This window comes from Artibeus jamaicensis, unplaced genomic scaffold (genome assembly GCF_021234435.1).
Source record: "Artibeus jamaicensis isolate MK-2021 breed Jamaican fruit bat unplaced genomic scaffold, CSHL_Jam_final contig_466, whole genome shotgun sequence".
NCBI lineage: Eukaryota > Metazoa > Chordata > Mammalia > Chiroptera > Phyllostomidae > Artibeus > Artibeus jamaicensis.
This window is the reverse complement of record NW_026521844.1, coordinates 12,250,335-12,385,000: the sequence shown is the minus strand read 5'-3', so window position 1 is coordinate 12,385,000 and position 134,666 is coordinate 12,250,335. Positions and strand designations below refer to the sequence as shown.

The 134,666-nt window shown below is 36.3% G+C and overlaps 1 protein-coding gene and 1 long non-coding RNA gene across 5 annotated transcripts; one reads left to right on the top strand and one right to left on the bottom strand.

Moving 5' to 3' along the window:
- Positions 1–32,715: 32,715 nt before the first annotated feature.
- LOC128627741 (uncharacterized) lies at positions 32,716–53,127 on the bottom strand. Its single transcript, XR_008392039.1, has 3 exons — positions 53,005–53,127; positions 51,536–51,588; positions 32,716–35,671 (listed from the first exon to the last, which is right to left on the bottom strand). It is a non-coding gene; the product is annotated as an uncharacterized LOC128627741 (long non-coding RNA).
- Positions 53,128–53,152: 25 nt separating this feature from the next.
- On the top strand, positions 53,153–101,092 carry TSC22D2 (TSC22 domain family member 2). 4 transcript variants are annotated; one of them, XR_005083219.2, is made up of 5 exons: positions 53,153–56,085; positions 67,034–67,105; positions 77,287–77,445; positions 98,341–98,392; positions 99,366–99,387. XR_005083219.2 is itself a non-coding variant. In XM_037150406.2 (4 exons), exons 1-4 carry the CDS (start codon positions 54,188–54,190, stop codon positions 99,624–99,626), a joined length of 2,283 nt encoding a protein of 760 aa, XP_037006301.2. In that variant the 5' UTR covers positions 53,155–54,187; the 3' UTR covers positions 99,627–101,092. The 4 variants fall into 4 exon arrangements, 2 of the variants coding, with proteins under 2 accessions (XP_037006301.2, XP_037006302.2); XR_005083220.2 differs by lacking the exon at positions 67,034–67,105 and having other exon boundaries at positions 99,366–99,386; XM_037150406.2 differs by lacking the exon at positions 77,287–77,445 and having other exon boundaries at positions 53,155–56,085; positions 99,366–101,092.
- Positions 101,093–134,666: the final 33,574 nt, after the last annotated feature.

Here is a 134,666-nt window from a genome sequence, read left to right as displayed (position 1 = left end):
TCAGGAATCCAGTAGTGCCTTAGCTGGGTGGCTCTGGCTCAGGGTCTCTCATGAGGCTGTGGTCAGGGTATCTACCAGAGATGCAGTCATTCTCAGGCTTATCTGGAGCTGAAGGATTCACTTCTAGGGTGACTCACTCATTAACCTTACAAGTTAGTGCTGGCCATCGTCAGGAGGCCTCAGTTCCTCTCCACAAGGAGCCTCCATAAGACTGCATGAGTGTCTTCATTACATGGTAGCTGACTTCCCCTAAGGTGAGTGACCCAAGAGAGACAGCAAAGAGGAAATCACAATGCTCTTTATGACCTGGTCTTGGGAGTCACTTCTATCATATGCTATTCATTTGGAGATAGGCACTAAGTATGGCTTATTAATAAAGAGAGTATGGCCACACCCTGGCTGTTGTGGCTCAATGGATTTCGTGCTGGCCTACAAACCAAAGGGTTGCTGGTTCAGTCCCAGCTAGGGCACACACCTGGGTTGCAGGCCAAGTCCCCAGTAGGGCATGTGAAAGGCAACCACACATTGATGTTTTCCTCTTTCTTCCTCCTTTCCCCTCTCTCTAAAAATAAATAAAATCTTTTAAAAAGAGAGACAGAGAGGTGAATTGGGTTTCATTTCTTGAAAGACAGAGTACCAAAGAACTTCTAGACATGTTTAAAATTAAAAACATGTCCATTAAAAATTAGAAAGCAACACAATTAAAATCTCTTGATTTTCACTGTTTGGCAAACATGAAAGTTATCATATTTAAGGTATCAATAGTTTAAATGACTAGGCAAAAGTTTGTTTAAAAATAAAAGAGAAAATGTACATACTCCCAAAGTATCTTCTCATAAAATACTTACCAATTACACAGAGATCCATAATAACTTTACAGTGGAAAAACTTGGCAAACACTTGATAACTTGACCTTGACCGAGTTATCAAAATTAACATCACCAAATTTGAGACATATCAAGTGGCTTCCAATATGATGCATTGAGGACACATAACATTATTTCTGTGGTTTGCTTGCCTAAAAGACATAATTAAATTGAATCATGGGGAACACCAAATAAGCTAAATCTAAGCTGACAGATATTCCGTGAGAGAACTGGGTGGTACTCTTCATAGCATCAAGATTATGAAAGACAAATAAAGGCTTAGAAATGGTCCCAGATTAAAGGAGACCTAAAGAGACATTACTGAAAACAAGGTGTGAATCGTGGACCAGAAAAAGTATACCAATTAGAAAATTGGTGAGACTTGAATAAGGTAGTAAAGTGTATCAATGTTAATATTCTAATTTTAATCATTGTACTTTAGTTATATAAAATGTTAACATTAAATGAAGTTGGGTGAAGGGTGTATAGGAATTTCCTTATATGAGTTTCACAACTTTTGGTAAATCTGAAATTATTTCAAAATAAAACCAAAAATAAAAATTATTTTTAAAATATGTCTTTAAATTCAAGAACCAATGAAAAAATATGAGTGATAGGGTCAAACCAGAAGCTCAGAAGCTCACTAGCTTCTTACAAAAGTAGCTACTGAGAAGAGCTACAGTGCTTTTCTACATGGCCTCCATCCCTCTTGGCTTCTAGTCCTACTAGGCTCTTCTGGTGAAACCTGCAACAGCTATCTGTCTAAAACATATCATGTCAATCTCTTACTTAAACCATGTCAATGGTTTCTCATATCTCGGAATAAACCCATTTCCTAGCAAAAAAAAAACAAAAAAAAAAACCTCTCACCTTGGCCATAACTAATGGAATTGAGCACATTCCTTAAGACACATCATGGGTCTTCCACCTTCAGATCCTTACATACTCTTATTTCCTCATTTTTGCTGGAAAAGCCCTGATGTTTCTTGGAGATTTATCTCCAAGTGTCTATTTGTAAGGCTTTTTTAAACCCTTTTTCTCTCCAATTAGGGTTGTTATATCCTGTACTTCCTATGGCATTTGGTAAAAGATTTCCTTTATAGTATCTGTTGTACTGTGTTGTAAGTATGTGCTTACATATCTGTTGCTATTGTTCTGAGTACTGTTAATTTCCAGAGGGCAAAATCTATGCTATATCCATTCTCAACACCTGGCATAAAAACAAACAAATGATAGGTATACTGTTTATTGCTATGTAAAAAAATATACCTCCAAAATTAACAGCTTAAAGCAACAAAAATTTATTACACAGTTTCTGAACATCAGGAATCCAAGAGCAACTTACGTGTCTGAGTTTGGCTCAGTCTCACAAGGCTGAAATCAAGGTGTCAGGCCGGGCTTCAGTCCTCCAAAAGCTTGACTAGGGCTATTGAATCTGCTTGCATGATGGCTTACTCACATAACTGCTGACAAAAAAACCTCAATTCTTCAGCTATTGGCAGAGGGCCTCAGTTTCTCACCACATGGGTCTCTCTAAATGTCACAGACTGTCCTCATGACATGGCAGCTGGCTTCCTCCAGACCAAGTAGTCCAAGAGAGAAAGCAAGACAAAAGCCACAATATTTTAAATAATTTATCTCAGAAGTGACATACCATTGCTTTTGCTATATTCTGTTGGCCATGCAGAAAGACCTTGTAAATGTGGAAGGGCACTACACACTGCATGGTCATTGTGGGCCATCATAGAGTCTGACAACCACAGCAGGCATGTGTTTGATGTCTAAATGAAGGGATGAATGGATGAATGAGTGAATGAATGAATGAAATGAGCCTCTCTGGACCATATCCCAAAGTGATCGAAGAGCCAGAATGAATTCATTTATCTTAAGGCAGTCTTGACTATAATAAAGTCACCCCCAGACACTGATTAGGACTACAAACAGCACTTCAGAGAAGTTCCTATGAATTATTCATCCACTCTCTGATTAGAAGGATTTTGTATTTTTCAGGGATATGGACTCAGACCAGGAAAGACACTGACTCAAGGTCACTCAGGAGTTCAGATGACCCAGGAGTAGACTCCTTGTCCACTGGAAATTACCAGTGAGCTTTGGTTGAGCACACCTCCTGGGGGTTGTTGAGTTGTTTAGGATGCTGAATGTTCTCTTAACTTCTTCATTAAAGGGAGATTCATAGGTTTAGAGAATGAGCAGCTTGTAGCACATCAGCATGTTAAAATTTTTCCTTTTCTAATTTTGGGATGAGACACACTTTCACACGACATTCTAATTTCTGGTATAAAAGCAGAACAAACAACTGGCCATCCTTGCAGATTTCTGTAGACGGCTCTCACATTACTTCCTAGTCGTGTACATGGCCTATACTTTCATCTTGTCTTTTTGTTTCACACTAGTCCCCATATGACTTGTCCTGTTTAACTTTGAACACCAACCTATTGTAATTCTACCAGTTTTTCTAGTTCCAGCCAAATATCTGCTCCTCAAAAAAATCTCCCTGATCATTTCATCCAGAGTTCACTTTGTATCGGATCCACCCTGCCTCCCGATTTGTTTTACTCTTCTAGCATTTGGGTTTTTTTTTTTTTTACTTATTTAAGTACATGCAGGATGTGTCATGTATATTTTTATTCTGTACTTCCCAAAATAAATATTTCTTAAATGAATAAATACATATATTTTATTTCCTTTAATACAACAACATATAAAAAAAAGCTCTTTACCCTTGAAAGCTTTCAGGTAAGTACTTTTGTAATATTCAAATTATTTTTAATCTTTGTTTTATAGCTTGTTTTTGACTATTGTTTTGATTTCAAAATTTTAAAATTAATATACTCTTGAAGGCAGGACATCAATACTCTAAAATTACCAAGTTACATATGTGAAATATTTATACTCTTCTGCTTTAACAAAGTGAAACTCACTAATCACATTCACTTCTAAAGCCCTCTGCAAATGTGTGTCAGCTTCTGAGTGGCCACATTCCAGAGAACTGAATATGTGCTAGGAAATGAAAAGAGGCTTGGGGGTGGGGAGGAAATCCTAATCAGGCAAGAGAGCTGAGCATATTCAAGAAAGGCGCTGTACTAAATGCAGGAAGGCAAAAAAGCACAATTTTGGAAATTTTGACAGGAATGGAAAGAAAAAGGAAAATTAAGGGAGGGGGGGAGTCTGACCACATTCAGAAAATTAGCCAGAATCCACAAATGGAGAGAGTCTACTGAAGGAAGGACATCTTTTAATCAGAGCACTGCTGACACCCAGGATCCTCTGGCATCTCTTTACCAGGACCCACCCTTTCAGGATGCCCAGACCTTGATATTACTCCTCATACTCAGTGACTCCTAAGACTCAGCCCTTTTCCTGACATGTGTTCTGGTACCAGCATCAAAATTGTAGGTTTTGCCCCTGGCCAGGTAGCTCAGTTGGTTGGAGCGTCATCCGAATACATCAAGGTTGCAGTTCAACCCCCTGCTCAGGGCACATACAAGAAACTAATGAGTGCGTGAATAAGTGGAACAACAAAGCAATGCTTATCTCTCTCTCCCTCCCTCCCTTCCTCTTTCTCTCTCTATAAAAGTCGATAGTAAATTTAAAATTTTTCTTTAAAGAATTGTAGGTTTGAATTTTTGAGGGGTGGTATTGTATGGTAGAGTCCAATGGTCTTGGAAGAATGCTGGCTCTGCTTCTTAGAAGCTGGGAACTTACCTTAATCTCTTATGGACTCATTTTTCTCATCTATAAATTGCAGATGATAATGATAATACCTAATGCAGGTATTATTGTGGATCATGACTATCACAGGTATCACAGCACTATCTTGAGGATTAAACATTAGTGGGCACTCAATAAATAATAGCCATAAGAAGCAGTGTGCATGGTGGTTAAAAGCATGGAGTCTGGATGTAAACCATCAATTTTTGTTTCATTATCTATGCTCTGTATGACTTATTTTCTCTGTACCTCACTTTCCTGATCTATTTCACAGAGTTGATGAAATGATATGAGTGTTATAAATACAGGCTTGGGATATAAAAATCATTCAGTAGATGAAACTAGTAGTTGTCACTGATGTTGTTGTTATTATTATTACAAAAGAAGTGGCGGTGGAGGGCGACAGTTACGACTGTGAACACTAGTGCTGAATTACCTGGGTTCTACTCTTTACTAGCTTTGTCACTTCAGCATCTTTATCCCCTTATCTGTAAATTAAGGATAATGATATTATCTATTTTATAAGATTAAGTAAATTTATAGATGTAAAGTACTTAGTGCTGGTGCACAGTAAACAACAAATGTTAGCTATTATTATTATAAAATCTAATCAGCCATAGCTCCAGTTTTTATGCAATTCTGTGGGTAACTTTTAAGCTTCATATTTTGTACCATTAAATAAATTTATGTATTGTGTGTTCTGTGGTGATTAACTTGGACTGCAAGTTCCCCTGGAAAGAAGCCAGGCTTTTAACCATAAAAGGTTTTAAACTGGGTCCCAGCTGACCATTTTTTCAGTGTCTATGTGTACAGCAGGTGGTGGGATGCATTTTGTAAACTATTCCCTCCAAAGAGAAGACTGTAAAGTTCCCAGAAAAATTAAATGTCCTCATTACTAAATGGTGTCATTGCCTCAGTGCTCTCACCCCACTTAATAACTAGTTCTGTGAAGTCCCATGCAAAAGGAAGACACCTCATACTTAGGCAGGTTGGAGAATTTCTCTGTGTGCTATGAACTGCGGTTTCCAGGGACACACCAAAAGCCAGTCACTTCTACTCAGATTTTCCCTTTGCTCTCCGGCTGTACTTCAGCAACAGTACAAGTTGTGCATTTGGATACCAGAAAGGCTGACAGTTCAGGAAACTTCTTTTGTTTGTTTGTTTCTTCAGCCAATAATCTTGCAGCATGGTGATGTCACCTAACATTTATGCAATATGACTTAACATTTGGATAGGTGACAGGAATTCCACTGACACCAAGATCACAATGAAACTGCTTAGCTGCTAAATTAGTCATATTGTACATTACTAAGAGGTCAGTTTAAAAGTATGATTAACTACCAGGTCAAACAGCATTGTTGTTTACTTAGAGAAGTTTGGGCTCTATTACTTATAGTTTCATAATCACATCCAGTCATTCCAGTGTCTGAATAATGCAGATGAGGAGGTTATTGAATTTTACAACATCATAAGCTACTTGAAGAGGGACACAGTATGAAAAAGAAACACTTTTTATCCTCTATTTTTAGCAGAAATTTTGTACAATATTTCCTTGACTGTATTCTAAAATGTTATTTCCATCTCTTGATGCTTTTCTCAACCCAAATAGAATAACAATAGGATCCTGTTTCTCAGTAGAAGTGGGATTATTTAGTGTTGTTTTCTTTTTCTTACACAAGCTGGCCTCTGTCCTACAATTCAACTACAGTGTGAAAGCAGACTTTTTACTGACCACAAACCACAAGGTAGATATCACTTATTCCAAAATATCAGTTTTAAAATAATGCTTAAATTTCCCTTTTGAAAAGTTTATGTGATAGAAACAATTTAGAAATACAAAAAAAGAAAAAAAAAGGAAAGCCTTCATGATCTTATTCTCCCCAAGACAACCATAAATAAAACTTTGTAAATTTCCTTGAATACCACAAATGTCTTGCCTGGCAGTGTGGTGGCTGCTGAGCATAGAAAGATAAATAAGTTTCCATCCCTCTCCCTTAATATGAGCACAGCTTAATGTAATGGGGTCTCTGAACACAAAAGAGGCATTTAGCACAGGCTGGAGAGAGCAGAATGTGGCGTGGACGCGATGGAGGAGATTATCAGGACAGACGAGAGAAATCCTAGAGCAGGGCTACTCAAAATGTGGTCCACAAGTGACACCAGATCTTACAAGCTACCTACGGAAACTGAGAAAGCATTCAAACTCTTGGAGCAATTTGACAGAGTAATGGTATGTCATAATAATTTTTTTAATGGCACCTGTTTTTTAAATGTCTTTTTTATTCCATTTTGTTGCATTTTTATTAGATTTCCAAAGATCAGTCCACAACGGATTAGAAATTACAAATGAAAAACTACTCTGTCTCTATAAATAGTTAGAAAACAACTGTCCTCAGGGACACAGTACCTTAGCTAAGGGTAGGGTAACCAACCGTCCTGGTTTGCAAGAAACCTGGCAAATTCCCAGGTAAACTGGGATGAGTTGGCCACCTTACAAGTGTTTAATTCCAAGAAAAAGTTAGATACATGACAGAAGAGATCAAATGAAGGAAAAGCAATCATCAAAGAAATACAGGAAGAAAATTTCTCTGAGCCAAAAAAAAAAGGTTTTAGTCTTCATTTAGCTAAAGAAGGTTCATTAATGGCCAGATAAGAATATTGAAAAAGAGCTACAGCTAGCTACATCCTGATGCATTTTCTCAATTCCAAGTTATCATGAGAAAATCCTATGAGATTATACATACAGCAAGTTGAAATGAGAAAGTAAAGTATTAAAGTGGTAAAACACAATATTTATAATATTACTTTCCTTTAATGAAAAGATATTTGCTTTAGATTTCTAAGAAGAAATAAGGAAGAATTATCCCTTATATACAAATGTAACACTGAAGATAATAAATGGAAACAGAAAACAATACCACAAAGGAGAAAAGTGCAAACATGTTAACATTATTAGTATAATTTACTTGATTTGGCATAAAATTTGGCTCGAAGTTTCCTGGTTGGTGATGGTGAAATCAGGAATCACAATCATTCAAATTGTTATTACGATGAAGGAAGAAGTATATGAATTTCAGGAAGACTTTTTTTCTGGCACTAAAATCTAAAATTCTCCCAAAGTGTTTAATATTGGGAGCATCAAGTGTATGATAGACACTGTCCTCCATACATTTCTATGGCAAATGTAGGAGTGAACTTCACATATGTGCTTCCTATATGGCTCCTCATTAAAGTCAGTCGTGTCAAGATATATGAATACATGACAGTCTGAAGACCTTATTTGATGAAAAGATGGAACTCAGAGCACCCTAGAAGAAAAAATGAATGGTATTTCACTGTTCGTACCATTTTTCTCAGCCAGGTGAATTTAATAACATAATTTTAGGTCTCATAATACCTGAAAAGAAGTTACTCTTGTGGTCTTTGTGCTAACTGAAAGTATATAAAAATTCTAGTCTCAAAGGAAATAGATTTAGATTTTGTGTACCCAGCCCCTTTCAGCCCTGATTATGAGCGTTAACATCAAATTTCTGTGAGATTAAGCTAGTATGCTTCACACAATAGATATTAGTTTAGAAGAACACTATTTATGTAGTGTTAACACATTTGTTTTACTTTTCTTTTGGTACTCAATAAATTCAATAAATATTGTACGCTTTCATTAATATAAATGGAGTTGCTTATCAAAATATTGTTATAATACCAATCCTAATAATTTTAAGATAGAAAAACTTCTTTCATATGCCATCTGTTTAAATGAGCAAAAATCAGTTTGCAAATCAAATATGTGTATAACTATAAACATTTGGTAAACTATATATTTGTATAAGCTCAGTATTTATAAACATAAGCATAGAAAAAGCATTAAAGAGATATAATAAGAATGTTAATCTTATTCATCTCTGGGTGGCAGGATTTGGGTGACTTTGATTTTCTTCTTTTTTTTAAAGATTTTATTTACTTATTTTTCAAGAGAGGGGAAGAGAAGGAGAAAGACAGGGAAAGAAACATCAATGTGTGGTTACGTCTCACACCCCCCTTGCTGGGGACCTGGCCTGCAACCCAGGCATGTGCCCCAACTGGGAATAGAACCATGACCCTTTCATTCCCAGGCCCATGCTCAATCCACTGAGCTATACCAGCCACTGCTAATTTCTTCTATTTATTTGTCCATAAGTTTGAATAACTTGTATCATCTTTTCAAGAAGAAAAATGATATTATTATTGTTTTACTTAAAGGTATATAGGGGTGGGAGCGAGTGATGTCTGTATATCATCCTTAAAGCACATTAGCAAGGTGATCTTCCTGCACCACAAACTTCCTCTTGCATCATGGTTCCCCTTTAATGACTTACATGATGACAGTAAAGTTTGGATAGTTTAAGAAAGAGTGCAGTGTGGGTTGAAGACAATTCCCAAGTTTGCCTCCTTAGCAGTTATATGATTTTGGACTAATTTTTACACTTTTGATTCTCTGGTTTCTCATCTTCGAAATGGAGACTAGATTGTTGTGACCATAAAATGAAATTGCTGACACACAGTAAAGTGCCTGGAACACAATAGGTGCTCAATAATTATTATGTCTTAATTAGCTCACCCCATTCCTAAATTAATTTGTGCTGGTTGCATAGACGCTTATTCTTTTCCCTGCAGTAGCTTCACGTAAGCCTGGTTTCAGTCCCATAAAAGTGTTGGAAGAAAAGGAAGTACACTCTCTCTTTTCCCATGTTCCTTAGTCAGGAGTAGAGAAAGGGAGAAAAAGAAAGATTTTCTGAGGATCTACTAGGTCTCAGGCACTATGTGATTTATGTTACTTTGCTTAAGGTTCCATATTATCCCACACACTTCAACATTTATGAAGTCTCAAATTTCTATCTTATTATTAATGCATTTGCCTCTTTTTAAAATAATATTTTATTGATTATGCTATTACAGTTGTCCTCAGTTTTACCACTTTGCTCCCCTCCACCCAATACCCCCCACTACCTCAGGCAATACCCCCACCATTGATCATGTCCATGGGACATGTGTGTAAGTCCTTTGGCTACTCCATTTCCTATCATTTATATCCTCATGGCTATTCTGGGACTACCTATTTGTACTTTTTAAGCCCCTCACCTCTTCACCCATCCTTCCATATCCCCCTCCCATCTGACTACCATCAAAACACTCTCTGTATCCATGATTCTGTCTCTGTTCTTGTTTGCTTAGTTTGTTTCTTAGATTCAATCAATAGATATGTTTTTATTGCCATGTTACTGTTCATAGTTTTGATCTTCTTATTTTTCTTACATAAGTCCCTATAACATTTCATATAGTAATGGTTTGGTGATGATGAACTTTGTCAGTTTTTTCTTGTCTGGGAAGCTCTTTGTCTGCCCTTGGATTCTAAATGATAGCTTTGATGGGTGGAGCAATCTTAGTTGTAGGTCCCTGCTTTCATGACTTTGAATATTTCTTGCCAATCCTTTCTGGCCTGTAAAGTTTCTTTTGAGAAACACACAGACAGTTTTATAGGTGCTCTCCTGTAGGTAACTAACTTCTTTTCTGTTGCTGCTTTTAAAATTCTCTCTTTATCTTTAATCTTTGGCATTTTATTTTATTTTTTATCTTTTTTAAAGATTTTATTTATTTATCTTTAGAAGGGAATGGAAAGAGAGAAAGAGAAATATCAATGTATGGTTGCCTCTCATGCGTCCCCTACTGGGAACTGGCCTGCAACCCAGGCATGTGCCCTGACTGGGAATCGAACAGCGATTCTTTGATTCGCAGGCCTGCACTCAATCCACTGAGCTACACCAGCCAGAGCCAAATATTGGACTTCTTGAAGTTATCCGAGGGGCTGCTTATAGTGTCCTCATTTTGGGGGGGATTCTTTTTTTCTTCTTGTTCTGATTAGTTGTTTTTTTGCTTCCTGATGTTCATACTCATTGATTTGATTTGATTCTGTTTCATCCACTCTACTGTTGATTCTCTGTAAATTGTTTTTTATTTCAATTAGTGTATCCTTCATTTCTGACTGGATTTTTCTTATGCTGTTGAGGCCCTCACTAAGTTACCTGAGCATCCTTATAAGCAGTGTATTTTTTATATATATTTTATTAATTATGCCATTACAGTTGTTCTATTCCCCCCTTATTCCCCTCTACCCCGCACACCCCTCCCCCACCATTCCCCCCTTTAGTTTATGTCCACGTGTCTCAAGTTCTTTAGATTCTATATTTCCTATACTATTCTTGCCCCCCCCCCATCTATTTTCTGCCTACCGTCTATGCTACTTATTTTCTGTACCTTCTCCCTCTTTCTCCACCTCCCACTCCCCTGTTGCTAACCCTCCATGTGATCTTCATTTCTATGGTTCACTCCTGATCTAGCTGTCCTCTTAATTTGCTTTTGTTTTAGGTTGTGGTTGTTAATAACCATGAGTTTGCTGTCCTTTCACTGTTCATCTTTTTTATCTTCCTTTTCTTAGGTAAGTCCCTTTAACATTTCCTATAATAAGGGCTTGGTGATCATGAACTCCTTGAATTTGATCTTATCTGAGAAGCACTTTATCTGTCCTTCCATTCTAAATGAAAGCTTTCCTGGATAGAGCAATCTTGGTTGTAGGTCTTTGGATTTCATGACTTGGGAATACTTCTTTCCAGACCCTTCTTGCCTGCAAGGTCTCTTTTGAGAAATCCGCTGACAGTCTGATGGGAACTCCTTTGTAAGGTGACTGTCTCCTTATTTCTTGCTGCTTCTAGGAGTCTCTCCTTCATTTTAATCTTGGCTAATGTAATGATGATGTGCCTTGGTGTGTTCCTTCTTGGATCCAACTTCTTTGGGACTCTCTGAGCTTCCTGGATTTCCTGGAAGTCTATTTCCTTTGCCAGAATGGGGAAGTTCTCCTTTATTACTTGTTCAAATAAAATTTCCACTTGCTCTTTGTCTTCCCCTTCTGGTACCTGTATAATTCAGATGTTAGAGCATTTAAAGATGTCCTGAAGGTTCCTTAGCCTCTCCTCATTTTTCTGAATTCTTGTTTCTTCATATTTTTCTGTTTGGTCATTTTTTTCTTCCTTCTGGTCCACTCCATTGATTTGAGTCCCAGTTTCCTTTCCATCACTATTGCTTTCCTGTGCATTTCCCTTCATTTCAATTAGTTTATCCTTCATATGCTCCTCTAATTTGTGGCTAAAATCAACCAGTTCTGTGAGCATCCTGATCACCAGTGTTTTGAACTGTGCATTTGATAGGTTGGCAATTTCTTCATCGCTTAGACTTATTGGCTCTGGGGCTTTGAGTTCTTCTTGAGCCATATTTTGGTCTGTTCACGCCTGTTACATATGAGGAGAAGAGCCTTAGGTGTTCACCAGGGCGGGGCCACCCAGGTCACTGGGTTGTGGCGCTGTATGTGGGGTTGGGGTCAAAGAGGGACAATAGCAGTCCCCTCTGCTGTTTCCTGCCACTGGGGCCTGCGCCGTCTATCTCACTGCTCGCCCCTTCGCTGGTTTATCTGCGTGCAAATGTGTGACCGGGGTCAGCCTGCCGCCTTGCACCCTCACTGGGTCCACTTGTTGCTACTCCACACCTGGGATCCATCCTCAGCTGCCCTCACACCTGGGTCGCGTGCCTGGGTCAGTCTGGTGGATCTTTCCTGCCCAACTTCACTCCACTGCTGGCTTTGCCCTACTTACAGGTCTGGCTGAATGGTTTGTTGTTGTTGGACTTCAGTATAGTTCAATTATCTGTGCTTTGGCTGTGTTTTTGTTGCTAAAACTTTGTTGTTTTTAAACTTGGTTGTACGAGAAGGCATAATGTTTCCACCTACACCTCCATCTTGGCAGAAGTCCCTATAAGCATTATTTTGAACTTAGCATCTGACAGATAATTTACCTCCATTCCATTTATCTCTTTTTCTGGAGTCTCTATCTGTCCTTTCATTTGCTCCATAAGTCTTTGGCTCCTCGTCTTAGCAGCCTTCCTGTGTTTGTTTATTAGTAAGAGCTGTTTTGACTCCGTGTCTTAGTAGTGTGGCCTAATGTAGTAGGTGTCCTATGGTCCAGTGGTATCCATGTTCGTACAGCATTCACCCAAGCTGGTACTCAAAGTTTGCCCTTTATGGGCTGAGTACACCCCCTTCTTGTAGAGACTTGATTTCTGTTGGATGATCAATGATAGGGATTTACCCAGGCCAGTCAGCTGCAAGGACTAGCTGTGACCACTGACCACAATCCTCTGCCCTCTGTGGAGGATCAGCTGTGCAGGAGCAGAGTGGTGGTGCTCTGACAAGGTCTGTAGTTTCCCACTGGGTACACAGGCTCTGGGTTTTCCTGAGTGATGCAGGGCAAACACCCACCTATGTTTTGCCTGAGGTCACCCTGCCTGAGCTATAAAGCAATCTGAGGTGGCTGCTACTCATGCTGGGCTTGGAGGTTCCCAGGTGAAGCCAAGCTGTAAATCTGGGCCAGCTGCTACTAGTGCTGGGTCTGCGGCTCCTCCTGAGATATCCCTCCCCAATTTTTATCCACAACGTGTGGTTATGGGAACAGCTCATTCTATGCCTGCGCCCCTCCTACTGGTCTTGATAGATGTGGTTTCTTTAATTCCATAGTTTTCAGATTTCCATTCAACTAGATAGCTGATGGTTCTAAGTCATGGGTGTTCTATATTTCAGATGTAATTTTGATATGGTTGAAGGGGGAAGTGAGGCATGTCTGCCTACACTGCCATCTTGACTGGAAGACCTGCATTTGCTTCTTAAGAACTATCTGACATTCTGTCACCATTCACCCTAAAACAGCTTCTTTTTTGCTGTTTTTACCTTCACAGACTCCTGGTTATGACATAAAAGTTGGGTTGCTTATGTCATTACCACAGGTTACATATTCAGAACTTCATCTCATAACATTTGGGACCCTAGAAATGTAAATTATATTTTTCTATCACTTTATCTACACGTCAAAATATCTTCAACCTTTATTTTCTACTCTAATTTCTTTGTAATCAGTCTCTCCCATAGATGGTAAGCATATCTTACTTAAATGAGCCTTATTCAATGTAGAAAAAATTAAAGCAAAAGACAATAAAAGGGAGATGCCCTAATATCAAGCCCCAGTTTTGAAAATTTGACTAGATTTACCCTTCTAAAAAGTACTAAATCTCAGTAAACTTACAAGGCAAAACAGCATTCCAGTACAAGACTGTTTCTGGGTCTATGACTTATTCTCTTGATAACTTCGCCTCAATATTTCAGGCAGAGATAGCTAAGCAATTGCACAGAGGCCTACAAGACTTGGGAGCAGGGCGTCCCCTTCTAATGATCTGTTGCAGTTGGATTGCACATGGATTGCACAACAAAGGTTTTTATTTTCCCACTTTTTGTCTTTATCATGCGCCAATTAAGCCTCTTTTTTCCTCACTCCCTTAAAACCTCACCCTTTTTTATCTTCTAAGTTTGTGCTCCCCAGACATGAAAATTGTTCATTGTAACCCTCAAAGTCCCAAATAGATATGATATAATAAACATGACCTGCATCTTTTCTGCTGAAAGCTTTCCCAGCAATTTATCTACTAACGCTTGGGTTTTCTACAAACACATTTCCGAGGAAATGTCCCCAGATGGCATGTGATCTTTCCATTTTAGACAGGCTGCCTTGATCAGGTGTCACCCAACTGACCTGCTTTTCTCCACTTTTATTCTCAGCACAATGTTGTCTCAACAGACTATCCACTAAGTCCTGGTTTTTCTTCACTGAATTCTATTCTCGGCCCTATCCCTACACCACACCTGCCACATGCACTGGTTGCTAACATACCTTTTGTTATTCCCTCACGATTCTCACACAGCCTCTGAATGACCTTGAAACTCCAAAATCATTTCCTCGGTGTTCTTCTCAGATACTTTGGCTGTATGAAACTTGGCTTTGGGCTTGTCATCACCTCAATTCCTTTTTTACTTTCTAGCTGGCTGGAAACCAACCCTGTGCACCCCACCCCATTCCCCTTGTCAGCTACCTACCTATTCAGGTCATCTTTGTTTATATTTCTTTCACTACTTAAGGGAGTAAATTCAACTTATAGCAGTGAAGATAAATAACAGGGGGAAAATAATGAGGCTCCAAGATGTTCTTAGATCATAGAGCAGAGAGCAGAAGGGTTCCTTGAGGCCACCCAGCCTAATTCTGCCACTTTATAGATGACAGAGCTGGGACCATAGAGTCTAAAGTGGGACCACAGACTATTCAAATAAACCAGTACTAGAGCTAACAGGAAAAGTATTTCCAAGTGTTTCAAATCATTGATTTTAGAATTATATAGACCTGAGTTCAAATCCCAAGCTTGTGACTTTGTATAATTAATTTAAACCCTCTTATATTATAATACATAATATCTTTACTATTCAAATGGAAATGATAACACCTGTTTTACTGCATTATTGAGTTGGCTATATGGTCACTATTAATTATTAACTAGAATCAAACTCTTTCAATCTATAGTCTAATGCTCTTCACACGATAATGTTGTTATTACGATTCTAGTGCCGATCCTCCTAGATTCCATTTTTAATCTCTACTAAATGGTGGCGTTTCTTTAACAACTTAATTTATAAATGGTGCTTCAGTTGATTGATCTATAATATAAAGCTAATAATAATAGCATAGATAGTAATGAGGATTAAATAGATAATCCTTGTAAGTATAACATTTCATGCAGTGTCTAGCATGTAGGTAAAAAGAGAATATTGCATAGTTTTACATAGTCCCAAATACCCAAAACAAAATGCATGAATGATCAGGATAATGTCCTGTCATGTACCCTCAGAAACAGATCCTGGGTTTTCTTTTACCCGCATATTCATTTGTTCAAGCTACACCTTAAACAACAGGAGGCATTAGAGCATGTGGAGGTAGAAGAAAAGATGTTTTCTTTTTTATTTTTTTTATTTTCTTTATCCCTTTTATCTGCCTCCTCCCTCTACCCCACCACCCTCCAGCATTCCCATTCACAACTTAGTTCATGTCCATGGATTGTATATATAAGTTCTTTGGCTTCTCCATTTCATATACTATTCTTAGCCTCCCCCTGTTTATTTTGTGCCTACCTATTATGCTTCTTATGCCCTGTACCTTCCCCACCATTCTCTCCCTTCCCCTCCCCATTGATAATCCTCCATGTGATCTCCATTTATGCGATTCTGTTCTTGTTCTAGTTGTTTGCTTAGTTTTTGTTTTTGTTTTTTAGGTTCACTTGTTGATAGTTTTGAGTTTGTTATTTTACTGTTCATATTTTTGATCATCTATTTCTTGAATAAATCCCTTTAACATTTCATATAATAAGGGCCTGGTAATGATGAACTCCTTTAACTTGACGTTATCTGGGAAGCACTGTATCTCCCCTTCTATTCTAAATGATAGCTTTGCTGGATAGAGTAAGCTTGGATGTAGGCCCTTGCCTTTCATGACTCTGAATACTTCTTTCCAGCCCCTTCTTGCTTGCAAGGTTTCTTTTCAGAAATCAGCTGATAGTCTAATGAGAACTCCTTTATAGGTAACTCTCTCCTTTCCTCTTGCTGCTTTTAGGATTCTCTCCTTCATTTTAATCTTGGACGACTTACTGTATTTTTCTAACTATAAGACATACTTCCCCCTGCTCCTAAATTTGGAAGGAATAATGGTTGTTAATGCTGCTGTTGAGCTCTGTTTACATTTATATTGGTGAAATATTCTGTTATTTATGTTATTAAATATTTTACCACATTTTTGCTTCAATTTTTTTCCTATTTTCTAAAATTTAGGTGCATCTTATCATCTGAAAAATAGGGTAATTATGATGTGTCTTGGTGTGTTCCTCCTTAGGTCCAATTTCTTTGGGACTCTGTGAGCTTCCTGGACTTCCTGGAAGTCTATTTTCTTTGCCAGACTTGGGAAGTTTTCCTTCATTATTTGTTGAAATAAATTTTCAATTTCTTGCTCTTGTTCTCCTTCTGGCACCCCTATGATCCCAATGTTGGAATGTTTAAAGTTGTCCCAGAGCTTTCTCAGCCTCTTCTCATTTTTTTTTGAATTCTTGTTTCTTCATTCTGTTCCAGTTGGATGTTTATTTCTTCATTTTGTTTCAAATCCTTGGTCTGAGTCCCAGTTTTCTTCCCTCCATTTTTGGTTCCTTGTATATTTTCCTTTATTGCACTTTGAATAACCTTCATTTCTTCCTTCATTTTGCTACTGAGCTTAATCATGTCTGTGAGCATCCAGATTACCAGTGTTTTGAACTCTGCATCTGATAGGTTGGGTATCTCCTTGTTGCTTAGTTCTTTTTCTGGAGTTTTGATCTGTTCTTTCATTTGGACCATATTTCTTTGTTTTGGCATACCTGTTGTGTTGTAAGGGGTAGAGCCTTAGGCAGAGCAACCCTCTTTGCTGCATTGTGGCACTGTATGTGGGGTGGGGTCAGAAAGAGAACAGTGCCACTTGCTGGATCTGCTCTAGCCCCAGTTTCTGTCACTTCCCTCACTTCCCACAAGTGGTCTGTCCCCTTTCAGATACTGATACTCAGGTGGGTGGGTTTGTGTACGTTCTAGGACCCTGTGGTTCTCTCCCACAGACTCTCCTCTGAAACTGAGAGTTTTTCCTGCTGCCACAACTCCTGCAGATTTTTACATCCAGAGAGTTTGAGGCTTTAGTTTCCCACACTGAAACCCTGGGTTCTGCAGTCTGTCTTCCTTCCCAATTGTTCTTCCCAGCTTATTGACCCATGAATGTGCAACTGACTGTCCACCAGCCACCTCCTTGGCTGTGCGTCCTCTTTGTCCTGGCTGCCTGTCTTTGCCCCTCCTATCAGTCTGGATGAATGTTTCTTTAACTCCTTGGTTGTCAGACTTCCATGAAATTTGAATTTCTGGCAGCTCTGATTGTTTCTTGTTTTTAAATTTGTTGTTGTCCTTCTTTTTGTTGTGTGAGGAAGTGAAGCATTTCTACCTATGCCTCCATCTTGGCCAGAACTCCTGGGCTGCTTTCTTTAAATCTTTGGCATATCAGTACATAAGCAGATCCACTGAAAAGATGTTTTCCACCAAAGCAACAACTATAAGCAAAGGAAAGAAAGGGCTAAGTGCATGGTGGGTCTCTTAAATGCTAATTAATTCTATTGGGTTTCAAAGGATTCAGATTGGCCTCCCCACCTGTAGTCTCATGCCCTCCTATCCATCATCATTTCTGCTGCCAGAAATAAAATACAAAACTGAACAATACGATCCTTCCAATTTTACTGCCCCCATCAGTTTCAGAATAAAGTCCAAACTTTTTGGCATAACCTTCCAGTCCTGTCACTATTTCTTCCTGGTGGCCTTGCCAGACTCAGTACCTCTACTCTGCCAACTGCCTTCCTGGATCACTTGCACTTTTCTGTGTTATCTAACTCAATTTCAGCCCTTTCCATGGGCTATTTCTTTGACCAAAACATTATGCTTGGCCTTTAAGACTCAGTTCAGAGGTTGCCTGTACGAAGTCTCCTGTGACACCTGTGCTCACCCCACCACTGCTGCCCTAGAGCAGAGTTTCTTCTTGGAGGTCCCATGGCTGCCAATATTTTCTTCAAGAACAGCTGTTAATGTGGGAGATTTCATGTTTGTATTTCTCTCCCTTTAGAATGAACATTCCCTGACCACAGAGTCTGGGTCCAAATAGGGCCCACTGTGTGTCATGCACAGTTGTAGGAACTGGAAATATAAAGAACAAGAGATACAAAGTCTCCAATGTCTCAAAGCTTACAGTCCAGTAGGGATAAATCAGACAATTTACAAATAGATAAATGCAGTAATAAATATTTTCAGATTGTGACTAATGCTATAAAGATAATAAAATGGCACAATATGCTAAAGAATAGTAAGGAAGGAGAAGAGCAACATTAATGTAGTCTACTCATGGCACTTAAGCAAAAAACTGATGAGCCAGCCAGTCATGCCCAGGAATGTCAAGGGCAAGACTATTCCAGGTTAAGAGAAGAATAAGAGCTTATAAGTGTTTATAGAAGGCAGGAAGGGATTGGTTAGGACCTACTTTAGAGGTGACAAGCAGACTCAAACTCCGCCCACAAAAAACCAGGATTATACTGACTTTTCAGTCCAGGAATATGAGACAGAGAAAAGCACCAAAAGTATCAGGTACATTTTAGACTTGGGACCTTTGGGGAGTGCGGGGGGATGGGGTGGGGGGGAGTGGTCAGGGGCTAGGCTGAACTGGTGACCTTAGGGTAAAGCAGGTTTCTAGAAACCAATGTTTCTTAAAGAATGTTCCAGACATGCTGTACTAGACCTTGGAGTCACCCTGAAGTCTCAATTTGGGAAACACTGCTTCTCTTACACTGCTTCCCACCCCCTACCCTCCTATACCCTGCCTGGGCATTCATAATGCATAAGAGCGTATCAAAGGCCATGAATAACTCAGCATTTGAAAAAACCTGCTTAACTTTTAATTTCCAACTTAATTTAACCACTGTACATGTTTTGTTTTGTTTCATTTGAACATAATACTGCTTAAATTCTGTGAACAGTGTTTTGTGAAACACACTTTGGAAAGCTCTGATCTAAATCACTCTGCTCAACCCACAGGCCTTGCTATAGTAATGTCTAGCTTCCAGTTCCATTTTGTTCAGTGACAACATTAAATAAACAAAGGGATATGATTTTTAAAAACATATAATACTTTGGTTTGTATGTGTGACAGTAAAGGGTGCAAGAGTCTCAATAAATCTAATTTTACCACATTTAGTCACCTTAAAATTATCTCAACAGAACTAAAAATGGCTAATACATGTAGGGATAAACATGTGTAAATATATACTAATTTAAATTCTATGAAAAATAAGAAATCTAATTACTAAAGGCTAAAGTCCAATCTGAGTATATTTTTATGCACCAAAGATTAATTTTTTAAAGTTAATAATTTCTGCTCAACCAAGTTAAAAAAATTAAGCTTACTCATTACAAACCCATCTTGTTTGTTTTGATTACAACCATTTTAAATGGTAGAACCATTAGGCAGTTTAAGATTAATTTTTCAAAATAAAATACATTAGATTTTATAATAATATAGATACTTAATAGAGGAGAAAAATCCATGTCAGAGGTTAATTAATTCCACTGATCCTGTCCCAGTAGCTAAAAATAAAACTAATAGGAAGCTCCTCCAATACTGAACTATTTTATAATATATTTAAAATTTACTTAGGAAGCTAACTTTATGCTTCTTTATTAAGTTTTTTTAAGATTTTTACTTATTTACTTTTAGAGACAGGGGAAGAGAGGGAAAGAGAGAGGGAGCTAAACATCAATGTGCAAGTGACCTGGTCAGCAACCCAGGCATGTGCCCTGCCTGGGAATTGAACCAGCGACCCTTTGGTTTGCAGGACAATGCCCAATCCACTGAACCACACAAGCCAGGACACCTGATTAAGTTTATTCTAATAAATCTAACCATGCAAAATGATTTTTTCTAACCATTATAAAATGTTAAATTTTAATCACAAAGTTCACACATATACCATCAGAATGTACAGAACCCACTTCCTAGCTAAGTTTTGATTATAGCCATCTTTGTCATGAGCTTCCATTTTTTCACATGGGATAGACTGACAGCTGTAAGAGGGGAGTGTGGAAGGGGGCATGATTGAAAGAAGGTGAAGGGATTAATCAAAGAACAAATATTGTATGAATGACCCATGGACATGGACAACAGTGTGGGGATTGACAATGGGAGTCAGGGGCAGGCTGGGTCGATGGGACCGAAGGGAGAAAAACTGGGACAACTGTAATAGCATAAACAATAAAATATTTAATTAAAAAAAACCATTTCCATTTCTCTAATACCTTTAAAACTGAGTTATCTTGACAAAGTGACCTCAAATAAGTCACTGAGAAAATGAATGCTAGTAGTGTAATGATAATAAATGTTATCAGCATAATTCATTCCCAAAACAAGTTTCCTCTGATACATATCAAATCATCTGTTATACTTCCCAAACTGATCTTCAAAATACAAAATAGTAGCTTAACTATTCAGCTGACTAATGTGTATCTAATAAAATAAGAACAGCATCAGTGTTAACTAAAATTAATCTAAGCTCCCAAAAGTATTGATGGATACAAACCTATAGTCCAAATTCACTTTTTAAATTCTACCTTTTATTTTGCCTTGTAACAGTCAATTCAAAATTATAACTAAGAATTTTCATCATTTATTTTGCCTTGTAACAGTCAATTCAAAATTATAACTAAGAATTTTCATCATATTTCAACAAACACTTGGCTGTTTCTAGAATCTAAATATTTGTCTTTATAGAATAAAGTATGTTAGCACTCTTCCCAGTAATTTTTTCTTGGAAGTCACTCAGGCCAAATACCAAGAAAGAATATACAAAATGCTCAATCAAAATGCTTTCACAAATGAAATGGCATATATACTTGTGCATACTTTACATACTTATAAAACTTACATTGTGTGAGGAGAGAATGGCCTTTTCAATACATGATACCATGTTAATTAGATACATATATGAAAAATATCTTGATCTACTTAAAACTAGACATAAAAATCAACTTTGGATGTATTGTAGGTATAAATGTGAGAGGTAAAATATATAACTTTTAGAAGAAAATAGAAGGGAATATCTTCATGACCTTAAAATGAGCCAAGATTTTACAAAAAGGACACAGAAAGCTCCAATATAAAAGATAGTATTGACAAGTTGGGGCTACACCAAATTTTACTTTTCCATGAAAAATCAGCATTAAGAGTAAAGGGGAAGCTATAGAATAAAAGCAGGTATTTGTACTATGTATCTGGCAAAGAACTCATCCAAAAATAAGGAACTCCTACAGGTCAATATAGAATACACAAAAATAGGCAAATGACTTGAACAGGCATTTTACAAAACAAGATATCCAAATGGTCAATAAACGTATGAAGTGAAAATGAAAACCACAGGATACCACTACCCTCATCCAAATGACCAAAGTTTTCTTGGATTTCTTTAGGTGAACATATCACCATGGTAATAAAGAAGATAAATATTATCCATATGCTCTTGTAGAACTTATACAAAAAAAATAAATATATAGGCCTTATCTGTCCAGGTAAAAGAAGCATTTAAAGCAGTTAAATGGCCTTCAAAGCCTACTTTTTTAAATTGAAAGTACCAAGTGTTAGCAACAATGTGAAACAAGTGGACCTCTTATACATTACTGGCAAGAGTGTAAAATTGGTGTAGCCACTTAGGAAAACTGTTTGGCATTATCTAGTAAAGCTAAACCTATGCCTACAATATAATCCAAAAGTCCATATTCTAGGAGAGAAAGGAGTGCATATGTCCACCAGAGTATGTGTACAATGATGTTCATAGCAGCACTGTTCACAATAGCTCTGGAGGGGCAAACAACACAAATGTTCATCAGAAATAGAATGGCTAAATAAATCATGGCGTGGGCATACAATGGCATAATACCCTCAGTGAAAGTAAGCAAACTGTATCCATAAGCAAAAATTGAATGAGTCTCACAATCATGATGAGAAAAGCTAGACCAAAACAAATCCCTGTAACTGTAGTTTTTATAAATATTTTATAATATACCATTTATTTTATAAAATACCTTTTTAAAAATCCTCACCCAAGGTTATGCTTACTGATTTGAGAGAGAGGGAGAGAGAGAGATAAAAAAAAAAAACAAAACCTCAGTGTGAGAGAGAAACATTGATCAGTTACCTTCCCACATGCCTGGAGGGCGAATCAAATCCACAACCTAGCTATGTGCCCTTACCAGGTATCAAACCTGCAACTTTCAGTTTATGGGATGGCGACACTCCAACAAACTGAGCCACCCAGCCAGGGCTAAATATAGCTTTTATCTAAAGTTCAAAACATGAGTAAGGTTGGGGTGGAATCCATGCTTTGGAAGTCGGGATAGTGGTAACGCTTGAGTTAGAGCACGGTGTCTGGCAGTGGGGCATGAGGAAGGCTTTGGCATGCTGGTATGTTCTGTTCTGAGGTGTCGATTGTGTTGCATTGGTTACATGGGTATGTTTACTAGGTGAACATTCACGAAGCTGCACGTTTACAATTTGTGCAATTTTCTGACTGTTACACTTCAATCAAATTTATACTTATAAATTTTGTTGTATCCATAGGACTATGTCAATAGTATAGTGTTAAAAAAAAGGTGCAGAGTGGAATGAACACCATGGTCCTCATTGGGGGAGAAATAAAGAGATAAATGGGTGTGTGTATAGAAGTCTGTCTGGAATGGATATGTGCCAAATACTAATGGCAAGTCTCTCTGAGAGTCAGGGCTTTTATTTTTCTTTTTTGTACTTTTTCTGTATTTCCTGCATTTCCTTAAGTGAGCATATCACTATTGCAATAACAAAGATAAATGTTAGGTATATGGCCCTGCCAGAACTTTTGCAAAAAGAATAAATCAGACATATCAACATAGACCTTTTCTGTATAGGCAAAAGAAAGACCTTGAAGCAATTACCTTCAGTAGCCTGGTAAATTGAGTCAAAATATCAACCTGTTTTAATATAATGAATCTTATATTAAATAATAATATCTTCAGTAATAATCTTACATTATGGAATAATAAATCTCCAATAATAGTGAAATATATTATTGAAGAGCTATGAAGTAAACTTGGATAAATACGGTCAACAAATGACTGCCCTTTCAAGAATTTCTTGCTTAGGAAGTTTCTGAAAACTAGCATCATATTACCCATAAAATTCTAGCATATCGATAGCTCACCTATCACTTGAAAATTTTAAATATTTCACTAGAAACCTCATGTGAAGTGCATTTTAATGAAGTAAGGCACAGCATATTCCAGCTTTCTTCTAACATAAAAAATAGATAAAAGAGTAAATTTTTTTTCTCTTCCTCCCCTCCTTTCTCCTCCTTTCCCTCTTTGCTTAGACTTTTCCCTCACCTCTCTCCTTCTGCCCTCTCTTCCTAGGACTGCCTTGCACTGCTCCGGTGCCTCCACTTTTTCCTTTCTTTCTTTATTTGGTCTCAGTCCTGGGGTGCATGTGGTGCTAAGAAAGTCCTAAGTTTCATTCTCCTAGTGTCCTTGAAACACAAGTTGAAGTGGAGGCCTCACTTACAGAGGGAGATTTGCCTCTAGTCACTCTAAAATTGGAACTGCAAAGAGGGAAGAGAAAGTGAGCAATAATCGGTTTCTTCTCCCCTCTCCCAGCTTCAGATCCTCCCCCTCAGTTCCCCAACCCAGACCCAGCTATAGATGAAGATAAATGCAGCTGCCAACACTGTGATGCTAACTTGTTCACACTGACCAATGCTTTTCACATGGTAGGTCACAGAGCAGTAGGGGAAAGGCAAGCGGTGATGCAATACCTAATAGCCAAGCTAGGGGTTGGGGACCAGAAAGTCGTTAGGATAAAAAACAAGATCCAGACAGTGGAATGAATAGAGAGGCTGAGAGAGACCCTTCTTACCCATCGTCACAGAATGTACAAAGCAGCAGCTGTGCACATTACAGAACAACAAATGATGATACAAATGAGATGACATGTATACAAGTTATATGAAAACCCTGACATTCTCCAAGTAAGAGGGGTTAATCATAATTATAAAGATAAATGTTTTAGGGACTTTCAGAGCAAGTCATGTATTTAAAAATAGTATAAAAACTCAGGAAAATTAACAGCAATTTTAGAAATTCCTCCAACAGAAACTGAGAAACCTGCAACTGGACTCCATTTCACAGGGACAAGGAACAGGGTGGTTTCCACTGGGCCTACCAGAGGGAGCAGAAAGGTCACCTTCCTCCAATCAGCAAATGTCTAAAATCCCCTCATGCAGGACTGTGACATGAGACTGGAAGAGGCAGAGCACACAGGGTAAGACTTCAGGCCAGAGCCAGGAGATGAAGAACTAGCCCACAAAAAAGGGAGGGAAGCTGCTCTCTCAGTCCTGATGACACAGCAGCCCCCAGAACACAAACAGAGCAGAAGAGGAATGTCTGACAAAACCACGGGGTATGGTGAGAAACTGGCAGGAGGGCACTGACTAGGTTTGAGTGTTTGAAGTCTGAGGGCAGTTTGGGGTGAGACAGAGAGCGAAATGGTTTGATAGGAAAACTGTGTAGGCAGATGAAAGAGACAAGACTGAACAGAGGATGCTAACTGTAGGAAGTGATGGTCAACCAGCTGAGAGGCAGACTACAGACATGGGGGAGGGGGAGTGGGTAAAGATAAAGGGGAAGGAAGAAAACAGCCCCCCAAAAAATAGAATTCAGTGCACAACAGAATCTGAGGCCCATATCTGAAATTGCTCAGGCCCAAGAGCTGTAGTTTCAGATACCCTTTCTATATTGTACTGAGGGCTTTCTTTTTAAATAAGGCTGAGGGTTTTCTTTTTAAGTAACCATAAATGATCCAAAAGTTTTAAATTTTATTATATAAAATTGAACATACAAAAATGGAAGCAAAATGTAATAATGACTTTCATGCACCCATTATTCTGAATCAATAATTGTCAGATCCCAGGTAGTTATGTATCATCCAAACTCCATCCATTTCCCCTCTCTCATATTAGTTTCATATTAGTTTTTTAATTTTGTGGTTAAATATATTCTCATATTAGTTTAAAGCACATTGCAGATACTGTTTCATTCTATCCATAAATATTATAGTATTAAACTTTAACAAATAAGGATTCCTTTTAGCCTTTATAAATAACCATAATATTATTATCATATCTTTAAAATCATTATGTATTATTATATTCCTTAAAATCAGGAGATAGTTCAAAGATATTTTCACATTATCTCCCCTCCTGTCATACCCAAAAGTGCTTAGCACTTTAGAGTATCATGGAAGGGTGAGAGAAAATGTTGCTGCGAGAAGGAACCATGACGTGAAGCTATGTCGGGAACTCTGGAAAGGGCAGAGATCCAGCAAGAAAGACTGTGTTCTACGGCTTTTCATACAACACTGTTCATTCTGGGGCTGTAGAGCAAAGGGCAAACACCTTAAAAGAGTCTCCACAGATTCTGCAGCTATCAGTAGGCACAAAGCCAACATTTGAGTTTCCTTTGGTGAAAGAATTGAAACCTAAATAGTGAGAAAAGGAGGTTTTATGTTCTGCCTGTCTGGAAGGTGTGAACATTTTAATGGTGCATCCCATCTGCAAAAATAAAGTCTATTGAACTAATAAAGTATATTTACCAGAGTATTCTAAAAACAGATATGGGAATAAAAAGTAGAGATAGACATTCTCATGTATTTCCCACCTTGAGCCCCTCCCTCTGGGACTACTACACTTGTCACAGTTATCCCAAGCAGTCCTTAAGTGGTTGATAGGGAGTCAAGTTTCACAGGTTAAAAATGAGCCTGGTAATACCTGCACAAAGGACAGTAGAAGTCAGCGGTCTCCATTCTTTTGTTCATTAGAGTCAGCCTGGAGGTTTTAAGAAGTGCGAGCACCCAGCACCCTTCCCCCATGCCAATCAAATCAGTAATTCCAGGGGTGGAATCTGTGTTGCTATTTTGTAAAAGTACTCCAGGGGATTCTAATGCACAGGCAGGGTTGAAGAACAACTGTTATAAGTATTTAAAAATACAATTGCTTAATGTGAGAATATTATTTCTGATTTATAAGCATTTTATTTGACTATTTTCCCATCTAAGAGTGGGGAAAACGTTTCACTCTCCAAGGATACTGGAAAGTAAGAAAAAAAGAAATGCAAAGAAACTTCAAAGTAAAAACCATATCTAATAAAATAATAGTGAGGTTTTCTAAAAATAAAGGGTCGTGTCCATTTTTATATTCCAGATTCCAATTTACTACATCTTACACTGTTCCAATTTTGACAGACCTTATTTTCATTTAACCAAAAACACATATCCTAATAGATTATTAAAATTATCTAATAACTATTTCATACTGCAAGCACGGTTATTTCATATGTCAAAATAATTAATTCTGGCTCCTTAAATCTTTTCTGTTTAATTCTCTCAATTGGGGAGAGAAAAAACAAACAGAACTGACCTGAAAAAAATAAAAAGACATTTTTTTATCTCTAAGGAACTGACTTCATCAAATTATCCTGGAGGGAAAAGCAAGTACAAAAATGTGAACTACAGGCAGCTGGAAAGCAAAATTCTGCACAAGAATGACACACCAAATCCTGCAGGGAAATATGCACTACAATACATTATTTCCTGTGGCTTCCGGCCTGAGGAACACTGAAGAACAGTGAAAATTCTCCCAGAAATGGTTTCTTCAGCTGTGTCATTGATGGATTTAGCATAGGTATTTAGTTAAATCACTGTCAACCCCAAACGTGTCCATTTACAAACATTCACATATCTAATCATAAGTGGCACTTGGCTCTTTAAAATGGAGGTTAAGAGAACTGAGACTTGATTCCATTTTAATCACAAGCCTGGAATGCTGAAAATGCTGTGGCCAAGCCATCCATTTATTCAACTAAGTGAAAAACCTGTAAAATTACAGCATCTTTAGCCACATCTTTAAATTTCATCATTTTGTTAATTCTACCAAAGAAATACTAACATTTTCTTTTGTGCTAGAAAGCTTCTGCAGCATACTAAAAGAAAACCAAATGGTCACTATAGGTTTATTCTATGATGTTTAAAGGGGCTAAAATGAGCTTGTCCCACAAATAACCCTCATAATCAATTCGGAGCAGTTTTCATAAGGAGACTGATGGTAGCACACACCTACTACTATAGATGGCATTATGCATTAAACTGGCCACTCAAAATATTTATTACTAGAGATGGGTTACAACAGACTCCAGTTAGAACAGATAATAATCCCAATAATAAACACTGTTTTATGAGTTTACATAGTACTTTATTTTTTTAAGTATATTTTATTGATTATGCTATTATAGTTGTCCCATTTTTTTCTCCCTTTTATCCCCCTCTGCCCTGCACCCCACCTCCCTCCAGCATTAGCCACCTCCTTAGTTCATGTCCATGGGTCTTCCATATAAGTTCTTTGGCTTCTCCATTTCCTATACTATTCTTAACCCACTCCACCCCCACCCCATCTATTTTGTACCTACCAATTGTGCTTCTTATTCCTTGTACCTTTTCCCCTATTCTCCCCCCACACCCTCCCCGCTGATAACCCTTGGTGTGATCTCTATTTCTGTGATTCTGTTCCTGTTCTAGTTGTTTGCTTAGTTGTTTTTCTTTTTTGTCCTTTTAGGTTCAGTTGTTGATAGTTGTGAGTTTGTTGTCATTTTACTGTTCATAGTTTTGATCTTCTTTTTCTTAGATAAGTCCCATTAACATTTACATTCGCATATAAAGACTTGGTACTATGAACTCTTTTAACTTGACTTTATCTGGGAAGCACTTTATCTGCCCTTCCATTCTAAATGATAGCTTTACTGGATAGAGTAATCTTGTATGTAGGTCCTTGACTTTCATGACTTTGAATACTTCTTTCCAGCCCCTTCTCACCTGCAAAGTTTCTTTTGAGAAATCAGCTGACAGTCTGATGGGAACTCCTTTGTAGGAAACTATCTCTTTTTCTCTTGCTTCTTTAAAGATTCTCTCTTTATCTTTAATCTTGGGTAATTTAATTACTATGTGTCTTGGTGTGTTCCTCCTTAGATCCAAGTTCTTTGGTGCTCTCTGAGCTTACCTGGTCTTGCAGTCTATTTCTTTTGCCATATTTGGGAAGTTTTCCTTCATTAATTTGTCAAATAAGTTTTTAATTTCTTTCTCTTCCTCTTCTCCTTCTGGCACCCTTATGATTTGGATGTTGGAACATTAAAAGTTGTCCTAGAGGTTCCTAAGCCTACCCTCATTTTTTTTTATTCTTTTTTCTTCATTCTGTTCCAACTGAATGTTTATTTCTTCCTTCTGTTCCAAATTGTTGATTTGAGTCCTGGTTTTCTTCCCTTCACTGTTGGTTCCCTATATATTTTTCTTTATTTCATTTTGCATAGGTTTCAATTCTTCCTTTATTTTGCATCCATACTCAATCATTTCTGTGAGCATCCTGATTACCAGTGTTTTGAACTCTGAATCTGATAGGTTGGCTATCTCTTCCTTGCTTAGTTCTTTTTCTCGAGTTTTGATCTTTTCTTTCATTTGGGCCATATTTATTTGTCTTGGCACACCTGTTACTTTATTGTAAGGGACAGAGCCTTAGGTACTTGCCAAGGCAGAACAACCCAGGTCACTGGGTTGTGGCACTGTATATAAAGGAGAGGGAACAATGCCACTTGCTTGGCTCTCACCCACTTTCTGTCACTTCTCTCACTACCTATAAGTGGATCGTGCCTTTTCATGTCCTGAATCCCAGGTGGTCTTGTGTATGTCATCAGTTTGGCTCAAACAAACTCATATAAAATTTTTTTTAATTCTTCTAATCTTTTATTAATTGAATTTATCAGTTCCCTGAATTTATCAGTTCCCTTGTGTAAAGGGTGGTCTTGTGTATGTTCTAGGATCCTATGGCTCCTCCACTGGACTCTCCTGTGAGACTAGAAGTTTCTCCCCCTGCTGCAACCCCCACTGGTTTTTACAGCCACAGGTTTTGAGGCTTTAGTTCCCTTGCTGGAACCCTGGATTGCATGGTCTGCCTTACTCCCCAGTTGTTCCTCCTGGTTTATCTGCACATGAATGTGGGATATCCAGATCCTCCAGCCATTAACTTGTTGCATGATTTCTCCTCCCCATCTGCCTGTCTCCAACCCTCCTACCAGTCTGGATGAATGTTTCTTTTTTAACTCCTTGGACTTCCATACAGCTTGATATACTTGCAGTTCTGGTTGGTTTTCTTTTTAAATTTGTTGTTATCCTTATTTTAGTTGTGCAGGGAAGCAAAGAGTATCTACCTATACCTACATCTTGTCCAAAACTGATTTTACATAGTACTTTATATTTTTTAATTATTTCTAATTATTTATCATCCCCTCCTTGACATTCTTATTGTCATAATTCAGGACCCCCCTATCTCTCACCTAGGCTACTCCTAATTACTCTTTCACCTCACTCCAGCCCATCCTCACTGTCAGCAGTGCTCTGTGTACACATACATCTTGGAGCTGATCACTCCTATTATTTATCTATGGGATGTTCTACATCTTGTTTCTTGCCTCTCATTTCATGCTATTGCCTACACATACTACTCGGTTCTAAACTCTGTTTCTTTACCTTATGCTGTTCCTTTGTTATCCTTCACAAATATTCTCAATGTCCCCTTTACCTGATTGGTCAACTCCTTTGAGTCCAAGATAACAATTCATTTCATCTGTTGAAGACCTTCTGGAAAGCCCCAGGGTTGGCCTTACTAGTTTTTATGCTATCTTAACCTTTGTACTTACTTTTATTGTCATTCTAATCATCATTGTCCATTTCCAAATCTCGGCTCCTCTCCCCCCACCATCATCCCTAAAGAGAAAATGAGCTCTTCCAAGTCAGCTACTATTCTGTCACAGTCATTTGGTATCTCCAGAGTCTATCAGGTGCTCAATTCAGGGAACTGATAAATTCAATTAATAAAAGATTAGAAGAATTTTTAAAATTTTTTATATGAGTTTATTTGAGCCAAACTGATGACGTATGCTAGGGAGCAAGATCTCAAGTGCTCCCAAGAACAACAATTATACAGCTTCTTTTATGCAATTGAAATGAAGAATGGAATGTATATGGGTGGGAGAAAGCAAAGCAGGAATTAGATTACAAAACAAGATTATGTACTTTGTTGATGGTGGTTACCTATTTTCAAGATGTATTAACTAGGTTAGTTTCTGGATGCACAAAAACAATAGACAGGGCTTGCTTAAGACAAAGATAAATTTTTCACTACAAATTTATATGCCTGGGGCAAAACTACCCATCATGCACTACCAAGGTAGGGATTTATGATGAAATCACCCTGTAGGTGGTTATTCTCCACAGAACTTCTTTTTTCATGGGCAGTTCTCCCTTTTGGTCATAAATCAATCCAAATGATATATTGATGACCAAGCTTTTAATTAGATGGTATGGTCTCACAGCACTAGAAAGATTCATTCCTAGGCAGTCTCAGTATTGACATCTTTGGAGATGGGGCAATACCATAACCATGGGATCTGAATTGAGACCAAATTTTTCCCAAAAAGGGAAGGGCAGATAAATGGAAGGAAGTCTGGTCTTTTGGCCTGCATTAAGAAGAAACACTCTGAACCATATCAATCCTTTGAAGTATCATGATCCAAGTTTGCTGTTGCTCTCATTTTTTTTGTATTTCGTATCTAGTATCACATTTACATAAGCCATGAAAAGCATATTAACAGTTATATACATTCAGTAACTGTAACACTTAGAGTATATAGAAAACTCAAAGAACAAGTATAACTATTATTATGACTAATATCATTACAGACAGGTAAAAACAAACAAAATGAATTCTGAGTTCAGTATCAATCCATATGAGTACAGGCTGTGTCCATGTCTTGAAATAGCTGATTGAAAGGACTTTTATTTCTGTTTTAGGTTAAGAAAGGGTTAAGAAAGGGAATAATACAAAGGAGGAACTCATTGCTCTTTCATCTAGATCAAAAGTGAAAAATAAAAATCGACCTGCCTTTTGACCCAGCAATTCCACTGCTAGGATTATATCCTAAGAACCCTAAAACATCAATTTCAAAGAACCTATGCACCGCAATGTTCATAGCAGCACAATTTACAATAGCCAAGAGTTGGAAGCAACCTAGGTGCCCGTCAGTAAATGAATGGATCAAAAAATTGTGGTACATATACACAATGGAATTCTATGCAGCAGAGAGAAAGAAGGAGCTACTACCCTTTGCAACAACATGGACGGAACTGGAAAGCATTATGCTGAGTGAAATAAGCCAGACGGTGAAAGACAAATACCATATGATCTCACCTTTAACAGGAAGCTAAACAACAAAACAAACAAGCAAACAGAATAAAAACAAAGACACTGAAATAGAGAACAAGGGGACAGTGACCAGAGGGGAGAGGGAAGGGAATTTAAGGGGAAAAAGGGGAGGGATTTGGGGGAACAAATATGAAGGACACAGGGATGAGAACTAAGGGAGGTGGAAATCGGAGGGAGGTGGGGAACACAGGGCGGGGGGGGGGCTGGGATGGGAGAAATAGACAAAAAACTGTACTTGAAAAATAACTAAATAAAATTATTTTTTAAAAAAGAATGATATAGCATATTACTGAAATAAAACAACTATTATAATATTTGAAAAAAAAGTGAGAAATCTATTTTACTATGAGCCAATTCTGGAAAAATGTAAGTGGGTACTGGCTGCATTATTTTAAAAATATATAAAATAAAAATATTTTTATTGAATGAAAATAGGCTCTGCTGTTATAGACACTATACTATTAATATCTGGGCAGATTTGAGAGGTAAGAACATAGAGATTTTTCTTTAATCTTTCATCTGGAAATCCATTTTGGGCAGAATCACAAAACTGAGTAAATGGCAGGTTGCTCTTCCCCAAACAGAATCTTTTATTCTTGTCATCTGGATGATATAGGACCATGGGACCCTCTGGTCCCTGTTGCCTAGGAAGAATTTTCCTCAAAGACTCACTTCCCTTTGCAAATAGGCTTCTTTAGGTTCTTTTCCTAAGTGCATTCTTCTTCACCCTCCCACTTCTGCCTTTGTGAGCCAGGTGCTTGAGTTAATACTTAGCAAGGCAAAAAAAAAAAATTGCTCTTTAACAGCCTCACATAAATAATACCTTAGGGGAAATACCTGTATTTATGAGTAGTTGTTTATAAACCATGATTCACAAGGTCTCAGGGGTTAATGTAGCAATTTGGGAGACTGGCTGGATGGGGCATGTTTTGACTACATCAGCTACTGGCCTTGAGCGTTTCCGAAGTCTTCTCATAGTAACAGGCCACATGTAACACATGAACACTCAGGTTGTGTCTACAAGACATTAAAATAGTTATCTACTTTGAGCAAATGAATTCAATTTAAAGCATATCCATCCGGGATAGGAGAAATAGTTGTTTTGCATATGTAAGAGGTAAAACAAGCATTTATTTAAATATACATCTTAATTATCTACTTTATTGTATTAGATTAGACACCACCATAATATAATTCAAATGACTACTGCTCTGAACCCGTGAGAGGAAGAAATTAATATTTTTTGAGCTTCTGCCAAGTACTTTATAAACATAATTTTATTTAATCACTTAGCGCTGCTACGAGGTGGGTGAAACATAGCCCCATTTTACAGATGAAGAAATTATGGTTCAGAGTGATTAGGTAACTTTTCTGAGGTCACACAAATAGCATGTGATTGAGCTGGAGTTTGACCTAAGGTCCGCAAAGTCAGTGCTCTGTCCTTCACACCACACCTCTGCCAGTGGCCCATGGAGTTGTAAGGAACTCAGAAGAGGAGCCAGGGCAATGCACTCAGGCTTTACTCCATAACTGCACAGAAGGCATGCCGGATGGCTGAGTATGGACTGTTAGTCCCAAGAGCTTCAGGAAAGGAAATACCTCATCTATTCGGAAATACCCATAAAACAATCCTTACCAGAACACAGCATGAACCAAAATCTTTTTCTTAAATTGATTTGAGGGTCAGGGGAGAGAGGGAGCGAGAAAGTGAGAAACATGAATTTCCACATAAATGGAAATAAATTTTTCACTTATTTATGCTTTCATTGGTTGCTTCTTGTACGTACACTGACTGGGATCAAACCCACAACCCTGGTGGGGAACAGTCTCCAATCAGGATGACGCTCTAACCAACTGAACTATCCAGCCAGGGCCTTTTTCACCCCAGACCCCCAAGTTATAAGAGAAAGGTCATTTAGAAAGCTACAGAGGTAGCAGAAGTGAGCCAGCTGGGCTACCTAGGCTCAGGAAACACGTTACAGAAGCAAAAGAAGGGCCCTTGGAACTTAGGAAAGAGAAAGGCAAAGGTAAGCACCTAGGGGAGGATACAAGGAGGAAGGGAAAGGCACAACTGCTTCAGAGAGGAGAGCACGTGCTGGAGAGGACAGTGAGCCTAACCAAAATCTTGACTTCACAAATACAACAAGCAGTTGGTTATCACCCTAAGAAAAGACAAATTTCCTTCCATCAAATATTATTAGATCACCTCTTAGCTATATTTTTATACAGTTATATAATGTGATTTTCTTTTTGGTTTTAGTTGTTTTAATCAAAATTTAAAATGAACATAGTTTAAAGAATCCAATCGATAGTTTGTTGTGAAAAATAGCAGTCCTCCCTCCCTCCAATGCCCCCACATCTTGCACCTTTCTGCCCACTCCAAGACAACCATAATCAACGCTTTTAGATTTTTTGCTTTGTTTATTTGATTAATTAGTTAACTAATGTTTCTGGTGTTTACTTTCACAATTTTAAGTATGTTTTATTTGCTTATATTGCTAACTTCATTTTTCAGATGTAGGTATTATCCATAACTTCTCACTGTGAATTACAAGGATGTAGGGGTTTTTTTATCACCCTTTCCATCCCCCATCACACACATCCCCTCTTCTCATCTCTTCATCCACTCAGTAGCATTAGATAATAACTTACATTAGATTAATATTTAGTGTTTATATTATAGTTGGTATATAAATAAATGTTATTTATGGCTAAGCTCTGTCATATGTATACTATAATTCTTTTCTTTTTGGCTTGAACTTTTATTTCCCTGAAGTTCATCTTTGTTTGTATTGTCAAGTAGATTATGTACTCTCACTAATTTAACCCACACTCTCCACCAACCGTATAACTTTTTTCTTAAAATATTTAAACACACATGGATTTTTTCATATTCATCTTCTCAATGAAGTCTCTCCTGGCACTTTGTAATGTACATCAACCGGATGGTCCTGGACACAAGGTGCATACTTGCCTTCCAGGCTCACCCTCCCCTCTGTCCTGGGAACTTCCTTGGCTTATATCTTGTATCCACTGTTTTCTTCTGTCTCTGATTAATTCCCTCATTTTGGTGGAGTGTATCCTGGAGCAGCTTCTGAGAATGTGTGTTTGAGATGTAAAAAATTTCGAGACCTTACATAACTGAAATTCGACTTATTTTCTAGGTTTTCACATTTCTAAATTTCCAGCCTTTAATAATTTTTATATTCTCTGAATCTGATACAATTCATAATAATTCCTTAAATTGGTAGGCCCATGACTGACCAGAGTATTTCAGTTAACATCTGAAGAAAGTAACACAAGAATTACCTTGAGATTACTCAATTTGGTACTCTGAATTCCTTCCTACCACATTTGCATATTACAGTTATTATATATTTGTCTTTCCTGCCTACATGTGTCCCTCTTTAGAATGATCAACTTTAAATCTATCCAAGTTCATTTGAATTCCATTCTTATATTCTAAAGTGCTAATAACCCTATAACTTAGAATCAACCACAAACTGAATTCATAAATATCATCTAAATCACTAATAAAACATATAAAGTACTTCTAGACTCTCAAACTTGCTTCCATCTCTTCTAATGGCTAATTCAAAATTATTTCAAACCATTTAACAATGGGAAAGCTTGATACGTATGACAATTGTTTCTTCATAAATAAAAGAATACAGAGGTACCTTGGTACTCATCATTAATTCATTCCAAAAATCATGACCAGTGTCAAAACTGATGAGTACCAAACGATAAAACATTTTCTCTTGTGGGGCGGCAGAGTGATTCATACAAGTGCTAGCAAGCATGAGTCCTGAGCAAGTTCCGAGTATTGAAACATTTTTTTTCTCGCCAAAATATGATGAGTACAGGTTTTGGCAAGTTCTGAAGCCAATGAGTACCGAGGTATGACTGTACTTTGACAGTTGAGTTTCAAGGTCCAAGTGTTTTTGCGAGGGCATTCAGCTTTCTGTTTTCAAAGGCAATCTCTTTCCTTATTTAAAAAATTAGGTAGGCCCTAGACAGGTGGCTTCGTTTGTTGGAGCATTGTCCCATACACCAAAAAGGCTGCTGATTTGATTGTTGGTCAGGGCACATACGGGAGGCAACCAATGTTTCTCTCTCACATCGATGTTTCTCTCGCACACATTCTAAAAAAAATCAATAAACATATCCTTTTGTGAGAATTTAAAAAAACAATAAAAAATTTAAAAATTAGCACATCTTTTTTCAGACCTCAAGTACCCCTTCTGTTAATACTAAACAGATATAATTAAAGAGACAGCAAGACACAGTGAAAGAACATTTGCATAAACGGTGAGAAGACTAATGCTGCAAATGTTTATCTGTGATCCAATATTTGTTGGTGTACTAATGACCCAATACTTATTAACCCATCAAATGTGTATTGATAACATACTATGTTCCAGGTACTGTGCTAGGCACTGAGGCCTGAAGAGTAAAAAGACAGATGAGAAAAAGTTCCAGGCTTTGTTCAATAGTACAACAAATACTAAGCAAATAACAAGTTGACTATTACTTAACCTCTATGAAACTCAGTTTCCTCATGAATAAAATAAAGAAAATAACAAAGAAAATATTACCTCATTGCTTTAAATGAGGTAATACAAGTGAAAAACTTTTTTTCCAGATGAACAGGTATCTTCTGCTTCCTTTGATTTTCCCAGGGCAGGGGGCATCTCTAACTCATCTATATACACTCAGCAAGCAGGCAGTGCTTATCAAGTTGGCAGGAACTCAACACAGGTGTGTGAACAAATGCAATTCCAAAAGATGAATCCATATATTCACATAATTAGAGTCTTTTTGTTTTCTTACCAAGATTATACACCCATTTGTGAACTAATAAACTTTATGCAGAAAAGCTTAAAATGATACTGTAGTAAAATGTTCCATTTAGCATGTGAGCATCATTAAGGTGTATATGTTTGAATAGCAAAAATATTATAACATTTAATTTTTATTTATTTCCTTTCATATAGCAAGCAATTGTCCCTAAAATAATTTTCAAGGGTAGAGCGTAGTTTTTTGAATGTTTGACAAACTTATTTGAGATTTAAAAAGCACTACATAGGAAACCAAAATAAGTCAACTACTTGAAATTTCAAAATGAGATGTTAAAAAAATTTTTAATGAACTCTAAGCAAAGTTTCAGCCCACAAAAATATTGTCTAACATACATTCATATATGTATGGAAATGTCAATGGCCTGCTTCCTGGCAAGTCTATAGAATTAATGGACTTTAAGTCTTTGACACTAAAATCTGAATAGCAGACACAGCAGTTTACCATGGAAGGTAATTGTTTTGGTTTTGTTTCCCAATGGTGCATAAGGAATAAACTGTTACTACTTTTCTTCTCCTAGAATCACAAACCGGAAAGGCTGAAAGAATCACAAACCGGAAAGGCAAAAATCACAATTCCTAGAACAATCTAGGAATTGTTCCGTTCAGCCTCCCTATTTTCCAGAGGAGGAAAAACAGAGGCCCAGAGAGGTGCGATGATTTGCCAGTTGCAGAGCTGGGACTAGAACCAGAGACTCTTCTCTGGGACAGGAAGCAGCAGCAGCCTGCTGGAAACATTGCCTGGTATCCTGGGAATTTGCTTGTCTGCTGTGTAGGGATAGTCTGACCCTAAAATGTCTAATTCCAAGACAATTACACATATATTCCAGCTAAAGATGCATCTTCAATTTAATTGAAATAGAATGTCAGACCAACACCTCCAATTGTTTTGGGAGGGGGGTTAGGAATAGAAAAATAAATTCTTTACCTCATATGATAAAAGGTCTACTCCATAATGTAAGTGCAGAGAAAGTCCTCCACAAAGCCTTATCCAATTAAAGCAGCAGTTCCCACCACCAGCCTTATTAACTGATGCACTCCAAAGACTGCACTGGTCCACTGCTTCTTTCACATGGCAAGCACTACCTCCTGACACTTCCTTCGCCACTCAAGAACCTCACTTCAGCAGACCTCCTCCTTGGATTTATCTGAAAGAGGTTCAGCTCCTTTCTCTTGGCCACTCTTTCCACCATCATGAAATCTCATGACAAAACAAAAACCCACACAATAGTTTCTCTTCACAAGTTTGGGAACAACTAACCTGGTAGTTCATAAATTATAAAATGGAGTAAAAGGAGAAAACATGGATCTAAGCAGCACTCAGGTACAGTTCAAGTGGCTCCGATCCTGAACTCTTGAGGCACACTCAATGCCCTTGAGGTTCAATTTCTTTATCTCTAAATTAGAGTTGATAATGCTTATCTCACAGAGTTGTTGTGGAGATTAAGTAAAGACAATTTAAGTGCCTACCACACTGCCTGGAACATGCTAAACACTCATTGTTTTCATCTCTCTCTGCTGTCACTTTTTCTCTATTTTCTAGGAATCCAGTGAATATTGGCATTTATTATACAATTCTCTCTACTTTTACATGTATTGAACTTTTCCATTATAAGAAAATTAAATGAAATAACTTACAATGATCAGTTCTGATTTTAGTAATATTTAGAAGTACAAATAATCTATCAATCATGTGGATTTGGGTAACCATATGTTTTTTAAGAACAGTAATTTTAAAAGTAGCTAATATAATTTCATTTCAATTGAGATATTATAAAAGTTAATGTTCTTAAGGAGGTTTTATTCTAAAGTATGAGCTATATCACAAGGCCTAACCACCTTAACTATATTGCTTATGAAATATTATTTCTGATTATATATGAAAATTATTTTTATCAAAAATATTACCTATTTCTTCTTCAGTTTATATAAATCATAACAATTATGGGATTAGTTACCCCCAGGTTGGGTATCTTTTCAAACAAATTGGTTTTGTTATCAGTTGTCACATATAGACTGAATGTTGATCAATGGCTAATAAAATCATATTCAGTTTGATGGATTTAAATAAAAGTAGTGAGTCCATGGTTCAGAACGAATATTTGATTATGTTTTTATAAATTAATATTCCCATTTATGAGGCATTTTTCCCTTTGTGATAAAGTCTAATGCTTTTTATCTAACTTGTAAAATATAAACACTTTAATTTATGGTTCTATGTGTTTCTTGGGATTGATGTAGTTAAATACTTAAAGTCAATTCAGTCTCTCTAAATTTGCTTTCCCAGTTAGTGGACTAATAGTAACTTACATTTATAATAATACCTTTGTTTTAAAGAGTTCATAATATGTTGGACTATTCTATTAGTAATTCTGAAACATTCTTGTAGACTTGTAGGTGGCATCTATTAAATGTAGCTTATCAAATGAGAGCCATGGCCATGGGCTGAGTTACTTCCTCAAGGTCACACAGATATGGGTTATAAGGATAAAATGATATGATGCATATGGCAGCCATAAAGTGTTTCACAAATGCAGGATATCATCAAAGATATAAACAGATCTGTGATGAGTTCTTACAATTATTGACTGCTCTTCTTAACAGTTGTCTCCCTTGACTTTCTGGCCAAAACTAAAATAATACTTGCTATCACTAACCTCATGGAGAAAAATGAGGAACAAGAAATTGAGAAGTATACAGATCTCCTTGAAAATATGGTGCCATGTTATTTTTATGAGTGTTAATAGTGACCCTGCTATTGAAATAACCTCCATGACTATTTGTTTGTTTGTTTGTTTGTTTATCTATTTACTTATTCGTAGACTAAAACAATTAAGTTTGGAATCCTTACCAAACCCTAATTCAGGCATTGAGTTTCAGTACTTCTGAATCTCTCTGGTGTATCTACTCAATTTTCTACTTGGCTGGAGAATTATTGAAAAATTTTAGTGCTTTTTAAGTACTTGCTACAGGATGCTTTCTACACAGCTACAGAATATCAGCAAGACTTGTGTATTATTCTCCCATATCCTCAGAACTGTTTCAGAGCATCACGATCTGGTTCAAAGGTGTTTAGGACGTGCCAAATACCATGGTTGCTATGAAAATTATCAACCAACTAGAAGTATTAGCTATTTTATGCCAAAGAAAACAGTGTTTTAACAATGATTCATTTTTTGTCATTAGCTGATTATTTTGAGCTCTCATTATCTTGAAACTATTGGCCACAAGAAAAAAAATACATTTTCAGATTTGGCTTCTTTTATATGATAGTTCCATCTCTCATGTACCAGCCATAAATTCTTTGTCTTTGGGACTGTAAATGCTTCAGGATGTAATGGAAAGTTAGTATCACATGGCAAGACATTTGTTCCCATTGCAAAGTGCAGCCAGCTCTGAAATCCAACCCCTAATGAGAACAAGTATGTAAATGAGAGCAGCCAAACCAAACAGATTAAAAAACGAAGCCAAAGAAGTCTATAAAAGACATTTTTTTAGCCTAGGTATTCATTAATCCAGAGCATTTAGATTCTGAATTCAAAATAAAGCCTTTTTTTCCAATAGTTTGTTACTATAGTGACTTATCTACAGACTTACATTTTAAAAAACTAAATGAGAAGAAATTTTTACCCCACGGTAGCTCTATTTATTAAATATTTCTATGTAAAAATGTGATTTAAACTAGACTATTACACCAAAAACATATTTCAATGCACATTGAATTAAATATGATTAAAAATGGCTTGTATCAAAGGAATGTGTATCTTGATTAAATTTCAATCTTGTTTTCTACAGAACACTGAAGTGCTGTATTCTCAGAATATTAAAGATACTTTCTACAGAATACTTCTGCATATGATGCAACATATAGCTTTCATATTTTCTGAAATTTCTGCAAAGAATAAAATTGCTTAAATAAAAAGGGTTTTTTAAATCTTCGTCTAATAATTAAAATGATATATTTCCTCTTAAAGATACATACTTAATAAAAATACCTAGTTTTGCAGAGAATTCTCCACTGTAACAATGTCTCATGATTTGGGGCATATTTATTGCTTTATTTTCTTAACACAGAATGAAAATGTAAGGTGGTGTAAAAATGGAGAACTTATTTATTTATACAACATTTACCAATAAACTAATATGAGCCAGGCTCTATTTATAGACCTTGGGAATATAAGAATAAACAAAACAGATGAAAGCCTTTGTCCTCCATGGAATAATTTATTTTAGTGTGGGGAAATAGACAACAAACAAAATAAGTGAATAATATATTAGAAGGTAGTAAGTGCTATAGGGAAAAATGAAGCAGGAGAACAGGATGATAGTGGGAGAGGCTTGTAGTTTTAAGTAGTCAGGGTAGGTCTCACTGAAAGGGTGACACTTGAGCAAAGAATTTAAGAAGGTAATAAAATTAGGCATGAAATATTTCAGGGAATAAGTGGGAAGTACTGTGAGTGCAAAGGTCCTGAGGCAGAAGAGTACTTTAGGGAGTCAGACAATAACTAGCAAATTTGAAAGTTATCAAAGCTGAAGCCAAACAATTTTGTGGAGCCATACATATACTGGCTGTTGCATGCAAAACCAAGAGTCTAAACTTTTCCTTTTAGAGTCTAGGCTCATAAAACTGTAGAATTAAAAATATCCCTCTCTTTAGTTAACCTTTTTATTTTACAGATAAAGATATGAGTCTACAAACAAATCAAAGGTTTCCTGATATTCATTTTCTTTCAACTTTCCTTCTCATATTTTCATTATTTTTCTGTCCTTTAGTCCTTTTAATTCCTTTTTTATTTCATAAATTAACTCTTTAAAATGTCTTTGTATTAATTTAATTCAACTGAAAAAGCACCAATTATTCCTGATATTATTATTTGATAGTATTCAAATATATACTATTCTTGAGGGACAATTTATCTTTGGATAGCACTTATGAAGTGACATCTATCATATAATTAAAATACCAGTCTTCTCTATTGTTATACCTTTAGTTTTGGTTTAGGTGATGTGTGTAGGTACATTTTTTTAATGTACAAATCATGTGCAGTTATTGTAGAAAACTTGGAAAATATTTAAAAATCAGGCAAAAAAGCCTATAATCTCATCACCCAAACATAGCCACAATTTAAATGTTTATGCAATTTTCACCAAAATTATTTTCCTATGTGTGCATATAATTTTCTTTCAAAGATGAGATACAATTTTGTTTAATGATTTTTAATTTGATATTCTACCATATTTAACATTTTAAAAATATCGTCAAATGAAAACAAACATTTATCTTCAAAATAGTTTTGATTTTTGAAGATAGAAATCAACTAGAAGTTCATCAATAAGATAGCTATATAAAGTCTGGGTAATATTTGTCAATCCATAACAAGGTGGTATGGTAAAATATCATCAATATTCATAAACTTCATTATTTAGTTGTGAAATGACTTGAGTTTTAGAACGATATTTTAAAAAATGCAACATTAGAATATGTGTGTCCCTCCAAAAGAAAGGCAACCCACTAATACCAAAATGTATGGCCTTGCCTCTTACCTCTTCCATAAAGTTACCTCCTCTGTGGCTCTTTTATGACTAGCTGCATGTTTCAAAGTGTCGCTGGATTTATCTAGGTATATTTTTATCTCATTGGAAAAATGAGGCTCAGCTCTAAGCCTCCCTAAAATTAGCCCTACTTGTTAGAAGTTATCCTTGTCATTTATCTACTGATTACATTTAAACATAATGGGTTTTTTTTCACTGTTATTCAGAGGATTTTTGTTTTTGTTTTTTTTAGTAGTACATTTCAGGTTCTTCACAGGGTAATCAAAACCACTGCCATTAAGTTACTTAGGGTTTTACTGAAGAAAAAATTCCTCTCTTACAGACATATAATCAGTTGTTTTGCTACCAAGTTATTAAATCTCTGTATAAAAAAATGTCATGTAAATCCTTAAATATTCCTACTACTTTAGTATGATACAATATTATGGCCCTATGAAGATAAACTATCTTTGACTTTGTAAGAGTAGCTTTTTTAGACCTGTCTAAACATAATACCCAACATATTCTAAACTATGAGAGGTAAAGAAAATAAAAAGGATTCTTTTAAAATTTTAATTAGAAGACGTTAACCCTCTGCTTATAATCATCTCTTGGCTTCCCATTACATTTAAAATGAAAAGCAAATTCCTTTATTTGGCCCACAAGGTTCATAGGTCTGATTCTTGATCCCTGCAGATGCCCTTTTAAATGCCCTACTTCTTCTCAGATGTCCCAACTTCCTCCCCACCACATACTAGTTTCTTCCATAGGGCTACTGTCCACATCTGTCTCTCTTCCTTAAATACTGGCTGTCCACTGGCTTGCTCTTGGCTCAAAGAGCCTTTCCTTAGGCCCACTTGCCAGACACCTAAAGTGCCCTTGCCCCCACCTTCCATAGTTCTTTTGTTTCTTCTTAACACTTATTTGAAATTCCCACATTTGGTTGTTTATTTCTTTGGTGTCTGCTCCCCTATTAAAATACAAGAACTATTAGAACAAAGGCTTTCCTTTTCTTGTCTAGTTTGTATGTTTCCCAAGTCTGGCAAAGGGACCTGCACATAAGAGGTGTCTAAATATATGTTGAATGAATAAACAAACATATTTGCAGCTGTTCATTCAAACTGTAAGGTTGTTATTGCTAGAAAATTTTTTCTTACACCTAAAGAAAATATTTTAAATAAAATATTAATAAGCAAAATTATTTTAAACACAGTAGTTAAAGAAATTCAGTGGAGAGTACTTGACTAATAAAATCATCACCACATAATTTATGAATCTTCCTCGAAAAGATGCATTTTTGTGGGATAGGTTGATTTTTTAATTTTTTTTTTCTTAGAGAGTAAAACCATGGTTAAATGGAGTACCTATAAAATAGGTAGGAGTGTAATGAATTAAAATCTAGAATTAGGTCAGTTGTTGAATAAACATATACAATACACAAAAAAGAAAAATCAGTATCAAAATCCAGAAAAAGTTGAGGTGAAGATAGAAAAACATTCTAAATATTTGAAGATGAAAATATATTTGTGTCCAGTCAATTTAGTTTAAAAATAGGTAAGTGCCATAAAATGGGTATCATAGTAATTCTGTTCCAATTACTCATTAGGGATTTGATGGCCACAACTGGAATGACTGTATGATTAATATTTCACCTTGATTTTGAATTTTCTCCCTATTTTTTCATTTCTTACTATCTTTCTTCTCCAAAGATCCCACATTACAGATGGGGGTGGGGATTATGTATTAATTTGCAGAGAAGCAGCTTATTAGATAGCCATTTTAAGTAACACCCAAATCTTTGTGCAAATAAGGATTATGGGTTGAGATTTTAATGAGTATGAATGCGGTCAAAATAGGATTTCAAGTACTGTAAAGCTAATGCTAGAAATGTTTTGTGTCCAGTGACTAAACAGCCATTTATTCTAAAATTAAAACATAATTGTGAATACAAAGTAGGTAAGATTCTATCTGTGCCTTTTAACCCTGGCTTTCTATGAATTAAAAGTAGGCTACTCAGCCAGGTGAGAATGACCTTCAGATAGATTATCAATCAAGAAAAACAGAGAGAGGATCCAAATAAACAAAATCAGAATGAAAGAGGAAAAATTACAACACAAAAGAAATACAAAGAAAATATTACAAACAACTATGCCTACAAATTGTACATATAAACAAAATGGATAAATTTCTAGAAACATACAATCTTCCAAAACTGAATCAGGAAGAATCAGAAAACCTGAATAAACAGATTACAGCTAATGAAATTGAAGCAGTAATCAAAAAACTCCCAACAAACAAAAGTCCTGTAACGGATGGCTTCAAGGGTGAATTTTACCAAACATTTGAAAAAGAACTAACACCTATCTTTCTCCAACTATTCCAAAAAAATCCAGTAGAAGTGAAGACTCCCAAGCTGATTTTATGAGGTCAGCATTATACTAGTTCCAAAATCAGATAAAGACACTACAAAAATAGAAAATAATAGGCCAATATCCCAAATGCACATAGATGATAAAATTCTCAAGAAAACATTAGCAAGCCAAATCAAGTAATACATTAAAAAGATCATACACCATGATCAAGTGGGATTTATTCCAGAGACACAAGGTTGGCACAATATCTGCAAATCAATAAATGTAATACATTTCATATAAAATGAAGGATAAAAATCACATGATCATATCAATAGATGCAGAAAAAGCATTTGATAAAATGCATCACCCATTTATGATAAAAATTTTCAGCAAAGTAGGAATAGAGGGACCATATCTAACATAATAAACGCCATATTTGAAAATGCACAGCCAACATTACACTCAATGGGCAAAAACTATAAGTATTTCTCTTAAGATCAGTAAAAAGGACAGATGTTCCCTCTCACCGCTGTTATTCAACAGGAAGTTCTAGCCATGACAATCAGACAAGAAGAAGAAATAAAAGGCATCCAAAGCACAAAGGAAGAAGTAAAACTGCCATTATTTTAGATGACATGATACTGTGTATAGAGAACCCTAAAGATTCCACCAAAAAATTTCTAGAACTGAAAAATGAATTCAGTAAAGTAGCAGGATACAAAATAAATATCCAGAAATTAGTTGCATTTTTTATACACCAATGATGAGCTATTAGAAAGGGAAACTAAAAAAACAATCCCATTTACAATTGCATCAAATAAAAATAAAGTACCTAAAAATAAATTTATCCAAGAATAGACTAAGACCTATACTCAGAAAATTATAAGACATTGAAGAAAGAAACTGAAGATGACAGAAATAAGTGGAAGCATATAACATGTTCGCAGATAGGAAGAATTATCATTAAAATGTCCATACTACATATATGGATTTAATGTAGTTCTTACAAGATAACAATGGTGTATTTCACAGAACTAGAACAAATATTCCAAAAATTTATATAGAACCACAAAAGACCCCAAATAGCTACAGCAATGTTGAGAAAAAAAGAGCAAAGTTGGAGGTATGCTACCTATTATTGATCTATACTATAAGCCCACAGCAATCAAAAGAGTATGTTGCTGGCATAAAAACAGATATATAGGTCAATGGAACAGAATAGAAAGCCCAGAAATAAATCAATGGCTTTATGATTAATTAATATTCAGTGACAGAGGCAAGAACATACAATGGAGTAAAGATTATATATTCCATAAATGATGTTGGGAAAATTGGATAGATATGTGTAAAGAAATGAAACTAGACCACCTTCTTACACCATACACAAGAGTAAACCCAAAATGGATTAAAGACTTAAATGTTAGACTCAAAACCATAAAAATCATAGAAGAAAATATAGGCAACAAAATCTCAGACATTTCTTGTAGCAATTTTTTTTCCTGACACGTCTCCTCAGGAAGGGAAACAAAGAAAAAATAAACAAGGGGACTACTAAAAGTTTTTGCACAATGAAGGAAACTATCAACAAAATGAAAAGACAACCCACTGAATGGGAAAACATATTTGCCAATGATACAGCTGATAAAGGGTTAATATCCAAACTTTATAATGAACTTTTAAACTGAACACCAAAAAAAATCCAATAAAAATGTGCAAAGGACATGAATAAACACTTCTTCAAAAAGGACAGATGGCCAGTGGACCTATGAAAAGATGCTCAATGTCACTAATCATCAGAGAAATACAAATTAAAACCACAATGAAATATCACCTCCCACTAGTCAGAATGGCTATCATCAATAAATCAATAAACAACAAGTGATGGAGAGGATGTGGAGAAAGGGGAACCCTTTTGCACTGTTGGTGGAAATGCAGATTGGTGCAACAACTGTGAAAAACAGAATAGAGTTTCCACAAAAAGATTAAAACTGGAGCTGCCATATGACCCAGTGATCCACTTCTGGACATATATCTGAAGAAAACTGAAACACTGATTTGAAACACTACATGAACCCCTGTGTTCACTGCAGTGTTATTTACAATAGCCAAAATTTGGAAGCAGTCCAGTGACCATCAAAGATGAGTGTACAAAAATGCTACAGTACATTTACACAATGGAATTCTGCTTGCCCATAAAAAAAAGGAAAATCTTACCTATTGTGACAGCATGGATGGACCTGGAGAATACTATGCTATGTGAAATAAGCCAGTGAGAGAAAGACAAATAATATAAGATTTCACTTATGTGTGGAACCTAATCAACAAAATAAACAAACAAAATAGAAATAGACTCATAGATATAGAAAACAGACTGACAGCTGTTAGAGTGGAGGGGTATTGAAGTGCTGTGTGAAAAAGGTGAAGGAATTAAGAAAACAAAACCTTACAGACATAGACAACAGTATGGTAATTACCAAAGAAAAAGGGGGTTGAGGGGAGGTGGAAAGGGTAAAAGGGGCATAAAAGTGACTGAGGGAGACTTGACTTGGGGTGGTAAACCCACAATACAATATATAGATGATGTATTATAGCTTTGTACACCTGAAACTAATATAATTTTATTAGCCAATGTCACCCCAATAAATCCAATAAAAATTAATATATGTGTATATACCATATTTTCAGACTATAAGACACACTTCTTTACCACATTTTTTGTTTCAAAAAATTTTCCCCTATTTTCCTCCTCTAAAAACTAGGTGCATCTGGGGTCTGCACCATAAGACACACCTAAATTTTAGAGGAGGAAAACAGGAAAAAATTTTGAAACAAAAAATGTGGTATAAAAGTGCATCTTGTAGTCCAAAAAACATGGTATATAAACACCAAAGGACACTTAGACCATCCTTCATGTCTAAATCAGTTTATACAAATTTTTACACTAAAATACATTTTTGCCTTTTTAAAATTTTATTTTTCAATTACACTTTGTATTCAACATTTTTTTGTGTTAGTTTCAGGTGTACAGTACAGCAGATACACATAAGTTATAAAGTGTTTCTTCCAATAATTCAAGTGTCTGCCTGGTACCACAGATAGTAATTACAGATTGTTAACTATATTCCCTGTGTTTTACCTTACATTTTCATGCCTATTTTGTAACTACAATTAGTGCTTCTTAATTCCATCACCTTTTTTTGACCCTGTCCCCAACATCCCTCTTCTCTGGGCTCCATCAATTTCTTCTCTGTATCCTATAAGTCTGTTTCTGTTTTGTTTGACTGTTTATTTTGTTCTTTAGATTCAACACACAAATGATATCACTTGGTATTTGTCTTTGTCTGGCTTATTTCACTCAGCATAATACCCTCTAGGTCAGCAATTTTCAACTGGTATTCTGCAAGAAGCATACTGGTGCACCTCAAGAATTTTTAACACATGCAATACCTAGTCAGGGGCACTGATGTCTTTTCCCTCAGTTTGTCAAATAAAAAAAGAGACACTTTTATACTTAATATTTATTTAAAAATGACAACAGTCATCTGGTATGAATGCCTTGTCTTGAATAAATATATAGGTCATATAATAGAGTTGCATCTTATTGGTCACCTTGCATAACGATGTTGTGTCTGATTGGTTAATTCTTGGTACCAGAAATCCTTGCATATAAGTATAAGCACCTGATTTTTTATTTTTATTTATTTTTAAATATTTTATTATTTATTTATCTTTAGAGGGGAAGGGGGGGAAGGAGAGAGGAAGAGAAACATCAATGTATGGTTGCCTTTCATGCATCCCCTGCTGGGAACTGGCCTGCAGGGAACCGGCCTGCGACCCAGGCATGTGCCCTGACTGGGAATCAAACCGCGATCGTGTGGTTCGCAGGCCCGCGCTCAATCCACTGAGCTACACCAGCCAGGGCTCAGCACCTGATTTTTTAAAAAGTCACTTTGGAGAAAAAAATTAGGTAATTATTATTATTATTGTAAATCAATTAAAATTATACTTTTTTTACAGATAGGCAAAAAAAGAATATATTTTTGGTGTGCCATGGAATTTTAGTGATTACCATATTTTGCTATGTATATGTGCACCCATGTTTTTGGCCCAAAGTTTCAGGAAAAATATCTTTTGTTTTAATTTTTTAATTCAATTTTAAATTTATTTATATTTAGAAAACCGACTACTGTATTCCTATGTATTATTGTATTCCTATTATTGTGTTCCTATGTATTGTATTCTTTTGTACATGGATATCATTATTGCTTTGTAGTTACACTTTCAATGCATAAGCATAAATAAAAGAATTAAAAATGTATATAGGTAAGGAAATAGCACTACTCATGCATAATGCTTTGAGGGAAAAATAAATATCCTTATTTTTCCCTCAAAAATTTGGGCAAAAAGGTGTGCATTATACACAGTAAAATATGGTAGTTTACATGTGCCATGAGATGAAAAAGGTTGAAAAATCACTATTCTAGGTCCATCCATGCTGTTGCAAATGGTAAGATTTCATTCTTTTTTATAGCTAAGTAAGATTTCATTGTATATATACACAATAAAAACTATATAAGCTGATAATAGCAACATTCAGAAGGAACTATAACTCAGAAGATATCTAGAAATTGTCAAGGTCTTTCAATGTTCTTTTGTGTTCAAGTTACTACTTAAAATTATAGGTATATTACCCACTTCTTAAAGAGATATAAAATCACATCTGCTTATATACCCAATTCATATATACAAGAAAGACGAAATAAGTGGTGATGATTCACCTTAGCAAAGGATATACCATATATATCTGTACATAACTACTTCATCTGTGATAGAATATGGCTTCTTCATAAAATCATGTACACCTAGGACTGTTTTCTTTTTTAACTAATAAATAGCGTTAAAATATTACTGCCAATAGTATCACATTGAGTTGTACTCTTTTACCCCAAAGATGCCAAAAACACTGCCACATGTTATCTTTTCTATCCTTTCTTTCAGTGGGATAATTTAAGGCCTCATCAGCACCATGTTGCTTGTTTTTATGGGAAACTGAGTGATTAACAGACTTATAAATAGTTGCCAAACAAGGTTATAGTAAACTCTTGATCTCAAGTCGTACCTAATTAGACAATGTAGATTTCTTTAATTTTATCCTGTAATTGTCATATGTAATATAATAAAAAATATATATAGTTATTAATAGCTTTTCTATTGAGGTTGCCATACATGCAGCATTTAAGGTAGATTTCAGAACCACAGAACTTATATTTTTAATTCTTTAAAAAAATTTTTTAATTATAAATTAAATTCCATAATAAAATAAAACAGGCTTTAATAAAACATTGTATTTATTATTAATTCAAAATGTACCCCTTTTCTCCCACCAAATTGTTGTTTTGCCTGATCTTTAAGGTATTTGAGACGACTCAAGGAAATCATCACTATTTTTTTAAAATCATTGTTTTATAGTATATCAGATTCTAAAAGAGCATCTTATAGAACTTCTCCTAAATGTGAAAATTTTATATACTGAATTCTCAACTGAAATTTGTGCATCTCAACCACAGTGCATTTTCCTTTATAAAAGTATTCATGGAATTTCATTAGCCTTTAGTCCTTCTTTCATTGCATTCCCCCCCCCCCCTTTTTAAATAATGTTTCACAATGGCCCAACTGCAAGGGGTTACTAATAAGATATTATTGCAGAAATGTAACCCCAGGAAAATCATAGTAATAAATCAAGTACTACTTGTTTAGACAATTGATGTTTATTTCAAGCAAATGCTTTTGGGGACTTGAAAACTTTCATTTTTTATTTTTCTAACAATTTGGTGATAGGAACATAGAAATAAAAATAAGCTATTTCTAAATTCCAGAAAATCTTGTTGGCTGGGATGTAAGCTGTCCAATTTCCAATACACACAGGGAATGCTCAATAAATATTACTGTCTGACTGATAGTATTACTTCTGAAGGGTTTTTTCTCTTAACCTCAGCAATTGCTTAATTTTTACTGAAAGTATGACTTTCTTTTCTCTATTCCAGCATTTAGATTACTATACCATTACTACTTTAAACATAATATGCATTCATTCAAAAAACAGTCCGTTTTTCTTGAGTATCTGCAGATCATATTCCAGGATCTTGTGACTATGATCTAATGATTAAAATAATGACCTTGTAGAATTTTGGGATATGGTGCTCTCAAATGATGAAAAGATCTTTCTGCAGTAGTTTATTCTTTCTTTCTATAAGTGGAAAGTCCTTAAGTTTTTAAGTTGTTGCCCCCACCACCACATTGTTCTTCCTAAACGTACATCCCACACATTGGTTCAAATTAAGTCTTTAAAGGAAGTTCCAGGTGTAGGACCGTCAAACTGGGGACACTGGAGCAGTAATCAGATTCCCACAGTATCCACCTATGCTTTCTGGATGCAGGCAGAGAGCCAGGATTGCATTAAGACTCCTGGTCTTGTGGTTGGGACTCCAGGGATTTCCTCATTACTTACTATCAACTCTCTACATACAGAACATACATATCTACACATAAGCCCTACTTTCTATCATTTTAATTAGTTAAATGAAGGCTTGTAATCCTTTGTAGACAAACCATGAATCACATACTTTTTATTGTTTGATAGTCATATAATTTTTTGTCCTCTGTAAAATTATTTCAAATCTATTTGCAACAATCAATATTCTTAACCATTCTTCATAAGACTTTGATGCAATAAATTCTCTACATTTTATTTTATTTATTAACTTTAAAGAGGAAGGGAAGGAGAGAAATATCAATGTATGGTTGCCTTTCGTGCATCCCCCACTGGGAATTGGCCTGCAACCCAGGCATGTGCCCTAACTGGGAATCAAACTGCAATTCTTGGGTTTGCAGGCCCGCACTCAATCCACTGAGCTACACCAGCCAGGCAAATTCTTTACATTTGAAAAGAGCAAATGTATAAAAGAAACTAGGACCTTTAAAATGCTTGGAAAACTTACTTTTAAGAGAACTATTTTATTAAATACACACAAATCTTTAAACATATAAATAAAACATTTCACTTTGTAAATCTTATTTTTGCTAAGATGCCTAATATTTTTAACTCCATCCTCACCAAAAACTTACTGATGATCTCTTCTAAATTATGTTTATAATCTTAATTTCATAATAAATGTTTTACATGTTCATTAAGAGTACCTTAACAAGTAATCAAGAACTTTATGTAATAAGAATCTAATGGGACAAGTAAGCACATGAAACTTACTTTTCCAAATGCTGAAAGGTCAACATCATGCATTTATCACCACTTTTAACCATCTGTTAAAAGCAATTCAAAATTACATTAAACTTTGATAAGTTCATACTGGACTTAACCAGTTGATTTAACTTATTGATGAAAAACTGCCAAAAACATTCCATTAGCTATCTCTGACACAATAGGAGCATAATGTTACACTTTGTTCCTTTATTCTCCTACCCCCTTAAGAAACAGGAATATTATGTGGTCATATTTCACATCCTGGCCTCAGGCACTTGGGTTTGGAATACTTAGTTTCTACTAAAGTTAAAAGACATATCTCTGTATATTAATTATGATTAATGACCTAAAAATTCTGTCAATTTTAATTACCAAAACATCCTTCAACAACAATAAAGTTAAAAAAATAAATGAAACATACTCATACCAAAAAAATCCTTTGGGATAAAAACTATTTCTATTCTTCAAAGATTAAAGAACTGAATATAATGACTAACTCATTTATGTAAGTGATCATATGACTGCTAAAGCTGTAATATTAATGACATTTTGATTCCCAGCAAGACATCTTAAACTTGACCTAAAAGATGTATTAGAATGTCAAAGTTCAAGAGCCTCCTTCCTCATTTAAAAAAAAAAACATTTAAAGGAATGACTTTATCATTTTCTTTTGCCAGAAAGTAGCTAAAAGATAATAAATTTTTCAGTACTTTCATAGCTGCTCTCTGTACTGGGACTGGAAAGGGTGCTTGCTGAATTGTTCTGGTTTTCATGGCCCAGTCCAAACCATATAACACTCTGGCTCCAACTAAGAGTTTTAAAATAAACGAAAGAACAGTAACTGTTTAACTCAGTAGGTTCTACATTTATGGAGCCGATAAGATGATTTCCTGGGGAAAGTGAAAAGTCTCAAGACTTTAAATGAACTCTTGGATGCTGGAATCACAGCAAATACAAAAAAAATAGGAATATGTTGGTAACCTCTAATCTTTCATAAAACTGACTTCACCCTGGGCAAGTAACCATCTCCTGATGCCATTGCTGAAAACAGAATTTCTGGCTGAAAGATCCTTTTTCTGACTCAATTTGGCATGCTATTCTTGGTTAATCATCCTCATTTCTCTCAACATTTCACTTCTCTGACTATAATGGTCAACATTTACTTTCGGGAAAGATTTTATTAAGTGATTTGGTTCCTCCAGCCGTCTCCCTCTTTATCCTAGTTAAAACCCCCCAGACCCTACATCTATCGCCCCAGTTTCACTAAGCTTTTGCTAAACACTAGATACAGCCCATGACCTCCAGTGTTCCACTGTCTCAGAACAGACAGATATAAAAACATTGATTAGTGCGTCTGCAACCCTCTAGAGAAGGCTCGGTATTTAACAATCATTAGCTCTTCGACTCTTTAAAAACCTACAGAGCAAAATTTAAATTAAAAAAAATTTAAATTAAAAAACGCTCCGTTTTTCAACCTTTAGCCACGCCCACTGCTTCCCCCTAAAGGCTCCACGCGAGTCTGCAGGAAACCGGAGGGGCGGGGCAGTGACGTCATGACGCCAGTGCGTTGCAGCACGGCGGCGGCAGCGGCGCCGGCGGTGGCTGCGGCAGCGGCGGCATTTGAGTCGACAGCAGCGGCGGCCGCGGGACTGCTGCTCCTCCCAGCATCCTTGGCGCGGCCATTTCAGCCCCATCTTGGCCGAAGGGAGGGAGCTGCAGCCGCCGCTTCAGCAGTTTGAATTTCAGTTTCTTCAGGGTCTGCGGACCGGGCATACCGAGGAGGAGCCGAAGAAGCTACAGCCACTACCACGCACAACCGGAGCGCCTCCGCTCTCCGGCTAGCCGGCCGCCGCCCCTCACTCTTTCAGGAGCTGAGAGGGGAGGCCGGGAGTGCCGCCGCCGCCGCCCGCGGGGGTGGCTCCCCCTGTAAGGGGCGGACCGAGCCGGCTTTCTCCTCCCTCCCCCGGAGCGGGTTTCCGCCAGAGACGGTCGACATGTCCCTGGGGCAGTGCTTCGGCTAGTGCCGGGGAGGGAGGGCCGCCTGCCCAAAGACCTTCAGCCAGCCCCAGCCCGTGCTTGTTGGCTGAATCTGAAAACCCCGGCTCAGGACTCGCCGCTCCTTCTTTTCAGCGTCCGGGAGCCCGGAGCTGACGCCGGCTTCAGCCAGAGGAGACCGAGCGGGGCAGCACCGCCCCTCACGCCGCCGCCTCCTCCCCCTCCTCCCCCAGCGCCCTCCCACTCCCACCCCCCAGCCAAGGCCTGCTGACCGCGCGGAGCTCGGAGCTGGACTGACCGCGGCGGCCCGGGGACGGGAGAAGGAAGCAGCTGGACCGCCCCTGGGATCGCTCTTTAGCCTCCACTGAGGGGATTGAATTGAGGCGCCGCCGCTGCGGGAGGCGAAAAAGGAGGAGGTGGAGCAGACGCCGCGCGAGTGAGACGGGGGCAGAGCTGAAGAGACCGACACAGAAGGAAACGGCGAAGAGGATGTCTCACAGAGCGGCGGGCGCCCGGATCAGCCCTTGACTCTCCCTGCGGCGGGCCTCAGACCCCGGCGCGGAATCGGACTTTGTCTTTGGGGGCCCGTGCTCTGCCCTTCCTGGTGTTCAGCAGGTTCACAGAGGAGCCGGAGTGCCCCTCTGCCCTCCAGCCTTCCTCACCATGTCCAAGATGCCGGCCAAGAAGAAGAGCTGCTTCCAGATTACCAGTGTCACCACAGCCCAGGTGGCCACTAGCATCACCGAGGACACCGAGAGCCTGGACGACCCGGACGAGTCACGCACCGAGGATGTCTCCTCTGAGATATTCGACGTGTCTCGGGCCACGGATTATGGCCCTGAGGAGGTCTGTGAGCGTAGCTCCTCTGAAGAGACTCTCAACAATGTTGGAGATGCGGAGACTCCCGGAACGGTCTCCCCAAACCTCCTCCTGGACGGGCAGTTGGCGGCCGCGGTGGCAGCCCCCGCCAACGGAGGAGGAGCCGTTTCGGCCCGGAGCGTGGCTGGGGTGCTGGCCAATACTCTGGCGGCGGCCGCCACCTCAGTCCCCTCCTCGGGGGCACCTGGAGCCCCCCCAGCCACAGGTTCAGCTGCGGGGCCAGGGACTGCAGCCCCATCGCAGCCCCCCACCACTTGTAGTTCCCGTTTTCGCGTAATCAAGCTGGACCACGGGAGCGGGGAGCCTTATAGACGCGGTCGTTGGACGTGTATGGAATATTACGAGCGGGATTCCGACAGCAGCGTCCTGACCAGGTCCGGGGATTGCATTAGGCACAGCAATACTTTTGACCAGACTGCGGATCGGGACAGCGGACTGGGCGCCACCGGAGGGTCGGTGGTGGTAGTAGTAGCCTCCATGCAGGGGGCGCACGGGCCCGACTCGGGAACTGACAGCTCCTTGACTGCTGTGTCACAGCCACCCCCGTCGGAGAAAATGAGCCTGCCCGCTCCGGCCTCATTGCCGCCGCCCGTAGGTGGGGCTGTGGCTCCAGGGTCCGCTCCGATGCCGCGGTTCTCGGGAGCCGTGGCCGGTCCGCAGCAAGTGATGGCAGCCCCGCAGTCCAGCCAGACCCAGGGAACCAATGGACAGAATGTAACCCTTGCGCAGCCCGCCATGTCCCTGCCTCCGCAGCCTGGCCCGGTTGCCAGCGCTTCTACGACGCAGCAACCCCAGCAGTTTGCGTATCCCCAGCCTCAGAATCCGCCGGGGCATTTGCTGCCGGTCCAGCCTTCCGGTCCGAGTGAGTACCTGCAGCAGCACGTGGCCGGCCTGCAGCCGCCGAGCCCCGCACAGCCGTCGGCCACCGGTGCAGCCGGAGCGAGCCCCGCCGCGGCGGCCAACCTTCCGGTGGGCACTGGCCAGAATGCCTCCTTGGGGGCTGCGCAGATCATGAGTTCTTCCCTGCCCAGTGAAGCCGTGGCTCCGGGTCCGGGACCCGCGCCAGGTGGACTGGCCGCACCTTGTCAGCCAGCTGGAGTTCCCCCGGCCGCTCTAGGAGGCGTGGTGCAACCGGGCCTGGTTCCTACCGGGGCCGGGCAGCCCCAGTCCGCGCCTCCGCCTCTTATGGGAGGCAGCGGTGCGCCGTCAACCGGGCCTGGTGGCCCTCACGCCTTGGTGCCCGGACCTTCAAACGTGCCTGCCACTGTGCCCGCTCCAAGCGTGCCTAGTGTGTCTACCACTTCTGTTACTATGCCAAATGTACCCGCGCCCCTGGTCCAGTCGCAGCAGCTGAGCAGCCATACGCCAGTCAGCAGGAGCGGCAGCATAATCCAGCAAGGGCTGTCTTTAGCGCAAGGTACACCCAGTGCACCAAGTCTACCACAGTCTGACTTAAGCCAGTTTCAGACTCAGATCCAGCCTTTAGTCGGGCAAGTTGACGATACTAGAAGAAAATCAGAACCCCTACCTCAACCACCACTTTCTCTCGTTGCTGAAAATAAGCCTGTTGTGAAGCCTCCTGTTGCAGATGCCCTGGCAAACCCCCTTCAGTTAACACCTATGAACAATTTGGCCACCTCTGTATTCAGCATAGCTATTCCTGTTGATGGTGATGAAGACAGGTATGGAAATCTTATTTTAAATATTTTATAGGAATATTTGGACAAACTAGTTTGGGATACAACTTTGGAAGAGTTCTTTTTCAATTTGAGGCCCTTTGCAGTTTTAAATATAACAGTTTGTGTTTAGTAAAGTTGATTTATCAGTTCTTGGAAAAACATTAGTTTTAGATTGCTGATGGAAAAGTGTGCAATGAGAATTAGTCTTCTCACAGTTGCTTAAAAGGACTAAAGTGGGTAGGGAGGCAACATTGTTTATTCCAAAATGATTAATTTTATCTTATCCTCCCAATTTGGAGGTGGTAGCTGTTATGTTATGCCCCATAGGATTGCTTTCTTAGATGTCAATCACACTTGAGCAGTTATGACAGACATATCAGTGTGAATTTTGAGAAACAATTAGCAGTTTTTCATTCTGGGAAACCAGAAGTCCTTTTATACAGAAAGATGCCTTACACATAAGGTATCTATCTCTATCTCCTCCAGTGTATCTGAAAAGGCTGGGGAGATAATGGTGAAATGTCAAATCTGGCTTTGAAGATCATATCTTCATTCAGCTTTTTAATGAAAGAGAATAAAAAGTGAGGACGCTTTTAAGATTTTTTTTAAAAGCAAAAGTATCTGAAGATGCTGTTATCTTCCATCAGTCATTTTACTATGGGAAAAGAAGGTATAAGATACTCTTTGACAGTAGTAAAAGGTATAGCTCTTGAAATTAGAGTACTTTTATAGTAAAATGTCAGCAGTTGGCTCCCTCTACCTAAGGGAAGCTTTTTAAGTGGTGTAAGTGAAAATTGGTGTATTTGCCATGTCAGTTCAACAGTTGATGTTTGTTTGTGGTTTAATAATTCTAAATGGTTTTAAGGAAATGTCACATGAAAACGTGACATAACAAATTCAAAAAACTAATTTGTTACAAAGCTTTAAAATTACATTTAAAGATTACAGAGAAAGTTTCAGGTACTTCATAGGGAGACATTTATTTGCTGGGGTTTTTGTTTTCTCAGGTTGATTTTAGATGTTAAAAGATCAAAGCTGTTTTATGGATTTCTAGAACAATTGGTATGTAGAATACAATGAGAGCTGTTAAAGCTTTTTCTTATGCTTCTGGGTTCCTTCACATTCTTTTCTTAACTTTTTTGTTTCTGTTTAGCCTTGTATTTTGTATACACCTGTTGGTTTGAAAAAATGCTCACTGAAATTCATCTTCTCTGCTTTTTGTAATTCAAAGTTCATCTTTTTTTGTAGGTGACTTGCTTGTGGGGAGTCTTTCTTCCATTTGAGAACTCTTAGAGACTACCACGTGTCCATAAGTGAGGTCAGCTAGCTAGTCAATTGAGAAATTTTATATTGATGGGACTACTGAGTAAAGAAACTGATTCCAGCCACTCGGGAAAAATCCTCTTTTGCTCCCATGTTTCACTTCTCACACATAGGTGCACACACACCTAAAATGCAGTTTGAGTTTAATTGTTCACCTTTGGAAATAGTCAACAGGTGATCTTCCCTTTTCCAGCTGTTAGAAGCTATTTTTTTCTGATGGGTTGGTAAACAAGCATTTGCTTACCTCTCTGTTTTGTACAGTGCCCCATATTTCTTAAAGAAATGATCATTAGTTTTCCAACCCACTCCCCACACTGATGCACACCTGTGAGTGAAGATTGTATTTTTTCGCTTCACACCTCTCTGTTTATAGCTTATGTAAATTACATTCCCTCTAACTTTAATATGATGATATTACATGAAGCAGAAAGACCTGTTGACAAATAAAAACTCTGGGATGTATTCTTTAGGGTATACTTCAAAGATGCATTTATTTCTCCCTTCTTTATTAAAAGAGTTGATAATCTCAGTCTTCTGAGCATGTGAATGTTTGAACTAATGTATTAGTGTTGTTATCAATTGCAATAGTTAATACAGTGTAGGAATTTTGATGTGTGTGCAGTCTTACTTTAAATGTGGCACTACCCTCCTGCACCTAATCTTTTAAAATCTCTGTTGCTTATCAAAAGTGCATTTCTAATTTTTGTTATAGTCTTTCATTTTTAATTTAACATGCTAGTTTCCAAGATGTAATCTTACACATTTGACTATTTTGTCACTGGACCAACATACCTGGTGAAGGAATAAATCCATTAAGTAGAAATTCTTTTCTTTTTTTTTTTAAATAAATGGAAAGCCTTTGTAAAAGGTCATTTTAAAGTTGTATGCTTGATATTAAATAACACAATTTTTCCAGGTGTATGTTTAAATTACTGAGTTGAATATATTTGAGGGGACAGTACTAACAAAATGATATAATTTTAATATAATTTTATTAAATTAAAATTTGCATACAGTTTTAAAATATTTTTATTGAATTTATTTCAATACATGGGTTAATATTATATAGGTTGCATACAATTTTATTTACAGTATTCAAATGTAAAATGAAACATTTGGAGTGAGAAGTCTTGAGTAATTATGACTTAAATTGATGAACAGGTTGAAACAAATTTCCAGTCCTGAGAAAATATTTGTAAATAAGTGTTTGCTTTTAAAAAAAGAGTTGAGAAAAAGAAAATGGAAAAGTAACATTAGGTTGACATACTGAAAACTGTCTTGTAAATTTGGTTCCATTACCTATTACCCATTACCCCATTACCCATTAATTTAAGGTTCTATATTGGCTCATTTTGAGACCATTTATTTTAAAGAATCAGAAAAGACCTTATAGTAATACTTACATATACTTATATATACAAAGTAAGAAAATGTCTTAAAGTTTTTGTTTAATATTGTCCATAGGTCATATATTAAGTACCATAAAGTTAATGTATTATTTTAGCTTTTCTCATTAGGCATATAGTCAGTTGTTGAGATTCATCAAATTGATTTTGTCTAAACTGAGGGTATAGCGATGGTTGAAAATGTAGCTTATAGAAAAATGTATAGCCACTTTTACAGTGAACATTACAAAATTTGTTTACCTCCACACTTAACAGACTCCTTTTTGGTAAATGGGGGAGGTGCAAAACATTACTGTCTCTTTTTGAAAATGAATGCAGCACAGATAATTTCCTATAGAGAGCTGACCAATGTGAACTCTGCAGGCCACATTCCAGGAACTCTTATGAATAGCTACAGTTGTGGACTGTCAACTGCAACCAAATGACTGTTGAAAACCTGATTGTAAGAATCCCTTAGACACAAATATTTCTATGTCTTACTCATGGTTTTATTTGTGTAGTTTGCTAATTATTACTGATAAAGTATTATAAACTATGAATGGTTTAGTGGTATGTCCTGGTATGTGCTATAAATACAAGTTTGGTTTCTACAATTATACATCTATATGAGATATATGTGTACTGTACATGCATGTAAATGTGTATCAGGAGGCAGAACTGTCACTCTAGATAGTTAGAGCTCTAAAAGTCTTACTGCATTTTGCCTTTAAAAATAAAAGCTCCTTGCTCTGGCCAGGTAGTTCAGTTGATTGGAGCATTCTCCCTATATGCCAAGATTGTGGGTTCAATCTCTGGTCAGGGCATATGGAAGAATCAACCAATGAATGCATAAATAAAGTGGAGCAACAAATTGATGTCTTTCTCTCTTACCTCCTCTCTCTCTCTCTAAAGTCAATTAAAAAAAAAAAGCTCCTTACTTAAATCTATATTTCTTGGGAGCTTATTTTTCTTTATATTGTGGAGGTAATTTTGCTTCCAGCTTTATGGTTGATGTTTAAATCACACACTAGATATGATCTTATGCCTATCTAAGTATTTAAGTACTCTTACCAAGGATTTTGTAATCAAAGTGTAAAATCCCATGTGTGAGTGACATATTATTTACTATAAAAACTGATGTTGATTTATTCATCAGAGTACCATATTGATAACTAATATATACTAAGTTAAGGAAATTATCATACATTTCCAGAAAAATGGCTGATCCAAAACTGCAATCCCCAAACCAAGAGTTGTATGAGTAGGAATATGCCTTTTTTATTCACACTGACATTGTTTAACATTTTCCATGAACTAAATCATATGCTGAACATTGATTTACTTTTTAGAAAGCAATTGTGCTTGTATATGTGAGGATAATATATACTCCAAGTAAATATTTTAGTTACCCCTGGTTTTTACTTGTAGGGAAGAGTACTTTTTTACTTGTAAGCAGAGTATCTTGAACTTAATCACCTTTATGAGAAGTAATTTTTTATAGTACTGTTAGTGGGGTATATATGTTTTCTAATTCCTGACAATAAATGTAATACCAATCTGTTTTGATAGCACTGATTTGTAAATAGTAAAACATCATACTGGATTTATGGATCTGATACTTGTTAATTTAAAGTGAGAGTTAGTCTTTCTCTGCACCAAAAGACATTGGAAGCAGTTATGCTCTCTAGTGTCCTCCAGTAAAAAGAGCAGCCCCACCAATCAGATGGTTAAGAAACTACAATGAAATTATTTCCTAAAGAATGGTTGATAGGGGAATATAAAATGATCTAGACTTTTCTTTCCTACAAAATTTGGGGGAATGTGGGGGAAAAGTGGTGGTAGATAACCAAGACACAGAAAATATAGTAAAATGACATGAAATACAGTCTCAAAAGGAATAGAAACACCTGTTACTAATGAGGAACCATGGTCTAATTCCTGCTTCTAGTGATCGTTTAACCAGTATGTATTTCCTTTTCCGAACAAATACTGTTTATTTCTGAAATACATTACTCTTTAAACACTTGAGAATGAGGAAGAGAGGCTTCACATAAACAGGTCTGGTTAAATGTACCCTGAATGATGATGTTCCCTTAGTAATTTCTTATTAATGGAAAGAACAGATTTTAATAAGCTTTATAATCGATGGCAATAAAGGAGTATATTTAACAAAATTTAGAATAAATCATTTACTTTTTTTTTTAATACTCAACCAGTGGACTTGTGATTTGAGGCTGCCCTTTATATGGTATAATATGAATTATTGCGTCCACAAAGAATATGCATACCTGAATAATTATTGGTTATAATTTAGGTGTTTCAATTCTTGAACATACCAAATTACTCAGTATTTGTTATATTCCTTATCTTAATTATTAAGACAAAAATTGGGACTCTTCCATAAAGATTTAGGAATAATAGTATCCAGTTTGCACCAATACCTGCCTTCCATGATATATTTTAATGTATATACTTCAAATTTGACTGGTAATATTAAGATATATTGATTGTCTACTTTACCTGTGAAAAGTATGTACATAATTTCTACTTCTAAATCTGGTGAAAAATTTCACCTATGCTACTCTGGATTATTTACCTCTCAAATTTAGTGCCCAAAATCAAATATAAGTCTTTAGTTTTCTTTGTACCCAAGCTAACATATGTTTAAAAGAATGAACTCTTATCAAGCTGTACATTTACATATGATAGTTATGTGAAAATTCTGCAGATCATTGCATTAATTTTAACAAGTTTACCTAGTACTCAGATTATTAGTAAATGTCTTGCTAAAATATACTAACCGGATTAGGTGAGATACCTATGTGAAGTCAAAATGTTAAACTGTGCTAAGCCTCCTTTCCCCCCTTTTGTTAAAATTTGGCTGAAGATTATTGATGTATAGAAGAGAACTGATTAATGTGTTGACTATTGTAAATACTGCTGGTGTATTTTAAGTGTTATTTTTAATGTTTAGACTACCCCTCTTCGCTTTTACACAGGTAAATTAAATGAAGGATACCCAAAGCAAAATTTAAAGCAAACTAGTGTCTAAAGTAGAATTAGAATTCACTTTTACTAAATGGTTTTGTAAGTTAAACCAAAACAAATTCTTGCTTAATATATGGCCTACCTAGCCTTTGAAAACAGAAACAAAAAAAGAGATAGAAGCTGTTGTTTAAAGAAAATCAATGGTATGTTTAATTATGCATTAGCATATTATATGACTGATCATTACCGACAGTGAAGTCAGACATGCCTGGGACCAAATCCAACTTTGCTGCATATTTGAGGTATTTGTCCTTGAGCTATTTATTCAGCCCTCTAAGCCTCTTATTTTCCTATATGAAAAATGGGGATAATACCTCCCTTTGAGAGAATTAAATGAGTTATGCAAATAACTTGTGAACAATCCATACACAACATAAGGCAGTATGTATGGCAAGCATATATCATAGAAGCCTCAGTATTTCAGTGTCCAAACTGCTCTCCTATGTCACCCCTTGACAAGCTACAAATCGTACCATGAGTCTTCAGTTTTGATCTGAAAGTGTAATTGCATGGTATGGATATAATCAGAAAAGAAGACATTGTTGTAGGCTGGGAAGTCTTGATGTAGTAAGAAGTAAACAAATTAATGTTCTGATCCTGGCTCTTGTACCACTTAATTGGTTTTTTTGGTCAAGTCATTTAACTTCTTTCAGTTTTCCTCATTGGTAACATTAGAATTTGAGACTTCATAAGATTTCAAAGTTCCCTATATATTAGTTCGTACATTTAGACATGTTTTGTAAGAGAGCTGCCAACTCAAGCCTTTCTGTTGCCGTACCCTTTTCTTACCACCAAACTATTGTGTGCCCCCAAATGAAGTTTACAAATACTTGGTAAGTAGGTTGAATGACTGACATGCTGGGGCTTTAAATGTTTTCTTACGCAAGAAAACATTTAAAGCCCCAGCATGTCAGTCATTCAACTATCTTTGTACTGAGTAGTAAGTATTGGGATACAGAAATAGGACTATCCTTAAAGATCTCGGGCTGTATGAAAATAATTTGTAAATATAAGGCGCTAATGGGAACAGTTCAGGATATCCATATGTCAAACTGGTCCTTCCCTTCAAGTTAATTTATTCTCTGCATAGGTAATACATTTATAAAGTTAAAAAATTTTTGAATGTACAAGAGTATAAATTGAAAGCACCTCTGACACCTCTTTCCTCCAAGTCACCCAGTTTGCATCCTTAGATGCAACCCTTTATTATGCATTCTTCTGAAGCTAACTCTTGAACTGTCTTAAAAGGGTCATTCATATTAAGTCACTGATAAAAGAAGGGGATGATTTTCCAAGTAGAGGGAGAAGGCAGTTTGTATAACAGTGGAAGAGTGAAAATATGTCACGTTTGGGAAATGATGTGATTAATTTGACAGGAACCAGAGCAAAGGGCTTAAATGTCATGGTAAGGAACTGAGATTTTTATCATTAGTGTATGGTTGCTATTAAAGGCGTTTTTTGAAGCTTTATTATTAAAGTAGTACATATCTTGGAACCATTATAGTATACTTTTCAATGAATATTCTACTTGTAATTAAAATCTTGTGATAAAATTTTGTATAAGGAAATCCTGGGGGAACTCTGGCTCCCAGAACTCAGGATTCCCATCCAATAAAAAGTACTAAATAGCTTGGTATACCTAACTGTAGCTTAAGTATTCTGTTTGCTTTAAATAGCTTGTTTGCCTCAATATTACCTTAAAATGATTAAATATTTTGGTGCATGTTAAGATATTCTACCAAAGATTGATTTTTGGTACAGCAGAACTTTAAAAACTGTAACTAACCCTACATTAAACACAAATCAAGCTTGTGTTAAGCCCTATGCATACATAACCTGATTTATCTTTTAAGCAACTCTAAGGAAGTGTTTTTGTCCCCTCTTTATAAATGAAAGAAACTGAGGCTCTGAGGACTCGACTCACATAGCTATTAAGTGACAAAGCATAGATTCAGACTCAGGCATTCTGCTCCCAAAGCCAGTGATCTTGGAGATTGCCAGAGTTTATTTTATTACTTTGCTGACTGTAAAATAGGAGGAAGGGAAACCTGTAGCCACGATCTGTTTGTATTGTAACCCTTTACTTGAAGGATATTTTTAATCATTTTAAATTCCTAGATGATAATGTTGGAGATGTCCCTTGTTGTTTTCTGCTTATTGTATTTCCCTGGTTTTATTTTGAGATCTCTAAAGTTGAGGTTTGAAAGAGAAGAAGAAATTTGCATATTTCAGGGCTCATGTATGTACCTTAACCTTAAAACTTTGACTTTTGTAGCTTAGTTTTGATGTACAGTATACATGTTTTTTCTCTCTGTTATAGTTACCCTGCAAAGATAGACATATGTCACATTTGCATCAACTTTATGATATATTGCTTTCATGTACTTGGAAACAAGCATGAAAGACTATGTAGTACATAAAGTCAGGGAGAAAAGAATATACTTTGTTCATTGGTTTTGAAAAATAGTCATGCTGGTCAGTATTCACAAGTGGCTCTTTTGAAGTTCTGGATCAGCTAGGTTTCACAAACTTGACTCCTTTAATCTGTGCCTGTTAATCAGTGTTTTGAGACTAATTACTGTTACAATTTGCTAAAAATCCTTTAATTTATTTATAACAGGTTAGCTGAAGTATTAAAGAAACCAGAGATTTTATATTTTATACAACTGTCTTTATCCTTGCAATATGCACTGTTTAAAATTTTCTCTAGTGCATAGATTATGTAATTCCATATAGTTTCTTCATTTTTAATATATGTAGAAACTGATTGTTAACTGCAAACTTTTGCAACCTAAGTGTATTTGTTCTGACATTTAGGTCCATTTATAGTATTTTATTTCACAGGTTCCTTTCTCACCCCAAGAAAAACGACTAACTGCAAATAAGATCTTTTTTCACTTCTACATTTGACTTATGAGAACATTTCATTAATAGTCTATGCTGTAAAAATACTGGAATTTTGTAACTTAAATCATATGACTTCCTTTAAAACAGATTTATTTGGCATACAAATTTGATTCAAATTAAATATGTATGTATGTTTTTCTAAAGTCAGGATCTGAAGTTCTTCTTTTAAAGAATGCCATCCTTATAAATATATTATAAATACTACTTAATGAATCTTAAATTTCAGACTTGCAGAATAACTTCCAAGTTTACTCTTTGTTACTGTCTTGTATTTACTACCTCGCTTTTCAAGTCATTCTGTTTATTTTAAACCCATGGTCTCCAAACAGACCTATGTGAATAGCATACTTGTTCCCATATGGTCCTGGGTAAGCCTTGTAAAAAAGCCAGGTTCAGTTTTCAATTGGTTCAGTTGCCTTTCATTTAATTTGGCAGACCTATTCTAAGTACAGTAAAAAAAAGAGACCTAACAAATATATCTTGAGAGGATACAAGCTGTTAAATAAACAGCAGTTAGCAGCCTCTTAATCCTTTCCTAATATTAGTAGGTCTAATCATTGCTTTTGATTGCCTTAAACCCAGTCAAGAAAAAAATAAAGGGTTAAAAGAATAGAAAGGAGTTGAAGTAGGACAAGCAAAGAAAAGTACACATACTGTAGACTCCTTATTAATCAAACCTTTGGTGACACTCTGGCATCTAGTTTTGGATCATCTAAGAGATGCCCTACTGGTTAAAGTTAAAAATGCCTCTTACAAATGTGTTTTAAAAATTCAGTAGATAACACCGTGGGTCTTAATTTTATATTTGAAACCATACAATTCTATTACTTGTTTGATGATCATTCATACTTGATTGCTATTCCATTGAAGCTTGGAAATAGTTTTCTTATTGTACTAATAATACTGCAGAGATTCTCTTAAGGTACTTGTTAGGGTCTCAGAATTGTCATATTGTATCTGAACCTCATTTTGATGATAAAATAATAGCTGCTATTTACATTGAACATTTTTGAACATTGATTCTGTGCCAGGAACTTAACATATAGTCTCAGTTCTTGAACCACCCTGCAAGGGTAGATAGTAATATCATTATTTAACTGATAAAGTGACAGCCTAGAGAGGTTAAATTTTAACTCTGCTATATGTTTAGCATTGTAGTTTAAGAGCATGAACTTTGGGACCAGATTGCAACCTACTAACTCTATAATGTAAGGCTTCTATCTGACCCAGTTTCATTGTCTGTGTGATGGGAATAGTAATAGCACCTATCTCTTGGGGCTGTTGTAGAATTGAGTTAATGAGTATAAAACACTTAGAGTAGTGTCTGGTATATAATAAGCACATATATTCTTAGCTTGCTGTGTTATTCTGCTACAGCATGGATCAAGAATTTGAGAAATGGTGTTTCAAGTTTTTGTTAGTTCTCTAACATACAGGTTGGGGGTGGGAGAAACTTTGGAAATATGCTGAGCTAGAGGAGGAACTGTTAGAGAGCAGGTTTGTCAAAAGTTTAGTCCCCTGAGAAGCCACTCCCGAGATGTGAAATGAATCATGCTTCCTGGGAGCTTGCCCAGATGAGCTCATCAGTTAAGATTCTATGGTTATAGCCCTAGGGAAAGTGTCACCAGGGACTAGTAGAAATGGAAGGTAATTAGGTACATAAGCTATTACCCCTTAAAGGGGCACACTACTGATTCTAGAAATTAGAAAGCTGCCATACAATTACAGCACCATTTTTTGCCCTAACCCAGAGAAACCACACATAAATAAATGGTTTTGAAGGTGGAAATTTAGTAAAGTCCAGCCTAGGAAAGGACTCGTTCATCATCAAACCCTATCCAATAGATCCAATGAAAGATTTTTGTATTATGAAGGTACATCTCAGCTTATTTTACATGTACCTTAGAACAGCTTTATTGAACTGCTAAACAAATAGGGATTTATGAAGGCATCTGATACAGAGTAGTGTTCATTAGGCAATGAACTAGACACACTTGCATGTGTATGAGTGTATATCCACAAACACAATTGAATACTAGTTAACATTTGATTTTATTTCTGTTACCCTTTTCTTTTAGAAATATGATCCTAAATTGTCAGGGTCTGCTGGATTTTGTCCAGTTTTAATTACTTTCACAATGCTTTCAAGCAACTTTATTGCGCCTTTTTCTCTCTATTGAAGCACTTACACTGTATTAGAAATCTAAAATCTTTCATCTCTTTGGGAAAAGTAGTGATTTTACTGTATTTTCTCAACCTCGTTTCCATTTGATTCTTGGATCTCACAGGAATCCTTCAACTGCTTTCTACCAAGCGTTCCATTTGAACACGTTTCAGGAATCAAAGAACCTCTGGGATAGGTATGAATACTTACATATGGAATGCATACATGCAAAGGTGTATGCATGAATTGCTTTGCACTGTACTGGTTTCTCATCACTAAAACTGATCTTTGTTATTGGTGGGGAAGGGATTATGAATCTAGCATGGGACAAAGCAGCAAAATAAACCAAAAGGGCAGTCTGTATTTTAGAGTATATAAAACATTTCTTCTTACTGAACTTTTAATTATATTTATTTTTGGAAGGATTTACATATTCTATTGGATTTCATTATATGAAACATTTACTTACCCTTGTGTATTTTAATGTAAAAAATACTATAAAATAAACTACCTACAGTTATTTAAATTTTGTGCTATTTTTATTTCTCTGTAAGAGCCTTAGTGACTCAAAGCAAAATGTTATTTTATATTAAGAAGTTCGAGGAGGGACAATACCAAGGAATTAAAGTAGCAGTCATCGTTTAACTCTTGGTGAGAAACTTTACCATTAAGCTTGTTGGCTAGAATTAACTAGATCTGCATTACAGTTATGTAAACCCCTAAAACAGTTTGTCTTCTCACAGAAATGTGTAAAGTTTATTTTTAACTTTTAAAAATACTGAATGAAATTTTGAGTTCATTTATGTAAGAGAAACTTTGGTTTATCTTTCTGCTTAATACACATTTTACTAGTATATGCTCTGTTATTTTGCTGAATATTTATTAGCACTCCATTATTCTGTGTCTAATTAATAGAAGTTGAGCGCAAATGATGTTTTTAAAATTCTCACAAAGCTTTGTAAAATTCTTTTAATTCTGCCTGGCAACGTGTTTTTGTCCTCTGGCATAGTTTGGATAACACTTGTGGACTCAACTCCATCTCTTTCATTAGAAAAGAGTATTGCTAAGTGCATGTCATGCTTAACATGTCATGTTAAGACGTGGTCTGCATTGCCTAGAAATGGTAACAGTCTTTTAATTCTTTGGCTTGATTTGCTATGTGTGTCACTCTAAAGAAATTTTCTAACAAACTTTCTTTTTGGTGATGTGTTTCTTACTAAAAATGTTTTTAAATAGTTACTTGCAGAAGTTTTAAAATTTATAGTACCATGTTTATAAATTCAGTTTTAATTTTTTTTGCTCATATTAATAAATAAATTATTCAGCTCTAGCAGTAAATTAAGACATAAAGGTAAATTGTGACATGAAATAAGCATGATGGTTTAATCATCCAAATGGCTTGCCAAATGTAGCCAGGGTGAGTACTTTGGGGTATACTTTATGCTTTCCCTTAGAAAAGAAGAAAAAATAACACTCTATATAGAAATATAAGAATAGTTTTCAGATATATGGTAATTTATTTCAAATAGCTAACTTTTTGTGAGCTGTGAACTTTTGTGTCACATTGTGACATCAATGTGAATGATATATATTGTTTTCATCAAATCAGTGTAGAAAGGTTTGAGCCTTAGTTTTTTTATCATTTGGATTTAATACTAAAAGATTTCTTTTGTTTCATTATAAAACAGCCATAGAAATGGCTTGCTTCTCATTTGTTTTTACAGCTAAATACTCCTTATCTGTTTTATTTTTTAGATACCAGAAACATTTAAGGTATCAGAAATGAGGCAAGTTGCTGTATCTGTAGTTTCTCATGGGTTGAAAATATATTCTCTTCTCCTTGGAGCCTGTTGTCCAGAGCCAAAGAAGTTAATGGATACTTGTCTATAGTATGTTAAAACTAAAATATAATCAGAATTCATAATTCTAGATCAGCCATTCTTTACTATAAGTTGGCCTGGTGGTACCAAGGTGATAAGCCCAACCTGGCAGAAACTGACTAGTGGCTTCCATGTAACTTTTTAACCAGCTTATTAAATTTTTAATTTAGAACAGTAATAGTGACTAGCTTTTTTAGCTCCAGCTGTCTACAACTTCACTTGACAGATATCTAGACTTTTTAATTAGCTAAAAAAGTATTGTGGGACTACTTTTTTTTTTTTTTTTTTTTTCCATTTCAGGCAGGAGTTGAAGATTTGTGTGTGGTAAGCTTTAAAAAAATATCTAACTTCTCCTTACCTTGTTTTTGTTAGATCTCACCAAATTACCATGTTTGTTTTTCACTATTATAAATTTAGAATTTTTTTTAAATTTTACAAGTAATTTGGCAAGTAAGTATTTTGCTGTGATGATTCTATTAAATAGAACCATTCATGAGGTTAAAGGACTGTAAATCCCTTACATCATCTACTTGCTTTGAGGTATAAATCTGCCTATTTCAGGCTCCTATTTAAGAAGTCTTGGAAATTGTTTTCAGGAGGGGCAGCTTTTAAGTCCTATGCCAATTTTCATTAAACCTGTCCTAGAAATCTTAAGATCCCTCATTTTGCCTTAATTGAAAGATTGGAATCTTTTTCTAGAATTCTTTTCACAAAGTATCTTTTAATTAAAATATAGGTAACTAATAAACCTTTCTCACATGGACCGAGTTCTCACATTGCCCCTCTGTTTTCTTCCTTATTTAAATTAGAATTACCAAATTGAGAAGCTTTTCATTAATCAGTCTGCTTCTGCCTGTATTTAGATATTCTCTTTTCTTTCCTTTTTCTTGTAGGTGCCATCATAGTTTTCTGGCTCCCCCATTTGTCATTTGCAGAGTCCTCAGGGAATCAATGAGATGAAACCATCACCAAGTATAAGGACAATAGATATTGATATCTCAAAAATAATAAAAGCCTTTCTTAGGAACTCCAGATGTTTTCATCTGGAACTTCATGGACTATTTATTAGTCCATGGTTAACCTCCATGGTTAGCTTTCTAAAGATTATCTTTACCAGGAAGAAATACATTGTTAGTGATATCATAGACTATAAGCATTTCACCATAGTAGCTTTAAAATTTGACTTCCTGTTTTTCTGTTTTATAGTACAGCTTTCCTTATTTAATTATTGGCATTGCTTTGAAAAATCGATAGAATTAGTTTAGAAATTTACCTTGTTGGCCACTGGGGAGCAGGCACTCCTTGTGATTCCTTTGTCTGCAAAAGTTCAGAATAAGAATTTATAGCAAACAATTTCACTGTCTTATAAATATCATTAGGTCAGTGAGGTAAAAGAGTACTAGAGGGAAGAAATTGAGCTCAGGTAGACTAAACAAGGAAATCAGGTAGCTTGTGAGGATTTAACCTAATTGATAAACAACTTGCAGTATTTCTGCCTTAATGAAGAAAATGCATAAATGCAGTCAACAAATGAGAGTAACAGTTGCTAGGTGTACCATCCCCATGAGTCTGCTTGTTCTTGATAGCACCAATATTTTAAGAGAAATAAATAAGGAAAGTAGTGTACATGGGTTATGAACTCATAACATCTAAGTTTATGGTATGTCTTTTACTAGATACTTGATGATTTTGCTTAAATTTTACCCAATAATTACTTATTTATAGCTAGTTTTTGAATGATTAGATTTTAAAAATTCTTTTTTAAAACAAACTAAAGTATTTTGTGTTAGAAAAGGCTTCCAGTATTTTCTGTCATTTTTCCCTATGGGATTTTATTTTTGAAATTAGGAATAAATAAGAATTAAGCTGATGCTTGTATGAGACTGTTTTATTTTACTCATCCTCCAAGAAGCTTTGATTCATCATAACACCCACTTGTTAACTTTTGACACCCCAAAGTTAGGTGTCAGAACTTGGCTAGTTTTTGAATGCTTAGTGATAGGACTTTTGAAAAATCTTTTTTATGAGAGTATAATTTATATCAGCAAAGTACACCATTCATGTATGTACAGCTCACACTTAACACACCTTTGTACCCAGCACCCAGATCAAGGTACAGAATATCATAAGCTTCTCTATGACCGCTTCCCATCACTTTCTATCCTCCAACTTATAATAGTGGAATCATACACTGTGAATTCTGTTTATGTCATCTTTGACCCGTATTATGTTTGAGACATCCATTATAATTAAGCATAATTGTAGATCTGAGCTACACAATTTTAATGAATCACAAGTAGCGGCTTACTTTCTTGAGGTGGTTAGTGGTTTAATGCCCTCTTCTAATGATTATGTTGTTAAGACCCTTGTGGATATGAACCTGAACTGTTTTAGAGCCTCCCCAAATATATTTCCTAGTTATTTGTATGTAGTATTGACATAATTTATTCTCTGATTACATTTTTACCTATTCCAGTTAAGAATATCAAGTATAGGATAATCAAAGAAACTAAAAATTAGAGGACAAGTTTTTAATGACCTATCACCTTTTAGTACTGGATCTCTGATTTAGATGAAAACCTAAGAACATGCTTATAAAATGTTCAGATGACATTAAAGCAGAAAGTCATAGCTACTACTGGATGACAGCATTTGTAGATTTAATAATCTGAAGCATGTATAGAAATTGAAAGAACATGTATGTAAATTTAGGAGGGTTGAGTAGGTAGAGTAAAAATACCTTGGTATATTAGTTGACTGCATTTATAGTTTTGGTTAGCAAGTGACAGGCCTACCACAAAAGATAATGAAATTTTAGGCAGTATTTCTATAACTAGAATAGACAGGAAAAGGTGACAACAGACTTATTGTGCTCCATTTATATAGGGTAGTTATGCTAAATACCTACCTAACTAGACAATCTATTTTATACTCTATCTGAACAGCCAGGTGGGTGTTTCAACAGGCAGGCTTGAGCTTACTGTCTGAAATTGGTTGGGCCCCCTGGAAAATAATCTTGCCATCACTAGAAATAATAAAGCTGTCTTCTTGGCTGTTCATCAGGAATGTTAACTTAGAGCAAGGTGTAGAGCCAATTACTTTTAAAATCCCTACTCTGTGGAGTTTTATTTCCTGTACTTAGTTCTAAATGGAAAAGAGGTAAGAAAAACATTAGAATCAAGCCCTTTTACTTTCTGTCATTGTTGGCCATGATTATCAGAAAACCTCAGAGTTGAATATTTGCTTAAGGAATGGTAGGCTAGCAAACCTCAATTAGGAAAGACTCCTATATTATAGGCAATTAAGTGGTGGTCCCAAATAGAGTAGCCAATGAGCTGGGTCTTAATATGTGAAAAGATCAGATCAGTAAAAAACATCATCACCTGATTGAAAGTAATAACTACCATTTAAGATTCATGTATTTTATGCCTCTCAAATACAACCGGAAGGGTTGGTCAAGGTTTCATTAGGAGGTGGCCTTTTGAGTTGGAACCTAGAAGATGGGTAGGATTTGGTCTGAAGGGTTAAAGAACTGAAGGAAAGGCAGTATTCTAGTTAGAGGAAATACTGTGAACCACTATGAAAGTACAGGACTTATGTGAGAAGGATGGTTAAATTTGATTGGTGCATAAAACATTTAAAGACAACAGATAGGAGATCTTGAATTGGATAAATACTAGAAAGGTAATGAAGGCTTTAATTAGGCAATGGAGATGAGGAAGGACTAGTTATAAGAAGTCAGGAATTATACAGTTTTGCAACTGATTCAGTGTGGCAAGGAAGCAGTCAAATTTGACTCCAAAAATGTCAAACCTAATTGAGGGAGTGGTGCTACCATTTAAGGCTTTAGTGAAAGAATTGGTTTGGGAAGAGAAACATAGTTATAAGATTCTGCTTTTATCTACTTTTGGATGAGTTGAAGAGCTGATGGAAAGTCAAGGTGAAAATACTTGTTGTACAGCTGGAGCTGCAGACCTGCAGCTTGGTAGAGAAATCTAGAAGAGATTGAAGATTGATTGACTGGTTGATTTACTTATTTCTGTATAGCATTTCTTCTCCTCTCTTAGCTTTTCTATGGCTACCTGAAATGGGACACCTGACATGCTGACATTATTTTCAGCACATGACTGGACTTCAGAATTGGTGATGAGAAATTATTAATTACTTATCCATTATTATATGCTTCTGCACATGCATGTACACCTTCCTTAACATAAGTCACCACAGCCTAATCTTGATAGGTTATGGTAATTATTTCAGAGTAAAATTTGAGAAACAGTTAAAAAAGGTATAAATAGTTGGTGAGGTGTCATTGTTTATTTTGTTTTTACTTATCAACAAGTGGGTTTTAAATAAACCAAGCCTTTGAATAGAACAGAAACTTGTGTGTTTATAATTGTGTTAAATAATTTGCTAAAACCCAATTTTTTTTTCTATAGAATGTAGAACTCTAGTGTAGCTTCCTAAAAAAAAACTCTTACTAAATTTGTTCACATGAGAAGGGAATTTACATATAGCCTGGAATTATTGAACAGGAACAAATATGTAATATCGGTTTTATTTTGTTTCCATTCTAGTCCTCAATAATTCAAAATTTTAAACTCATATTTCTTCATTTTATTTAAATCTGCTAATAGTTTGGCAGCCTTTTGAGAAGAAAGAAATATTAAGTGAAATTAATTTTCATTTTAATATTCAAGTTGATAGTAGATGAGAGAAATGACTACAGGCTAGCTGACATTATTTTTATGTATGCGGAAGCACATATTAATATTCCGAATCACTTAAGTCAGGAAATGTATTCAATTAGTGATATATAGAGAGCATTTAAATGGGTTTAGGTATCAGTTTACTACTTCTAAAATATCTTTCATATTTGACAGGAATAAATTTAAATGTAATAGTTTAGAATGGATATTCACTGATAAATATCCTTAAGAAATAGGATTTTTGTACCACTTTGTTTTTTAATTAAGTTTGAAGATTGTTACAAATACATAAAGTTAGAACATGCTCATTGTATGTTTTTTGTTGTTGTTGCTGGGTTATTTTTAGTTTTTAATTGTGATATTTAGCCCAGAAATAGTGGTGTATATAACCTGTGTCCTGGAATCCAAAAATATATCTTTCTACATATCTACTTGGTAATTTCAAAATAAGTAAGGTAGTCTCTCCCAAGACCTACACACTATTAGAAGGGGAACAAGGATGGAAAAAAGTTGGTCTCACTAATCCCATTTCTTCTGTTCACAGTGACTATTAACCGTTGAGCTTCAGAAAATTTCTGTGTTTATTTGCAATAGCTATTTCTGTTTTAGCTACTGCTAACTTTTCCAGAAAAATGTTAATTATATGTCTGGAATTATAACATTTTTTTAAAGAAATGAGATATCAATTCTTAAAAGAATATGTGATAGTATTTTAAATTTTATGAAATTATATTTTTTCTTTGTGTTAGCTATTAATGAAAGCTCAGAGTCAAATATTCAGCTTTCTGTTAACAAAGCCTGCAGATCCTTATTGCATATATTTGAGTGATATATAATTGGCATGCACTTACCTTGTTTTTCCATTTGTATCTTTTCCCAATCCCAGTTTCAATTTCCGTATCTCTATAAACTGTTTCTACTTTTGAAAGAATAAGGAGTATAAGTTACTAGTGAATAAACATGATATATTAAAAATATTAATAACCTATTTTATTAGAACTATTTTTCAAAGCTATATTAATGAAATTCTTTAAGCTGTACATTTTACATTATCTTCCAATAGGTGCATTTGGTATAATGCATAACATGCTAAACAACTTTTTTTAAAATTTAGTATCTTAGCTCAACCACAAATATATGAGGTTTCCTGTAATTGTGTATGTCTTTTTATATGTGAATTTCTTGGAACACATTCTTTCCAGCGTTCTATTAGGTAGGTTTGGACTAATTTTTTTCCATAAGTTTATCTTTGCTATTTCTAGCATTATTTCCTCAATACATAATGTGTGGAAAGACTATTGTATAATATTGGAGACATACAAGGTTGCTCCATTTTCCCCTTTCTCTATTCAAAAATAAGCATTTATCTTAAAAGAAGCAAACACTGATTTATCATATGTAGGTTTTCTCAAAACAGTGCAGTGAAATTTTTAAAGAATGTGGCTTACACTTGAAATTTTGTATCAAATGAAGTTAAGCATATTTGTTCAAATAAAAAGTTCCTTCAGGACCACTTTTAGGTTTGTCTGATTTCATGTATCGGTTTCCAAATAATGACTTGGAAATTACAAATCATTCACCATTTTGCCCCCCTGTTCTTTTGTTCTATTAATGTGAATTTGCCATAAAACTGGCTAAATAATGGTAAACTTAAGCCTACTTCTTCCCGGACTGTACTATAAGAACTTTTAGTAGCATGTTTCTACTTAAATGGGATTTTTTTCTTCTTCACGAATTAAAAAAGGATGAAGTGATAACTATTAGAAATAATCAGGATTTGTTTTTTATTGCAATCTTACCACAGATTCAAGATTATAATTGATATATTAGAACAGATTTCCAAGTAAATACTCATTTTTTAGGATACTTCTAATTTCAAATTTTTAAGCATATCTAATTCATCTCAATTTATCCACAAGCACTTCAATTATCTGATTTTATTTCAGATTTTTAGTAAGGATTTTTCGCATGTTGGAATTCAGTGATTGTAGTTGATTGTAGTCATCAGGTGTGACCCCTGAACTTGATATCAACTAATTTTGAAAATGCATACTTAGGAAAATTTTGATATAGAAGTTTTATATATTTTTAAATGTATATAGCTCTTAAGCCCAAAATTTATTATAGATTTGTGTAATGCACACACATTTAAATTTTTTTTTCTGTAAGCTTCAAAGTGAAGTGACTAAATTTGCTTTTTATGGCTGGTTTAAATTATGTTTTCCAAAGGCTTTCCAGGCATTTATTATTATAACAGCGCTTACTGTAACAGGCCTTTTAACAAAGTGTCGGGTAGTCTACCCTTTAAAAGACCAGTTCATCCAAGTCATACAGGCAAGCAAATTACCAGCATACATATATTTCAAGGAGCATTTGCTTTGCTTAATATGGCTGGGTTTTGTATCTTCTCACAAGACTTGTTCCACAGAAGAGTAAATTGTCAAAGTAACATTTTAAAAAATATGGTAGTATTTTTGGTCAGTAGGAAACAAGAGTTGCATTAAAATTTTCAAAAACCATTTAGCTAATATGTTGATGAAATGACCACAATTTTAAATTATTATTTATCCTCATAAATATGGATTTTTGCCTTCACCAGGTGATTACATTATAAGGCTGTGCTTTGACAAATGACAGTAAAGTTGTATATTTTTATTGAAGTCAAATGTGTTGTGAGATTACATTTGGAAAGGTACTTGTAAAATTGGAAAAGCCCTAATAGTTCTTTAGATTGTATGAGAGACTTTTAAATGACCATATGTAATAATACTTTTTAAAAATCCAGTAAAAGTTAAAACTGTGACAGCATAACTCCAAAGCCTACATTTGGGTCAAGTGTCTCTGGAGATGGCTGTAGAGTTTCCTTCACAATGCTGTCTTTGAGTCTTCTATAGCTTCGCACATATTGATATTCCTTAACAATGGCCTCCTTCTTCCCTCTCCCCCTTGGTCAGTTACGTCATTGGGGGGTGGTAATTTAAGCAAAAATATGCCCATAAATATGTGGGTTGCCTTTCCTATGTATTTACTAGCAACTGAAAATATAAATGAGCATTCTTATCAGACAGAAAATGTTAATAATTATCCTTAAGCAATTAAAATAGATACCCAATTAAAAGCTTTTTTGTGAAAATTTAATACACTTAAGGTTGTGTTCTTAGTGAAGTAATTATTACCATTATTAAATCTTCCTATTTCCAATTTTCTTAGGTTCACACAGATGAACAGTGGGACCACTTCTGAGTAGGGAACACTGTTATTATGGCTATTACATAAATCACATGAAATACCATTTTATTCTTTCCATCCTGTTGTCTAATTTTAAAATTGGGCATGGTAGAGACTGACTAGGATTTAGATATAAAAATTGCTGTCTTGAGCATATAAATGATCAGTATAGATTAGTACTGATCCAGCCACCTGTACTATAAATCTAGAAATCATAGATGAATGTAGACCAAATAGAATTCCAGTGCCATTCTACAGGACTACAAAACTGTTGATAGCAACTTAATGGTGGTAAATCATTATTTCTGGATCATGATCTTAAATCTATAATTGATTCCATTTCTATTGACTCTTTACTAACAAATATTCCTGATGGCCTGAAAGTCCATGTTGAAATTTAAAGTTTGAAGTATCCAGATCAAATATGAAATTATTTTATATTAAAAGTACTTAAGTACAAAATATCAGTTGTGTAATCATGGTAAAACATAAAATTTTGCTATGAAAGATTTTTAAAGGCTATTTCATTAAAACACTTATTTACTTAAACTCTTTGCTAGAATTTTTTTTAGAATTCAGCATCGGAGGAGGAATGTGACATAATAATGATCGAAAGCCGAAAGTTTAAAAGTTGTGATGCCCTCACATGGTTGGAGGGTTATTCTAGCTTCTAAGGACTGAATGTTGTCCACAAGAGTGTCTCATCAGGTCATAAATTGGTAAGACTTAATGGATTAGATTTTATGTATTATACCTGATGTTATTGTATTGAGATGACTATTTATGAACAAAATGAGCACATTGTATAACTAAAAGTATAGTATTAAATATAAGTTAAAACTTGGAATTTTAAATACTTGATGTAATCCTTTCAAAGTCTCATGAAGCTGGAGGCCATGTTTTTGCAGTGGTTTTTAATAATCAGTTTTTTAAATAAAGTGACATCCTGTATTATAGTAAGATTATTTAAATATTGATACTGCATCAGCTGTAGATGCTTACAATATAGGTAAGAATCCCCAAACACTTTCTAGTTATTATTGCAGGAGATATTTGAGAAATAATACATTAATCTTTTTTTTAAAAAACCTCACATTTATTTTCTTCATAAACTAGAGTTTACATTAATTGTGTTGCCTTTGGGATTTTAGTTTTCTTAATAAAAGGCATCTTTCATCTTAATGTCTCTAAAAAATCAAGCCAAGAAAATTTTTTTTAGTTTATGTTGAGAACACCTAAGATGCCAATAGCAAGTAAAAATATGTTAGTGTTCAATATACATGTTTTGTATGCCCTGAAAATTAAAACATTCTCTTTCAAAAATATATTCAGCTTAGAAAACAAATTTTTAACCTGCTTTGTGTGCCTGCTTACTATGCTTTGTTTTCACACAGATATATTTTGTACAGGGATTCTTGGAATAATATATTTTAGATTAGAATGTGATATTAATCTGCAATCTGAAGATAATCATATTTTGCAGATGAAGAAAAATACTTGGGTTAAGTTACATGCCCAAAACCATAGATGTGTAGAATTAACATTTTTGTTAAAGTATGGTGCACAAATCCTGCAAGCCTGTTAAACGTTACATAAAATTATCTAAACAGGCTACTGTATCAATTTTTTACTTCATTCTTAACCAGAGATAGGTTATGCTCTCCCTTACACACATTAACACACACATACTCCCTCACACCCATCCTTATTTTTTTTTAACAATGTTCTAAATTGTTTGTGATATGGTAGTCCATGACTTCATATTAATCATATTCTGTAAACTTGGATTTCTTAAACCAGTAATTACAGTCACTGTTAGTCTGGAAGGAAATGTAACAACAGTTGTCCTATACTTCATATACTTGCTTTCCTTTTTTTTTTTACTTTCCATAATAAATTACATGACTTTGGTATTTAGGAAAATAATTTTTAGTTTTTAGTGTAGGATATTCATATTTAGTAGTCAGTAGATGAATTTCAGGGTATTACGAGCCCTATGGAATTTTGGGTTGAATATTATGTAAGTTCAGTTTTCAGTGAAAGGCTCAGAGCATTTGTCAGATTTGTCAAAAACAGTGGAGTAACGTTGCTGTTGCATGTTTGTATCTAAGGGACAAGCCTTGATTGATACATACCTAAGTGTGTAACTAATGAAAGTAATGTTTAATGAATACACTGATTATAATTCTTACTGATAATTATACAAGGCTAGTTTTATTATGAGTGGCCATTAGATTGGTGGAACAAATAGAGCCTACCTGCTTTTAATAGTTTATGAATTTCATACTGTCAATCTCTGTGCCCAGGTGTTGATTTGATTTCTCCACAGAGTAGTTGTGTTTTTTGATACTGGCTGGTTACTTCATGTCAGATACAGCTCAGTATTTTTGATATGTTTTTAAATTTTCACAACAGTCATGTTATATAGATACTATCAATATCCTCAATTTACAGAGAAGGAAACTGTGAGATTTATAGAGATTCCATAACTTGCTCAGGTCACAGTAGCTATGATTCAAATCTAGCTTTCTAACTGGAATTTGGGCTCTCAATTGGTATGGCAGTATGCAGAGTAGCCCTGGAAAACTTGAAGGATAAGGGAGAATTTATATTGTATGTTGATGTGAACACAAAAATTTGATTTCCTTTGAACTTAAGTAGTGATGGCTCATCCTCTATTTTAACACCAGATTTTAAAGCACTTGCCAAAAAATAAATTTGATGTTATTATCTAAAATTAAGCATTTATTGCATTAGAAAATAACTTATTCAAATTTAATGCTTATTATAAACTCATTTATTATATGTATGTATGATAAAAGTTTTATTGCTTACTAGAATAGTATTGTAGTATTAACCATTAAGGAACTCACCACTTAATATTTAGGGTTTATAAATAGCAAACACCATGAAGGGGTTTAAAAAGCTACTTTGAGCTGCAAATGTTTCTTGGTAAGGGGATGGACCCCATGTAAAATCCTCTGCTGAGTGCTACGTCAGTTTCCCATTTGTCCTTAGTTGTTAATAATTCTATTAAAATCCTCTTAATGTCTCCTTTTAAAATAGTTATGTGGCAAAATTTATTTTTGAATACATGGAATTTTTAATTGAGAACCTACTTTGTGTGAATTCTTTTGGTCTGTTTAATTTTATTCTCAAATGATCTCCAACCTAATAACCATTTTCCAATATTATGAGTTTATAATAAAGTTTCTTTGTCTAAATATGGCTTAAGATGAAATACACAATAATACTGCTTTAAAAAAAACCAAGTGAAACCGTAGAATCGTTTATTCTGTAGTTAAATTGAAATTGTCTACAGATCAAGTATAAACGTAATTTCTTTAGGACCATCATTAAAAATGTACAGACAGCCCTGGCTAGTGTGGCTTAGTGGATTGAGTGCCAACCTGTAAAATGAAAGTTTGCCAGGTCAATTCCCAGTCAGGGCACATGTCTGGGTTGCAGGCTAAGCCCCTGGTTATAGGCATGCAAGAGGCAACCCACTGATCAGTGTATCTCACATATATTTCTCTCCCTCTCTTTCTCCCTTCCTGTCTCTCTAAAAATAAATAAAATCTTTAAAAAATGTACAGAGAACTTAATAGGTCATCAGAATATGAGGATCCTATCTTAAAAGTCTTTTAGATAATATATTTGCACATGAGCTTCTTTAGTAGTAATATATTTGCCTCTTCAATTAATCCAAGTTTTTAACAGTATTACTGTCTCAGTGTTCACATATTCCTTTCCTGACCTTGGTTACATTTGCATGGATAGTAATAGTTGCAATGTGGTTAAGTAGCTTTTGAGTAGTTTTTAGTGTTCTGAATATTTGTACAAGGCTAATACTCATAGGTTTTGAGTTTTTTACTGATATTTAGACATCTGTGAAACTGTCCCTTCCAGTTTTCCTTCTGCCTCTCTGGTTATTTCTTCTCGGGACCATTGGTTGGCTTTTCCTTTCTCTTTGTCCTTTTAAATATTATTGGTGTCCTCAGGATGCTGTCTAGACCCACTTTTCACATTCTTCATCATGCTAAGGCATGTAGATGATGTTGGGCATCACCTATATATTAAAGTATGCTTTAGGCACCCAAAGTTGTTACCTAGGCATCTCTCCTTTTCATTCAAATTTCCCTGTTATCTCATAGCCAGTTAACCACATAGTACTGCCATGTTTGTCTCCTGAGTATTTCTTCAGCCTTTCCACCTCTCTCACCCCATTCAGGACACAATCCTTTCTTATGTGAACCTTCTAACTAGTCATCATTATTTGAGTTTTCTAACATGGTTAACTGTACCTACTGTTATTTTTACTTGGAAAATTTTTATGTGTGTTCCTTTCATTTCTACTCATCTGTGGCACTTGCTCTACTAAACATTCTTTCCTGATCCTGTTTCTTGATTATGTGTCCCCAAAATACTCTGTAAAATCTTGCCCTGACTTAGCATTTCTTACACCTCTAATTTGTAAACTTGAATACTGGGTTTATGTTTATTTGTTACAGTAACCCTATAATCAGGAACATCTGATAAATGTTTAAGTACATTAAAATCCCTCTGCAATGTGGAATCTCAAAATTTGGTATCTGTAAAGAATGTTAGAAATTACTATATACAGTTAGAATTAAGAGTCAGGTGTAAGAGTGTTCTTTATGTATTGTGTGATATTTAGATTTTAATCACTAAACCTTACTAATACAAATTATTTAATTAATGTATTGGGTGTTTACCTTGTGTCAGACAGTAAGTTAATGCATTATCTCACCGAATCCCAGTATCTGGTCCTGTTATTATCCTTTGGAGAGGCAAAGTAACTTGCCGAAGTCATATTGTAAAAGTCATGAAATTGGGCTTCAAACCTGGGTATTACTCCAGAGCCAAAGCCCTTACTCAGTACCATCTCTGAATTTATCTTCTGAGTCTACAGTTATAAATCTGAGTTGGGAAGAAATTTAGTGGGCATTTATTCCAGCCACTTTTCTCATATTTGAATCATGTCTACAACACACCTTCTAAGTTGTCATTTAACCTTTGAACACTTCCACTGATCTGGTCTTTCTTTTTCCATTTTATGTTCCAAACCTTCTATAAACCCTTTCTGTAAAAAGAGAACCTGAAATGTGGAGCAGAAAAACCAGATGACTGCCATTACTGAAAGAATTTAGCTAAAGGGATTAGGTTCATATGAAAATACAAGCTATGCTACAAATTCTGTGGAAACGTTGAGCTGAGAATATTCTTAAATTAGTTCTTTGATTTCATAGCTGCTGTAATCAAAAGTATGTGTTTTTGTTCATGGCCATAAGTTATTGGTGTTAGTACACACACCATTCTAAAGTTCTATGGGGTTTTTTTTTCCAAAAATGGATAAGGAGACATTGTTTAATAAAAATGGGTAAATAGACATTGTTTAATCTATTAGAGATTACAAGGATGTTTTCCACTTTATAATTATCAATTCTAGTGGTGATACAAAGATTTCATGGGACTTCTTTAGATGTGCTTTGATCCACTAGTGGAAAAAGAGTGAGGCATATTTAAAGTCATGGCAGTTTGAATTGTCTTCTGTATCTGACCTAAACAAACCAGCAGCTTTTGGCCACCTCTTTCCATCAGGATAGCTATTGATTTCTTTTATTTCTTTTGACTCAGCTCTAATTGTCTATAGAGTATGATATTGGTCAATTAGGGGAATCCACAGGTGGATATTTATGAGGTATGAGTATATATTTAAGCCTTTCACTGGGCTTACAAAATGATTTCTCCCTAAATCCATGATTCTAATGTAAAAAGATCTTTGTTAAGGTTTTTATCTAAAAGATCATTAAGAGGTTTTCAGGTCCACTTTATTTTCCATAGTCTTCAATGACTTTGTCATTGCCACAGTCAGTATATGGAACTGCTGAGTTTCACTGGCCTAATTTCGTCAAAAGTAACCTGAAAACCTGTAGAGTTTTTAGCTTTTCTATTCCTCAAACCTAAACAGCTTTTCTCCTTGCTTCAGTTACCTGTGATATGTAGAAACTACTACACTGTCTTCTTCCTCAGCAACAACCAGACATAAGGAGCATCACAAAAAGGTTTTTACTACCTCTGCATTTCAGCTGCCTTTGTCAGGGAGGAAAAAACTAAAAAGATCTGCCTGTTTTTTACTATAGTTCAGTGATACCCTACTCTAATTAGTTTCTAATAATTGAGAGAGCTGGTTAATTTCCTGGTTCTTCTTACTGGCATAATAAGCCTAACGTAAGGTTATACTGAATGAACTTAGAAATGTAATTATGTAATATATTAAATACTATAAGTTTTATTCCATCTTTGTCTTCAGCTAAATGTTTAATGTCAGTTCTATATCTGATTTTAGTGTACTTAATAAGGGTTGTAATAAATAGACCCTTGAGATGGACACAGTTCCTACCTTATGGTTTAATTCAAGGAGAAGAATATTCAATAATGGCAACAAAAACAAAATTATCTGTGGAAGAATCAAAGAAGTGAGGCCTATTGGCAAGAAAGGAAGAGAGCAAAGAGAACGTAGGTGAAGCATCCCATTTCAGATGACGGTCTTAACTCTAGAATCTAAATTAAATTAACAGATTCTCAGGTTATAAGTCTAGAATTTATCATAAAATATTTTACACATATTGATATGTGCAAACTATTGTAAAATTCTGTTATTTACTATATCTATATTATAGAATTGTTATTGCCTAGAATTCAAGAACATGGATCTATATTGAAATGAGAAAAAGTTGTTAGCCATTAAAAAAACTTTGTCACTGAAAATGTACTCATTTGAGTATAGTTCTGCTTGACTGAAAAAAACCTTAAAACCCTTTAGATTTTATGGTAGTGCTCCTTTATACTTTTCTTTGTTGTCCTGTACCAGAATCCCTTTTTGAATTAGGTAATTCCAAAGCAGTGATATTTAACTAAAGTAATATGTGGTTTAGAAGCAAAAAAAACACTATCCCACTCTTTTGATTTGTGTTTAGTAATATTTATTGTTGAAATTTTATATAACACTAAAGGAGGCCATGGGGTATTTTTATTTTTAATTAAAATTTTATATTTAAATAATTCAGTTATATCTCTGGCCTTCGGAAAAAATTTTCACAGGAAGTTAAGATTATTTTTATTATATACAATGAAACATTGAGATCCTACAAGAGAATCAGTAAGAACTTGATTAAAGTTCAGTCCACAGGAATTCTGTACTAATACATAACATAAGTTTAAATCTCAAGTCAAGTAACTTTTATAAGCAATATTTTGTGACTGCAATAAATCTTTAACATGTCACTAATTGGCTACAAAGAAATCAAGTAAATTTAAGGCATAACTAGAATTATTTCATTTTGGGGGTGAGATATACATGCAAAGGCTGTTTTAAAAACTAATTATAATTGATTTTTATTTGTACCTTACTGCTTCATTTGTAATTTAAGATATACCATGACCCCATTTTACAAATGAGGAAACCGGCATCAGTATGTTAACTTGCTAGGATCAACCCACTTGTAAGTAGTGGAGTTGGGTTCTAAAACCAATTTCTATTATGCTAAACCCTGTGCTCTTAAACCACTTTATTATTCCTTGAGAAGTAAGCCTTTTGCTTAGGCAGACTCTTACCACCAGAATGAGGTAGAGAGTAGAAGTTAAGCCAAGTGGTAGTAAACTGATAACCTAGAAAATTATGCAGGGCATATATTTCTAGTACTTTCTTTATATTTATTGAAGATGAGCAGTATAATTCTGTGCTCAAACCCAAGCCAGTCTAAATCTTTAAAACATCCCAAACGCAGAAACATTCATTGATTTATTAAAGTAAAGTAGACCAGATTTTTTTCCGATAAAAATACTCTTAATTTTATTAAAGGGTAACGGCCATGCTTGGTCCTGTCCCTGTGATCTAAAGTTGAACAAAGCAACTCTCTCTTTAAAAACCTCATGGTACTGTTATTTTTAATCCTCTGGGTTTATCCTTGTTTTGAAACAGTTCCTTGATAACCTCTTTTTATTTATTACTCTCCCTAAACTTTGGGGACAAATTAGAAAGGGATATAAGATAGTGAAGAAAGATTAGTTAACAAATTAAAAACAAGAACTGAGTTTTAGATAATCCTACTGGCTAGCCTAATATAATTTTACCTCGTCCAGTATGTTGCCCATAGGATTATGCTTTTTCTATAAAGTATTTTCAGTAACATTTCTCTACCCTAAAAACATGGGCATAAATGAAAAGATTAGCTATGGAATGAGCAAAATTATCTATGTGCACTTCACTGGTATATGGCATTTGTTATTCCAGAGGATAGTCTCATTTTCACTCATTTGGTTAAGCTTCATTTTGAAATGGGATTGAGAGGATTTGTTCAAGAGTAGCTAGCTGTTTGGTTGAAAAAAGTGGACTGAGGAAAATGAGGCAAATATGAAGCTAGTCACGAAATAAATTATTAGGTTTCCCAAGAAGGGTAGTTTCTTCCTAAGCCCATCTTCCATTGGTCTTCTGTTTAAGCAAGTTCATCTCTCACAGTTTGAGCTGCTTACCACATTCTGACAATTCTCAAGTCTATACTTCTAGGCTAGAGATTACTCTTGAACTCTAGATACCTATTTCCAGCAACCTTCTTTCTATATTTTCAGCTCTGCATTTCAGTTGTCTCAAAATTCAATGGCAAGTAGAACTTATTATTATCATTGTACTTATCGTTTTCTCATTTTTATTCCGTTTCCTCTGCTACTTACTGTTCATTCCCAACAAAATCTAGTTTTCTTCCTATGACATGTTATCCATCTCCCCAACTCCTAGTTGCTCCAGTCATCCTTGACATTTTTTTTCATTATAGGTGAATCCCTTTCCTTTATCATCTTTCTGATCTCTCACAGATTTTTATGCTTCCGTTGTACAAAACGGTAACATTTTACCTTGCTTAATGCCCATGACCAAACATTTTACAGTGTTCTGCTATGTACCCCTTACCTCTGGCCTGCTTAGGTAACTTCTTTTCTATACCTGTCCTGAATGTATTATCTTTCCCTCTCCCCAACCTCTTCTTCCTACTTAGACAAAAATAAAATAAGAATTTTTGAAACTAATGCTGAAGGAAAAAAGCCCAATAAGAGCAACTTGCCTCAGGACACAGAAAATCTGAGGTGAGGCCAAACTGCAACATTTGTTTGCTATTTCCACATCTAGTGATCTTCCCACTGGTGGACACTGTCCAACTTTGTATTATTGCAGCCAGATTCGTTGAGTGTTGGGCATTGTGCATAGGAGACAGATTGGGATTTATCACTTTTTACAAAAGTATCATCTAGAAAGATAAATGTTACTGAGACTTGGCTATATGGGCAGTAAGAGGCAAAGTTTGTTCAGGATTTATAACCCGTTGCCTCCAAAGGAATTGGTGTTACCTAAATATATGAATTACATAATAGACAGCAAGAACATATGGTAAGTTTAGTTTCATACTGAAAATGAGGAATGAGATTAAATATTTTCTCAATTATTTGTTTTGAGTTTAGTGAAAATGATTACCCATATCCAAGGACCACTTGGAAAAATAATTTTGCTGTTAAGAATAGGAAGTAGTTTTGGTGGGAAGGAAGTGGTAACCCACTCATGTTATAGCTAGAGAAATTATAATTGTGATATATTTAGGAATTTCTCATGTTATAGCTAGAGAAATTACAATTGCGATATATTTAGGAATTTCTCATGTTATAGCTAGAGAATTTCTCATGTTATAGCTAGAGAAATTACAATTGTGATATATTTAGGAATTCAGATTTCAGAGTATACAATTTCTGAGTCCTGGCTTCTACAGCAAATGAATTCTTTAGTAGATGGTTGCCAGCCTTGTCATAGATTTTGTATACCACGCAGACCTTTGTCTAGTAAAAGATGCAACTGTTAAAACATAGCCTAAGCGGTTAGTGCCTTTAGAGTAGTATGGGGCGTGATTTGCTATATTACTGAAAAGGTTGGAGAAGCCTTTACAGAAAACATTTTACCTGAAAGCTGCAAAAACATGGTAGAATATCCATGGAAGTATTCAGATAGTAAGAAAGCACTGCAGAGTGCGAGTAAACCATGGAGGGTCTCAGGGAGTTTAGGATATCCAGTTTAAAAGTTGAGCTGACATTTGGAGCGAGGGAAAGAATATAATAGCATTAGAAATCAGTAAAATAATTTCTGATATTTTTTTACCCCTGTGGCCCATTTTTATGTCATTGCTGACGAATTCTGAATTACTTTTGCAAATGTTACATGGATTTATCTTGCATAAAAAAGTTTTTATACTGCTGACCAGGTGAAAATTTATTCAGTGCTTGTTGGTCTCTGAAATGAAACACAGATCTTAGAGTTTTTGTTGTTTTTGTTTTAGAGAGAGGGGACTGGAAGGAGAAAGAGTGGGAGAGAAACATCAATGTGTGGCTGCCTCTCATGTGTTTCCCTACTGGGGACCGGGTCTGCAACCTAGGCATGTGCCCTGCTTAGGAATCAAACTGGTGACCCTTTGCTCCTACTGGGGACCAGGTCTGCAACCTAGGCTGTGCCCTGCTTAGGAATCAAACTGGTGACCCTTTGCTTCACAGGCCCGTGCTCAATCCACTGAGCTACACCAGCCAGGGCCAAATCTTAGAGTTGTAAATTCATTTCTTTATCTTCAGAGGGGAAAGGAAGGAGAGAGGGAGAGAAATATCAATGTATGGTTGCTCCTTGTGTGTCCCCTGCTGGTAACTGGCTCCTGCCGGGAACTGGCCTGCAACCCAGGCATGTGCCCTGACTGGGAATCGAACCGCGATCTTTTGGTTTGCAGGCCTGTGCTCAGTGCACTGAGCTATACCAGCCAGGCCCAAATCTTAAGAGGTTTTTATTTCCCTTGACATTCTTTATCATGTTCTTCAATCTTGTTCCTTTTTGTATGATGATGCCATAAAAATTTCCTTAGGTAATGAGAGTGCTATTATCTCCTTGTAGTCAAGAAGAAAGAATGCTCTTGATAACTTTTTAAAGGAGAATTGATCTTTATGACAAAATGACTGTTAAACATAGTCCTTTCTCCAGAAGACTTTTTCTAAATCTTTATTCTTTTCCTAACCCAGTGGAAGTAATTTGAACTCCTATTTAGGTTTTTAATCTCTTAATTTATATTAGGAATTTTCATTGAATTTTTCTCCTTTTCTATTTAAATTTTGTACTTTCTAGGAAAGATAGCTCTTAATATCTGTATTGAAAAACATAGATCTTTTACTAGATGAAGGTGTACTTTTAATTGCTAAATTTGATGTTTTTAGAAGTTGGTTGTCATCAGCTGCCTTTTCAAAAGACTAAAAGAATGATTTTAGAATATCTGGAATTATGGAACTACATCCATTTCATTCCTTTTCCATGTAACTACATTATTTAGATTTTTGTTTGGTATTCTGAGCTAGATATCATCTGACAAATTGTAAAATCCTTTCTAATTCCTCCCCCCTTTTTTACTCTTAGGTACCAGTCTACATCTCAGTCAGTCTACATAATTGTTAGTCACATACTGTTTTCCTAGTCTCCATGAAGTACTTTAAAGTAGCCAGGACTAGAGTATCAAATTTTCAATTTGCACTTAAGCCCCTTAGCATGTAGCCTTCATTCCCTAATAATGAATTGTGCTGTCATCAAATTATCTGTTGCTGCTGTGTAAACAGTACAGTGAAATCTCTTTCAAGAGAGCCTCTCTAGCAATAACCAGTGTGGTGCAGTTAGTAGAGTGCTGTCCCCTGCTGAGCAGAAGATCACTGGTACAATTTGTGGTCAGCGCACATGCCTAGGTTGCAGGTACAGTCCCCAGTCAGGACATGTATCAGAGGCAACCCATCCATGTTTTGCTCTCACATAAATGTATCTCTTCCTCTCTTTCTTCCTCCCTTCCTCTATAAATAAATAAATAAGTAAGTAAATCAATAAATAAAAATTAAGAGAGCTCACTCTAAATGTAGGCACTCCAACATTGTGAAAATGCAACCTTCCTCCCACCCCTTTCCCATACCCTTTCTTATTTCACACTGACTCAGGAAGGAAGTAAATTTTTCATCCTGTCAGACCTTGTTTAATGTTAAGTCTAATAAGAAACAACTACCTAGTGCATATGCTCATTTGTCTTAAATACAATTTCATGTTTTTATAACATTTAAATGTTTACTTTGAAATAATAGAATATTAATTAAACTGTCTTAGTTCATTTGGAATATTTGGGTTGTAATGGTAAAATTGCTATGTGTATTTCACTTTTGTATTATTCTCTAGTATTTCCAAACTAAATTTTTACATCTTTCCTGAATGTTTTAATAGAAGTAATTTCAGTTCAGCTAGTTGTTGAATTGTTTGCTTAGAGTAGCTCCACATGAAAAAACTATAATATCAGAATTTTACTACCAAATACTAAAATAATTCCCCCCAAGTGTTATAACTTGGAAATGTAAAGTTATCTGGGAAAAGAAGGTGAAGTTAATATTAATCTTACCTACATCTTCTTTGGAATGCATTTTTATTGTGTAAGTTTACATAGCCTATTATATCACAGATGTGTATTACAAACTTTTACTATTTACCTGCCAGAACCACCTCCAACAGAAATTACTAGAAGTTATGAACATTATTTACACCATATTTTAAAGTGACTATAATTCACTCTAAGCCAAGGAAATAAGTTTACAAATCACAAATATAACTTGACATTGATCATTGTTTTTTATGTCGAGTGTAGTAACTTATCTTCTAGAATGAAATAAATAGTTCCTAAAGAAAGTGAAATTGTTGGCTCCTCTTCCCTCCTTTATCCCTTTCCTGTTTGCCATTCGTTCATATCTTGAGTTCACATGTTACAGGGTAATAACTCCATCAGTCATTTGCATTTTGGAGTGTTTTTTATTGTTCTCCAAAACTCAATGAAAGTAGTCTTACTCATGCCCCTGTCCCCCATCTGCCTGCCTTCCTAAACAGATAACCACTTCTTAGTTTGTATGTGTATTCTTTGTTTCTTCATGCATAAACAAATACAATATACAATATTGTCTCCCCCTTCACACAAATGCTAATATACACACACCTGTACCTTTACTTTTAAAGATCTCTAGGACACATTTCAGAAATGTATCTTTGTGGGTTTTATTTTTATAGATAGGTAGTATCCAGTTAAATGAATGGTTCTACCACAATTTATTTAACCAGTTCCCTACTGATGGAAGTCTTGCTGTTATAAACAGGGCTCTAATGAGTAGCCTTGTAATAAGCACATTTCCTGTGTATGTATAAATACCAGTAGGTTAAATTCCCATATGTAAGATGTTGGCTCAAAGAATGAGTAAATGTGTGTGTATGTTCACAAAATTACTCTCTGTATTGGTTATACCACTTGCAACAGCACTGCATAAAAAGGCCCATTTTCCCACAGCCTCACTAACAGTATATTAAATTTTGATGTATTTGTCAGTAGTTTTGGGTAAATTATATTACATTATAGTTTTAATCTGCATTTTATTATAAATGAGATATTGAATATTTTTCATGTCATTTCTTGTGAACTGTCATGTGAATTCTATCCATTTTGGAACTTTTAGTCTTATAGATCTGTAGAAGTACTTTACATTTTAGAGAAATTATTGAAGGTTTTTTTTCCCATATTTTCAGACATAACTAGAAAGAGCTTTCTCTCCTCAAAGTATTAGACATTCTTCCTAAACAGGCTTCTTAAAAGGCTGTGAATATAGATGATATATAGGGTTGGCCAAAAAGTCCATTCAGTTTTTTTTTTTTTTTTCATAAGATGGCTCTAGTAGTGTTTAGTTGTCTTTAACTTCATTTGAAACAATTTAGTTAACTTGATTATATTATGACAGCTCTCAATCAGCGTGCATTAAAAAAATCAAAATAGTTATTTTTTGTATAGCCATTTTAATATTGAAGATGGAGGCACATAAGCAACATTTTTGGCACATTATACTTTTTTATTTCAAGAAAGGTAAAAATGCAACTGAAATGCAAAAATAGATTTGTGTAGTGTATGGAGAAGGTGCTGTGACTGATCGGGTGTGTCAGAAGTGGTTTGCAAAGACTTGTGCTGGAGATTTCTCACTGGAAGATGTTCCGCAGCTGTGTGGACCAGTTGAAGTTGATAAGCCGTCAAGTTAAGACATTGAGAAAAATCATCATTATCATCTGCATGAGAGATAGCTGACTACTTGAAATACCCAAATCAAGTGTTGAAAATCATTTGCACCAGCTTGGTTATGTTAATCACTTTGATGTTTGGGTTCCACATAAATTAAGCAAAAGGAACCTTGATGTATTTCCACATGCGATTCTTTACTTAAAGGTAATGAAAATGTTCTTTTTGTAAAACAAATTGTGAGGAGCAATGAAAAGTGGATACTTTACAGTACTATAGAAGGGAAGAAATCATGGGGCAAGCAAAATGAACCACCACTAACCATACCAAAAGCTGGTCTTCATCCAAAGAAGGTGATGTGTGTATGGTGGGATTGGAAGCGAGTCCTCTGTGAGCTCCTTCCGGGAAATCAAACAATTAATTTTAACAAGAACTCCCCATTAGACCAGCTGAAGGCAGCACTGGGTGAAAAATGTTGGGAATCGGTCAACAGAAAATGCATAATCTTCCATCAGGATTACGCAAGATGGCATGTTTGGTTTGTTTGATGACCAGGGAAAAACTGTTACAGCTTGGCTGGGAAGTTCTGATTCATCCACCATATTCACCAGACATTATACTTTTGGATTTCCATTTATTTTGGTATTTGCAAAATTCTCTTAATGGAAAAAATTTTAATTCCTTCCCTGGAAGACACAAAATGCACCTGAAACAGTTCTTTGCTCAAAGCAATAAAGGGTTTGGGGAAGATGATATTATCAAATTGCCTGAAAGATGGCAAAAGGTAGTGGAACAAAACGGTGAATACATTGTTCAATAAAGGTATGTCTTTTATTTTTACTTAAAAACCAAAACAAACAAAAAAAAACCCAAAAAAACAGGTGAACTTTTTGGCCAACCCATTGTCTCAAGACAAACAGAGTCTGAGGTAGGAGAGGGCCTTTGTATTGACTGTGTACTTTTTTATGTGTCATCTTTGAATTTATTTTTTACCATGTGTGTATATTTTTTAACTTTTATTTTGAAATAATTATAGTCATAAGTTGCCAGAAAAAAAAGTCCAGGGAGGTCTCGTGTATCCCTTCACCCAGTCCCCTCAGTGGTGACATCATACATGACTTGAGTATAACATCCAAAGCCAGGAAATTGACAGCAATACAATCCACAGCATGTATCTTTTATTACTCTCTTTAAACATCCTTTTCTGACCATAATTTTGACCTAAAATTAATTGGATGAATGTAAAATATTCTGAGGGCATTGGTGGGCAAAGTTTTTGTAGGTGCTAAAAACAAAGATCAATCCTGATACAAATATTTAGCTGGGTTTTTAATAGTTCCTTGATAAAAGCTTTTATTATACTATTGTAAAACTGGTTACTTGAGAAAATAATAGTATTCAGTTTTGTGAGTATCCCTTTTACCTGCTTTGTTTAGCATGAGTACTAGCTTTCACAAAAATCACTTAGTTTGTCTTAACAATAATAAAATTCCCCAGGGGGCACTTTTGTGAGTTTTTTAAATCACGAAATATAACATTACTTGTTTTTACATTGGTATAACTTATGATCAGTAATTAGAATACATAAAATTTTGAATGTTTTAGCTTAATTTACTCTTAGCTTTGATAGTTTTATTCTTAATCACACAAGTTTGCATTTGGCCAGAGATTAAGCCTACATGAATTTTATCTGTTTAGGCTTTTTTTGGATGGAGAATTGCTATTTGCTCTTAAATTGTTAAGCTATAAATATTTTTTCAGTTCCTCTTACAGAAGAGTAATGGATTTTTGTTCCTACTTAACAGGCTTGCTAAGCTAGGTTCATTACATTTATTTTTTTGAAATCAGCTTAATGTTTTTTTTTTTAAACAAAGCATGAATTTCTTAGAGAAAAGGCAAAAATGTTACCTGGGTTTGAATTAATGCATGTTAGTAGTAATGTTATTTATAGAGCTCCCTGTGTGGGGGAGGAGGACAGTGTTGAAGGTTATGTTATACTGGAAACAGTAGGTGATTTCTAAGGACTGGCCTCAAGAATGTTTATAGCTTCTACCTAAGAGTTTATGAAGAATTATTTTTACTTGGTTTGGATAGGGGGCGTTGAGCATAAGAATAGCAGATATGCCAGCTCAATCAAAGAAGTCTATTCTTTACACATAAAAGATTTGATTTTGGCCCTGGCTGGTGTGGTTCAGTGGATTGAGCTTTGGCCTGCAAACTGAAGGGTCACTGGTTTGATTCCCAGTCAGGGCACATGCCTGGGTTGTGGGCCCAGGTCCCCAGTAGGAGGTGTAGACAACCACACATTGGTGTTTCTCTCCCTCTCTTTCTCCTTTCCTTCCCCTCTCTAAACATAAATAAATAAAATCTTAAAAGATTTAATTTTATACTTGGGAAATTTCTATAGTGGATTTTGTGATTGTGACACAAAAAGTTAGAAGGGTCTTTGAGTAAAGCAAGGTAATTTTCTTTTGCAGTATTCTGTATATACATATATTTAAGATACCTTCAGCTTTTAACAGACAAAAAGAATATTAATTCTTAGCAAATAGGTAACTATACTGGATGTCTAAAGATCATTGAGCAAGCATCTTTTCCAAGAAGTTACCTCCCTTGTTCTCAGAGCTGAACCTCTTCTAGGAATGTGCTAGATAAGATAAATGGCAATTATGAACAGTTTTAAGTTTTGGATTTGTGCTTATGGTTTCACAACTAGCATATGGGGCTTAGTCAAAGTGCTCTTCATACACAACTCTATTATGTCATTATAGATTGGGTTGGTTTTGGTTTTTTTTCAGTCTTACTGTTAGGTTTTTTAAAAAAGGCATGTGTTTTGATATTATTAGGTCTGGGTTTGAATCCTGTCCCCAGCATTGTGTTTTTGAGTAAGCTGTTGACCTCAGTCTTCTGAACTGTGGAATGAGAATGCTGCTCATGTTTGTAGTAATACTTAACTAAAATAATCTGTGCCTGCCAAAAACTAGACAGTTATTTAAGTTTTTTTTCCCCTCTACCTTGCTGCTTTGTTAATTAGCATTTATATCCAGAGGAGAACAGAAGATAAAGTAGTCAATATGTAAGAGAAGTAATTTGCACTATTTCTATTTTAAACAAGTAGCCATGATGTCTCTGTCCACACTAATAAAGAAAAAATTAATTTTATTCCCCATAGTTGTGTGTGTGTGTGTGTGAGAGAGAGAGAGAGAGAGATCACGTTATTACTCTGGTTTTAATTTTTAGAAAAATGGGATGGTTTGTACGAATTTGCTGAGCTTGAGAGTATAAACAAAGCATTTAGTCTATTAAGAAGGATGAAAGTATGGGGAACTTGTGAAGCTAGAGCAGGGATGTCAAACTCATTTTCACTGGATGCCACATCAGCCTTGACAAATGTAGAGCTTCTTGCCCCTAGTTAAGCAGTAGTTACATTTACACAGTCCTAAAATAATACATTTGGCCCTTTGAAAGCAACTGTGAGGCTGATGTGGCCCACAGTGAAAAAGAGTTTGATACCCCTGAGCTAGAGGTTTCTATCTGACCTCTTGTCTTCTCAGAAGTTGAGACTTCTCTGGCCTCATGAAGTTGCAAATGATCTGTTCTGATAAGAATAAGGAGGTCTGGGAAGAAATGCTGTGGTATCAGGGGCCAGTTGGGATGAATTAAAACATGAATAGCAACATGGAAAGCCAAGCTATCTTGCTGTAGCATTGATTCTTTTGAGTTTTACTTCTCCTTTAAATGTGATTTTAATTTACTTTATAAAAACCCTACATTCAGGCCCATTTGGTTCTTTAGGGGCTGCAATTCTAGTAAATAAAAATCCAACATAAAAGAAAATGCAGCCATTCTTGTTGTTTTCCCCCCATAGGTTCTATACTCCTGTCAGTTTTCTCCATATGCATAATTTTTAGTAAATGCTAATGAAGGTATGATTTTATTCTAAAAGAGTAACCCATTGTAAACAGGAAGTTTCTTTTTTAAAAAGAAAATTATCTCTTTGTATAGCACTTAAAGTTTACAAGAGTAGTTACAAAGTCTTAGGAAACCTTCCCTTAGGGACCGTATGTTCAGAAACTGGTTAACATCAAGTTATAGCGTGGTGAATGCAATAATAAAAAGAAAGTAACATATACTACTACACCATTAGGTTAAGAAAGCAAACGAAGGGAAATTATTCATTCTGCTTCAGTTGATCTTTCTCATTTTAAAAGAGAACATGAAGCCCAAACCACTATGTTGATTTTGAACACAGTAGGATTTTGAACACATGTTCTGGGATTTTGAAATAGAATACCCTCTTATCCACTTATTTAAGACTACCTCCTATATTGGTATCTTTATTATAAATCAAGCTATTTTAAAGCAGTAGTTCTCAAACTTTAGGTTTTATCAGAATCATCTGGATGGGTTATTAAAATAGATTTCTTGGGTCCCACCTCAAGAGTATCTAATTCATATTGGCCTGGGGTATATCCAAATACTTATATTTCCAACAAGATCTTGTGCAATGCTGATGCTGCTGGTCTAGGGACTGTACTTTGAGATTTAGTCTAACTCAAAAAATATTAATGACTTCCTATTATAAACCAGTAATTGTTTCAAATCCAATTATGATCTCATTGACTCTTTCAGTATACATTTGAACTTCTATGTGCCAAGCACTGTGTTCATTCTTCACACAGGTCAGGAAGATAAGGAACCTCCCTCAAGGAGCAGAGAGTTAACAGTGGTAGTATTAAGTGGAGAGTTAAGTGAGTTTAAACTCACTTAATCATCACAGGAATTTATGAATTGGGGCATGTAATCCTTATTTTAGATGAAAAAAAAAGGTCTAAAAAGGTTAAATAATTCCCCAGAATTCACACAGTGAGTATATGGAGAAACCAGAATTTGCTAATCTGCTTTCCTGGTTATGCACTGTAAAAAGTTTGTGAAGATTAGTGGACCATAGGAGGGATGGAGTAATTAGTTCTACCTTAGGAAATTAGAAGGCAGCATGGAAAAGATGGCACTAGAATATCTTAAGGAACAAGTGAAAGATAACCAAATGAATTAGAACTATCAGCATTTCCAGTTGAAGGAGCATACAGAGGCATGGAAACCTGAGAGAATATGTGTTCCACAGACTGAAAATAGTTATGTAAGATTATAATACAGTAGGCCAAATGGAGTATGAGGGGAAAGGAAACTCTAGAAGGCAGTGCTCAAGGTTATGAAGGGTTTTGTGTACTGGGCTAAGAACTTTTCAAAACAGAATTAAGTTTTTATTATTCTTTCTCTTACAAGTTTCATCTCTGTTAGCCCATGGTTCTCAAAGTACATTTGATATGGTCTCTCTGGCAGTAGAATCAGCATCACCTGGAAACTTGTTAGAAGTGAAAATTCCTGGGCTCCAACCTAGATGTACTGTATCAGAAACTGAGGTGGAGCCCAGCAGCCTTTGTTTTAAGAAGACCTCCAGATGACTCTGGTGCTAAAGTTTGAGAACCACTGCAGTAGGTTATAGAATTCTCAAATTCTTCAAAATAGCCAAAGGTCACTGTAGTGATAGTAGTATCTGACTGAATTCTATTAAAGTACAATGTTTAACAAAACTGAAGTATTAATACCTTTTAAGGGACATATTTTTAACATGATTTATTTATGTTTTGAAATCCAGTCCCTCTTGCTGTTAAGAGAGAGTCAGGACTAAGTTTGTTAAATCAGGAAAAAAATATGCTAATTATTGTTCTTTTGCTAAGGGAATGATTTGGAAACTTAACTGATTTTATTTTACTTATCAAAAAGAGGCAGTGAAGCTTTTCTTTAGAGTTCGGGGTTTTTTTGTTTGTTTGTTTGCTTGTTAATATATAAAACTGGTATTAAAATTAGCATTTAAGGTGTTGTGTTTAAAACAGATGTGTTAAAAGAATTGAATATTTAAGTCATGAAATGGCTAAAACTAATTCCGTTTTTCCTTGACATAGAAATAAAAAATGTAGAAAGTATAATCTAAAATTCTTGGGCAAAAAAACATTAATCTAAATGCCTATCACTATCTTTTTTATCAAATTGTGGCCAATATGAGTACTTATTAATGGTAGATCCTTCCCAGTTACTTAAGTAGACAGAAGTTCCTTTTCATCTTAGAAATAGCAGCAGCAAAAAGTGAAATTAGTATGCTGTCATTAATGTTGTTCATGCTTAGATAAACAAACTTAGTGTTTTCTCCACAAACTGATTCAGAGCTTTGAGGATTAAGAAGTGGCAAGGCCAGGGATGCATTGAAACCAGTCCCTTCATTTTATGGATAAGGAAACTGAAGTCCAGGGAAGTTTAAATAGTTGATTTGCTAATGGTCACATAGGTAGTGAGTAGCAGGACCAGGATTATAACCATATATACTTAGACTATAATATAAAAGGCACCACTACATCAGACACATTCCTGAGACCCAGTTTGATACAACATTGAAGGTCCACATCTAAAGTAAAATACTTTACAGTTATCAAGGTTTTCTTGGCTAGGGTATATTTTACAGAGAGCATTTAGTAAAGTTTTATAAAAAGTTGCTTAAAGACTTCTTTTTGTATTGATTCAGAGGACTAAAGTATTAGATTTGTCGTTATAAAAAAACTTTATAACTGTTCAAAATTTACAAAACACCAAGAAAAAGATAGGGAGCCTCACTACACTTACTATTTAATACACAAGAGACTATAAACTGCCAAAGACGACAGTTATTTACTCTTCTGTATCAGTATCATACAAATTGCTAAGCCGATATTTGAACTTAGATGTACTTACCAGCTAGACTACCACTTATTTCCAAGAAAAACTGGTTCCAAAGCACATTCCTTACCTAGTAGGTGATTTTGCCAGCTAGTAACCTACAATCAAAGCTCCATAGTTTAGCCAGAATTTTGAGTTCCTTGTTAACCAACCCTGCAAGTACTGTTTGCCCTAAAGCCCTCTGAATCATTTTTATGAGCCAGATCTAAAAATTGTTAAAGCAGATATTAAAATATCAAATCTATAGAAGAAAAGTCATCATCTGAAGTTTAATGCAATAAGTAACTACTGAGTGGGTTTCCACCTGAAAAGCAATTTAGGATATGTAGCTGTTCGTTGAAGTTTAAGAGTTGTGGAGAGGGTACTGTTCATTCAGATTTTATCTTTTTAATCGCTGAATTGAGAAACCCTGAATAAAATTGTAAAGTAGCATATTTTGCCATCAGCAAATTAGAAAAGTTGAAACTACAAAGGATTTTTAGAAGTGTCATCTATTTACTGAGATCCTCATTTTCGAAATGAGAGCTCTCTTAGTACTAAAATTGTGAGAATAGACTTAATAAACTTTGAATTACTATTTTTTGTTTTAAGTAACACACAGATGTTCTTAATTATTTTAAGAATTGGAAGGGAGATTACATTTTTTAGAATAATTTAATGAAATATTCTAATTTTTTCCAGTGCATCTGGGGGAGGTGTTGTAGCCATTGACAACAAAATAGAACAAGCAATGGTAAGTAAAAGTTTATAGCCTTTATTTTATAGATTGCTGGTTGTGCAAAGCACTTGGTTTATATCAATTGTAAAAAAACAAACCTAATTTCTTTAAACCAAGATGACCAAAGTAATTTTTTAATAATGAGATTTAACTGAAGATGTTAGAACATTGAGAATCTTAGTCTAAAAATATCAATGGAGTATATATTTTCCCCATTTGAACATCTCACATTTTTCTTGCATTGCCATTGATAAGAGCCATTTGGGAGTTATACAGTCAAAATGCATTATGTTTTTCCGAGTATTTCAGCATCAGAAATATTTAGAGACCAAAAAAGTATTAAAATGAAAACTTCAGCTGGAAATTTTTGTCATCCTTTGGTCATATGCAGACACTGTTTTATTCAGCTTTAATGAATAGACTTGTTCTGTTGATTCTGGTTCTGATTTCTATTACTATCAAATATTGTTATTTCCTTAAAGATACTCTGTTCATGTTATATAAAATATTCTGATTCAAATTTATTAAAACTGTAGCAAAACTATAAATAAGGATTGTTAGTCTCAAACTATTAAAAAACACAAGGTTTTAAGGTTGGAAATTGCAGGATCACCTTATCTCTTAAAGCAGTACTATGTAACTAGTTTAATATCAGACAGTTTAATATCCTTTTCCCACATCTAAGCATATGACTTTCAAACTTTTTTAATTCTAAGGTTATAATCGAGAATTTAAAGAGCTAATATTTTTGGAAATCTCTTCAAACTTTGAAAAGAAAATCCTGGGCTTGCTGCCCTAGTTGGAAACTGGATTTTTTCCACCCCATCTCCTTTAGGGCCATTCAAGATACAGTAGAAATATGAAAAGCAAGAGTAGGAAAACTGATATAAAAACACCTTTCGTTCATAAGGCACTGGGTAGGCTAGAACCAAATAGCAACACCTTTTCCTTTCTTTCTTTTTGACATTCCTAATTTTGTTTTTCACAGGATTTGGTGAAAAGCCATTTGATGTATGCAGTAAGAGAAGAAGTGGAAGTTCTAAAGGAACAAATAAAAGAATTAGTTGAAAGAAACTCTTTACTTGAACGAGAAAATGCACTGTTAAAATCTCTTTCAAACAATGATCAATTATCCCAACTCCCAGCCCAACAGGCCAATCCTGGTAGCACTTCTCAACAGCAAGCAGTGATAGCACAGCCTCCGCAGCCAGCGCAACCTCCACAGCAGCCGAATGTCTCCTCAGCATAAAGCTTTCTTGCCTCATTAAGAAAAAAACTGAAAGCAGTCTATCTTGTGTGCCACTGGTGTTCTTTCCACTTTATACGAAAGCAAGTAGCCATGCTTCGGTTGTGTGTTTGGCCTTTTCAGTATTAGACAATCATTCTACAAGAGCTTTTCCTCTCTTTGAGATGACATGCAGCACTGTTGATGTCCAGCTTTACGTCATCAGTACACAAGGAGAATAATAATTGGGGTTTATGAAAGCAAGCAAAGTCTGCCTTTTACCTGGTGGGCATGAGTGGGGTCTTTTAAGAGCTTTGGTGGCTCTTCCGTGTTTCTATTACATGGATTTACCCTGAGCCTTCCTATCATATTATAAATAACAGTTCATCTAAAGAGCCACTTTTCTTTCAATATCAGTAACATTTGCCTATATAAGTTTTCATTTATTTGTGTTTTATTTATTACAGGGCTGCTATTTTCATAATGTACATGAACAATGTCACAGAACTTTTTTAATTTTTTGAATAATTATAAGTATCAGTAAAGGAATTGAAAGACAGGATTGCATTTAATAGATAAAATGTTTAGGCAATAATTGAACAAAAGAATCCTGGCATATTTCTAACACTAATGGCAATTTACCTTCGGTATTTATTTTTAGTAGTGAAGACCCAGCTTGAATGTAAATTTTGTATAGTGTAAGTATGAAGAACATAGTGCAACTGTACAGGTAGTCACCAGTTATTGTGATATAATAAATAATTGGGCTATTTTGATGAAGAAAACTTTGTTCATTTGTTTCTACTTTCTAATAGAAAAATTGCCACGATTCCTCTGCTTTTTGACATTTCGTATGACTTTTTTTTGAGAGGGTGGGAATAAAAAGCTGTGAAATTGTTCAACCTACTTTGTAACCAAAGAAGCAAAGCTGTGTAATGGAGTTTTTGTTTGTTTTTTTATATATATATAATGCACATTCTTTGTTTTTTTTTTTTTTTTTAGTGTTTTCTTGGTCACAATTTTCTTTACTGTCTAGCATGATCTGCATGACCTATACTCTTTGAACCACTTTCGTACCTCATGTTTTTATCCAGCACTCTTATTGTAATATGTACTAGTCTGTGAACAATGTCAAATAAAAAAGAACGAACAGGTAGTATGGTGGAGCTGAGCTAGTGTACTATACACTAGTTGTAAAATACAAAAAAATTAAGTGAGCCATCTTTTGTTCATTTAAAATGGTGTTTTGAATTTCGTATGCAGAAAACGTTTTGTTACATTGCAGATTTTAATGTATTTAATAAATGCAACTTGCAGATAAAGTGCAGTGTATACTGAGTATTTAAATTAAAATGTACATTTCATAAATACAGTTTCAAGAGAAAGCATCATTTTGTGTATACTAACACATTAAGTGTATATGTCAGAAATTGATGTATAAATATATATTTTAACACATTTTCTGGAATTAAACTGCAGTTTTGTTGAAATATTTGGCTCTATATGTGTTCAAAATTTAATTTGATTAGATTTGTACCTTCACAGTTCAGAATACTCCTTAAATGAAAACCCATGTTATTAAATAAAGACTTATTGATAGTTCTTAAATTTTCAAAGTAAAATAATTTAAAGAATGCAAGAGAGGTGAGCAATATTCATATTATGTCAATGACATTTAAGTAGAAAACCCTCGTCTACCAAAAACATTTACTTGAATTCAGAAAGGTGCCTATAGAGATTAACATGCTCTGTATCTATGGCCTGTTAGCTAATCAGGAGTTAATGAGAACCAATAGTTAGCTCTTTACATTAAAAGAGGATAAATAAGTATTCTTCTTTATGTATTTAAATAAAAACTTAATCAGATTAGCCAGAAACTAAATGCATAAGGTAAGGTATATGTGGGATTATCAACTATTTTATATTTTAGTTATGCTGCAGGATATATTGTTCAGTATAAACAAATTTTGACGTTAATAGATACCATTAGGAATAGCTAAAGGAACCCTAAAAATGTGAGAAAGATTTTAAGTAGAGCCACCACCGATGAGAGAAAGCAAAACTTCCATGTTGGAATGTTAACCAAAATGCTCACTTAGTTGCGGCCCTCAAGTGCCAACAGCAGATTTAATGCAGGTGGAGAAAAACTAGTATTAGGAAAGGTAGGAATTCATGAAAATACAACTTTTGGTTCTGGTGATAGAAAAACACTTTATAAACATAAAAGTAACAAACACAAAGAAAATGATTAGTGTTAGCTTAAAGTAATTAAAAGCAATTTTTTTACATTTTAAGAAAACAACAAAAGAGGAAACATGGATAGGCCACAGAAGAAGTAGTTTCTAAAGGTTCTGCCTTTAGTAACCTAAAAGATGGAAATCAATATTTAGAAAATTTTTATGTGTCTTTTAAATAGTGGAACCTGATATAGAAAGGCAAGCTTTTCTGTGTACTTCTAGAAAGCAATTTGGCAATATGTTTCGAGCCTTAAATATTAATATACTTTTCAGTTTAATGACATGAGAAGATACTGAACTCATGGTGCAATGTTAAAAAAATGCAAAACTATAATAGTACCTATTTTCTGCTTTTATCATTCCCTTTTTCCCTTTAAACTCGACCTTCCCTTATATACACCCCCCCCAAAAAAAAATAAAGGATGCCTTTACATCCTACTCATAAGGTGTGCTCTGACTCCAAAGTGAGGGCCAAGCTTAAGGGTGCAAAAGCTATTGTATTTTTCAGCATCAGATAACACTGTATTTGGAAACATAAATATTCTCCCAATTGATTAATTTGTTTAGTTTCAGTTTTACCTAAAAATTTAGGGTCTTTGCTCCACATGACTGACTGCAATATTAATTTATTGAGATGGCCAATTTCGGGGCAGTCTTTCTTACAGGAATGCCATCTATAATTTTCTTAGTGTGATGCTCATAGACCAGGGTGTTGCTTAAGATTTTTGTTATTTTAGCCAACTAGAAAGTCATAGAACATTTTGTTTCTGATATGGTAGTATATCTGTAATACAAGCCTAACTTTCCCCAAAGAAAATTTATTTTAGGTAGTTACAATGTGATTTTACAGCTAACTGTACACAAGCTTTGGATATTAAATATGCATTTACTTAATATATGTCCAAAATAGCTGGATATTTCCACTGTTTTTTCCAAAATTCTAAGTTAAGTAGGAGTATTAAGATAAGAACACTTTATCATCAATCATCCAGTGATGGATAATAACAACTGCCATTATTCCCAAAGAATTATTGCAGGTCAAAGATTGTGGTACTTCTACAAATTACAAACTCTAGTCACTCCTAGACCTTTAAAAAAGGGGCCAGTGATCCTAAAAATTAGAATAATCAAAATACTGTTCTTTGTGGAAATATTCATTTGTAGAACTAGAAATAGCTAATTTTCTGGGAACAAAGTTTAGGACAATCTAAAGTCATTTTTTAAGGCGGCTTTATAGTTCAGTTGCACAAATTTTGTGACTTGAATCCAGTCGCTTAAAAAGTCCTAAAAAGGACAAAGCCCAGCCCTCAAAATAACAGTTTAATCAAGGATATAAGGTAATCATTGATACAATGTAATAATAATAAAGATACACAGTCAAGAATGACTTTGTCAGGGAAGGTTTCCTCAAGAGATGAGACAGGTCATAAGAAAACTGCTCAAAGTTTTAAAGGAGAGTACAAAGCTTTTAGCCACAGATTTGTTTCATGGGTACAGGCAAAGATTACCTCACCTACTTTAGTTGCTTGGCTTCTGTCCATTCAGAAAGTAATGACTTATTGAATGATTTTAAGCAGTGGGATTGTGATCAAATTTGCATTTTGGGAAAGTTAAACACTACAGTGGCAGATGTGAGGTAGATTGGGAGCTGAAACTGGAAGCTAAGAATTAATTGATAAGGGACGATAATGATCCAGAAAAGAAATGATGAATACGTGAGCTTACATAGACAATCTGCGGTGCTCATGAAGGAAGTCTGTCTTGGGTCTTGCTGTACCATTTTGGCCTCCACAATGAACACTCCATTCTCAACATCAGGTATCCTTGCCTTTCTTGCTCCAAGGAAAGATCAGAGAGCCGCAAGACTTCGCCTGAGTCAGACTTTTCCTTCCAACAGTCATAGGTCTCTAGGAAAGTAAAATCTTAGTTTTCTGTTAAAGAAAATTCAAGAATTTAGCAAAAGGGGAATGAGTGGAAGTGGAAAATAGAGGATCCTTTTTTGTCACTAAATTCAGCCGTAAAGGTAAATTAAATATAGTCCTTTTATGGTGACTAGGGTTAGAGTGGCCAGAAGCCTCTCAGAGCTATCCCTTTCTCCCCAGAAAGGGTAATGTGGGTTCTGGCCCCATTGTAAGTACTGACAAACCATGTCAGGATAGGTTTTTGCTAGGCTTCAACCTTTCATTCTTCACCACCATTCACAAAATTCTTTCCTTTGTGTCCGTCATCTAAGAAATGACCTTATCTTCCACCTCCTCCTGCCTTAAGCCTACTAATCCATCTTTCTATTTTTTAGCAATACTAATAGTTTATTATTTAGTCATGTATATTTTAACCCAATTTTTCCTTTTCAACATTCCAGAATGCACCTATTTCATATATGTCTTTATCTGGTCACAGAAGTTCTAGAACAGGCTCTGTCCTCTGAATGAATATATTTGCTTTGTCAGTGGGGAGATTACTGTAGAGTGCTACTTAACAATTTCCTTAGTGGGCTACAGTTAGTACTACATGCTGTGTTCACAAATGAAAAAGGCTAAATGAGGCACTATACAAAGCAAGCTAAAAGTCATAGACATTTTTTTAACAGAATCATCATAAAAATAGCCTTTTGAAATTGGTAATGGTAAAGTAAGAAATGAATTTTGCACAGAATTTGTTTCACATACTTAGATGGTGAATTAGCTTTATAGTCCCTCTCCTCACCAGGGAAACTGATAGATTAGGCAGTTTGGGGAATTTTCCCATGGCCTGATTTCATGTGTTGAGCTATATAAAACCCAGCATCTAAGTTTATGGACTAAGTAAGACATTGTCTACAGAAGGGAAAGTTATCCCATTGAAAGAGGGAAGAAAAAGTTATTCTAGGTTAATCCTTAAAAATAACTGAGGCAAATGTCAGACTTCTCCTTTCTCATTTAAAAAAAAAAGCTGAGTTTATCATTCCATTTCATTCTTTTGCATGCCTAAGATATTTCTATATAACGACTATAAAGTATTCTCACTTACTGCAATCTAAACATCTAAAACGTTCTCCAGATCACAGTTATTGCTGTCATTTACAAGCATGCAACACATCTATTAATAAATTGTACCTGAAGAAGTCCACAGAAAGCAAGGACCTTTTTTCCCCATAATTGGGCATGAAATATTACAATATCAGATCAAGTTAGAATTCTCGTATTTCTACTAAAAATGCATTATAGTTTAATCAGGTGGCAAATGGACAGAAAAAAATACATGTAACTTTGTAAAGCCTCTAAAATAAAGGTTTTGTTTTCAAGAAGTTTGGCTTTTACTTTTTATCGTATAGAAACTATTGAAATGCAATTGAATTCTGTTTCTATTCAGGTGCTGCATACTGTGCTATGTGTTTGGGGATAGAGAGATGAATGGGACATGATTTGTACACTTCAGGAGCTCATAGTTAATATAAAAAGTAAAAGCTGAAGTGCCATTTTATTTATTCACAGTATATGTCATGGTTTATGGCCCTCGTATCATTTGAAGAATGAAAGGTTCGTATAAATCAACAGTAAAATTGTCATGCCACATGAAACTCTCTTACTTGCCTGGAAACAGCTCTAAATCACCACAAATATTTAACATCAAAAAGTGCTTTTAGAAAGAGGGGGCCTGCTGAAAAGCCTCTCCATCTTTTCTTTGAGCCTCTGAGTTGTCTCCTAAAAAAAAGAGGAACCAATCTGAGGGAGAAGCTTGTACATTTTTTAATAATCCAAGTTCGTAGAGAAAGAAACTGATCTAAATCAAACTTAACTAGAATTAACTAGAATGATGCCATGAATTGTTTCCTCTATTGTCTGACTAGCAACACATTTCCTTGACTGACAAAATCTGTCATTCATTCAATGAACCAGGTTAAGAATAACTCAGGTGCCTGATGCCAAAATTAAATCTAATAGCTGGGAATCTGGAAACAAAAACATCTTTTAAGTACATGATAAAAGTGACCTTTCAAAGTCAGTAGGGGAAGAACAGTTCATTTAACAAATAGTATTAAAATAACATAACCATTTGGGGAAAAAATAAATTTAGGCCTCCTAACTCATAAAAATTAATTCTAGCTAAACTTATAGTGAGTTTTATACTTTTTTGTCACATATCATTTTCAGAAATCTCCCTGTGAAATGCACATGAGCAAAAAGTTGTTCAAATATGTTAGCAAGAGATGATCACTCCCAGCAAACTAAAGGAAATGCACACTAAAATACAAGAAACCATCTCAGATCCAGTTGGCAAATATTTAAAACATAAATCAAGAGCTGGCAAGCCGTGGAAACATAGGAATCTGACATTGCTGTTGAATGTCTAAATAGGCACAGCCACTTAAAAATAAAATTAGGTGGTATACATTAAAATTTAAAATTCACATGCCATGTGACTCAATAATTTCAACTTTTAATGAAACATATGTTCACAAGGTTGATCACAGTTTTGTAATAGGATAAAATTGGAAAAAACCCATCAAGAGGATGAAGCATGGTATACATGACAAAACACTAGGCATCAATGAAATAGAATGAGAATCCTACATATACTAACATGGAAAAACCTCAAAGATAGAATATTACGTTTTTTCAAAGTTTGAGAAAAAATTGAAGGACAATACATGTACTATATATAACACCATTGATGTTAAAACACATACTGTGCACATTCACACACACACAAATACTGTATGGTGTACTTCTTTAGTACCTATTTGTGTATTATAAAAATGTATAGAGAAGGTCTGGAAGGGTAAAACCAAACAGTTAACAGTAGTTTGATGGAGTGCATTAGCTTTAACTGTAACATTTGATGTGTTTGAATATACACTCATGTAATGTTTGTGTAATGACAAAATTAATAAATTAGAAATAAAATAAAATAGATGTTTTCTTCTTGTCTGCTGCTAATGTCTCCCCTGGTGCTCTGGGTCTCATCATCTTTGGCCTTCTTCACTCCCCAGGATTATTTTTCTCTCCCATTTTTTCCACTTTGCTGGCTCCTCTGGCTTCATTGCATGAGTATTTCCTCAAACTCAGTAAGTAAGTAAATGATAAGTAACTCCCCTCTCTTAACTGGGAATGGGCTCCCTTCAACTTGCTTTTTCTGCTACTTCTTCCTTTCCATTTCTTCTGCTGCCACTCGCTGCCTGCCTCATGCATTCTGGTTGAGGCCCCCCCTATGCCCCCAAACCATTCTCATCATAGTCTCCAATAATCACTTTGGTTCTAATTCCCTCTGATATATTTCAGTTCTTATTTACTGTTTTATCTAATTTCTGCTTATGACTTGTTTAGTCTCATAGATCCTTTTCTATCTCATTTTCTTCCTTTTCATGTTTTAGGTTTTTTCTTACTACATAAATATATATAAATTTTAATCCAATCTGTCTTTTAATATATTAATCTGTTTCCATTTATCATTACTGGCATGTTTGGATTCATTTCTGCCATTTTATTTTGTGTTATCTCATCAAAATGGTATGTTATTTTCCCTTTTCCTGGCTTTTATTCAATTGTTTTCTTATTTACTTTTTTACCCCTCTAATGCTTGGAAAGTTAGTTATACATTCCATGTCCATTCTTCCAGTGGTTTAATCTACAATGTATCATTTTGTTGTGGAAATTTTTAATCATACACAAAAGCGAACAGTGTAATAAGCTCCTGTGTACCTAGTAACCCAGCTTAAATGATTACCTAATCATGGCCAATCTTGTGTTATTTACAATCAAACCCATTTAGCCCCCTATCATCTGGATTATTTCAAAAAAATTCAAGATATAATACTTCATCCACATATATATACGGGGTGGGCAAAAGTAGGTTACAGTTGTGTTGACATTCTTTTGAGTTAATAAAGCCATTGTAATCATAACCTGAATGTCTTTTTCCATGTGAACAGCTGTAAACCTACTTTTGCCCATCCATGTATGTTATATTTAAGTATGTATCTCTAAAAGGTATTCTTTTTTTTAATCCTCTCCCGAGGACATGCTTATTGATTTTTAGAGAGAAGGGAAGGGAGGGAGAAAGAGAGAGAGAGAAACACTGATGTGAGAGAAAACGTCAATCTGTTGCCTCCCCGACCAGCACTGCACCGGCAACCCCGACATGTACCTGACCAAGGTTCTAACCCATGGCCTTGTGCTGCGTGGGACGATGCTCCAACCAGCTGAGCAACCTGGCCAGAGCTGAAAGATGTTCTTCTAAAAACAACAACAACACACAATACCATTCTCCCACTTCAAAGTTAATGATAATTCCTTAATATCATTAAAAATCTAGTCAGTGTAGCCCAGTAGAATCATCTGTCACCTGTATCTTCTGTAAATTAGTTAAATCTGGAAGCTTAATCAGATTTGGGTATATATTTTCCCAAGATTAATTCATAAGTGATGGTGTATACTTCCATCATAGAGTGTCTGGTTGTCTCAATTTTGTGATTTTGGCAGCAGTGATAATCATTGCCTGGACACATTAGTCCATTAATTCTGTCATTACTTCTCAGTCAGTAGTAAAATGCTCCTCTCAAGGGAAACTTTCTTTTATCAACTGCTCAGTTACCTGGAGGCACAGTTCCTATAAGGAAAACAGGGGTTTGATTCTTTTTATTTCTATTTCTGAGTTGAGTAGTTAGAAATGAATAAATACAAATAAGGAGCAACTGAAGAAGACTTACACTAATATTTTATTCTGAAAAAGAGAAAGAAAATAAAGTGAGTTGATCTAGGGTGCTACATACATATTTCAGGTGTTATTGGGGAAATGCCAGGAAATTATAAACCCTAAAAAGCGATGACAGGAAATGGCAATCTGAAAACTTGTCTGTTTATTGCTGAGTCGGGGAATAACTTCTGAGTCAAGTGCACCTTGAGGGAATGAGGGCAGTAGGATTCATATCTGGGCAAAGTGGGAGCTGGCTCAGAAGCTGCATCCACAGCCAAAAAAAAAAAAAAAAGGTCATGGTGCCCTGAGGATCCAGGGAGTGAAGAGTTACACAAATGAGCAGTATTGTGTGCTTACTTTCTGCCAAATGTAGACTGGAGATATTGTCCTTACAAGCTGACAAGAAGCCAGGAAGTTTCCTAAGAAACACAGCAGGGGATGAGTAACAATGTAGCTTATGCAGCATTATTTCTATGCAAGGCAGTATAGATGCGTACTGCTGTCTTTGTTAACCATGTCTTGACTGCATAAGGATTGGTTTCTTTATCACGATATGGTCTTGCCCTGGACACAAGACGAGGTTTCAGTGCTGGGGCATCAGCGTAAGAACCTAGATGGCTGGCACCAGAACCTAGGTCTCTGTGGCCCTTCTAGTAGCCACTCCTCTCATACTCACCTTTCTCTTCCTCCACCCATCCTGCCCCCAGCTGACTGTCCTTGTTAAACACTCATTGAGCAAGACCAAAAAGGAGCCCCTTCCCAGAAGGAGCCCCTCTTTTTAAATGGGATACTTGAAAGCTACGCTGTCCTCTTCTCCAGAGAATGAACAAGCATAGACTTGGCACCAGCTGCGGAAACACGGCCAGGCCCTCGCGATCTCGAGTTCCAACCCTGTGAGTCTTAGCTGTTTCACTGACTTCAGCTTCCTGAAGCCGGCTCAGTTCAGCATTAGGTAATGGCTGTGATGACAGCTGACTCATCCAGAAATGCAGCTTTCCTGGAAGTTTCCTTTGCTCAGATAACCACCCTGGGAGGAAAAACTGGTTAATACAAGCTTTCTACTCCTGAATATTCATGAGTTTTGGCACAGAATGGGGAGTCTCAGGGGAGGAGGGGAAAAGACACCAGGGTTCTGGCACCTATGTGGGGGTGGAGGGGGGGGGGTGCTCGGCAGGGCAGGCAATGCTAGATCCAGAAGCCGAGTGGCATAAAAAAGGCTGAATGAGAATCCCCCTTAGCCCTTTGATAGCTGGAAAGTTCAAAGCAGGTTGCATTGAAGTAAACTCTGTGAGAGACACTTCTACTTTTTTTGTTCACGGTTGCATTCTTGGTACCCCGTTCTATTATTAAATGGATGGATGGATGGATGAATGAATGAGGGTTCCCATTCATGTAACACATTCATGTTACACATTCTTTATTCTTTAGTGTTCTGATCTTTAAGTGTAGCCTGAGATACCCAAATCATAGACTTGTTGCGGGGATTAAACAAGACAAAATATGTACATCCCTTAACTGGCCCCTCCCCCATAGCAAGCATGCAATAAATGCTTGCTCTCGCTTTCCTCGTGACCTCTTTCCAAGTGTCTTGTTGAGGTGGGGGGTCTCAATCACTTTTTGACCAAAAGCTCTAGGAAAACACTGGGTGATTTTTAGGCTCTGGGGATAGCACCTATGGTAATTCAGATGACATAAATAAGTTAAACCGCCTTCTTCAAAATCTTTTTTCCCCCTTTATTTCATTAGAACCTCACAACTACCACAGTAAGTCCGAGGAAAGCAAGTTACTCATTTTCCGGATAGGTTCACAGAATTCAAAGAGCGTGTAACCTGCCCAGGACCTCAGATCTAGGGGTGATAGAGCTATATTTCAGGCTGTGGGGCATCATATCCTATGTTGTTTCTCCCCTTTGTATTCAAACAGGTTTGAGGTCACAGGAAAATAACCCTTTTTCTGGAACAAATAACATTGAAGCTGTACACATCTTATTTCTAATCATTGCCTCATCTTCTTGATTTCATTGAGGCAGCTCGGTGATTCAGAAGATGATTGTATGAGATAGACAAAATGACAGCAATGTATGACAATATATCCTGTTTGGAATGAAGACAGGTAGGTCTCCATTCACAGAATACCAAACAGATTGCAATCAGCTTACTGGTAGCTCTGAGTTCTGCAGCTTGAGTGCAAGGGAGGGGCACTGACTATTTATTGTCGGAAATGTGTATTTTCTTAACAAGTGGCACATGCTCACTGAAAAACTCTAACGAAGTTTATTTTTTAAAACATAAAACATCTCCTTCCTACTCATCCTCAAACCTGTGCGGCAGAGTTCATCTCTGCTATCAAATAGTTTTCTCTGCATATAATTGAGATATACACATATATGGGATTTTTGTAAAATATTTTTATTATTGTTCAAGCACAATTGTCTCCATTCCCCCCCACACACAACTCCCCCTCACCCCAGCCATCACCACCGGGTTTTTTTTTTTTACATAAGTGGGATTATACAAAACCTATTCTTCAAGTTACTTTTTACAAATCAACACTAATCATGAACATCCTTCCCATAGTAGCACAGAAGTCTTTATTCTTTTTAAATGGTTGCATAGTATTTTATAACAAGCCACATTATGGCTTTCCCTTACTAATGGACATTTAGATGGTGCTCGAATTTTTCCTTTAACCAAAATTGTTTCTCCATATACCTTTGCCCAGTTGCATGAGAATTTCTTCACAATAATAATGGCATTCACTGACATTTCTGGGATTCTTTGTCTTAACGTCACGTGGATAAGACAAAAAGATTGCTGAATGTTACATCCCAGTGAGTTACATTTTTTTTTATGGTGAGGGTTTTTACTTCTTATTCCCCTTACTTTAATATTATAAAATTAAAAATTTTTTAAAGACAAGAGAATGCCTGAGCCATGGGTGTAGTAAGGTCATTTCATTAAAGAATGTAGGGAACTGCCCTGGCTGGTGTGGCTCAGTGGACTGGATGCCAGCCCGTGAAACAAAAGGTCGCAGGTTCGATTCCTGTCGGGACACGTGCCTGGGTTGCAGGCCCGGCGCCCAGTTGGGGGTGTGCAAGCCCACACATTGATGCTTCTCTCCCTCTCTTTCTCCCTCCCTCCCCCTTTCTCTGAGAATAAATGAAACCTTTAAAAATAAAGTAAAAATAAAAAAGTAGGGAACTAGGGCTCATAAAGGGAAAAACTAGAGTTTTTATAACTAATTAGACCAGATAAGTAATCAGTTCTCTAGTTCCAAAACTCAGATTCCCTTTATCCTCCACATATGTTGATATGTCCTAATGATAAGATGTCAAGACTGTATTTCTTTCATTTGAACCCCTTGTACCCTTCATCCCGCTTAGCTATAAAACTACTTGTGTTCAGGAGAAAAGGTGAGTGAATGAAAAAGCAAAAATGGTTAGAATTTAGGTACTCCCAGGAGATGATTGAAGAAGAGAAACCTTATTTAAAATAGGCTCTTATTTTAATACAGTTTAGTAAATTTTACTGAGGTATAATCCATACACTGAAACGCACCATTTAAAAGGAACAGTTTGAAGACTTTGGACAATTGTACACAGTCGTGCAACCACAACTGCTGAGATGAAGAACAGTTCTTTCCCTTCAAACGCTCTCCCCAGCCCTCCGTCCCCGGCCCTCCGCAGCTGCGGCCCACCCACTTCCAGCCCTCCTCTATGTTTGGAGACTTCCCATCTCCTGATCCTTGAATTTCATGTAAGTGGAATCCTGCAGAATTAATCTTTTGAGTTTGGTTTCTTTTGCTTAGTAACGTGGTTTTGGAGATTGTTACATGTTGCTTTGTCACTAACGTCAGTCAGCGGAGCTTTCCCACACTCCAATCTCAGTCTTCTCAATTCAGCGACACTGCTGTCCCCTACGTGAGTCTGCCCTCCCTGTGCACTGGTCCAGAGCTACCTTAATGCAGAAGCTAAGGTAATCGGACTCATCTTGTTTGTTTTCCTTCTGTCAGTCATCATGGTTCTGCACTGTCTTTTGTTCACTGTTAAAAACAGTTGTTTCGTCTATTTGTTCTGTTTTCTACTTATTTGCAGCATAAGGTAAGATCTGGTTTCAGTTACTTCATCATTGCCTGAGGTGAAAATCCATTTTTATTTAGAAAATTTACTAATTTATCCAAACTAAAACCCGTATAGGCTCCTTACTTAAATTTATCAATGATCAGAACAGAGGATCTGATAGTTAATAATGCATTACTGTATAACTAAAAATTGCTGAGAGTAGATCTTAAGCATTCACACCACACACACAGAGTTAACTATGTGAGATGATGGATGAGTTCATTATCTTGATCTTGGTAATCATTCCATAATGTGAATTTATATCAACTCTTCATGTTCTAGACTTTTTTTAAAGTTCAGACTTAGGAAAGGGGAGAGAGAGAGAGAGAAACATCTATGTGAGAGAAATGTCGATTGGTTGCCTTCCTTAGGGGCCCAACCGGGGACGGAACCTGCCACCCGGGCATGTGCCCTGACCAGGAACTGAATCCTCAACCTTTCAGTTTATGGCACAACACTCTAACCAACTGAGCCACACCAGCAGAGCATGTTCTACACTTTCAATATATATGATTGTATTTGTCAATTATTCCTTAACAAATTTGGAAAAATAAGTTAATTAATTGAATTGACAATTATCACCATTTCTCACTTCATTCCGTAGTAGATTGAATGAATGGTGACCCCTCCCCCAAAGATATGTCCACATCCTAATTCCTGGAACCTGTGATTAATATAGCCTTATATATGGCAAACAAGTGATTATTATCTTATACAGCAAAAGACGTGATTATGTTAAAGACGCGAGAGGAGGGACTTATCTTGAATTTTCCAGGTGGGCTCTAAATGCAGTCACATGTATCCTTCTGATGCAAAGACAGAGGGGTTTTGACACAGAAGTGGAGGGGGCAGTGTGAATACGAGGCAGAGATCGGAGTGATGCGGCCACGAGCCCAGGAACACCTGCAGGCAGCGCAAGCTGGAAGGTCAAGGAACGAATTCTCCCCTCAAGTCATCGGAGGCAGCGCAGCTTCACCAACACTTTCATTTTGAACTCCGGGCCTCCAAAATGGAAAGAGAATAAATTTCTGCTGTTTCAAGCCACCCAATGTGTGGTCATTTGTTATGGCAGCCACAAGAAACCAATGCATATTCCTTTTATTTCTTTTTTCTTGCTGAAGTACTTTAAAGCAAATAGCTGAAATGTCATCACTTAACCTTCTTCTCCCCTCCCAGCCCCACCTCCCGTAAGTAGGAGTTACCTCCGAGACCCGCTTCGGTTCCGGCTCCACAAGGTTGGCTCTGTGCTCCGCGCTGCGTTCACGTGAGCAGCCCACGGGGCCTGACTGTTCCTTAATGCACTTTTAATCAGTCCCAGCTTTCAAATAAATGATACAATCCCTGCTTAAAGACAATTTTCAAACTAATTTTAAACCCACATTTAAAATGTGTCTTCTAATCCAAGCATAAAAAAATGTTTCAAATAATATTTGGTTTGGAAAACTATTCCCATTCACACTTACCAAAATTATCCCCAACTTCTCTTCTAACTCTAGATTAAAAGCCTCAAAGCATCTGTCCCCAGCCATCCCTGAATAACTAACTACCCATGTTCCGAGGCCCCCAGAATAATCAAAGAAAGCAGGAATAAAAGAGACAACTATCAAACAACGTCCACTTTCCAACAGGCCTACCTTGTGGAATTTTTTAGTATGGATCTTCACTGTTCCTCCTCAATTACGGTGTAATGATACATTAGAGACTGCATTCATTTATTCATTTTGTAGTCACGATCTCTCTCTTCAGCACTTTACTTCTGCTTCAAATCTCTCTGACCTATCCACTGGAAACTCAGAACTCCAACCATTTCTTCTTTCTGTTCTTCACCTTCACCTCAAAATGTCTCACTGCCGACCACGCACTTAACAAGGCTGCTAGACTCAGTTTGTTTCCTGGTCTAATACCTAAATACCAGATGTGATTATTTTAGAATAAAAATTCTTTTGTATTATAAGGAAAGCATACTGGACTAAGAGCCAAAGGGCCTAGATTCAAGCCCTGGCTTGGGCTCTATGTAGCTTAAACCCTTCTGAGGGGAAAGTTACCATATGATACAGGGGAGAGTAGCCTGCCCTGTGAGATGACCTGTGTAAACATTCATCCAGCAAAAAAAACAATATTGACTCATATAGAAAGTTATTTAAATTTCTTAGATTAACTCTCAATTGGTGTGATTAGATTACCTTGATTTTGTGCTATTATGTCTCTAGCATCTCTATGAAGATTGGTTGTCCTCTTTTCTTTTTATTTGTGATAAAAAAAACACATAATAAAATTTATCGGTAAGAGTACAGTTCGGTATGTTCACACTGCTGTGCCACCATCCCCACCAGCCATCCACGCAGCTCTCCTCATCCCGACAAACTAAAACTCCACGTTCAACCCCCGCTGCCGGCCCCTGGCAGCCATGCTGCTACTCTCTATCTCTATGAATTTGACTGTTCTAAGTACCTCATCTAAGGGAAAACATACGGCATTTGTCTTTTTTTGTGACTAGCTTATTTCACGTAGTATAATGTTCTCAAGGTTCATCGATGCTGTAGCATGAACCAGAATTTCCTTCCTGTTTAAATATGAATAATATTCCATTGTGTGTAAGTACCACATTTTGTTTATCCATCTATCAATGGGCACTTGGACCTTCTGCCTATTGCAAATTATGCTGCTATGACCGTGGCTATAATGTTGGCTATTCTTCCCTTCTAATGAGGGGATGGTGAGGCTTAGGCCTGTCTTCAGGAGGCTCCTAAGCATCTAGCTGGAATTTAGCATTTAGAGTATAGTCTTATTTTTATTGCATATGTTTTATGGTTTCATTTTTATAGCAAGTATATTAGTGTATGAAGACTGCCATAACAAAAAACCCACAAATTGGGTGACAAAAAAACCCAGAAATTTATTGCTATCAAACTTTGGAGGCTAGATGTTCAAAACCAAGCTGTTGGCAGAGTCATGCTCCCCCGGACTCTAGGTAGGGTCTCTCCTTGCCTCTTCTTAGCTTCATGTGGTGACCAGCAATCCTGGACACTCCTCGGCTTGAAGCTGCATCAGTCCAGCCGCTCTCTGCCTCCGTCATCACAGGGCCATCTTCCCATTGTCTTCCTTCCATGCATATCTATGTTCCAATTCCCCCCTTTTGTGAGGACACCAGTAACACTGGATTAGGACGCACCCTGATGACTCCATTTAGCTTAAGTATCTCTGTAATGGCCTTGTTTCCAAATACTGTCATATTGGCAGTGGGAGTTAAAACTTATCTTTTGGGGACGTAATTCAACCTCTCACAGCGAGGAAAACTGGTTTTCCACTTTGACAGTGACACGGAGCAACAGAATTAGAGTCCCGGGGTGCCCGATATCCTTTATGAGCTAAAAATGAACAAGCTCTCCTTTAACAGGAAGACACTGCACATCGTTCCTTTTCTTCTTAAATTTCCATTTTTTATTTCACTCCTCCCACAAAAGTATAACCTAATGCAATGATTCTCAACCACATGGGATTCGGTCCCACAGGGGACTTTTGGCAATATCTGAACACATTTTTGGTCATCATAACTTGGTGGAGGTGGGGGTGCTACTGGTATCCAGTTGGTAGAGGCCAGAATGCTGCCAATTATCCTTAAAAAATGGGGAAATGTCCCCAAATAGCAACAGAGAATTAACTGCCCCATAATATTGCAGTTAAGAAACCCTGACCCCATGTCATATACTCTTAAGCCTGAAAGTCTTGACGACCCTATTCTACTTACTGAAATAAACATATACTTGAGAGAGTCAAAATATGTTTTTGCACTATGCTGAATGTTTATGTTCCCTCCAAAATTCGTATGTTGGAATTCTAACTCCCAGTGAGATGATACAAGGAGGCGAGGCCCTTGGGAATGACCGGGTCGTAAGAGTAGAGTCCTCATGAATGGGACTCACGTTCTCGTAAAAGAGATGACAGAGAGATCCCTCACCCTTCCTACATGTAAAGACACAGCAAGGAAATGGCCATCTGTGAACCAAGAAACAAGTTTTCACCAGACACCAAATCTGCCAGCAGCTTGCTTTTGGATTTCCCAGCCTCCAAACTGTGAGAAATGAATTTCTGTTGTTTGTGAGCCATGTAGTCTAAGGTATTTTTGTTATAGCTGCCTGAACAGACTAGGACAATTTTTATTACCCTGGACTATAATGTTCTTTCTCAGTTAATTATCACTGTATCATTATAATTATATAAATATATAATTTTATCAGAAACCAAAAATACATTGAAAAGTATGATAAATTTCAAACTTAATAAGAAAAGCCATCCTGGAAACACATATCTTGATGAGATGAATATGGCTGATAACTTTTTTAAGTTAACTCATGTATTCATGGATGAATATTACTGATTTGAATGAGATAGATTTAGCATTCATTCTATTTCTGTTTTTCATTTTATAGATGTTACCTCTGAAAAACATGGTTGGCATAAGTAGATGAGAATCGGAGTTTTGTTACAGCAACGTCGATCTTTGAATTTATTTGAGTTCTACTTCAAAATGCACATACTGATGTCTCCTCAGATATTATTTTTAGTGATCAACAAACTAAGAACTCAGTTAGGTCTCTCTTCAATTTTGCCAAAAGCAAAACCCGAGAAACCCTTAGCTTACAAAATGAATTGTTACCTGTCAATACCTAAGCTGATATTTTAATTGCCTATTTGTTTGAACCCCAGAGATTTTTATTCCCCAGGGCAAGGCCACACAGTAACAACGGAGTAGGGAGAGGGGAGAAGGGAAGGGCACGTTCTCAGGACAGACCACTGTGAGGAAAGGGTACCTGTGGAGGATGAAGATCTGAAAATCATTGCCTTAAAACTATCCTTGCCTGGTTCCCTTTGTAAAGTTATTACTCCCTGCTTTGAAGATTACTAATAAAATTTCTTTATATAATATGCCTCATGTAAAACCAAAACAAAAAGACAGTCAATTTAAAAATATACCTTAATCAAAAAATAAAGCAGTGGTACATGTGGCAAGATTTTAACAGCGAATGAATGACTGAAGCATAGGGAATCCCGCCATGGTGCACACAGCACAGGTCTGACATCAAACAAATACAAATCTGAGGTCTAGAGACCTTGCACAAGTCAGTCACTATACCTCTCTGGGCCTTGGTTTCCTCATCTGTACAATGGCAACAACATCTGTTTCACAAGATGTTTCTAAGGGCTGGATAAAATAATAGAAAAATGCTTCCGTAGATTATAAAAGAAAGTTGCAAATTCTTGTGTTTCCTCTCCTCCTCCTCCTCCCTAATATTAAATAAATTAGTAGCAGATATCTCAGTGAAGGAATATCATCCTCCTTGGGCATGAGTCCTTGGCTGAATAATCCAAATTCGAGAGTTTGCTTCTTATACCAGAAAAAAATGGACACCAAAGTTAAATCTATAGCATCTAACAGCATTCATTTATTGCCTTGCTAAATGTAATCATTGTGTCCTAAGCCATAAAGCTTCAACAAAGACCAAGGCTGCTCCCTACGCCAGAGTGCTAGGAAAATGCCCAGGACAGATGCCTCCTTGCACATGAGTGCACACTTGCCAAACACAACTGCCTCCTCACACTGAGGACCACTGCCCCACGGCAGGCGTCCTGTCTCACAATCGCCATGCACCTTTGAGGTCACTATTTGATGTTTACAGCACAACATCTTATACACGTATAATACACAAACTTGTTCCTCATGCTGAAAGACAAGACGTTTTAAATTAAAAGTTCTCATAGTTCAAAAGCTTTGTGCAGATTAAAAGAGGAAAATGGTTGAACACATCAACATCAAAATGAATGAGTGTAGCCATCGGATTCTAGAAAGATCAGCAGAGAGCTACCAAACAGAATATAATTAAGGATTTTTAGAGCATCTAAATCAAGAATATATGAAGATCGTAAAGTGTATTGTTTATGTGCTTCCTTCCTTTGTTACAGTGTCCTTATATTTTGAAAACTGGGATTTTTAAACTGTCGTGCTGAGACAACATGTAACGAGAGATGTGATATTTTCCCCCATGTGAAGTTTTTACCCCACAACAGCATTGTAGCTATGAAGCTAGCTATGTGACAAACTAACTCCAAATGCTATTTTTATTTTGAGTTTGTTTTTATATCATATTTTATAACAAAATACATTTTACTTAATCTCAGTCTACTTTGTTCTTAGTAAAATATGATGATTTAATTTTTCATCTTTATCATTCTTCCTGTTATAAAGATTTCAAAATGCAATAAACTAAATTTATATCATTTCTTGCAGTATTAATCTATCTGTTCAGGAGACATTATTTAGTTATTCCTTTCATCCAAGTACACATCCTATGCAGTCAAAATATATTCTCATCTTAAAAGTGTTCTGAGGTCAATTAAATTTGGTAGAAATTAAATCAAACATTAAAATCTGCAGGTGTTCAAAAGATTTGGCTAGATATGTAATGACATAGCAGAACATCCATGCTCCATTGTCTACTGAAAACTTACAGCATAATATCAATTAATCATTCTATTTTTATGTATGGATACTTAAAAAATCAGAAAATATCCTTCAAACTCTTAGCAATGATTATTTGGGGGATTGAGACCGAGGATGGGAGCGGGGAACTAGAATGCTTTCAGATTTTTATATGCATTTTTATTGAACATATTTATAATGCGAAGGGATTATTTATATAGGATTTTATTTTTAATTACAGTCTACTGGGGAGGTAGGTTTAGCAGCAACACAACCGAGTCAGTTGTGAAAGTTACTTTTAAAAGTGGGGTCTCTCCCCTACCAATATGTTCAAAATTTGTCTGACTTAGCTACGGAGGAACTGGAGAACATTTATTCCGATGCCTGCCCAAACCTCTGAGTCTGGGAGCTGCCTGTCTCGCCCCACACCCTGCCCCAGGGTGAACTGTCGTAGGCATTCTAGGCTCATTCTGCTGGCACTTTGTGAACATCTGCTGGGTGCGGGAGCTGAAGCGCTGTCCGGAACTTCAGGGCAAGGTTTTCGGAAGAAGTTCCCAGGCTCCGCTCACTCAAATGAAAGCAGGTCATTTCATTCAATTTAGAAATGCTTAGATAATTCTTTTTTCTTAAGATTTTATTTATTTATTTTTAGAAGGAAAGGGAAGGAGAAAGAGAGGAAGAGAAACATCAATGTGTGGTTGCCTCTCCCGCACCCCATAATGGGGACCTGGCTCACAACCCAAGCATGTGCCCTGACTGGGAATTGAACCTGTGATCCTTTGGTTCACAGGCCGGCACTCAATGCACTGAGCCACACTAGCCAGGGCCATTTAGATCATTCTTAGCCGTTAAATTTCTGATTTGAATGGCTTATTTCCTGCCTTAAACTTGGTTTATCTGTAACACTATTTCTGCTGCGTAAAAACAGTTCCATTCTACAGATTCCCCAGTCTCCATATTTCTTGTAAATTGTCTCCCAAACTTCTCCAATCACGGGAATCACCAGAGTCATTTGTCAAAAATAAGATCCAAGCCCCTATGCCCCCACGCAGACCTGCTTAGATAGGATTTCTGCGGTACTTTTATTTTTTTATAATTTTACTTATTTTTTATTTTTATTGTATTTTTCATTACCATCTAATCAATCCCCTTATAACCCCTGCTCCGCTGCACCACACTTGCCCGTGTCCACGAGTCCTTTTTCCTTTTGGTCCGAACCCCCCACCCCCTAACCTCCTCCACCCCCTAACCTCCTCTACCCCCTAACCTCCCCCACCCCGTAGCTGTCATCCTGCTCTCTATCTAAGAGTCTGTCTCTGTTTTTCTGAGGTGCTTTTAAATCACCCAGGTAATTTTTATGATCAGGGAAACTTGAAAAACATTGCCTTGGTTAAAGGAATAGCTTGACAAATTCTTAAACTTTTGTAACCAGATGAATCCTAGCATGTTCTAGGCCAGTGGCTTTAAGCCCTAGCACTCATCAGAGCTACTGGGGGTGTTTGTTGAGCCATAATAGCTGGGCTGCACCCCCCTTTGATACAGTAAATCTGGGGTGGGATGGAAGACTTCATCTTCCTAATAAATTCCCATCTGCCGCTGCTGCTCATCGGAGGGGGACACTTGGAGAACCGCCGCTCTAGTCCAGTCATTTTCATTTTTTTTCAAACCACAAGCCACCATAGGAGGAAGTTTTCACCTCAGCACCCAGTACTCACACATATTCCTCTGACAAGCTCACAGAACAAAACCTAATTCTTACCGTGAGCAATGCACTCTGCTATTTTATTTCACTCTTTAAAAATCTACTAAATTGATTGTGCAACCAACCAAGAAGTTGAAACCAGTAATTTGAAAAAATTCCATATCTACCCTAATCTTTGCAAGGTGTAGATCCACACCTTTTAAAATCATAAAACATTAACAGTATTACAATTTTGAGCATGCACCTCCAAAATCTGTACATTTACAAATGATATATTTGTATCCTCTTGATTCAAATGTCAAATGTTAGTAAAGCTTAATACTTGTCTTCATATTTCAGATGGAACAAAAATGTAAGTGAAGCTCCTAACATTTCTTGCAGCTCCCAGTGGATCGCTCTGGCACAGGCCCCGGGCATGTGTGCTCTAGCTTTGAGACCCAGATGCCCAGAGACATTAATGAGTAGCCCAAGTTCACACAGCTGCTTCCAGTGAGGCATTTTTTGTTCTTGTTTTAAAGAAAACAAGTAAGCAGGTACTTGCTAAATAAAAAGACAGTGTTCACTCATTGTTGTTGTTCCATTTTTTTTAAATCCACAGACAGTATAGGAAGAGATGTGAGCACTGTTGCATTTTTGTCAAAAGACTACCAACCTTCATCTGATGTAATTTCACAGAAGCCTCGCTTATTTGGAGCGGTCGTGAATCACTGTGCCTGTGAGATGGGCTTTTCTGAAACACTGAGGCTAGTTCCAATACCCTGGTTACTTTCTAGTTTACAGTGACAGCTGTGCCACACAGTTTACTAGACATTTCATCTGGACAACGAGACCCTCACAGAGAAGTTCTGCCCATAACTGGAGTCTGGCCCTTAATTTCATCGCGTCCAGTTCCTGATACATAAGGAGAAGTGAAGTACAGACACAGGGCCATTTCCCCTCTTTGTGGTCAGTTCTAGTGACTGAAACTTTTGGATCCCTGAAGAGGCAGGAAGCAGAGTCCCCTGTTACCCAATGTTCCCCGAAGGGAAATTCTTTGTTCCAATCATAGAACATCTTCACAAGGCCCTAATTAGGTATGCAGGCACATGACCTGCTGTGGGCTCACTCACACACACAGACAATAGGTTTGACTGGTGACCCGTGCTCACTGGAGTTAGTATAACTTCCAAATATGATGGTATGAAAACCCCTTACTTAAAAAAACAGACGCAAGGCTGACTGTTTCTGAATATGAAATATCTCATTTCCAAGGCAAGCACTTGAAGAAGGAATTTTAAAAACTCAGGTGATTTCTTTCCATGGGGGTGGGAAATTTTTCATGTGTGAGAGAAAAAGGAATCTTCATTTTTAAATTAAACTTTAAAGTCTGAGATAAAAGCAGACCGAAGTCCCAGTTCAGAAAGGAGATGCTTGGAGGTGAGTCGGCTTTTGAGAGAGTCCCGTGGGACTGCTGACCTGCTACCCTCAGTGTACAGGGACGAGAAGAAGGACCACACCGGCGCTGGCCCCAAGACAGACAGTCGGCCCCGCTCCCTCCCGCGCTCCTCTCTCACCCTCGGCGGGGTCTTCACTCTCTCCCACGTTTCACTCTGGGTAGGCCTGTCCGCGTCTGCTTTCCTGTCTTCCTCATTCTTTTGCTACTGTTTTTGTGTTCCTCATCTCACCCATCCCCTAACAGGCAACCATGTAACATGGAAATATATGTACTTTTGTTAAACTTGTTTAAAATACCCAGGTTTCCCAGTTTTAATTTTAAACATCATTTACTGATTTGAACACATTATGGTTGCCTTCCCAACGTTGTGTTCGTTTTGAATTTACATGCGGCTTTGATCTATGAGGTTAAATTCCCTACGAGGTCAGTGGCTCACTCATAAGACAAAAAAAATAATTCTCCATGCCCCTGATTCAGCTCAAGGAATTGTTCTGTATAAAGCAGATGTACAGGGAATACTTTTATCAGTTTTGTATGATCTCCACCTGGTGGCCGAAAATCAGAATACAAACCCTGAATAGAAGTAAAAAAAAAAAGCCTTATCTCCCTACTCTCTGCAAACACAAACTCCACAATGAGGACTGACTGGTTTCCTCATGGTCAGTGGCCCTACTGAATTGTAAGCTCCGCCAGGGCAGGAATGGTGGCTCAGCCTGCTCACTGTTTCCTCAGATACAGTGTTTTACAGTGGACAACAAATGCCTTATGAACGAACAAATAAATATAAGGCACTTTATATTGTTTCATTCCCAATGTCTTTCCTTACCCTCCTGTTGTTATTGTTCTTTTAACATACCATAATTATACTTACATATATATTCATTTTCTAATATGCAGACAAATCAGAACAAGTCATACATACAGACTGTGTCCTGTGCTCACTGTCCTCCAGGCAGCTGCTGTGACACAGCTGTCACTGCCTGTGCACTCATGAACTCGGTCATGGCTATCTATATTGTCTTCTCTTCTATTGAGTTATTTGCATTGGTCTCTTGGATGTGTTAGCTTTACTGTCCCTTAAAATGTCTTCAAAATGCTTACACTATGATTCAACATTGAAGCAAAACGTCGCTGTATACAAAGAAAGGTCTAGTAGCAAAGGTGCAGGACTTCAGTTTGATATTTGTAAAGCAAATATTCGTTGGGGGAATTACTGCAACTCTACTTTTTTTTTTGCAAAGCAATAAGCAAGCACTTTAGAAAACCTAAAAAATGGAAGATACGCGTGAGCACATGAAGAGGGGTCCCATGTAGTTAAAGAGATACATGTAAAAGCTTGCCTGTCACCTCTACTCAACGACTGCTGCACAGCCAGGAGCACCAGCATTATATGGAAGCTTATGAGAAATGCAGAACTTTAGCCCTGCTTTAGACCTACTGAATCAGAACCTGCATTTTAACAAGACTCCAAGTGATTCATGTGCCCAGGCCAGAGTGAGAAGCACTAGCCTATCACATGCCAAGAAATGCACCTGAATGAACTTGGCCATGTTGCCAGATCCCTCCCTCAGAATAGATGAAAGAATTCTCAAAGTAATGAGAGACCAGCATGACCAATTATTGCCTAAGGCCTTTAGCTGAGGCACTGTGTCATAGTTTAACTGGCAGCATTCTTTTTCGTTCTTAGTGACTCAGGCATACCTCAAAGATATTGCAGGTTCCGTTCTAGACCAACACAATGCAGCAAGTTAAAATCTTTTTGAAAGAAAAGATCTGAAAAATAAGCAACATCTGTGAAGCACAACAAAGTGAAGTACAATAAAAGGAGTTATGCCTGTACATACAATAAAATAATGGTCCTTCCTAAATCGGTGGCATCTTAGTTTTGATGAAATGCAGTACTACCGGTTTAAGACCTCTTTTGCTCTAAATTACCATGGTCTCAGGCATGGAGACCCAAGAAAAGATAATGTGTCATAATTTGCTGTCATTGAAGCAGCAAATTCTCAAACCAATAATGTTTTCCATTTTCAGCTCTTGGAAAAGCCCAATTAATTTTCATACTATCAGTGGAGGAGAGACACAAACAGACAGACAGACAAAGGGTCATTCTTTGGAGAGAAGAAAGGTAATAAGAAAGAAAGCCACATTTTCACAGGTGATCGAAGAACATGAAATACTGCTATGATTGAAGGAGTACTCAAAAAATTTGAAAGAAGAGGAAGTAGAAAAGAAAAAATATGAAAGAATGCTCTTCATTTTAAGAGGTAAATTGTACTTAAAATTTTCCATTAAAATTTTATGACATTCCTTCATTCTTCATTATCCTGGTCCACAATGAGGGATAATATATTAAAAAATGAATAAAATTGGTGGGAAAGGTACTGATAGGATTATTATTAACAATAATGATTATTTTTCTTAACCATCTCAAGATTTTTAATAGATTCGTATATGAGTATATGAAAAATATACTTATTTTTAACTGTCAGATACATTACTTGATATTATAGAGGTTCATTTAAAACCATGGATGCTGAACCTGATTCACAACCCAGCACCAGCACCTACAGTGTGACTTTGAGAAAGATAGTTCCCTTCTCTGGGATCCAATTTCCTCTTTTAAAAATAGAAAAAGCAAAAGTTATTGTAAAGACAAAATGAGTAAAGGACTTAGAATAGCATCTTATATATAAGTGACCAATAATATAAGATGTGATTCTTTTTCAATATTATTATTTTTACCCTTGAGAATTAATTCTCCAAGAGTAGTCCCCAGACCAGCAGCATTAGCATCACCTGGGAATTTGTTAGATATGCAAATCCTCTGAGCCCAGCCCAGACCTGCTCAATCAGAAGTTTTGGGAAGTAATACCTGGCAATAATTTGTTTTGACATGCCATCAGGTGATTCTGATATGATCTTAGGTTTGAAAATGCCTACCGTTGGGAACAGCCGTTAGTAACGCCTGGGTTTCCTGCTCTTTAGCTTCCTGCTCTTTAGTTTTTTAGCACTGGAAAGAGCCTGTGGAGGCACCAGCCCCACTTACAATCTTGTGCAGGCCCACTCAGAAGGCTGGCAACCCTACTTAGATTGGAATGAGCAAGTTGATTGAAAAGCAGGTCGTAGTAAGGATCAGGCTACACAAAGAAGGGAAGTCAGGTGAACAGGAAACTAAAGTCCCAGACAAAGTACTTAAAGCACAGCCACAGGAGAAGCTCGGATGTCAAGATTATAATAGTAACATGTGAATGCAGGGCACCAACTACAGTTAAGATACAAGGAGACAAAATAAGCCAGAGAAAAGATGAAATGGCCAGAGATGTCAAGGCTGCTGGGTTGTGAAATACGACGCATCCCCAGTGTGCAATGAGACACTGAGCCCTACTGTGAATTTTGTTTACTTATTCCTTAGGGAATGGTGCCTTTAAAATCTAGGTTACTGACAGTCACAATATTGAACATGTCCAAGGTCTGTGGTGAACTACAAAAGTTGAATTGCCTCCTGGAAATTGGAGGCAAAACAACCAAGACAACCTAGTTTCCTTGGTTGTTTAACCAGGAATGCCTGGGTACTGGCTGCCATTCTTTTGATATGCTAGATTTTTATTGGCTCCCCTGGGCAATGATCAAGAATGCTCACTAAAAATGCTTTAAAGCACCAAAGTATTGTTTACTGAACTTTAGAAATAACTGAAGAGTAGATTAGGAACTCATAGCCATGTGTCTAAATGCTGCTTTTTCGTTTTTTGTAGTCCCGGAGACAATTTTCCAAATTCCCTAAAATCTGTTGAGAAGACACTCTCCACCCTTGTCCACTCTTCCCTTCCTTTCCCCCAAGAGTCCCCAAGACTCTTTCCTTATCTCATGTTAGATCTGGAGATTTCACTGTCCTGTGCAGGGCACTGTACTGATTACAAAATACATTCTCAAAGAACTTTTACAATATTTGCTTGATTCAACTGATCACATGACATTTTGCAAACATTTACTGTGACATAAAATCTCAACTAGAAATAATACCTCTGATAAGTGGCTATATTTGATGGTGCCATCTGACTCTACTAGGTTCTCAGATAAATTGTTCCAAAGTATCCATGTGACTCACATTCAGTTAAACAATAAGCCCAGAAGAACTGAAGACTGTACAAGAAGGGTAAAGCAAGTGACCAGAGGGTCACAAAGTCTAACACAATGTACCAGAATTTTCTTCCAAGACTGTCTAGCCACTTAGAATAAGTACAAAAATACCATTAAATGACACATTCTGTTTACTTTGCATGTAAATATATGTTGTCCTCAAATCACAAAAATATTCCTTATAGCAAAAAATAATCCAAAATATCAAAAGGTGGAAGCAATTCAAGTATCTATCTAATAGATAAACAAGATGTGGCATATTCATATCATATATTATTATTCTGCCTTTAAAAAGAAGGCTATTCAGATATATTCTGACATATGTCACAACATAGATGAGACTTGAGGACAATGTGCTAAGTAAAAAAAAGTCACAAAAAGACAAATACTTATTTGAGGTATCTAAAGTTTTCAAATTCATAGAAACAGAAACTAGAGTGGTAGTTGCCAGGGACTGGGGGATGTGGGACTGGGAAGTTACTGTTTAATAGGTATAAACTTTCAGTTTGGCCAGATGTGGACAAAAAAGAGGCCACATGCTAAATCTGACAAGCTTAGGGAGGCCCTACAAACTGAGGCCACAAGTAACCACACAGGATGGTCTGAACATAAAAATGCTTTAAAAAAATGTTTGTTTGTTTGTTTGTTTTTTCTTACAGTGAGGATAAGGGAGAAACAAGAAAGGGAGGGAAAGATCAACTGGTTGCCTCTCCTACACGCCTTAGTCAGGACTGAATCAAACCCACAACCCAGGCAGCATGTGCCCGGACTGGGAATGGAGTCGGCAACTTTTCACTTTGAGGGACAACAACCAAATGAGACACGCTGGTCAGGGCTGAACATACAAGTTCTTAACTAAACGTGAGTCACAGTGGGTAGTCACATCCTAGGTTTATAGCTTCCTTGACAAAGGTCAGTCTTTTTGCATCTAAGATAACTCATGCTTGGAATGTCGGAGTCTCGGGTCCCTCAGTGAACATCCACTGCACCGGAGCATGAAACCACAGGACCCCTCATTGTTAGGTTGTTCCCCGCTACCATCTCTGTGCTGCAAATGTTGGCTCTTAACCGTCCTGCACCCACCAATGTAAAAGAAGTATGTGTCTCTCCATTTTACTTTTTATTCAGTCACAGAGATTTCTCTGCTTTGCTTTCTTCTGCCTCCCTAATCTGCCACCCATGAATTTTACGTAACCATCCCTGCCTTAAATCTCCTTCTTTGACTGTGGTATATAAAATAAGCTGCAAAAATGCCATTTTCCAGAGCTTTAGATTTTGCTTTCTGGTAATTGTCATCAGCTGGACTCAAATAAACTCATAAAAAGCATCTACAAGTTTGGATCTTTTTTACATAGAAAAAAGTACTGGAGATCTATTCCACAAAAATCTGAATATATTTACCGTTACTCACTTTACACTTAAAAATGGTTAAGCTGGTAAATCAATAAGTTTTTTACTACAATGAAAAATTGGTTTCCCATAAATATTGGATAAAATGGTGATTTATGTGTTTTACCACAATTAAAAAGAAAAATTACAAGTAAAAAAGGGTAAAAATAATTAAAAAAACAAAGTGCTACATAAGAATGCTACACTTATTTCCTTATACTTGAGTTCAGAAACAGTTCTATTGGACAGTAGCTTTTAGTGAAATAATAATGTTTTAATATATTTATGAAGCTTACACTTAGTGAAATAAAGAAAAACTTACAGGAAATCAACAGTGGAATGCCTGAAGCCAAGAATCAAATCAATCCTTTGGAATATAATGGAGATAAAAAAATTCAATTAGAACAGCAAGAAAAAAAAAGAATCCAAAAAATTGAGGATAGGCTGAGCAACCTCTAGGACAACTTCAAACATATTAATACTCAAATCGTAGGGGTGCTGGAAGGAGAGGAGAAAGAGCAAGAAATTGAAAATGTATTTGAAAAAATAATGAAAGAAAACTTCCCAAATTTGGTGAAGGAAATAGACGTGCAAGTCTGGGAAGCACAGAGAGTCCCAAACAAGATGGATGCAATGAAGATCACACCAAGACATATCATGACTACAATGCCAAAGGTTAAAGATAAAGAGAGAATCTTAAAAGCAGCAAGAGAAAAGCAGATAGTTATCTACAAAGGAGTTCCCATTAAACTGTCAGCTGATTTCCCAAAAGAAACTTTGCAGGCTAAAAGGGACTGGCAAGAAGTATTCAAAGTGATGAAAAGCATAGATCTACAACCTAGATTACTCTATCCAGCAAAGCTATCATTTAAAATTGAAGGGCAGATAAAGTTCTTCCCAGACAAGCTAAAACTAAAGAGTTCATCATCACCAAACCATTATTATATGAAATGTTAAAGGAACTTATTTAAGAAAAAGAAGAATATCAAAACTATGAACGTTAAAATGGTAATAAATTCACAACTTTCAACAACTGAATCTAAAAACAAACAAAGCAAGCAAGCAGAACAAAGATATAGAGATCATTTGGAAGGTTATCAGTTGGTAGGGGGAAGGGGAGATTGGGGAAAAGGTGCAGGGATTAAGAAGTACAAATTGGTAGGTACAGAAGAAGCAGGGGGATGTTAAGAACAACATAGGAAATGGAGTAGCCAAAGAACTTATAATATATGACCCATGGACATGAATGAAGGGGGTATTGTTGGAGGGAATGGGGGGTACCAGGTGGAGGGGGGCAAAGGAGGAAAAATTGAGACAACTGTAATAGCATAATCAATAAAAATAAATTTTAAAAAGAATAAAATAGGCAAAGTATCTGAATAGACATTTCTCCAAAGAAGATGTACAGATGACCATCAGCACATGAAAAGATGCTTAACACTATTAGACATCAGGGAAAAGGACGTTAAAACCAGAATAAGATACCATTTCACACCCACCAGGACAGCTAGAATCAAAAAGACAGGTGATAACAGAGTTGGTGAAGACATGGAGAAACTGGAATCCTCCTACACTGCTGGTGAAAATGTAAAATGGTACAGCCGCTTTGGAAAATAGTCTGGCAATTTTTCAAACAGGTAACTCGAGTTACTATTTGATCCAAGAACTACCCTCCCCACCCCTGAGCATCATAAGGTAAGTGAAAACACATGTCCACTGTCCACACAAAACCTTGTACACGAATGTTCATTGCAGCATTATTCATAATGGCTGAAAGCTACAAACAACCCAAATGCCCATTAACTGATGGATGAATAAATAAAATTTGGTATGTCCATACAATGGAATATTTGGGGGCAATAAAAAGAAGTAAAGTATTGCTATAAGCTACAAAATGAATGAACTTTGAAAGTGAAAGAAGCCAATCACAAAGAAACACATATTGTATGATTTAATTATATAAAATCTTAAAATTAGGAACATCTAAAGCTATAAAAGTAAATTAGTGATTTCGTAGAGCTCAGAGAATGGGGTGATTAGGATCGATAGCTAAGAGGTTAAGTTTTCATTTTGGAATAATGAAAATATTCTAAGCTGACCACAGTAACAGTTGCACAACTCTGTGAAATACTAAAACCACTGAGTTGTACAGTGTCTATGGGTGAAGTATATGGTGTATGAGTATCTCAGTAAAGGTAGTATTTAAAAAGAATGTTCATAGCAACTTTATTCATAAAGCAAAATACTCGAAAAATTCAAGTGTCTACTAACCATAGAATGGATAACTAGCAATTGTACTATATTCACATAGTACAACAATACATTATAGTGAGAAGGAGCACTTCTTGATACATGAAAAACTGTAGGTGAATTTAGCAGACATAAAGTTGAGTGAAATAAGTCAGACACAATATAATACATACTGTATGATTCTTACTATATCCCGTTTAAGAACAGGTAAAACCATTCAGTGGCAGTAGGGGGCAGCAGTGCTTATCTTTGGGATTATTGTCTGGGAGGAGACATGAGGAAGCCTTTTGAGGTATGGGAAATGCTTGATTATCTTGATCTGGAAAATGAGGTAAAAGAGTGTGTGTGTGTGTGTGTGTGTGTGTGTGTGTGTGTGTGTGTGCATATATATGTAAAATATTCATTCAGTTGTACACTGAGTTATTTGTTCACTTTACTGTGTAAGGTAAACCACCACTTTAAAAATGTTTTAGAGAATAGACAAATAAAATTAAAAAGCCCCATCTCACCAGTCTAGTTAGCCTGAGAACTCTCCCATCACTAAAGCAAACTGGGTCATAATGCTTCTCTCCTCTGCGTATTTTAACCTTCCCCAATCAAGGCTACCTTCAGTTGTTAGTTATAACTGATTTCAAGTAGAAAAACTACTAGTGGTAAGGAGCAGGGAGAAGACAAGGGGAGGAGAGAAGGAAAAAAACACTCCAAAGCTGAAATATCTTCTGTGTCCTGATCTCAACTCCTCTCTAGAGGTATCAGTTTTGTTTATTTGCTTTGTATTCCTTTCAAGCTATTTCTTTTCGTATTTCAGAACTCAGGCAGTAAATAAAATTCTGGAATTGCCTTCTTACAAGAACAAGCTATCCTATTTCTTCCCTACTGAATCTCACTTCTTTCCAACTTGCTAGGCTCACATTCCTCACATTCAGTCTTTTCCCCACCTGCAGGAAAGGCCAAACATTCTCCGATTTTTCACTTCAGGATCTGTGCATGGCGTCCTGGTTCTCTACCCCATTCAAGTTGTGAGGGAGTAAAAACAAATATTGCAGAGAGAACTCGGGCAGGAATTGTAGGCAGTACACTGTGGCTTCAGGGAATGCCCCGAAATACAGAAATACTGGTGGGCCCCAGTCAGTTTTGGAATACAGGCCTTTAGGTGACAGAATTTATCTCAGGAAGTTTTTCCTCTGTGGCTAAGGCCTTCTTCTTTTTCCAGTTGAAGGCTTATTGGGAAGGAGGTTGGGAGCGGACAAGCTGGAGAAACCTGTGCACATGAGGTGTCATTATAGAGTCATATGATTAGTATTTCTTCACGGTGATTAGGTTTCCCCCTCATTATCTGCTATTCACATCCTCTTGGTAATATTCGTAGATGTTATGCCTACAAATGCTCACTAGGAGGCAGTATGGAGCTAATCCCAGCTCTCTGACACACCATAAATCAGAAAAAGTACTCCTGTTTACCTCACAGGACTGCTGCTAAAAGCCAAAAGATTACACACACACACACACACACACACACACACACACACACACACACACGTATATATCTCTCTATATATTTAGTATTTACATTAAGATACCAGATAATAAATATGAAACTTTATAAACTGATATAAGTTACACAAATGATTCTTTTAATTACAGAATCTCCTAAAAATTATGGTTCTCTATACAGTAAGTGAAAGCACTGAAACAGCTTCCTCCAAATGGGCCTTTGAAATGAATCTAATAAACTACAAATACTCCATTCTTGAATCTGAAAATAAACGTAGTCAAAGTCAGGAAAACAATAATGTTTGGTGAAAGACATCATACCACACTAGTAAATAGTGGCAGCTGTTAAGATGTTTGATAACAAATTATCTGAAAAGCACATACATTCACCAGTTAACAATGTATTGTCTGGGGACCAGCAGCATCAACCTCACTAGGGAATTTGTTGGAATTACAAATTCTCAGGCCCCAACACAGACCAACTGGAATCAGAAGCTCTGGGGTGGGACCCAGAAATCCCCACTTTAAGGAGCTCACCAGATGATTCTGGTGCACACAGGTCTGAGAACCACCGCTGCTCCCAGTTACCTATTTGTGTAGTAAGGGCTTTATAGGTGCTTGAGTATTTCAAACACCTCGCTTCAACTTGCAGGCACTGGACACAGACTCTCTGACTTTAACTCCCCTTTCTCATTCTCTGCCAGGGTTATCTGCTCTGTGTGATGTAAATCTCAGGCCACTCGGGGAGGAGGAAGATGCCATCTCAGTCATGACTGGACTGCTGCCCTTCCTGAGCTATGCAGCTCCCGGGAGACATCTATGGAGTGGGGTGATGGGTCTATTGTGACTAAATGGGGTCTTTGCTCATCGTGGGACTGGGAGACTCTCTGCCTCCACACTGTCACAAACACTGTTTGTTAAATAGAACAAGAAGTCCTAGCTCCAGTAATCAGACAAGAAGAAAAAATAAAAGAAATCCAAATTGGAAAAAAAGAAGCAAAACTGTCATTATGTGCAGATGACATGATACGGTACATAGTGAGCCCCAAAGATTCTATCAAGAAACTACTAGAAATGATAAATGAATTCAGCAAAGCAACAGGATACAAAATTAATATCCAGAAATCAGTTGCATTTTTATATGCCAGTAATGAAGAAACAAAAAGGAAAATTAACAAACAATCCCATGCATAATCGCTACCAAAAAAGAATAAAATAGTTAAGAATAAACCTAACCAGGTAGGTAAGGGACCCATACTCAGAAAATTATAGGACACTGAAGTAAGAAATTGAGGAAGATACAAATAAGTGGAAGCGCATACCATATTCACAGATAGGGAGAATTAACATCATTAAAATGTCCATAGTACCCAAAGCAATCTATGGATTCAACACAATCCCTACCAAGATTCCAGTGATGTATTTCACAGAACTAGAACAAATATTTCAAAAATGTATATGGAACAACAAAAGGCACCACATAACAACAGTGATTCTGAGAAAGACAACGTTGGAGGAATCACACTACCTAATATCAAACTATACTATAAAGCCGAAGTAAATAAAACAGCCTGGTACTGGCATAAAAACAGACACATAGATCAGTGGAACAGAATAGAGAACCCAGGAATAAACCCACACCTTTGTAGTCAACTAATATTTGCCAGAGGAAGCAAGTACATAGAGTGTACTAAAGATAATTTATTCAATAAATGGTGTTGGGAAAATTGGACAGATACACGCAGAAAAATGAAACTGGATCACCTTCTTACACCACAGAAAAGAATAAATTCGAAATAGATTAAAGACTTAAATGTTAGGGCCAAAACCATAAAAATTGTAGGAAAAAACATAGGCAGCAAAATCTCAGACTTTGCTTCTAGTAATATTTTATCAGATTTATCTCCCCAGGTAAGGGAAACAAAAAAAGAAATAAACAAATGGGACTATATCAAACTAAAAAGATTTTGCATAGCAAAGGAAATCATCAACAACAACAAAAAAGACAACCCACAGAATGTGAGAACATATTTGCCAATATATATGATAAGAGGTTAATATCCAAAATTTATTAAAAATTTACAAAACTCAACATGAAAGAAATAAACAACCCAATTTAAAAATGGGCAAAATACCTTAATAGGCTCTTCTCCAAAGAGGACATACAGATGGCCAATAAGAACAGCTGCTCAATGTCATTAATCGTCAGAAAAATGTGAATTAAAACCACAGCGAGATATCACCTCACACCTGCCAGAATGGCTATCATCGATAAATCAACAAACAACAAGTGCTGTCGAGGATGTGGAAAAGGGAAAAGCCTTTTGCACTGTTGATAGGAATGCAGATTGGTGCAGCCACTGTGGAAAGCAGTATGGAGATACATCAAAAATTTACAAATGGACCTGCCTTTTGACCCAACTTCTGGGATTCCTACTTCTGGGATTACATTCAAAAGAACCCAAAACACTAATTCAAAAGAACATAAGCTCCCCTATGTTCATTGAAGTATTATTTAGAATCACCAAGGTATGGACACAGCCCAAGTGTCCACCAGTAGATGAGTAGCCAAAACAACCATGTGACTTTTACACCACAGAATACTACTCAGCCTTAAAACAGAAGAAAATTTTACCCTTTGTGACAGTGTGGATGGACCTGGAGAACATTATACAAAGTGAAATAAGCCAGTATGAGAAAGACAAATGCTGTATTATTTTACTCATATGTGAATCTAATGAACAAACTGAACTAACAAGGCAAATAGAAAAAGACTCATAGATAGAAAGCAGGATGAGAGCTAAGAGGCGGGGGGGATATTAGTGGTGGAGGGATTGAGCAAAAAGGAAAGAGAACTCCTGGACGTGGACAACAGTGTGGTGCTTTCAGGAAGGTAGTGGAGAGGGCTATAGGGGGACTAAATGGTAATGTAATATAACAAAATAAAAGATAAATGGAAATGTTCACTGAGAGAATAGAAATGAGATGTAGAACTAGGAAACACACAGAGATGGCAAAAAGGAAACAAAGAAATCTCAGTGGACGTTCCCACACACGGCACCCAGCCTCCCATGACTGCTGTGCTCCAAGCACCAGGAACGGAGAGACTGGCCCAGACCTCCATTGCAGCTGTGCCCAAGGGT

What these genes read in the sequence shown, in the direction of transcription:
- TSC22D2 (XM_037150406.2), top strand. Translation starts at nt 54,188, where the DNA reads ATGTCCAAGATGCCGGCCAAGAAGAAGAGCTGCTTCCAGATTACCAGT. An exon ending in GTTGATGGTGATGAAGACAG is followed by an intron (nt 56,086 to 67,033) that starts GTATGGAAATCT and finishes TGGATCTCACAG; the next exon opens with GAATCCTTCAACTGCTTTCT. An exon ending in TCAAAGAACCTCTGGGATAG is followed by an intron (nt 67,106 to 98,340) that starts GTATGAATACTT and finishes AATTTTTTCCAG; the next exon opens with TGCATCTGGGGGAGGTGTTG.